Here is a 118,816-nt window from a genome sequence, read left to right on the forward strand (position 1 = left end):
CTGTGAAAATATATTTTTTCCCCACATTTTCAAACTTTAAAACAGGTCAATTTTGACCCGCAGGACGACACAAGGGTTAAATTCTTGTCTTGACAGAAAACAGTCTGTAATGTGGTGTGTACAATCACTTCAACAGCATGGTCATCCCTAGACACAAGGTACAGTGTTCGATTTCAATGAAACTATTGAATTAGTTGGTGAATAGTTATATTCGTTCAAAAAGTTAGCTGCTACCAGGTGACACTAATGGACAAAACACTTTATACTGCGCCCATGTTGGTTGTTTCTTCTATTAGATTAAGGTTTTTAACAGTGAACGTCAGTGTACCCAACCATGATAAAACCTAGCAGAACAACATCTCCGCCGTCGATCCTCAAAATGCATCAACATCAATATTCGTAGTCAGCAGTCACTTCCAAGCTACTGTTCTGCACCACTAAAGTCCTGATTTCATAACAGTGGCATCGTCTGACAGACTCACCATACATCAGAGTTAAAGATGACTGCTGTGCTATGTGAATACAACTTTATTTTCATTAAATTCAAAGCTACTACCAGACTCGTGGAACAAATGGACAACAAGGAGAAAAGGACTTGCTTTGGCCTCTCTATGCTTTTTCATTCGGTTCAGGGGTTTGACTGAACCTTGGATTTATTTTGGAGTTTCACAGCTGGATTAAACAATAAGCCCTCTTTCTAACCCTTTTTTTAATTTAGTTTTATTCATGTCGGAGTGTCAGGAAAATTCTTTAATAGTGTAGTGACATCTCCAAAGTTAATACTCAGTCGTCTCTCAAGTAGAGTATAAAAAAATCATCTGTAATTCTAGAAAGCTTTTCCTCTTCATTTTGCAGATTTTCTTTATGTTTGCTGTACTCAAAAATATCAGTAAAATCACACACATTTTTATTACAGACATCCATCAGCAACGGTAATTTGAGCTGTTTTGTCATTTATGAAGGCATTTTTCCACATTTTAGACCCAATATTCATCTACAAAGAGACTTAATGCACAGTTTGTGTGTCAAAATCACAACGCATCTTTCTCAGTTAATTTGTGCAACAATTTGTGCCATTATTTTTGTCAAGATTGGGGAGATTGAGCCAGGAAATCTGCCAAAAAATACAAGAACTTGAGCAAGGAGCTCAACATGAAGAGAGCGCGGTCTGAACAAGTGACTGATAACGTGGAAACAGTTTAGCTTTTATACAGGCACATAGACAAGCTACATTACCATGAGTTATAGGAAGTTTTTTTTTCCTCAATGGTATTATCAGTTTCAGAGCAGCCAGTTTCAACCAACTTATTCTATTTTCATGGTCAAAGTTAATCATGGAAATTTACTGAGTACACTGGGTTATATGAGCTCACAGTCACTGAGATATACAGAAGTTTGAAATCATAAATAGCATTTAATCATGACATTATTATAAATTTTTAACATGGAGTTTCCAGTTTAACTCTACATTTTTGCACTTTAATATGTCAAAAGAAAATGGAAAATTTGTCTTTTAGATTTTAGATTAATCAAATGAATCAATAGGAAAATAGCTGTTAGAGGCAGCCCTAAACTAGATTACTGTGCTGCTAAACCTTTAACCCTGTAAAGGGCACTCACTGAAATACTTTGAAATTCTAAATTTCAACCCTAGAGTGTTACTGGAGGACATATGACTTTTTTACTTTTGTGACATTTTTCAAAATGTTTGATTTTCATGTTGAAATTCAAGGTCATTGAAGTTTCCATATATGGTTCCTTGTCCATTAGTAGTTAAAAAAAAAAAAAACATTCCAAGAGATGTATATATCATCACTTAGCACAACCACTCAACCGTAAAATATGTTTCATCAACCAACGATGGTTAGTTTTGATGTTTCAACCAAAAATATGGAAGAGGACCGAACCACAAGTCCATCTTTTTCCAACTTCAGATAAAAGAGAAAGTCTGATACGTTCCAGGCCTCTGCTGATTGGTCAAACGCTATGATGTAGTGTGATGTAACGTAGAGTGATCTTCGCTGATGGGCTGGGTGAAAACCACATGCTTCTCGACCTCACTGAGAAGCCAAATTTAATGTGTGCAGGAGTTACCACATATGATCACTTGCAGTGTTGCCAACCTGGTGACTTTCCAAGTTCTCCTGACTACTTTTTTTGTCAAAAGCGACTAGCGACAAATCTAGTGACTTTTTCTGGTGTTTTGGAGACTCTGACGTGAAAGCTCGTATCGTTCTGCAGGTACTGTCCTCAACGAGCAGCAAAATCCGGCGAAATGTGGACATCAGAAGTTTCACTGTGAAAATATATATTTTTTTCCACATTTTCAAACTTTAAAATGGGTCAGTTTTGACCTGCAGGATGACAAGAGGGTTAAAGAAAATGTTTCTATACTGTCACACTAAAATAAATCACTGCATTTGACTCTCACAGCCTCTCGTTCAAAACATATCTTGGGTGTTTTATACTCACTTTTTGTCTGTCTCACAACATTATCCCTCTCTTCTACAACGTTGATTACAATTAAATGCAAACAGAAAATCATGCAAATTACTCAATGACGTCATTTAGCGACTTCTAGCGACTTTTAGGACAGCCAATAGCTGCTTTCCTTACTGAGGAGTTGGCAACACTGATCACTTGCCTGATGAAGGGTTAAAATTAAGAGCAACTGTCCAATAAACCGTTTACTTTTAATCTTCTAAACACATTAGCATGCACAGTTTTCAACACAATCCAGCGTTTCAAACCAATGTAAAAACCTGCATTCTCGTATTTAGCACCAAGCAGCTCAGTCTGACTATTCCTCCAAGATAAGTCACCAATCATTGCCACAGCATGGGCCAGTCAGAGTAGGAAGGCTGATTGCGGTTCATCAGCCTGTCAGCTGGAAGTGCATACTGAATGGAGTCCACGCTCAAGTGGCTTTCCCTGCTGCCACATTTTCTTCACTTGACTGCAAATCAAACGGCTGTTGTTTCAGCCCTAAGATCAGTTAAGTTGTGGAAAAGATGAGAGGACGTGGATTATTCGACACGACTCGGCCTGTTTATATCCTCCACTCGGATGTGGGGAGAGCTTCTGGGAGAGGCTTATCATTTAAAAAGCAGATGAGGACCCGCTGAGGCGAACGCGATCCGTGTGGACCCACTGTGGCGCGTCACATGATGCTCGCTATCCTGTGCCTGCAGCTAGGTACTATTGTACAAAGCCATCATAGCCGAGTCCCCGTACACTCCAAGCCGAGCTTATCCTACAGATTTCACTCCTGTACAGCCTTTGAGCTCCTATAGGTGCATTTGTCAGTGTGTGCCGCGATCCCGAGGCTGCCTAACGCCATAAAAAGTCGTGGAAGTTCTCAAGCGAATCTGCACAGTGAAGCACTCCATCTCTTTGTCCGGCCCAACGTTTTAGCTGCAAGTTAAATGAACTTCCTGTTGGTGACTGATGCAGGCTACACCAGCTGGAATAGATGGAGCACATTCAATAAACTGCCAAACATCCATTAGTGACACGAAACAGCTCAGGAGAGAAAAAAAAAAAGCTTTTCGAGCACGAAGCATATTTTAAAGGTGGTAAAACTGGCTGCGTCTATAGGTCAGGGGTGGTTTTCTAATTTCACTAATATGCCTTTTAGTATTAGCTGTTCTACATTTAACAGGCAAACATGCGCTCCTTTATTTTCGGAGCTCCCAAGGCAGTTCACTCAGGGCTAGAATATCATTTTCACACATCAATTGCTCCAGTTGCAAATAAAGCAGCATATTAGCAGGAAATATCACATTATGCCTCTCAATTACAGACATTTTAATTAAGGGACAGCAAATGTGTTTTGAGATGGCACAGATGCGCATCAAATGTTTTTTATTCTGTTTTCATCTGCCCGTCTTATTGGCTACAGAAATAGCAGCTCAAGCAGACATCCTACCACACAAGTCTGTATGATTTTAAAAGCACTTTTGAAGCAGTGATTTTGAAAGAGACAATGTCTTTGAATGTGGTCAGATGTACTTTAAGGGAGAATAATACTGATATCTGCACTGAGAAAGAAAATTGAAGAAAAGAAAGTTGAAGCACGCAGAGGAGATAAGGTCATCTCTGCTTGTGCACATTATTTGAAAAAAAGCATTTGTGCTGGAAGAAAGAAAGAAAACCAGCGTGTCAAATCAACAGATTGCTGCCGCTTGTCTCGCTTATCTCACGGCGGCACGTAATCAGCGCAGCAACTCGCATTCAGAAGGTTTTAGATTAGCAAACTTACAGCTCAGTCGGCCAACTCACGAGAAGCAGATTATTTTAAGCAAATGCAAAATATGTAGTGTTGATATTTAGCGTCAAGCTCCGATTTCATCACTCCCAAGAAGCAAACACCAATTTCAGCACAGCACTGATGTCGAAGTGTGATAATAGATATCAGATTCAGCCATTTAACATATTAGACGTATCTGAAAAGATCTGAAAAGCAACACGAACTGTGAACTCTGTAGTATTGAACTGTGGGGTCAGATGCTGGTCGATGTCACACTAGAGCTGTACTCCCCTAGTCCCATGATAGGGATGTTAATGACTAATTGTTGATTGAATAACTGTCGTACACAAGCTAATCCACTAAAAATACACTCTGGAGTCTCTTACTGTTCCACCAGATGGAGTTACAGGTGTGTTTGCTGACCGCTCATATGGATTGCATAAAAAGGTCGATTAACTCTGCACCATTAAGTTGTGAAATATGTGTCTTCTGACAACCTGAGGTTCATGCTAATGCTAAACTGAGATTTGCAAATGCTAGTATGAGCTGGAAGCTGAGTGACTGACAGCAGAAGCACAGATCATCTTCATTAGCAACATTCACTCTAAAGCAACAAAATGCATCTGAGTTTAAACACATTAAAGAGGTGGCGGTAAACACACGGACATTTCAGTTCCAGATGAGCAGCTGTTTTCAGCAGCTGGACTAACATTAACTCCGGTGAAGAAGTCACTCCAGTATACAGATCAGGATTATTACTCTGTCAAGGAATGTGGCGGAGTTATGTGACGATCAGAGTATGTTTGTTTGTCTCTCTGTTCGCAACATTACTCAAAAATTCACTAACGGATTTGGATGAAATTTTCAGGTAAGGTCAGAAATGACACAAGGGTTAGATTTTGGCAGTGATGCGGCTTGTAGTCTGAATCAGTTAAGGATTTCCATATCATTGGAGATAGAGGCACGGCATCACTGTAACTATGACAACAAGTGAACGCTACGTCAGCTGCCTGCTGATGATCACATGATTGTGATCCTACTACAAATCGACTGCTGCCGACTTATCGGGACTTAGCTGTTGGAAATCATACAACAACTGAGCAGCCTTGGTGGAGTGCTGCACTCTGAGTGCTTTCCTTGTTTTGATATGAAATTAGAGATTACCAACCATCATTACAAGTAATTTACCCCAGAAGACTGCAACTTGTTTGCTTGTTAAATACCTAGAATTTTTGTTTGGCCAGCTGTTAAAGAGCAATAATAATAATATTTTAACCACGGAATTCAGCTTGGTGTTTAATTACCAGTTTTCTGTGGTGAGACAACAAATATATATATATATTTTTTGCTGCTTTCCACCGACTCTAGGCAAATGCAGAATGTGTAGATTTGATATTTAGCGTCACTCCCAGTGAGCTCGGCACAGCACTGATGTGGGAGTGTGATAATACACGTCAGCCCAGGGGAGTTCGGAGCCTATGTGTGGAGACAGGTGGGGTAGAGATGGGACTATATGGACAGCAAAAATCTGTGACAAATGGTGAGTGTTTTATAGCAGGGTCATGAGGACAAAGCTGCAAATGAACAGCACAGCAGGAGGTAAGAGTGAGCAACACCAGCTTTAACGTCAGCGATGCGGCAGGTAAATATCTGGCACCCAAAATGTGCAGCAGAAGTGTTATGTGGATTAAACAGGAGATCTGTAAATGCATACATGATTGACGTTTGCAATCAGTGTAAGCAGCAGAATCAAAAGTACTACAGGACAAAAGCTCAGCAGGTAACATTTTCACTAAGTCCAGTACTTCAAATACCATTTTTATGTTTAGAACTACACATAGTGTGAAGAATATAGTAATCATGCAAATGTGAAAACATACTATAGACCTTCCACTAGATATCTGAAAACAGTAGTCCAAGAGAAAACCCATGAAATAAAAAATGGAATACGTACTGCAAAGCCACTCTCAAAGTCTGCAACTTGTTCTACTGACTGATATGTTTTTGTTTTTTTTTTACATTTTTTTTAAATTACATCAATCAAACAATTCGACAAGTACATATTTTTCAGCTACGAAAGTAATCATTAGTTATTTTTATTATATACATTTATCTAATTTAAATATTAATACTCTAAAGTATTATACATGTTATTTGGATGATGTTCATTTTGTCGTTAACTATCATAGGATGGCGTTATTTTTTTTTACACCGACAAATCAAAGTAAAGATGGTTTTACCTTAGCTGACATGTTTCAACTGCAGTCTTCTTCAGAGCGTCATCTGACGTGTGCTGACGTGTCCTTTTTATCAGGTGACCTATCTGACAGATCTGTCAGAATCTGTCAGATAGGCCACGCCCCCCGCCGTCCGGTGGTCTCTGGAGGATGGAGTCCCAGGTATGCGAGGAATTATCTACAGTCAAAAACAAGGTTTTACAATGGGAGAACCACTATCTGCAATAATGAGTAATTTTTTCACAGGGGACCTAGAAACCAAAGCCATCCACACAGCACCTACACACTGCAGAAAATAATAAAATCTGGACACACACACAAGAACTTACCGATCATCTGAACAACATGGACGACACAGGAAATATACAATTCACGCACGAAGAAGAAATAAACCGGACCATTTCATTTTTGGACTTAAACATACACCACAGGGAAGACGGCAGCATTAAGATCACAGTTTACAGGAAACCTACACACACAGACCAGTACCTCCTCTGGACATCAGAACATCCACAGCTCACAAATTATCAGTAGTTAGAACACTTTATGAACGGACCAGAACCTCCTCTGGACATCAGAACATCCACAACTTAAACTATCAGTAGTTAGAACACTTTATGAACGGACCAGCATCATAACAGACGATAAAGACAGACAGGAGGAGGAAGAACACATCAAGAACGCACTCATACACTGCCAATACCCGATATGGGCCATCAACAAAGGAAAACAACAAGCTAAAAACAAAGTAAAGAAACAAAAGAAAACACAAACAAAACACACACAACAACTGAACAATAAAAACAAAGACATAATCACCATCCCATATATCTGTGGGATAACAGAACCCATACAGCGCATAATGAAAAAACACAATATCAACACAGCAGTAAAACCACATACAAAACTCCGGCAGCTATTAGTCCGTCCCAAAGACAAAATAGAACCGGACAAGAAATGCAACATCATTGATGAAATTCCATGCAAATCTTGCGAGAAAACATACATTGGAGAAACAGGCTGAACATTCAACACAAGAAAAAAAGAACAGGTCAATACCCTACAATATTATGCATTGTACATCGTCTGTCAGTAAATTTGTATGTTTACCGCATACAATGAAGCAAATGAGCGTGAAGAAACCACAAGAAAGCACTTCGCAGTTATAATTCATCATGCTGCTTGTGGACCGCAGCAAGAGACGAGCAACTACACAGCCTGAAGCTAAATAGCCTCACAGCATGCTAATATTAACCAAGCACACAATGGCACACTCTTATTATCTTTCTCTATGCGGGGAAACGGGGTTAAAAGGAGCAGTAAATTCTTACCTCAGTGGTGTGAAGCAGTTGGCATCTCCATAAATCCTTTAGGGAAGAAAAGCTCCGGAGCGACGTAGCAAACAAGTAGCTAACTATCTAGCGTGATAGCTAATTAGCAGGTGTGGATAACTAGCGTAGCGGCGGCGCTAATTAGCAGGTGTGGATAACTAGCGTAGCGCTGGAGCTAACGGTTAGCAGCAGAAACGGCACGATTATTTGTCGCAAAGTGACATTTAGCAAGCAAATTTGTTTTTTGAATACAGTACATTCGGTGAGCAACTACTAGAAGCAAAGTGCCTCTTGTCTAATTTACAGGAAACTGTCCAGGAACATGGCGACGCTAACAGCCGCAGGTGTTGGAGATTAGTAATTAGTCACTTCTATAGATCTGCAGCTGCTTTTATCAGGCTCAGTCATAAAGGAAGAATCGGTTTTGCCACTATCCTGTTATTTTTACCAGCTCTGCATCCTATAGTACCCCCAAACCAGCTCTTTTTATAGTTTAAAACAGTCTTAAAGGACCAAAAAAAAAAGAAATGAAAAAAAAGTTTTTTAAAAGAACATTCACACAAAAAATCAACCAAAATCCAGTGAAATTTGCTGGATTTTGGTTGGTTTTTTGAATGTTCTTAAAGAATTTATTAGAAGTTTTACTGATATATATGTAATCACTTTAGAAAATTTCAGGATTTCTTTGGAAGATTTTTACTCATTTTTCTTGCCAAATTTGGGGGATTTTTTAAAAAATAACTTTTAAGGGAAACTTTGAAGGAATTATTGAAATTTTCTTCCTGAAGGTTTTGCAAATTTTCAGAAATTTGGGGAATTTTTTTTGCTGAATTTTTGAATTTTTTTCAGACAAGGAAACAATATTTTTTGGTGCCCGTAAATGAAGACTACAGGAGGCTTAACAGTGTTTTCAGTGTTTAACAGGCTATTCTTACTGTGACTGACTTTGCATTTACCTTTATTCCAGGTAGGATGAAACCTTGTTCATTTGTAGCTCTATCATGAAAGCCTTGTTAAATCTGCTCTTACATTTGAAGGTTTTTGAAATGTCCTGTCATTTAAGAGTTGGTCATAGAGTTTGACTGATGAATTGTAGTCAATTTTCATGCATCAATTTGTGACTTTTCAGCATCAGTTTTAGTGGAAATGTTTTTACTGATGTGAGAAAAACACAAAAATCAGGCACCAGAGGACAAATGTAATATATTTGAACATTCTGATTTTTTTAAAAATAGCATTTATTCTCCTGTACATCAACTTTTCTCATTTAATTCTGTACCTGATGAGTCAACAGAGGAATACATTATTAAGTTCTGCAGTATTTCTACACATTTAGAACATCTGCATATTTGTACCCTCTGTAGGACATGGGTCAGTATATAATTGTGGGACTTTTTCTAACATAGTTGACAGGTATCATAGTTGACATTTCTGCTGTTTTCAGGCCTAAAATCTACATGGCCGCCTATAACCAAACACCACATGGCATTTTTACAGAAAGATTCTTCTAAATATTATATATACAACTGAGTAAAATTGAAATTGAAAGTTATTTATAAAGATATTGTAGTAAACCTGTTGACATGCCATAAATCCACACTTGACTCACACACTACAAATTACTCACTATACAAATTATTTTCCATATAAAATTTGATATATTGCCAAAAAAGAAATATGTCATGATTTTCTCAGCTTAACACTTTTTAAATAAGCTCATTTTATTATTTTTTAGCTAATTAGAAGGTGGTTGTTATTAAATTCAGACGGTTATTTAGTTGACATTTTAGTGATATCCAGTCATTTTTTTTAATTAAAAACCGAAACACAAAGCGACAAAAATGAGACACAAAATGACAAAACTGAGACAGCAAACAACAAAAACAAGCTGTAAAACGACAAAACCGAGACACAAAATGACAAAAACGAGACAGGAAACGACAAAATCGAGACACAACATGACAAATACAAGACAGAAAATGACAAAAATGAGACTGAAAATGACTAAAATGAGTAAGTAAATGACAAAACTGAGACACAAAATGACAAAAATAAGACAGAAACGACAAAACCGGGACACAACATGACAAAAACGAGACAGGAAACAACAAAAATGAGACAGGAAATGACAAAACCAAGACACAAAATGACAAAAACGAGACAGGAAACAACAAAGCTGAGACACGAAATGACAAAAACAAGACAGAAAACGAGAAAACCGAGACACAAAATGACTAAAACCAGACAGAAAACAACAAAACTGAGACACAAAATGACAAAACGAATCACAAAATGACAAAAACGAGACGGGAAACAACAAAAACAAGACAGAAAACGACAAAACCGTGACACAAAATGATAAAAATGAGACACAACATGACTAAAACGAGACAGAAAATGATAAAACTGGGACAGAAAATGACAAAACCGAGACCCAAAATGACAAAAATGAGACAGAAAACGACAAAACTGAGAAACAAAATGACAAAAACAAGAGAGAAAATGACAAAACTGAGAAATAAAATGACAAAAACGAAATGTATGCTAGATACATCCCATTTCCCTCATTATATAATGGCGCGCATATTGTTGCGTGTACAAGTAAACATTTTAGCGTTTTGTCAAAAGATGCATTAGTTGCATCTCCTCCTATCATCTACGCCCACGTAAAACTCCTCCTCAGCTCCATTTTATGATGATTGGGTGTGTTTGAGGCTCCGATGCTCTGCAAGTGTCTGAACTCAGGCTCCACTCTCTTTCAGCACTTCTTATTCACCATCATATTTCTTAACAACAACTGGTGATCAAAGCAGACAGGTGCAATTGCAGGTGGTGGAGTGGCCATACAGCACCTGTAACGGTAAAATAATGTCCACAACAAAGGCCTTATGGGGCTCTCGCTGTCTTTCATCTGGCTGAGGCGAGAGATAAAGAGGGAGAACATGCTAGAGAGCATCATTACAAGTCCATCTCCACTCTTTATCTAATCACTAATGGCTTTGGAGAGGAGTTTCAGAACCATCAACACTGCTGTTTCACGGTGCTTCCCGCAACATCCCCCCCTCCTTACAGCCAGCCATTATGTAAATGAAAACACAAAATATTCCGTTCCTGTCTATTGTTGCTCCGTCTTTCGCTCCATATGCCACAGTCAAGATGACCTTTTTTCCGGTGATGGATGCCAAAGTTACGGCGATCTCTCGTGGACTGGCGGTGATTTTAACATCTGATGTGACAGCCAGATTTCCAGGTTATTCAGAGCGCATCAAGAGGCTGTCAAGGTGACCTCCCTATCTGAGGAAAACAATCTCCCCGAGCAGACTGTCATACAATAAGAAAGACAATAGAGGGATATTAACGTTTGGTGACTGCCTTTTTTCCTTTTTGAGATAAAGGTCAGCGTTTCACATGTCCTCCTGAAGGCTGCTTCATACCAGCCGGTTTCCCCTGGATCTATACCATAACGCTAACCCAGTGGATCGTTCCTGTTAGTGTAGAATCATGGGTAGCACCACGTGGAGAGTGACCTTTTCAGCCATGTGTCACCTGCCCGCGATGCTCTGGGTGGCCCTCTCAGCATAGCGTGTCTGAATGTCAGCATCGTAATGCTCCACTGAAGCAGTCAGAGCTCAGGAACTAGGAAAAAGGAAAAGAGGGCGACAGTGACATCGAGTCAAAGATACACAGAGAGTAGAAGTTGGCAAGTGCTTAGCTGAAAAGAAGGCATCGAAAGTTGGCAGCACCCAAAGGCAGCAGGAGTTGGGGTGAGATTCACGACTCGTTAAATAAGACTACAGATTACATTCAAGTCGAAATTAAACAAATTCACTTTATACTTCAGAACTTGGGTGTTTTTTTATCGTTGTTCCCTCGGATTGATCAGTACTGACACTAACTGGAGCAAAACTGAAGGAAGTTAAAGAGGCCACATCTCACAGTACACAGTTATTACTTTGTGCTAGTTGCTGCACCTGGATCTGTTGTGTAGGACTAGATATTGATGTCCCTTCTTGCATACATGAGATATCTAAGACTGTGTGGGATGGTCCAGAGAGTGAGGACATCCTCTGGGTTATCTAGTGGGGGCCCTCCTTCACCGGTGTTTTGCTGATAGACCCATGACATCTCCAGAGGGTTCAGCAGTGAATCCCAGCATCCCAGGTTCACCCCCTAGATTCCATCTACTCACTACTTGAGAGCGTCATTTTTCCAGTGCAATGACGTAGATGTGCTTACTTTGACTAGATATTATTTTATTTTACCTTCAAGTCTGAATGACTGAATTCATCCCACAGAGACCTCTTGTAGCAGCAATTATGCTCTAATACAAAAATTGGTTGAGCATAAAACATGAAAACAAATGTAAATCTTACAAAAGGGAGATGGTGCAGCAGCTTCGAAGAAGTCTAAATGAACAAACTCAGTGCATTATTTTTACTCTTACCCCTATCGGAATGTAAGGAATTATTATTATTATTCTTTCTTTACCTAAAGAAACACATTTTTGACGACAAAAACATATTTAAAAACGCGTGCAAATGATTAAAATTCAGCCCCCAAACCACATTTCACTACAGCTACGAAATTCGGTACACATACATAACTTGTCAAAAACAGAAAAGCCTCTTGCACAAATACCCAAAAGGTATTTGTGCAAGAGGTGAAGATTTGCATGAATGCATAGTTTCACACATTCATCCTGTAAAATAAAAATAAAAATAAGAAGAAGAAATTCAATGAAACAATGAAGAAATGATTAATTCTAAGTGCTGAGATCTTTTGTTCATATTCACTTTTTCTTTTACAGTTATTGTGTTGTTCTGAAACACTTTAGTAATTTAACTTTTTTAGTTTTAGTAATTGTAAGTTTGGATCCGATAGCAACCTCTATCAAAACAGGTGATGCGAACTGAGGCAAAAATTGTGACAACTTCAAGAAAGAAAACCTTTGCATGTCAAATATAATAGCAGAAGGAAGGAAATCATTCCATAAAGTTGGGGGCGATGTGCTAAAATAGCCACAACCACCCATGCACCCCTTTAAAATGAGCATTAATCTTTGAGCAGCAGGTCGTGGTGGGAGGTTCCCAGTCATCCGAGGACCGAGCCCTCCAGGACAGCGCACCTTTTGCTGCAGTCAGGTGAAACCTAACAGGGATAATTGCCTTGTTAGGGCTTCCTGTGAAGTCAGCTCCCCAGTGTGCTGCCACGGACACGGTCATGCATATATGGATGAACCCTGCACTCCTCCCACTCAGCTAGAAACCACCTGCGAGCCGCCTGTCAGGGTATACACTTAACAGACGGGGCGAAGGGTAGCCGTGACGGCTGACGGACGAATGAATGGAGGGACAAAGAGGATGGAGATGGCTGCATTTTTAGTAAAGTGTAGATGACAGATGGGTGATTAGTGTATGTGTCTGTCTATTCCATCTGCACACAGTCAACTCACACTCTGTTTGCATATTGCAGGATGGCACAGAGGTGAAACTCCGGCCACTTTGGCTTCCACACGCTACCGGCTTCACTGGAAAGACTTTTTTTTGTTGTTGATTCCGGTTAATGATGCTTGTGTGTGTGTGTGTGTGTGTGTGTGTGTGTGTGTGTGTTTCCTAGGGGATGCTACTGCTCAGGGCTGAACATGCACCTCTGCCTCTCCCCTGCTGACTCGTCGGTGCTGCCGCCGCTGATGAGGACGACCCATATGTTTGCATGTGCACATATGCGGCGTTGTTGTTTTTGCCGCGTGCATCCCAAGGCGGGCCCCCGTCTTAAATCACGCAACAACACAAAACACGATGGCAACAACTTCTCAGAGGGAGGCCGGCGCTGTCATGGTAACAGCATAGAGTGACCTTCAGAGGCTGTTGATGCTCCCCAGAGCCGCCTCCTAGTCTGCTTGACATGGACTTTGTGAGTCATCAACAACATTCGCATTCACATGCTCCCTCTCTGGAGGTTTGGGCTTATTAAAATGGATGAGCAAATGGGGGGAAAATGAAGGAAATAGCGACAACTGAACTGGACTAACAGCATTTTTCAGCCTGATTAGCATAGTCAACAATAAATTATCACGGACAAGATCAGTCTTAAATGAGATTACGGCCCATTCAGGATCAAAGGGTGTCATGCTCCTCCATTAATCTTCAGTATTTACATGCAGCATCTTGAGGATGCAGGCTGTTCTGTAAGAGGATGACTAAGAAGACAAAAACAACACAGGTGAAAAAAGAAATTACACCTCCCATCACAAGGATTTGGAGCTGGATTCCCACACTAACCTCTGCCTGGCTAATACATTTCCAGGGAGTTCCACCAGGAGAGCCAGTCACCGAGGATCACTGAGCACATAAGCCTGTAAAAAAAAAAACAAAATCACATCAGAGCACACAGATCACAGTGTTGGGGCTGCAGGCTGGGGACACTGCCACCCACTGGTAGAGAACCAGTAGTGGTGCATGATGGGAGAATCTCTCCATCTTCTTCAGGACGACTTCCTGACTGATTCACCTCCCAAACAGTTGTTTTTCATCACACTGTTGAAACGAATGACAGCTCAAAAGATAAAGCGTTGATCATGTTTCCAGAGTCTGTGGGTGTCAAATGTGGAGCAGCACTTTGTCATCACATTTAGAGTAAGTCTCAGTCAATACACTGGCATTATGCACTCGATGTGATGGGTTTGTGCGTTCTGTGCGGTCGTTAGTGGGTGGGGAAGCGTTCAAGACGAGGAGGTGTGTGTGTGTGCAGGAGAGATCTTCACACAGAATTTCTCTGAAGATGGATGTGACTCGACAACCTTGCACAATTTTTTGAGAAGCATTGATTGGGATACACTTGTCGTGTCCCGTCGTCATGGCAACCTCTCCATCTCCAGAGAAGATGACTTCATTCCCAAAGGAGAGAAGAAGTCTGTCGTTCTCAGCCTGCGATGCACGGGGGGCTTGCCACTGTACATGTGCTGTGTGCACCGTCGCATTTAAGCTGAAATGTGAAGTCAGTGCTAATCAGCTGAGGATCTGAGCATATGGGTATTTGTTGTTTGCTTTTAAACGGATGCATTTATGCAGCTCTAAATACCCTCAGAACATGTAGATTGGAGATCTGGGGTGGGGAATAAAAATGGACCTACATAGAGACACCAGCGCTAATGCCAAAATTTAAAAAATTTTACGTCACATTACCGTGCTTGCAAATGTCAAATACAATAGTATACGAGCACTTTACTCCCTTAGGACACCGTCTGTGCTCATCCGAGGTGACAAAAAAATCCCCACTGAAACCCAGGATAAAGGCAAGGCATTGTGGGGTTTCATGTCAGAGACCAACCAGCACAAAAATGCTGCTAAAACAGTGGCTTTTTAGTAGTGGGAGAAACACAAAAGAACTTTTCTTGCACATCTGTTTCATGAGACAGGTGCGTAGGACAGGGACAAGCATTTCCAAAAGTTTGAATAAGACACTGTCTAACTGACAAAAACTACTTTTATTTCAGACTTTCGTCAGGCTGGCATTTACCTGATGAAGGTCTGGCACTGACATGTCATGAATATGGACGTGTTTTTGCAAGTCAAACTGTGGAGGAGTGTATTTGAATCTTTTAGTAGTTGGCTTACTGCGGTTGCTTCAAACCACCTACGGATGACTGATGTAGTAAGTTGTCATGTCACCCATGGGTTTGTGGACTACTGTTTTCAAGCCTGAAGTTAGGAATATGCCATCTGTTTTTTATATGGTAGCAACTTGTCAATCACAAGGTAGTTATGCCATAAATAAAACCCTGTTTTTGTGGATATTTTACTCTAAATGACATCATAGTTTAGAAAATGAGGCATCATGCTGTACTGAAGGACCATAAACTCATTAGGAGAACGTTTTCTGTGGTAACAAATCAAGTAAGAAGTAGAAATAAAAAGTATTTCTCATAGGCTTCTATACAATCTGACTTGTTCTTGCATCCAGAGGAGCCGCCTCCTGCTGGCTGCTAGAGAGAATGCAGGTGTAAGACATGAGCATTGGTTGGATTTCTCAGAACTGGAGGCTGCGTCTATCTTTTATATACTGTGCTTGAAACCAAGCAACCTATTGATGGTGCAACAATAAAAGTCAAGTGTCACCAAAGTTATTAGGGTTAATTTATTGGAGACCATAAAAATCTATGCAAAATGAAATCGCTAATATTTAGTTTGATCGATTATTTTTATCAAACAAATCCTGTTTTTTGAGTAATAAATTGTACACCTGATTATGTTAATCTTTTATACGCAGTCTATAGTGCAAATGTAGCAGACTCTAAAAGGTAATTACTAATTATCTGGCATGGCTAGCTAGAGAAAACATGCATTAATTAGCACCATTCAGTAGGTCATGAAGGCAACATGGTGATATACATCGATCAGGCATAACATTCTGACCACCCACCTAATAATGCCGTGGTCCCCCTTTTGCTGCCAAAACAGCCCTGACACATTGAGGCATGGACTCCACTAGACCCCTGAAGGTGTGCTGTGGTATCTGGCAGCAAGATGTTAGCAGCAGATCCTTTAAGCCCTGGAAGTTGCGAGGTGGGGCCTCCTTGAATCAGACTTGTTCATCCAGCACATCCCACAGATGCTCGATTGGAGTGAGATTTGGGGAATTTGGAAGCCGAGTCAACATTTTAAATTCGCTGTTGTGCTCCTCAAACCATTCCTGAACCATTTTTGCTTTGTGGCACGGTGCATTATACTGCTGAAAGAGGGTACAGCCATCAGGGAACACCATTTCATGAAAGGGTGTACATGGTCTGCATCAATGCTTAGGTAGGTGGTAAAAAAAAGGTGACAGGTGAAAACTTAATTGCATAATGACAATAAAGATTCTTGAGCTCTTGAACATGTGCCCATTGTTGGTCTTTCAGGGGTGCACAGGGTTCAGCATGGGCACCCTGACTGGTCTGTGGTTATACAGCTCCACACTCAACAAACTGCAATGCACTGTATATTCTGACACTCAAAAACAGCATTAACTTCTTCAGGAAACTGAGCAACAGTTGCTCATCTGTTGGATCGGACTACATGGGTCAGCCTTCACTCCCCAACGAGCATCAATGATCCTTGGCCACCCATGATCCTGTTGCCAGTTCACCACTGTTCCTTCCTTGGACCACTTTTAATACATACTGACCACTGCAGACCAGGAACACAACCACAAGAGCTGCAGTTTTGGAGATTCTCTGACCCAGTCATCTTGTTAAACTCGTTCAAATCCTTACGCTTTCCCATTTTTCCTGCTTCTAACATCAACTTTGAAGACAAAATGTTCACATGCTGCCTAATATTTCTAACTCACTAGCAGGTGCCATGATGAAGAGATAATCAGTGGTATCACTTCACCTGTCAGTGGTCATAATGTTACGCCTGATCGGTGTAAATTTGGTCTATTCAATAGTCTTGTCCCAGAACCCCATAACAAGCAAGTCCAGTCATTATTATTACTGTAGCTGTGATCTTGAAGAAATGCCACCATCCTGCCAATGGATGACTCATGCCAGTAATATCAGACAGTTGATAAAAAGCAAATACTTTCCCAAGACAGAAGCAATGAGAGACATTTGGGTAAATTAGGGGAGAAAATGTTTGTCTTGTGTTAATTCCAAATGCACAGAAAAGCCAAGGCCCCCTGCATAGTCAGTCAGCTGGAAGGGTTTTGTGTTTAGTCTCCAGCCTGCACAGCTTCCTCATGAATACTGAAATCCAAATCAAAATGTGTTTGTGGCTAATTACATTGGGGATCCTTCAACTGTAGTAGATTACTGTAAGATACATGAACGATTTCAGTGGACTACCAATAAATACATTATTTAGGGCAGCTGGACAGAGCTGCTCTGGAAAAAGTCCAAAGCTTGAGGACAGAAGATGAAACAAAGTTAAGCTAACTGAAGCAGAAGCCAACAGATCAAAGGACAGAGCAGAATATGGCTTTCTAGTGCCCTCTCCAATAGATGTCTTTTTTTAGGATAATGGCTTCTGAGGGGCAGAGGGGTAGACAGAAGTCATTTTGCCAAGAGAGTGTTTTAGGTGGCAGCTGCAGTGATAAAATGAGCCAGATGGATTGAGTAAAAAGTGTTCGGATACGTTTTATAGCAGCTGATCATGTAATCGCTGCCGGATAAAGTCATAATCACTTGTCACAATGCAACAAAATGCATTGAATATGGAATATAACCTTTTAATTCATTGATCTGAGGTAATAGTATGCAACATTTCTTTCATTTTACACTAATAGCATAATAATTCGGTACATTTTGATGAGTCTAATTGCATGACATTATTCAACAGCTTTATTGGTTGAGTGGATCTAATATGGTGACTCCTTAACAGCAGAAAAAAATCTAATTTGTTCTCTTCTAGCACAACATTTCCTCAGACAATTAAAGCATAAACTAAAATATCTAAAGCGATGTAATGTTTCGGGGGCCTGATGAGCTAAATTATGCCATTTGGTAAATGTCACGCTTTAGGACTGTCATTAGTTGATTCGTTTCCATTTGTGAACTGTGGTAGCATCCCATTGACTTTTCCGGGGCATTTCAACAAAGGGCAAATCCACATGTGGTCCAGGTATTGAAGGAAGCGCATACGTGGTGTCTGAAGTCTTGTCATTGCAGGTTTCCAGCCCCAATATGCTGCTATTTGTCTGCAGAGAACGTCTGGCCATTCAGCATGACTTCCAAAAAGCACTTTCATGGTGGCACGACGAAGGGAATCGCACCGACTTGAAAGGGGCAGCGAGAGATTGTGGCTTCAGCTGGAAGTACAGAGTGGCATTAGATTAGGATAGAAGAGCTGAACGCAGTAATTTCACCAAGGACACCTCAATTTGAATGCTGGCTTTAAAGTGTCACCTCAGATATCACTTAGTTTGGAGATAATGAGGTATAAAAGGTGCATGGGTAGACACAAATCATTCGCGGGCTGGTGGCTGAGAAAATGGGCTCCTGTGATAAAGTAGACCAGAAGGAATGGGCAGAGGAAATTGCAAAAATATGTCCAGTATCATCCTATCCATCCGTTTTCACTCTTTCTGGCATCCTGACCCCTGCTATCCTCTGTGCGGATGAGTGCCTCCTTGCTCCAGGGACCCTGGAGATTGAGGAGATTGGTCGGAGAACCAAGAGCATGAAACCAACTGATAATGAAATATGGCCGAGCGTCTTCAAGAACAAGATAAGGCCTGCTTCTCATCTCTGTCCCAACTATCAGTCTCTCAGGATCTAATGCACTTTGTGGAAGAGGGCATGTCTATTCACAGCGCAAATACACAGCAAACACAACACAACGGTCATTACTACAAGCTGGCAACAACAGATTGATTTGAAATACAAGAAAAAATGTGATGTAAGACACACATTGCATGTAACCATGACAGAAGGCGGAGTTTGATGCAATTGAGAAGTCGTGCGCGTTGATGTCACTTGTTGTTTTCATAACGGTTGTCAATGAAAATCAGTCTGACATGACACAGGCAGAGATCATGCTCACAGATAAGGGAAATTTATGTCATTTCTTTCTAATGACATAGCTGCAAGTACAATTAGCTAACGAAATGTTAACTTCCAACCCACCAGTAGCTACTGTAGCTAACATAATGTGGTAAATTCACTTGTGGGGTAGTTAGTGTTTTTATTACTAGGGTCAATCTATACTTGTGGGACTTTTTGTATCATAGTTGACATTTTTGCTGTTTTCAGGCCTAAAATCAACATGGCCACCTATAACCAAACACCACATGGCATTTTTACAGAAAGATTCTTCTAAAATATTATATGTATATAATTGAGTAAAATTGAAAATGAAAGTTATTTATAAAGATATTGTAGTAAACCTGTTGACTACTTTATATTAAATAACTCAGAAAACCTTGGAGTCTGGCCAGTCTTTTCTTCAGGAGGAAATGACATCATGTGGAGCAGGTCATGTGATCTGGAATTATTATTATTATTATTATATTATTATTATTATTATTATTATTATTAATAATAATAATAATAATAATAATAATAATAATAATACATTTATTTATGAAGCGCTTTCAGTCAAAGTGCTGTACAGAGAAATAGAAACAATAAAAACAGATAAAAACAATAAAAACAAAACAATAAAAAGACATCAGTACAACAAACAACTTAAGATTGATATGTAAAAGAAAAAAAGTGGGTCTTCAGCTTAATTTTAAATACTTTAATGGACGATGCCTGCCTGATTTCAGCAGGCAGACTGTTGCACAATGCTGGTGCACGGAATGAAAAAGCACGTTCCCCAACAATCTTTTTAGGGACCTTTGGGATATTCAGAAATCCAGCCCCCTGGGAACGGAGAACCCGAGGGGGGACACGGGGGTTCACCAGGCTGGACAGGTACAATGGAGCAAATTAACACACTTCATTGAGAGGTGTTTTTGTAACGGGTAACTTAAAGCCGCGATTCCACAAGCACCTTCTCGGCGCGGTGCGGCTCGGCTTTGTTTGCGAGCGTTTCCATATGGATTAGTGCATGGTATCAGGCACGAGTTTCCGTACCTCCTCGGCTGAGGTTCCAAAACCGCGATTCCACAAGCATCTACTCGGCGCAGTACAGCTCACCACTATTGTATTTGACTCGTCTCGGTTTAGTTGTTTTTCCATATAGCCTCATCGTGGGTGGAGTCGTCATAGCACGGCGAGCCGGAAGTCCCTTAACGTCATTTGTGTGCGACACAAACGCAATATAACGGAGACGATGGTTCACCTGCTGCTCAGTCTGTGGCTTTCTGTCAGATTCAAAGTAATAAAAGAGTCTTAGAAAGCTGAGAGCAGCGAGTCGAAACACTGAGGAGACACACAGGAGAGTTTGGGAGGCGATACAGCAGTATCAAGCCGAAGACAAGAGGATATGAACTAGACGACATGTGAGGGTAAGCTAATGCTAGTTCGCTAGCTATCATGTATCAGTCCTGTGAACGACCCTGTAACAGCTGCAGTTTATCACTATTAGGTATTAAAATATGTATGCTGTGTATGTGTTTCAGATATTAAAATATGTATGCTGTGTATGTGTTTCAGATATTAAAATATGTATGCTGTGTATGTGTTTCAGATATTAAAATATGTATGCTGTGTATGTGTTTCAGATGCTCTCTGATGAGACTTCATGGGATTTACCTGAAGCAGCAGCACATGAGCCTGCAGTGGCACAAGGTGTAGAGGAGGAGGACAGAGATGTACAGGATGCACTGATGCACTACGTGTCATGCAAAAGTTAAAGTTATTCTTCTCGTTATACTTCTGTTTTTCTGTCCCCGGACCGCTATTGTTTTCTTTAATGCAATTCTGACAATAAACTTTTGTACCTTTTGCAGATGTCTATGCTATTGTTTTATTTGTGAAGGTTAGCAAGATTACATGACAAATTAAACACCAAAACATTAAAACAGCTGTTTTAAGAATATTCCAGTTTGATAAATCAGTATTGCTTTGGTGTAATTCAGTCAACGGAATTATGAACCATAAAGGAGTTTGTGTTAAAACATGTTAAATCCCATTACACATAAATGCATTATTAGGGAATACAGAATTGTTTGGTTCAGACTGTTGACTCTTTTCCTACCAGTGTCTTAACAGACAAAATGAAAAGTTATGATGCAATCACATAAGTCACAAAATAGTTTATTAGTCAGCAGCAAAATCAAAACTATTTACAATGTGCAAAGTATAAACTGTGGAGGGCTAAAAGTAAAACTATATACAACTAAATCTCAAGTCTCTGGGAGGTGGACTCTGGCTGCCCACTGCCTGCACCAGCTGCCCCAGTACACCCAGGAATGACTGGTTGAAGGCAGCATTCTGGACCATCTCCTCCCGCTGCAAGGCAGCTTCATTCTCTCTTGCCTCGCTGAGGAGCAACTGGATGTTCTCATCATGCTGGGCCACTCCTCCTCAGCCTGCATCTCCACAAGTACGCTTGGAAGGTCCAATTTTCTGTTGCTCCTTTACCTCTTGCCTAGACCAAAGACAGAAAAGTGATCAGAATCACCTTTAATGGCCAAGTAAGTACACAACATACAAGGAATTTGGTTTCGGCCATTGGTGTCACACTAGGAATATGGAAGAGAATAATAAAAAATAAAGAAACTATAGAAAGAGGAACAGGGAGGAAAAAGAAGTAGTAGCAAAATTAAATAAAACTATATACAGAAATTTACAGCTAGACTGGAATAAACACATTAGCAAAATGATAATTGCTATAAACACAGTAGTGCAAAAAGCAGAGAATGCTGTTCATGGTGAAAAAAATGCTGTACATGTCCATTGGAATACTGACTATTGTACAGGTGTGTAGGAATGGCTCAGCTGTTTATTACAGTGATGGCAGTGGGGAAGAAACTGTTTTTGTGTCTGGTGATTTCTGTGTACAGGGATCTGTAGCGCCTGCCAGAGGGGAGGAGGGAGAACAGTTTATGTCCAGGGTGAGTGGGGTCTCTGATGATGTTTTCTGCAGTCTGTACTACAGGCTGTAGTCTGTTTCTGTCCTGCTGTGTGGCTGATCCAGAGGTGCACAGGACAGATTGGATGACTGCAGTGTAGAACTGGATCAGCAGCTCCTGCAGCAGGTCATGTCTCCTCAGCTGTTGTAGGAAATACATCCTCTGCTGAGCCTTTTTCAGGATGGAGTGGATGTTCTTCTCCCACTGCAGGTTCTGAGAGATTGTAGTCCCCAGGAGCTTGAAGGACTCCACGGCTATGATGTGATGTGTTTAGTCACCCGTCCACTGAGTTTCAATCATGATCATGTCTTTGATAGTTTTACTTTAATAAATTTTTGGCACTCTTTAACTGAAGCACAAACAGTACCTCCTCCACCACAACTAAAATCAACGTGGTGTGAATTTAATTTCATCTTGTGCACATTTTGGAGTTGCTAAGAACAGCTGCGTTTTCTTATTTCTATGTATATTTTCATTCAGTTTCGCAGCTACCAAGTGACTATAAGAAGAATGGTTGCAATACTACATTGCACGAGAAAGTAAATTAATTAGAGTGACTTACTTGTTAAGTCAATGGGAAAAAAATGCAGCTGCATGTGTTCTGTTTATGTGTCACTGTAGCTACATGTAGCTTTCATCAGGCGTTCCTGAGCTGCTTGCTGCACAGTTTGCATTTACACCTGCCTGAATTCTTGGTCGTTGGTCTCTCTGTTCTGATCATGCTTCAGGCATTTACACCTGTAGTAATAATAATAATGCGAAAATCAACCATGCTCTCTGTTTACCGTGTCTTACCAGTGATAAGACGTTGCTGTTACGTGCTGGAGGTTGATGTTGACAGGGTCGGTGTCCGAGTTGGTGCTGAAGCTGGTGCTGGTGCTGAAGCTGGTGCTGGAGAGGAGGCAGGGGAGCTGGGGGCTCCATGACGGAGGTGGAGGAGGATTCGCACGTCGAAAGGGATTCTTGAACAGAAATAAACATTCACCCTAAGTACACGAAAAATACGACATTGTAACTTGTGAAAAAAATAAACCTTTAAGACCACTAGCTTAGTTCGCCATGCTGACTGATGTATTAGCTTCTGAGAGCTAAACGTTAGAAACAGCAGCACGAAATACAAGCACGGAGCTAGCTCTGACTGCTAACTAGCTAGCGCCGATGGCTAACTAGCTAGCGCCGATGGCTAACTAGCTAGCTTACTGTCTGCTACAGGAGACAACAACGTTACTTTCTAAATATACTTGTTTGCTTAAAGGGAGCTTGTTACCAATGGGATGAATGATGTAAAAGTTTCTTGAAGTCACAAAACACTCACCGTCCTCGAACGTCTCCAACAATGCAGCAGCTGAGTCTCCCTCCTGTTGCTGGCTGGTGCGGTGCCAGTAAATAGCTTCCATTAAACCTCTTCCAACACCTCCTGGTTGACCCACGCCGGCCGTTGTGGTCCTTGGTGAACCAATAGTCATTTTTGAGCTTTCTCAGCTTCTCCCTACACTGCTTCTGTCCTCTTTATATACAGTCTACTGTATATGTGAGCGGCCATCCGCTCTGAGACCTCCTGATAAACTTTCTCCGTCCAGCTCCCTCTGTATTCTTTGGTCCACCACCAAAGACAGAAAAGTCTCGACCTCTTCATTCACCCACAGTACAGGTCTGGCTGTCATATTAAAATTATGAAGAACAGAGAGTTCCGTGAAGAGCAATGCACACCGTTGCTGTTTAGTTTTTTTTTTTTTTTTTAAATGCCGGTTTTGTTTTCGTGCTGGAGTCGCTCTCGTGTGTCGTCATTCCCTGTCCAATCAGTGGCCTGCGCTCCTGTCCAATCAGGGGCCATCACTATGTAGACGTCACATCTCGGCTCACTTCATCTCGCTTGGAACCTCAGCCGAGGAGGTACGGAAAATCGTGCCTGATACCATGCACTAATCCATATGGAAACGCTCGCAATCAAAGACGAGCCGAGCCGCACCGCGCCGAGTAGGTTCTTGTGGAATCGCGGCTTTGAATTTGTTATTTTCCATATAAAATTTGATACATTGCCAAAAAAAATATCTGTCATGATTATCTCAACTTAATAAAAAGAACAGAATCAAACTATTTCTGAATGAGCTCATTTTATTATTGTTTAACTAATTAGAAAGTGGTTGTTACTAAAAGACGGTTATTTAGTTGACATTTTAGTGATGTCCAGTCATTTTTTTTTTTTTTTTTTATAAATAAGTGATTGTTTCCATAATAAAGAATTCTGGAATTTGTAAAGACATGATCATAATGAACATAAAAACATTATTTTTTTCACTTTTAATAACATCACATGATTACGATCCTGCTAAAAATCTACCACTGCAGACTTATCGGGACTTATCAGTCGGAAACCATACAAGGAACAACTGATTAAATTGTGGGGGTGTTTCCGAGTCCCATCAATTCCCGCCACCAGCTACATATTTAGGTCACGCAATCCGGTATCCATATTTAACGTACAAATGCATAACACACACCTGTGTTCAGCGCGAAGTAATTTTTTATCAAAGATTTCTTCGATCGGAAATGATACGACTGAGCAGCCTTGGCGGAGTACTGCGCTCTCTGACTGCTTTACTTGTTAGACATTGTAATGCAAAGCTGTTATATAGTCTACCTTTGAGCCTTTGTTGCTCTCATGCAGGTTCTTTACAGTCTATAAACCTGAAAAATCATCAGAACAAACACATTATGAAATAACTGACGCAGCAGGAGTTGGGATAAGATTCACAACTCATAGAACAAGGCTTCAGATTTCATTTTTTTAAAAGTCGGAATAAAACAAATTCACTTCATACTTTTCAGAACTTCAGTGTTTGTGGAGATTATGGCCTGGGAACACCTCGGGATCCCCCAGGAAGAGCTGGAAAGCGTCACCGGGGGAGGGACATCTGGAATGACCTGCTTCATCTGTTGCCTCCGTGACCCGACCCCGGACAAGCAGAAGAAGATGGATGGATGACAAACAGAGTCTTCTCGATCACCTTTCAATATTCTCTGTGACTTCTGAAACAGAACTTTCCCAGTGTCAAGGTTAAACGTATGTAAATATAACATTTTTTCTGTTTTTCTCTGACATGTCACATAGATGTCGCTCTGTAAACATAGAACTGTATTTCCACCAGATTTCTGCAGGCACGGGTTTGTTGTTGTTGATGAAATGCTGGGGGCATTGCTTAATAACTTTCCTGCAATGTATTTCACAAACTAGTTAGCAACTTAGCATGAAGATAAAGCTTGACTGCAGCAACATCTGCTAAGTTTGTGCTCTGCTACATGTGCTGCAGTACAACAAACCAACAAGTTTACTGGACAAACTATGTGACGACACAATTCCCCCAGACATCTTTTCCTTCCTTTTTATTGTGCTCTGTAAAAGAATGTTTTCATATTGGCGTGACAACATATATGCTGCGACAATATCGGCCAATAATATCTGCCACACGATATATCGGTCGGTTTGTAGTGATAACCTCATAAAATTCGCTATCATTCGACTGTTTTTGCCACTATACAAGACGACAACACAGATTGTGTCCAAATATTAGCTTGAGCTTTAAAACAAACCCCCAGATCCACTCTATACAAAGATTTGCTGTGTTAACACGCAGTGAAATGTGCAATTTACCAGCGTTGATAAGACAGAAAGGACTGTGTTTCTATCTGAACTTTAGTGGAGGTCTGATGGTGCCGCTGAGAGCCGACTCGCAGCTTATTGTGACAAACCAAAAGGCAGATATGAATTGTCTGTGCCCTCTGTGACTATTCCAAATGACAAACCCTACAACTTTCCATAAAAATGCTAATAGGGATTACGGAGAGAGCCTCCAGCACTTTCCATCAGCTGAAAGAGGCCATTATCTGGAAATTTAGATGACATTAGTCCTGACATGGTCCCTATATAGATTGTCCCCTCCTCATTCTGTCACTAGGTGAGGGAATTAATGCGTTTCAATAGCATAATAAGTTCTCGAGGTGTTATGTCCCAGCAGCAGTCAGGCTGGTGATTGGCATGTTGAATCATCGTCAGCTACGAGTGTATGTGTGCACCGGTAGCTAAGCAGAGGAACTGAACCCCCCGCCACCGTCACATTGCATTACCGACTCAGTGGCGTGGTATCATCACATCAAATTAGTCTTAATGAACACAAGCGAGTCGACTGAGGAGAGAGATAATCAAACTTTTATTAAATGACTTCATCTTCTGTACATGCATAATGTAATGGAAAGAGAGACGGATCTGTGATGTCTGTCTGCGAGGGGATGATCTTTACCTCCCCAAAATGTGAACGTGGAAGCGGATTGACCGACTAAAGATTATTTGCCGCAGCTCCTCGCTGGGATAAAATACAGAAAGAAAAAACGCTACCACCAGCCAAGCCTTGTTCCCTTGAGTAAACAAAAGAGATGCATTTCAAATAGTATGTTCCTTCGGTTCATTTGGTTATCATACAAAACAAAAATGCACTCCACGCATTTTAGAGGCTAGAAACAGAGCTGCTAAACACCTATGAAATATTGCAAAGACCGTAACTTGTAAACGAGAGCAAAATGCATTTTTAAAAAAAGAATCCACATATTTACTAGACTGAAACATTTCCTCGCTGACAGGTATAATACTCAAGATGTTAACATTGAAATGAGTAAAGCATATAAATGATATAGTCTTGCTTCAACTTCATTGTTTTCAATTGGATATATTTAAAATGCAACTTTATTTCTTCAGAATTGCAGACGCCCAAGTGGGATTAAAATGTACCAAGATGTTGCTGGAAGAAAGTTGTTCATTAACAAAGCTCCAGGCTTTAACCAGTTAAAAAACACAAATGACTAAAAAAAATCTCACATGCATTGCAAGGCACTGTGCCCACTTTGGCTGCTGATACTGTAGCAGTAATTGTGTTGAATTTGGTCCAAGTGCTCCTAGACGTCAGACTCAATTCAAACACTGCAACACTGGAGATCTTTTTAAGTTTATGTTGATGGCTGCTGTGTGCATGGCGTGGAAATATCTCCAAACAAGACTTTGTGCACGCTTGTTTTTGCAGCACATACATTCATTGTATTTTTACATTTTTTTTAAACCTTATCAGAAATCAAAACATGAACAATCTAAATGGCCTATATACAAACATTTACATTAAATATGTATAGATTGACAGATAATCCTCCACCACTCAGCTCGGTTTTCACAACAAAAGGAATAAATCCCCCCCAGAGGGATGTGTTTTAAGGCAGGGGAGCCTCTGGACGACTAATTTACAGTCTCACCTCTAAACAGACGAACCGAACACAAAGAGAGGTCATGCAGCTGGACTTGACCGAGGGCAGGAGAGAGAATGGAGACGCTGCGTTCGTCAGGGCGAGGCTGGTTGTTGTGTCGGGTCTGAGCCATGCAGAACGCTTCTACCTCGTCAGCTGACCCACCACTTTCAGCAGAGTCTTGTTCTCCTGCTTCAGCTGCTCATTCTCGTCTTCAATGTCATCCAGGTCCTGTTCAGAGGGCACAACACACACACAGCTCTGGGTTTAGTACCTTCTGGTCACATTCGAGCTCATGAATATTCAACACCCTGCCTCTGTACCTTTGAGGAGCCTGATCGGGTTGTGGAGTGCTAGTCTGAGAGTTAAAATGAGCCTTAACTCGCTGCCAGGTTTCCCCTTGTAGTCGGGCTGCCTTGATAGCGACAAATTAGACATTAACAGCTTCAATTAGTTGCAAATGAGAGAGGCTGCAAGTTGCCGCAGCGCCGTCTCATCAAAGTGACACTCCTCATTCTGGGTTTGTTCCATCATCGGTCATGATTGCAAGACTGTAGGGAACGAGATGAACGACACTTTGAGGAACTTAAAGAGTCAAACTGAGGAGGTTGTGAATTTATACACAACCGTGACGGAAAGTTGCATGAGATACCGATACTAGATGTACTACTCCCCACTTTAGTAGCATCAGTACTTTAGGGACGACAGTGATTTAATAGAAGCCTACAAGTGTGCGTTTTCAGTACTTTGCGTCGATTCTCTGCAGGTATAGAGGGTGTTACAAAACTTTTTTTCCTCTCTCTTAAGCACCGTCCACAAAGCACACATGCAAATGAAAATAAAAAAGAAAAGACCGTCTGTAAAAGAAGTTTTACCCATGCAGACCAAGAGAGCCGACACATTCAACCCAGCAAAACAGCCGACACATTCAAAGAGGCTGTGAATGTGACAGATAGCATAATTATATGCCCTCAATTAAAAGACATACTGTGTGCTTTATTTTGCAACAAGTGGACTTTTTTCACCATTGGACTTTGACAAGGCAAGTGAAGGCAATGATTAGTTTGGCTTTATCTTTTTAGCAAACTTATATAGCAAACATCTCTAACGCAAACCTTCACACCAGTAATGCTAACTGAAGCTACTAAAAATCAATTGAATACCTACAGAAACAATGAACTTGAGTGATTAAAATGTGCACTAAAACACTGCTGCACTAATCTCCACAGGCATTTAATGTTTCATAAGCAACAGTGACATGTGAAGGAAGACAAACATGAACATGTAAGGAGCTGATCTTAATGATGAGTTCCTCAAGTTCTGGTTGGATATGAAAATGTATGCAGTATTTCACTACTGCTGGATCATATTTTTCCGATTATCTTTATGAAGTAATAAAATAACAGTAAATTCTCAGTTTCATATTCTGTCATATGTTATCATGCTACTATCCCGGATGCTGTGGTGTTGAAAAGACTGGTTTTAAATCAAACCTTGGATTCCTTGTGTTAATTCAGACTGGCTATAGTCAATATTTTTAAAAACAACAACATGAAAATGAAGACTTCTCTCAACAATCTGCAGCTTTCCTGGAATTTATGAGGCTTTAAAGCGAGCTTTATTGCCAGTTGTTTAGCTGTTCAAACTGCAACTTTACAGTTTTGGCTTCTTCTCACTGCTCATGGTGTCGTAAAACCCAGTTTACACTATCTGCTCAGCACCAACCAGCAGACAGACAATGCAGTGGACATTTTACTGTCTTTAAAGAGACGCATTTCCCTCAGGAGATAATAAAAAACTGAAAAAGGGAATGTGAATATTGAACGATAATGGTGCTCTGCATCTACTGCATATGCAAATAACTCAACAACTCAACTTAACTTGCCCCCAAAACAGTTACTGCAGGTTTGACCTTTAAAAATACAAAATCTCTCCTACTTTATAATTAGATGGATGATCTCATCTACGTCTATGTCACGACTGTGTGAGCTTTCAGGGATTTGAACTCTTTGCAAGATAGGATTTCTCTCTTCAAAGCATATCAAGGGGGGAGATACACATCCAGCATCGGTGCTTTATCTTTTCTTTCTCTCCCAAATAAACTTCTGCAGTGACTGAGGGGTTCAATCTTCCCGCAGAGACTGGATCAGCTGTTATCTCCAGCTTTAACATCAAGGCCTGCAGGAGCCTCTCTCAGGGACATTTCTGATGGCTCTCACTGCGTTGACCGTCCTTCTCTTATGACCATGTGATGTTATCAGTGTGAGGTCTCCTGCAATATCGCACCCTTTGTGTTTGCAGATGGGTTGTGTGGTGTGTCTCACAATAAAAAAGTGTCCAGATAATAACCAAGCAACATGTTTTGGACTTTGGCTAAAAAATGTACACATCACTGACCGCTGTATTCGTTGGCAGAGTCGAATGTCTTGTTTAGATTTGATCAGCTCCACAGGGGAGAGCTAAGATCTATTTTCTCTGAATGTTTAAGATGTGAAAGTCTTTGAGATGCATCCCATCCTGCAGTGTTTGTCTTCAGAGATGCAAAATAAGACAGAAACAGAGATGTTTCACCACCAGAAAACACAGACAAAGACTGCAAGTCGAGGAGGGATTGCTGACAGTGTGTGGGGTGAAAGGGAAACGAGGGTTCAGAGGGCTGAGGGAAGCTTCACTCGAGCTGCTGAATATAAAGAGACATCAGCTAACATGTGGACACCCTGACCTCTCAACCCTGACCACAGTGAGGAGGAAACAGGACCTTGATCTATGAAGCCAAACTTAAAAACACACGTGAACCCTGCTGGTAGGTTCACTTTAGAGTGAAATTATCAACTCACATGGTCTCAAAATCTGCCAAAAGCTCTTTTCACAATAAATTCAGCCACTTGTCTTGACTTGTCGGGGCATTCTCATGTCTTAACTGATTTTTTTTTTTATCAAGAAACACTCAGTATTATCACTTATTAACCTTTTTTCCTCAATACATCTGAGCTATGTCAGTTCAAATGCGTCCAAATGTTTTAACACTGCTGTGAAAAGATGACTTTTCCACACAGTGAGAGAAAAGAATGTGTCCTTGTCATAGTAATTTTGAAGCAGGGCTTGGTTTGTAAAGGTTAGAGCCTGTCGTATTTTTATTCATCCTTGCTTTCTGCACAAGTATGTCGGGGGGGAATTGCAGCGATTTGACTGACAATGTAAATCTGTTTAGGGAGTAGCCCTGTTATTAGCAACCAGACTAAAAACCCCTGTTTTTAAAACCATAGGAGCAGAAAATATTACATGTGACAGCTGCATTGTGGCAGGTATTTGTACCTGCATCACATCTTTGGATTAGGAAGATTAATCTTTAACCCTAAGGAGACATTTCTATGTGATTTTTCCTCACAGTTCTACTGACATTGTTACAACCCATATAAATGAGGTGTTATTCACAGTACTCTGTACATCAACTCTATAGAAGTATTTCAACACATATGATGTGTCTATAAAACATGCCGCATTTATTCTATTGATCATGTGTGTTTTAAATTTCCAGTCCCTCCAGGAATTTGCGATTGCAACAATTAATGCAAATTCAACCAATCTCTTTGCAATTTTGTCCAATCACCGCAACTTTTCCGCAATTTTGTCCAGCCTCCTGTGAGTTCCACCAATCACAGCAGTCCCCAGTGCAAACGTAATGCACGTACATCACCAAATTCATTTCCTTGTTTATGGTTTGAAGATGCAGACATGTCCCATTCTAATGTCTCTCATTTACCAACAAAAATTACTGCTGAAGACCATGAAAAAACAGCTTCCTGATGTTCTTCACCAAAGCGGAGGTAAAGTGTTCTGCACCCGTGCAATATTGTGATGGAATACAAACAAAAAATCATTGATTGACAAACGCTTTTCTAGGAGAATGGCTGAAACGAGCGGACCACAGACCAGACAAATCAGCGTGATGGAAGCTGTTGCATCCAGATCTGTTGGAGCTCTGAAAGAATGAAGGTAAAGTTAGATTAATTAAGTGGCGTGACAAGCAATGAGTGTATGTATGCTGCAACAATCTCGAAAAAAGTCTACAAAATCCTGGAGGGACTGTATTTCTCTGTATCTCTCATTTCTTTCCACAGCCTGTAGTCAAGCCAACTAGTCCCTGAAATTTTTTTTTGTTTTTGACAGTTTTTTCAGAGCGAGTTTGATGAAAAATCACAATCAAGGTAAGAGGTTTTGCTAATTTTCCTGCCGGAATCGCACGTCACATTTAAGGAGGTGAGAATTTTGAGAATCCACAATTTTTTTTGTTTTTGCAGTGTCTGACTTTGATAAATGGAATAACTTGGGCATTTAGTTTTAAGATGACATGCCTTTCATATCCACTTGAGGTTTAGAGGGTTTAATCTAAATTTGGCCGGGTCACCAGTCATTCCAGGAAAATCTTTCAGGTACCCTAGTGAGCAAAATATCTCAATTACGAAAAAGTCAGACAGCAAACATGACCTTTACCAATAGTACTCCGCTTGTAATCAACACACCATTGCACACACATCAATTAAGGCCTAAAAGTCTGTCATAATTGTATAACTAATGTGTGAAAAGGTACAAACACTGGAGAATGACCTTTGGAGTACAACGGTCAAACCTATCAGTCCAACACTGAACAACAAATGTGCCTCGACTGTAGATTAATTCAATAATAAAGATCACATTGTAATCAACAAAGTCATTCCTGTGGTTTAAAGAGAACCTGTAAAACGTTTTGTTGAAGAGGGAAGCCTACTGTGAACTAAAGTCACTCTTCTAAATGGTGGCTGATTGTGATCTTTTCTTTCCAACAAAGGTACACTGACAATACCACACTGATTGGGTGAAGCTGGCTCAGTTGTAATTCAGTGATTATTTAGTTTGGCCTGCTGCTCTACTTTACTTAATATGAAAGCAAGTGTGAGATTAAAATCACTTTGAAAGTTTTAATTGGAGGGCCTTTGAACTTTAAAGGCTGTTGACTTTGCGTCCACACTGGCAGACAGAACATCAAAACAAGACGAAGCGAAGATGAAAAGAATGATAATAGGTGGTAAAAGTTAAACACTGTGGTACTATCTGCTGCCAATGCGCAATATCTTTCATATTGATTGCTTTCTCAACAAAAACTGTCTTTCTAAGCCCTGTGAAAAAAGCCACTGGAGGACTGTTCGTCCTTAAGTGTTCATCCACAATGAATGAAAATAGGCTCAAATTTAAGCTGACAAAAAATTCAGTCTCTCTCAATTTTCTTGACAAATACAATCATGTTTGATAAATCAATGAAACATAAATGTTATCTGCCACGCTGACTTCTACAACTCAAATATCACCAAAGTACTCGTAAGTGTTCGTATAGTTCATAATCCTCAATGTAACAATTATATAGATCCAAAAATAAAGCTTTGTGGACGTCCAAATCCTAATGGACTAAAAGAAAATTGTTGTAGAAAAACACATAGCTATTATACAGAACTCCAGGAAAATGCCAGATGATGATTTACAACCCCCACAGGCCGCCCACGCACGTAAACACAAAGGAACGCTCAAAAATATCAGACATCAGAGCAGAAAATGATGGAGGCTGGACTCACTCTGTTCAGCAAGTCGATTTCCTCCTTCAGCTTCCCGATGAGATCGTCTTTGTCCTGGTGGGCCTTCAGCAGCCTGGCGTTCTCCTGACGCTCTCTGGCCAACTCCTGAAAACACACAAATTACAAACATGATTAAACGAAGGCAAAGCAAACGGAAATTGTGCATTAAATATGTATTTAGACACACATATATAAAAATAAGGGCACTGTGGGCTTGGGATAGGATTGTCATGGAGAAGCTGAGTGATGTAGCTTTGAAGCAAGTTGCCTGAGCCACATCGCTTGGTTTGCTACCAGCAGGGCACACAGAAATGGCAGAAATGGACAGAAGGTGGATGCATTGAAAAATGTTGGCTTTGATGAAGAAAATAGCACACCTTTAGCTAGAGATACCTTCTAGTGTGATGTGTCACTCCTTCACTCCTTCCCTATGGTTATCCACAATTCTTTTGTTATTTGGTACAGTCTATTAGACCTCCTCTTACCTTTTGTTGTCGCATCTTTGCTATTTGCTACTGTTTGCTAGACTTCTTGATTCAATTACTCTTTGTATTTACATACACAGCCCCCCCACCCACCCACCAACTCACTATCCTGATAAATTGGGCACTCTGTAAATGTTCTGGGTCGGCTTACCTTTGCAGACTCGTGCTCTGTGTTGGTAAGCCCATCGTATGCCGGCATACCAATAAACACAACTACAGCAAACCAAAAGTGAAATTTCTTCAACAGTTTGTACACAAACAGGACATCTGTCACAGAGAGGTGTATTTTATAGAAAACCTCTACACTGAAACGGGTTCACTCTGAAACTGAATTCAATGTGAATTTATCTGAACTACTGTCCAGCTTCAGGCAGCTTTGGACCATAAATCTGGAGCTGCCAACAGCCGTATCAAACAGTTGAGTATTAATAGCCCTAGTATTAATCTCTTGCAAAGGCTACTTTATTAAAAACACATTTTACCTGTAAAAACATTGGCTTTGAAAAGGCGTCACGATGCATTGACTTTTTTGTGAAATGACAGGTTTAACAATGTAATTTTCTATTTCCTGATTCAAAACACTCTTTAGAAATCCACTATAATGATTGCCAGGGAACAATGCATTAATAGTTCCTTTTGTGTACTTTTGTGCTTCTTTTAAATTGTATTTAAAAGCCAGTGTGTTTGTCTCCACCTCCTCCGACAGTAAAATATAGTTGTTGATGGTGTTCCTTACTGAGCGAGATGGGAAGAAACATGCACACTTATTCAAACTGCTGTGTTTTTGTAATGGAAATAAAGATCAGACCTGAATTTCCACTTTCTAGTTTCACTTTTTTGCTTTTGCAGATGAAATTGTTTCCATAGAAACCAATCGGGCAGGTACAGTAGAAGGGGAGATGTAATGAACCTGACGTAAATGTGCTCACCACAGAAACTCTATTCATGCTTGCTTTTAAAGGTACTATGGATAACTGCAGCTTTGAATTCTTACAGAATGACCTCTCAGAGACACCCGAACAAACATCTCTTGTACTCCTTTAAAACTAACTCAGTCATGTAGGTGGAATCTCCATTAGCAGTTTCACTCTGAATGAGTCAAAATGTGTCCTCTGACCCATCTCCACGACTCCTTCATACCCAGAGCTGAGGTTGTACTCCACTCGTCAGGTTCACTCTACAGGAGTTTTAAAGTCCTAACGGATTTTGATATCGAGTTGCATCGTGCTCATAAGGAGTGTTGGTTTGTTCACAACTCAAAGATAGTTTAATGTAGTAGAGGAAGAAAGAAACCAGAAAATATCAAAATGTAAAAAAGTAGAATTGAATAATTAGGAAATTTTTTTTGACAAGGTCACTCAAACCCTTATGCAATTGTCTAAATAGTTTGCAATTAATCAATTAATTGATGCAACTCTAAAAGTAAGAAAAAACCAAAGCAGGTGGCTAAATGAGTTTCAATAAAATGGTTGAGAAGATGAAGTTGACATTGTTTGTCTGTTCATCAGCAAGAAATGGAGGCGAAAATTTATCGATCAGTTTTAACACCTGGTGCTAACGTTAGCCTTAGGGCTTAGCATTGCTTACTGCTACGGACGCTAGCATGATGAACATAATGATCAAGACTTTAACTGCTGAATATCAAATATGTTGATCCATAGTCCAGACCAGATTTCTCTTGCAATTGAAAGTGGGGTTGGAATGAAGCGTGTCAGCTTTGGAGAAAAGGCAATGCCAAAGATATATAATCATGAGGATCAACAATATTTCTATACCTTTGGGAATTTTCAGCAATGTCTAAAGATAAATAGAGTTTCTGAGTTTTGGCTGACAGCCGTCTCATATGAATAGACCTGTCATATCCACCTTGCCCTCGTATGAAAAGGAAAGAAACAGCATGCACAAATATAAGTGTTTGAAATACGACTTCAAAAGTGCTTCTGGTCATTTGACCCAGAAAAATACCTCCCACTGTGGTCATTGAGGTCACAGCAGTACGTACATTAAAAGCCTTTTTTCGAACGCCACACAAGTGACATTTGATTCAGAGTAGAGTTTCTACAGTGGGAGCAGTGAAGGGTTGAGAGTCTGATAAGAGCCTTATGGAAGGTAAAGACATATCTGCACTGTAGAAGGTCATCTTTTCAGCAACACCAAGGAGAATTTCTACCAGCACCACCATTTCCTACCTGAAAATCACAACTTGGGCAGCCGCGTAAAAGACTTAAAGTGGAAATTTATCTCAACAAAGTTCTACTGATAGAGGTTTTCAGGTGGCCAAAGGACTAACATTGAAACATGGATAGGATCTGATAGAGATAGCAGATCAATCATAAAACTCATGTAACCTCTGAAATTTTAGATATCCATGGTGCTCCGGGGGTCAGTTGATCTTTGGGAAGTACAGAAAAGAAAATCTTGTGAAACTCAGCACAGGATGTTCCCTCTTCTACTGATTGCTTAGAAGATTTTGTGTCCTATTTTGATGGTGTGATTTGTGGTTTGATGGTCTAACAGTGGGTGCTCTGTAAGTATAGAATAATTTTTAAAAAATACTGTTCATCAAAGTTTTCCAGACACTTACAAATTCGAGATTTGTCAGGACGCATTTGTCTAATTTTAAAAACTGGACGGCACATGAGTCCTTGGAGGCAACAAATAAATCTGACTCCCAGGGCTTTCTTCTTTTTCTATCAGATCCCACATAACAGCTCCACTGAACACATCAACAATTAAAAAGGCGTGGGCGGACGAGCTGAATGTTGAATTAAAAGACGAGGCCTGAGACGGAAGAGTGTACATGATTGTTCACCCATGTCAGACAGTCTTACACAGCTAAAACATCACACAAACTATTGTATTCTATGAAAAAGCAACGGTTTTCTTCCTGAAATGTCATCTGTTTGTAATCAGTGTGATTTCTGGTCATGCCGTAAACATATACTGGAAATGCATCTTTGTTTTTAGGAGCTTAGGGGAAGTGTTGGGAACCTGATCCACTCATGGCACATTAAGTTCCTTATCTTTTGCAAATAAGTAGGAAAATATGGCCGTTTTGTTTGGAGTGGTGATTGCAAACAAGTTAATGTGTGGAAAATGGACTCAAGTGTGATTGCAAATACACTACATCTGGGAAGATTTCATAATCAAGATAGAGTACGAACATTTTTTTAGAGTGAGGACAAATGTGTGGTTCCCCATGTAAAGCACCTTGACGTAAGCATTCATTTCTTTTGTTCTCATATCATTATAAAAGTCACTTTCAAAGAACTGCAATGTATTTAATATAAATATGACTTTTTCTGTGACTATATGTTGAAAAAAAGAAACTTAAGAGACATTTTAAGTTATTTTTTGGTATTTTTTTGAGGCGAGAGTGGCATTGGATGAATTTGGTGTCACATCTTCAGCATCTTTCAAATATTTTCTTTCCCTTTCTGGCAAACTAATTACTGTTGAAATGTTTGGTATCTGGAATAGGGATTAAATCCACAAAACAAACTTGAAAAATTCAAAGACTTAAAGAATTTGTGATATCGAAGAGGCAGTAGTTGAGTGAAGAACTGAAGAGAAACTGAACAGAATTTTTAAAAAACACTATTTAGTCCTTTTTTCATATAAGGTTATGTGCCTACTTTACGAAAGCAGCACATAAAAGTCTCACTTGGGAAGGTGATATAAATCGCCGAAACTTCATTGACCACAGCAACATATTTGCCAGATGTTCAGTAAATATCAAGCCCGTTTGATAGGGAAAAGACTTGGAGAACCCTCAAGAACAACAGCCGCTGACCTTCTCACAGCAGGGAGGCAATAAAACCTGCCAACATGTGTATTCTGACTCATCTGGACCCTGAACGAATCCAGTGTTTGAGCAGATGCCGCCATTTGCTCACTTGTTTTGCCCAGAAAAAAATAATTCCAATGTTTTAAGACTGATACTAACCTTTATGAAGTAAATTAGACAGCAGACTGAGGTGCAGCATTCATTTAAAACATAATATGCTTGGCTTGTGTTTACATGGAGGAGGTTCAACCAGTTAAGTGCCATCTATGTACCTTCTCCAGCTCCTCCATCCTTTTCTCCAGACTTCCTGGTGCTGCAGCTCCTCCATCTCTGCCGTGACGGTTGTGTCGTTGTCTGTTTCCACCCACCTCCTCCTCAGACCCCTGTCCTGCAGAGCTGTTACAAACACAAACAAACAAACATGCTACTAGTACACACAGTACAACTTTGAATGCTCAAGTGACTTAATGTCAGATTATTCACAAGAAAAAGAAACTTGGAAAAAGGATGACATTCGTGTTTTGCCTCCATGATTCAAAGTGTCCGGTACTGTATTCACACCGAAGCTGTTTGAAGGTATGAATCATACCCGCATTATTAAACTTCAATAGGGTGACACATCCATCATCAAAAGAACAGGTGGGAATATCTTCTGCGTATTTGCCATTTCAATTAGGCATGCATTATTAACAACCCCTTCCTTTTACTCCTTTAATGGAGAAAAGGCCGTCAAGGATTTGCAACTTTGGTGCAAAAAGGATTCTGATTAAGAAACAATTTACATATTATAACTTCAAATAGGCTCAGGAATGGCAGTGCCAACTTGTGTGTCACAAAAGGTTTTAAAGGTTTGTGTGTGCAGTTCGAGCAGAAAATTAACCTTATCTCCTTTTCACCTCCTTGCTGCTTAGAGACGGAGTCTGGGGCAGCTGGGAATAAAAAGAATATTCATGTGCAGCTTATTTTCTTACTGACCTTATTCCAATAAGTACTGACGTGGAAACTGGGAATGAATTTCTGGCTCCAAACTCACGACTACAACAACTCCCAGTCCCTGTTAGGAACAGGCTGACAGGTTTAGGAATCAAATTATTTGGAAATTGCCAGGATTCACTGAGCAGTCTGAAGGGGGCTGTTGGCATATTTCTGAAGCTGAAACAGACAGGAAAGATGCTTGCAAGACGAGGAACGAATATAACTCCTTTGTACCATCTGCACTCTTTTCCAGGCTTGCCAGATATGAGGTCTCCAGTATTAGATGACTTTGCAAAGCACTTTTAACTCTGGGATTGTAGAAGCGGTCGTGGGAATTGTGGAAATATCATAACAAAGAAAGGGATTTTTATTGATTTATTTATTTTTGCAATTGAATAACTCACAGTGTATAGACAAACAGGACATACGGCAAAGAAAAAAGGTTGTGACCAGCCTTTGTCTCTCTTCTTTTTTGGCTAATTTAGTCAATTTAACCTGAAAAATAATATATTTAAAATTCAGATTTTCAGACAAGAATTTGGCATGTAATGCTGGCAATTACAAGAGCAACTATTAATGTCTCATTTCTCAAAGGTTTTGTATTCAACACTCAAATGTACCAGCAACTAACACCAATACAAACAGGTACATCCGCAACACCTCAACCCTCCCTTCACTTTCACCTACAACCAGAAAGACCGAGTCGCAAAAACTAATCTGGCCACAACTATTAGCCTGCACTATAACTAAAGTATATCGAATGGGTGTAGCCAGTAGGGCTGGAACCGAATATTTGAATATCCGGTCGTTGTGGTGGTATCCGAATATTAATTTTGAGATCCGGCTACTCGGCTCCCCCACCCCCGTACTTTTGATTGGTCAATTGGCTGGCTGTATCGCGTGGATCTACCAACTCTGACATCACGCTTCAGCTCACCCGTGTTTGTAAACAGAAGACAAAATGCCGAAGGCAGAGATATCCATGCTAATGCTAATGCTGTCGGACTCCAACGATGAACACTCTGTGGAGCAAGATCAAAGTGCCAAGTGAGAGATGAGCAGTATTTGGCGAACTCTACTGGAGTCCAGTCGGGCCTACTTGGATGGTGGAAACACAACTGTAACCGCTATCCTAAACTGGCACTAGCAGCCTGTGCGTTCCGGCCTCTTCGACCCCGTTGGAGTGCATTCTCCCCCCCTGGACGAGCCGAATATTTGGATATTCGTCATTATTTGGGCCCGGACATCCGGAGACCAGAAAATGCTATTCGGACCAGCCCTAGTAGCCAGCTGTTCTCCACTCAAGTAAAGTTATCTCATTTCAACTCTCTGCTCAAGTCCCTTCTGCTGTGTGTGTCTGGTTTCACAGTCAGTTAGACTGGAGCAACTCGTGTGGAAACAGAGAAACACAGACTGGAGCAGATCAGACACACAGCTGAGGAGGAGCAGAGGACAGCAGCAACACGGCAGTAGAGATGAGTCATGGAATGAAACATGCACAGAAATCACATTTCATCTCATTTTTAGGGCAATGGCTAAAACATGGACTTTTGCTTTGCCCATGCAAAGGCTACTCTCTGCTTATGAACAATTTATGACAGTTTATGAACAATCAAAACATAAAACGGAGAAACTCAAATTACAACAGAGGAAATGTGACTTCATTCTATGCTAAGGACTCCTTCACTATATCTTTTGCCAGCAGATATTTGTTTGCTGCTATATTTATGTTCATATCTTGCATAATGCACATTTGAGGGCTCAGATCGACCCTTTGCAGTGCGACTACACATGAGAGTGAGCATGATTGGTCCACGTACATTGAAGTCAATGAATCCTTGTTACCTTATTTGACATAAATCTGTGCATTTCCTCTTATTTCTGACCACTTGAAGAACAATAATGTCTGTGCTCCTATTTGCCTATTTCATTTACGACAGTTTGCCCTTTAGAGAGAGATTTACTGACTCATTTGGAAAAAAGTAACATCACTTATAACTGTGCACCAATCAGGATTTCACAACGTCTGAATTTGAGTCTGACAACAGCTCATGTAATGTTTGGCCAATGCCAATTAAAAGAAAAGCACACTTAGTCCTGATGAAGCTGATTAGCTGAGCTTTAGAGTTACAGACTTGTTAAAACATGACTGCTTTCACTGTTGCCTTTTCTGGGGCCTTAAAGATAAACACAAATAAAAATATGTTCAATGGACTGAACAATTTGTTCTTAAGGGTAAAAACATTTCTAGAAATATCTAATTAGGAATGCTGTATCATCTATGTTCAGTAATTCCCCCATGCAAGCACATTGTGGACTATCTGGAACTGCCACAGCCTCATGATTCATCTTGGGTGAAAGTGTTCCAGCTGAGAGATCTGGGAAAGCAATCTGCACACGAGAGACGGCTGAACTTAATTGCTGAATGTATTTGAGACACATCAGAATGTGCATTTTCATATCTCCCAACTCTAAGCAGCACGACTTTAATCTGTATAAGGAGTCGAAGTGACAATAGAGACAAACGACATAAACAAGCCTTGTACTGTAAAATGTTTTTTCTCTCTGAGGTTTATATCTGTTCTAATCAAATCAGTCATTCTTCTTTTCTCTACTGAAGCTACTGAACCATGTCCCGACATCTGCAGAGGCGGTATTTTTTTTGTAACTTGACATTTACAGAGCCAACGGCTTATTTTCAGTCATTCTTACAGGGAGCGACACATTGCAGTGACCATCGCTTCTGATCCAGAGGGAGTCCTTGAAACACTCTCCTTGGTGCTCGCCTACACCAAGATGAAGTGAATTTCATTTGTCTCTTTCATTGTGGCTCTTGAAAGCTGCTCTTTGTTTATCAGTGTGACCACACACACAATCACACATGCATATACATTACAAAGTGTGACAATGAATACATCAGCTCACCATGATGCCCTAAAAAAAGCCAACCACAAAACAATAACATGCCTGGCGTGTCCTCATTCATGTCTGTCATCTTGTTTCGAGAGATACGTCCCTGGTCGCACCCACAATCAACACACATACACGGGTACTCGAGGATGCACAGCGGGGGCCGAAGCCGAGCCTAAACATCCATGGCCTCGATACTAAATATCACACCGGGGCCCATTAGTGCCCCGCCGGGTGAGGTCTGGTGGGAGAGAGGGAGGCTGAGCCAATCACACACTCCTGGGTGCCTCAGCAGGTGGGAGGCAGAAAGCAGACAGGAAAGCAAATAACAACAGCAGCCACAGGTACAACAACGTCTCTCCACAAACGCAATCGCTGATGTGGAAAAGTCAAAGCTATGCTGGAAACCACAACACACAGTATTCAACCATCTGATTAATGCCCTGTCTAGCCTTGATGCGTGCCGTTCCTCCAAAGAGCGAGAAAACACCAAACAAGTTTCCATTCAGAGCTGATAGTTTACAGATGCAGTCACCCCCCTGTTACCTTAATGGATGTTGGGATTTCAAGCTTTTCAAACAGAGAGAACAGGCTGTGCTTCGGTTTTGAATGCTTCCATCTCCCAGGGCCCGGACTCTTTAAGATGAGCTGTGTTTGTAGTTTTATTTTTTCTTTTGAAAGGTGGAAGAAGCTTTAGACACTGAAATCTTTTCAATATCACAGTATCCTGGTCGCAACATCCAGCGCTAACCGCAGCTACGCTTTTCAAGACAATACATTTGTCAATTAATGAATGAAATACACAAGTGAACCTTTTAATAGGAGGCATGGTAAGTTCCTGCTAGCTGAAAAGCATGGTGTTTTTCATCCGACTCATTTTGTTCTTTGTATAGGTGTGGCTAATTCCCAGTGAAAATATTAGTTAGTCGTAGATAAACCAATCGTTGTTACAACTACGGCTGTAGTCTAGATATGATCTCAGTTCTTGATTGAACCATCACTAGCACTACTTTCCAAAGGAGAAAAGCGCTACAGCCTACATAAATTAATTCATTATTTTGGCAATGGGAGGTGCAGACTACTTGCAAAGAAACCTTGGACTGGCCTAACATAATGGACACTGATAAATGTAACTTATTGAACATTTACTAAACATTTACTCCATTGGTATGGTTGTATTTTGTTCAAACGTATGGCCAAAAAGTTGACTGTAATAGCAGTTTGTATATCAAAGCTCAACAGTCAACATGGAACATCATCTTATAATGGTAGTCTAACTTGTTGGCATCATATTCGTCAAGAGTTCTTGTGCTGGTATCACCAGTTAATTAAGCTCAATATTAATAAATCATAAATCTCAGCAAGTGCTCTTAACTGACGTGCTCCAAGTCTGCTGTTATCATTTTGGTATATAATAACTAGGTTAAAATTATTTAATATTAATAATGTAGATTAAATTCTGGGCAAGACACCTCCCTGCTTGTCCTCTCTTCTTCAACTCGCCTGTAATTCATATCGTACTAGGTTTAGTGAATACATCAAGCTCATCATCTCAACTACTTGTACTATTTTTGGCCATAACTCCTTTTGCTTAGCTAGCTAACGACTGGAAAACCTTACAAAACACCCTCAAACTTTCAACTTTGACTCCACTCACCACCTTCAAGCTTAAACTCCAACAGATTATAGTTGAATGTTGCTCCTGCTGGTCACTTTGGACTTTATTTAAACAAACAAACACAAACACACACAAACACACAAACACACACACAAACACACAAACACACACACACACACACACACACACACACACACACACACACACACACACACACACACACACACACACACACACACACACACACACACACACACACACACACACACACACACACACACACACACACACACACACACACACACACACACACACTTTCTACACCTCATGCACATTATTTTCACTCACATGTATAACTTCCCATGCTTCTTACTTGTTCACTTTTGTTCTTTGTTATGTTTATACGTCTACTTGTGTCTGTAGTTTACATGTGCATTTGTTCCTGCTGGTGCCTCTTGGCAAGGTCATGTTTGCAAATGAGAACTGGTTCTCAAACATTTTTACCTGGTGAAATAAATACATAGTATTTATGTTCTTTTATAATCTACTTGATCTAAGGCCAGTGTTATATTTCATCCAAGACTATGCAAGGGTCCAGGTAACTTTCACCATCTCTCCACATCCGCATACATCCAAAGGTTTGTCTGTGCTTCGACCACACCAGATGCAGATACAACTGAAGAGTAGGTACAATTTCATATGACCAAGACTTTGTTTGGCTGACAACAGCCCTTGTTACAACATGTAGCTCCATATCAAATCACTTAAGAATGTCAGTGGTAAAACAGCATAGAATTTTCTTCATAAAAACACATTATTGATTGTGGAGAAGGACAGAAATGCACCAATGCTTTAATGATGTCCAAAAGGTACTGCAAGATGCTACTAGAGAGCAGTATTTTTCTGGTAGCATCAACAGATCATTTTTATGTTGCATTTATCAGTGGAGCCCAACAAATGTCTGAACAGTAATTAATTTCTGTCGGGCATGTTCAAATGTTTGAATGAGATTTGGTGTGAAATTCCTGCATAAGATGGAACACTTCAAAATAAAAAAAGATTCAAAGAGTTCTGTGAAGCGCAGGGACAAACTGTGCAGGAGAATAGTTTGAAAAGGAAGTGAATTCGAGGCAAACATGTACATCTAAAGTTGCTCTTTCAGCCATCTTGCGCTGCCCAGCCCACCTGGCGGGTTATCCGTTGCAGAACCGCAGAGCGTCCAAGTGTAGCCGGGCCAGCTGATGACAGCAACAGCCATGATTACATGGCCAGATTGAATGTCAGCTGGTGAACCTGGCTGTTGGGGTTGGCCACAACTTCTCAATTTGGTTGCAAATAAGGCAAAAATAAATACACGCTAGACTCAAACAAAGATTCCTAAAGGACTTCAGCTCCCAATGAGGGAAACAATTTTCTATAATATACTTCAAAAACATATGAAATCATTTTTATCATCATCATCATTTTAACCCCAATATTGTGTCCCTAAACTTCTACAGTAAAATGTGAAAAACACAAATATCAGCCCAGCATGAGGTCTTGGTTCAAACATTCTTTTTTTTGTATGTTTGTTGAAAAGAAAAGAAAAAGTGTGAAAGTCCCTTATCAAATGCCAAAGCAAACTTGACCGAATGACTCATTTTAGACCCAAAAGCTTTCAAAGCAAATCATTTACTTTCGACACTCCCTTCCAGCCACAGCAGGGGAGTGATGGCCTGACCTAACTGTCCGAGGTCCAGATGGTCTCCTGTCAGCTACTGTTCAAAACAGCCATCAACCATCATCCCTCTTGAACCAAAATAGCAAGAAATAACCAGCATGGCAGGGAAAAAAACAACAACAGTGAGACATCAGGAAAAAAAGGCCCTCAGACAATTTCAGAGGAAATCTGCTCTTGTAATTAATGACTCAAACTGCTGTTTTCTCATACCAGCCTGCATTCCTTCTTTTGACACATTGCTACTGATGCTGAGGCAGATAAACTCCACTCTCAGTCAGGATTAAATAAATAAGCCTCACCTCTTGTGGCGGCCGCTTCCAGATCTGGGGGTCTCCTGGAGAAAAAACAAAACAGGACAAATAAATGCCTTTGGTTTACGACTAAGAGCTCAAACATGTTAAATGTATTGTTAGTGCTTTAAGAAATGTAACATTTTAAGGAAAGCTGTTCAGTCTTTAATTCCAAATAGGTATCACCATCATATTGTGTTCACCTGCCTTGGGTTGTGTTAGTTCACCAGAGAAGAAAAAACATAAATGTATCAGGGGCAGCATTCATAGAGAGCCTTTAGGTTGTGTATGAATGTTTGTGAATTGCAGCTGCTGAGCTGATATATATATATATGAGCTTTGTTGCATTTAATATCTCAGCAGGAGCCCGATAGCCCCAAGTTGTGGAGGGCAATCTTGTTTTGCAACGTTGAGGTTCATGTTTATCTTATTTTTCCCATTTCTGTATGATCTAAAGGTTGTTTAGATCCATACAACAGTGATGCTCCAATAAAATTGCCTTTGGTAAAATAGCGTTTCCCTCGAAAAATGAAGTGTGTGTCACAGATGCTGTGAGATGAATACGGATCTTCTCTTTCCTAAGGTCTTGTGCAGTCAAGGGTCCCAAGTTTGATTGAGGAGCCGAGGCTCTGCTCTAATCTATCAGTCAGAGCTTGGCTTTTGCCCGACTCTTAGCATATTCCAGCCTCTCCGCCTCACTGACACATCATCCATTACATGTGGATGAAATCCCGAGCCTCATCTCTTCTTTGACTCTTCTCTGGGTGGACAGATTCACAAAGATGGGGGACAATAAGAGGGCAGGATGTGGCAACGATAACTCTAAAGAATACCACATCTAAGCATCAGAGTTAGTTCAAGCAACACCTGCAGTTAGGAGCAATTTGTTGGATAGTGTCTGCCAAACTGACATTTTTTGGTACATTTCTTTCAGGTGCTATTTGCTGAAGTGGTTGTGTTGCTCTGCCATTCTCTTCAAAACACTCTAAAGGTTTTGTGTAGTTTTCACTTTTTCTTCTTTAGAAGCTCTTGTTTGATTTTGGCATTTTGCTTTGGATTGGTATGCTGGAATGTTCCTTTTCAGTCAAGCTTCTGCAGACTGTGAGCCTTCTCGTCAGCCAGTACTTTGGCATTTCCATAGATATCCATTGTGTTATCAGTCCGCCAAGGAACGCAGCGGAGTTATGTGATGATCGGCGTACGTTTGTGAATCTGTTTGTCAGTGTGCAACGTCACTCAAAAAGGGATTTGGATGAGATTTTCAAGGAAGGTGAAGAAGAAGTGACACAAGGACCACCTCATTAGATTTTTGGCAGTGATGTGGCTTATTATCTGGATCCACGGATTTGTGAAAGCTAAACTGTAACTATGACAACAAGTGAACGCTGTGTCAGCTGCCTGCTGACGATCACATGATTGTGATCCTACTACTGATTTATGGGGACCTATCAGTCGGAAATCATACAAGGAACAATTAATTAAATTGTGCTGGTGTTTCCGAGTTCCATGAATTCCCACCACCTGTTGCATATTTAGGTCACGCAATTCGGTATCTGTACATAACGTACACATGCATAACACACACCTGTGCTCAGCGCAAGGTCATTTTGTTTATGGATACATCTATATTAAATTCTATGTTGCCATGATTTCTGATCATCAGTAACTAGCTGTTAATGAATTAATTCCAGGCTTCTTCTTAGAACAGATATAACCACTGCATCTTTATTAGGAACTTCATCAACATGGACCGTCAAACAACAAGTAACCACTTCCCGGCACTCACAGAATACTTCACTTCCACGTATCGGTGCACACCTTCTTCAGAATAAAAGCATGACTCAAAACACAATGAGTAAAGATATATAAATTCTATGTTGCTCAACACTAATAAAAAAAAAATGCTGCGTTTCTACAAAAACATGCTGTATTTCTGAGAATGCCATATGGGAAAATGAACAGCTTTGGCGGAGTACTGTGCTCTCTGTTTTCTGGTGTATAAATGTCATCTTTCCAACATCTTTGTCACTCTTGTAGTCCCATATCATCACACTCTCACCTCTGTGCTTCACTGTCAGGACGATACATTCACTACTGTGGTAGTGAGGACCTGTTTCATGGGAAACATGCTGGACCCCATCTGAGAACAAATTTATTTTAGTGTCATCTGACCAAAGAATATGCTCCCAGTATTCATCCAGCTTCTCTTCATGCATTTTAGAAAAGTTTCATCTTGCGGTTTAGTGCCAGTGCTATCTATAGAGGTTAACCAGCAATCTTGTTCACACTGTGTCAGCCGTTACAGAAACTCTGGAAAGTCTGGAGCATTTTCCTGTCAGTTTGTCACAACTAAATTGTCAAAGTAGTGAACTGCAGCTCTAATTAATAGTTCTATGGTTCATTTTATACCTCCTAATTACTGCTGCAACTGAATTTTATTTATTCAGCAATCTTCCTGTATTATTCCGATCTTTGTTAAATCCCAGTTTCAGATTTTTCAGTTCCTCCAGTAATTCCTTTCCATGTGGAGCCATGATGCAGACATGTAAACAGATGCAACCAAAACTGAACATTTCCTGTGTTTACAGGTCACAGGTGAGTTTACTTTTGTTGCGTTGAGTTTCTACCTTGGGTCTTGTGTTTTCAATATAGTCTTTGTAAATTATTTTTTTGTTCATAAGGCAATAATTGAGAGGCGCTGCAATTTTAAATTATTTAACATTTAAGTGAATTTGCACAGAAGCTTACTCAGTTCTGTTTTATACTTCAGTTTTACTACAAACTATATTTGAGACTACAGACTACATTTGACTCTCCAGTCCTGGCACAGTGCTAAAACAAAGTCTAGAGATAGGTCTGGCTATGTGAGAGTAGCATTATGTTTTTTCCTTTCTTTTGTTCCTCCATTTTCCTGGAAAGTTGGTCCACAGTGCAATACACAGAAATCAGTCCACAGGATGCTCTAGGTGAGCAGGGATTTTTAAAGTCACATTGCAATCCATTAGCAAATTGGCAATACAAAAGTGATTAAAGCATCTAAAATACATCGCATTTTTAAACATGGTACCTTTACTGTCAGAGAATTATACAAAATGAGAATATGACCACTACTGGAACTAAAAACTACTTAGTTTATTGTGTAATATATCAGTTATTTTCTGGACTAACTGATTGTTAGGACTAAAAATTGCCAGACAATAATAAAATCACACATCACTATTTTTCAGAGCTTTTCTAATCATTTGATTTGAGAAGCTGCAATCACAATTAAAAACCGTGAATTTTTCAGTCAAACATGTCGACGTATACAAATAAAAAATGCTGTCTAAATGTAAATGTGGGTCGACACTCTTGCCTCTGCCGTCTCATATAGCTTGAATAAACCAGCAGGATTCTTTGAATATACTGAATAAATTGACGTGGAAGCCTGCTGGTGTCCCGACTTTGTGGGAAATAATTATTTGCCTTCATATTTCCCTGGAAAATTCAACACATCTATTTTGTAGGATATTGCACAAGCCAAGGTTTCATATACCGAGTCCATCGGCTGACAGATAAGGATCAATGAACTGCACCGATTATTTTTCTGAGGGTGAAATAAGAGTCAAAACAACAGTATGAAGGAAGGTCACAGCAGTCAGATGCTGGTGGCACTGTGCCAATCCTCATTTTCACATTGTAACATGCACACTCAAAACAAAAGAGCAAGAGTAATACGATACAAGTATAGCCTCTCCAGCTATGGCAGAATAGTTTATACAGTAAATAAACATGTCAAAGTGAGCATTTATAAACCTTCTGACTGGAAAATAATATGTCAAATAAAACTCAGACAGAATTTCAGACATTTTTGTCAAAATCTGTGAATATCTCCATGCAGTCTGCTAGCTGCTAAAACTGAAACATCACAAAAAAATAATTCTATGCAACTAAAATCCAAAGTATTTGACAGCAAATGAGCTGCAGTCTTCCATAGTAAATAACTTGTAATATTATTTATCTATTCAAAGCGGTTTGATATTAATAAAATCCTCATAGCTCATCTACATGATGAGGCTTGCGAAAGCCAGCAGTGTTAGCAACTACAGCTGCTCTTTGTGGACGGACACTTGGCTCAGCTCCAAACCTTCGTTAGCGTTTGAAAATCACACCTTAGCGTTAGCATGTGCCACAAGTAACTAGCTAAACCAAACCACAACATGATGATGGAGAATTCTTCAACATGATTGTTACAGTTAGCAGCCAGACATCGAGGAGGTGCGCTCATTTTGTGGACCCTTGTGGGCGGTCAGCAAACACACCTGTAACTTCCTCTCATTAAACAGTGACAGGCTCCACCTGCTGGCACAACCAGGTGCTACAAAAACTGGAAACAACATAAGTAATTATTAGTTTCTTTCATCTGTTTCTAATCACACTTTGTCAGAATCTTGTGCTAAATCATTATCTCGCACCAGAACCAACATATCCACCCTAATTCCCTTCAAGTATCAAAAAAGGTTTTGCCTGCATTCATTTTACTTCTTTTAAACTCCGCAATCCACACTGAGGCAAAAAGCAATAGGGAAAATAGTCTATTTCTACTTTTTAGATCACCTAAATGTCACAATGCTATTTTTAAAACAGTATAATATCAATAAATAAGTTATCAATCACCCTTTAATACTGTAATAAGTTTCTGATTTGTAGTAAATGTCTACTTTTTAATCTGATAGAGAGGGCTAAACTGTGCAGCATCAAGCATTATTAATGATATACAGTAGGTTGCAGGCCATCTTTCCTTCCACTAAGGAAAATCACAGAGAGACTCAAAGAATAAACTGATTAACCCCTGATTTGTAACCAGAAACTTTATAGAAAACAGACTTAATTCGCCACATTACTCTAGCACCTTCAAGCAGCGTTTCAGTGTGCACTACCTGCCTGAGATATGAATCTCTAAAGCAAGGTCAATGTAATTCATGCACAACTACTTCACTGCACACAATACCAGCCAGTGCAACTTTATTTATCATGCTTGAGAGGCACTGACAGCTCCCATAAGCCACACTGCACAGCTCGGAGTTACTAAGAATATACAAAGAGACAAATATCTGCAGTAAAACAAGTACTTTATCGCTGAACTCAAGCGCATTGCTCCTTCATGTACATTTCTGTGCCTGTATAACTGCTCCTTTTCACAACACACCACACCGCTTTGTGATAAAACCCATTCAAATGTCTCGCTGAACACGTTTGGCCTGGTGTGATCTATAATTTATGTCTTGACAGCTCATTAAATTTAAAAATCCCTAAAGGACCGCCGTCCTCGCCCATGAAAAGTTTTTGAATTCCATCAAGTCACCAAACAGCCTAGCGCTCAGACTGTATTTCTGTAGAAAGCTGATAAAGATCACAATTTCACTGGAGGCATTCAATAAAGTCTGAGAAAGATCTTCAAATAAGACCCATGATTGTCATTTTAAAGAAGTACACAACCCAACGACATCAACCAGCAAACTGTGGCACCAGATAATCCCCAAACCCTGGGAGAGCGGCAGCTACTGCTGTATTTGTTCAAAGAAAACAGATACACGTATTTGCAACTGTGTATTTATGATGTCTGTGTGCTTGTCATGATAATTATAGGCCAGCGTTGCATCTATTGTGTCTTAGTGCTCTGTTGTTCCAGATGAGATGTTCTGCAGTTATCTTACACGTTGCATTAAAATGCTAACCACACTTTGCTCTCGGAGTCTTTGATGCCAGCTGATGAAATCAATGTGAAAACCTGAAATGAGATTTACCTATAAAAGCACTGTAAACAACTACAAAAAGCCATGTTAACCACATGCCCTTTTTGAAGCATTTGCATGTGTGTTAGTCAAACATATTTCTTCCCCCAAGACTCTTAAAAGAACCTCCCTTTTATACAAGCAATGCCTGTATTAGAAATTAAAATCAAGGATACTTTATCTGTAATTGCACCCTGGCTTTTATATTTTTATATATAAGTGTTCATTTTTTAAGTTGTAAGTAAGTTAAGCTAAACTATTCTGTCTTGGAGGCACCCCTGTCAAAGATAAATATTGGTGTGGTTTAGTTGGTTCATATATGTAGAATCCTGAAAATCTCAAAATCAACATGTGTGAAGGTGGTAAAATATTGTTTCAAGAAACAAAATGAAAAGCAGTTTGCTGTCAGCACACGTTCTGCTGCTCCTGCTGGAAATGCCATGTGATGCTCAGTGAACATTTCCCTGCTGTTCAGGCAAGATGCTCTGCATCAGCACCATTATTGGAATGAAAGGTGATAATTAAAAATGCAAATGAAGCTTGTTAAAAAGTGCTGGATGGAGATTGCCACCAGTATGTCCTCTCCAGGTGAGAGAAAGACGGAAAGAGACCTGAACCGGTCTGCTGTGGACCTGGCGCCACATTTAAAGCAGATGATCCCGAGGAATGTTCCATATGGTTCTGTCTGCTGGATCACAGGAACAGGTTTCCTTGTAGGACCTGCATAACAGAGGGAGGTAAGGCCTGATAACCAGGACCACATGCCTTCAGAGGGCCTCTCTGACTATCACAGAGCCCACACATATCAGATACATGTGTTCTGCCACATGGAGAAGAACTGTTTGTGCCCACAGTCTAGTACACGCACAAAGAACACATGTCAAACTAATTTAAATGCATCTTGGGCGCTTTAGAAGGAGGTGGAAAAAAGACGTCATTGCAGAATTTGAAACATCTGATGAAATATTTCATACTCCGTGATTCTTGTCGGAGTTTCCATTATGTCTTCAGCAGCTAACACAGAAGAGTTACGGCTTGTTTTGTTTGGAAAATGCTCTGAGACTTGCTGAGACAATTAACAGCCACACAGCTCTGAACAGAAGTTGAGCGGAGTTTCTTTTCCAAACTTTTTGCCCAGATATCTTGATACCAGCTAAGAGGCCTGGCTCGATGTTGTATATCATAATGGGCCTGACATGGCAATTGCTTGTCTCCAGTTGATAAATGGGGCCCGAGAGGAACGGCACATTTTTGAGATGCTCTGTCTTTACAGATGTCTTACTGACAGCTCTGCAGTAAATCCACTGACTGAATTGTATCTCTCCTGCTTTTTATTTCTCCCGGTCTGCCTCCGTATGAGCAAGCTGGCACAGGACCCACAGCAGAATAAAAATATCAGTTTTATATGAGTGACAGTGAGACATCTAATGGTTACTTTCTGTATAGCCACATCTGGTCTGCATTAGAGCAAACATAAAGGTGGGAAAATTAGGTTCAGTGGGCATGATTGGACATATTCTGTTCCAGATGATGGACTAAAGGTCTCTTAAAAGAACCAGATGTGTGGCAAAGCATCAGAAAGCCAATTCTACTGAGCAGCTTTCTGTTTGTTTACATGTAGACTACTTTATGTAAATAGTTGAATCTTTTGCTTTTTTTCCGTTTTTTTTTTTTTTTATTATTGAGGCTGCATCTCAGCAGGTGCTGTCACAATCTTCCTGTTAGTGTGGCGTTTGTGTACATATTTCATACACAAGCCTTTGCTTCGCATAAACAGCCTCAGACAGTTCCAGCCCGAAACAAAATAAGCCTGCCGATGCATAACAGCCTATCCGTCTGGAACACAATTCCAAGCTACATCCACAAGAGTTGTCACACAGCAGCAGAGCCATTTGATATTTTGGTTTATTTCTTTTAAATGGCAATTTTCATGTCAGTCAGATGATTTTTTTTTACAGAAACACAAAAACAGATAGGACGTTTCAGCCACTGTTAACCAGCAGGGGGCTTTTCATGTCCTCTCTGCACTGAATTTGATATTAAAAATCACTCTGTGAGCATTTGAAGCGAGTTTTGAAATTACACACTCTGCACGGACTATAAACTATTGTTCTTGTCAAAAATAAAACACTCGAATTACAAGCATGCCATTTCTATTTGGGTTTCATTTCCACTAATTCACGTCTGTCCTCGTTTTATGGAGCACCGCCTTGACTTATTGAGAAGAAGAGCAGAATGTTTCAGCAAGGGTTCATTTCAATCAAATAAACACAATATTACCTGCCAAGCTTAAAAGATTCATTCTGTAAACATCAACAGTGTCTGATTCATCCTTGTAAAAATCAGACACCTTAAACACAAAACAGATGTGAGCACTAAATCCAAATGAAGTTTGATTAATGTGGCTCGTCACTTTGTTGGCCTTGACTCCACACAGCTACCCTAAGTGATGGACTACAGCTAATCATAATAAAACGTATTTTGATTAGTTTCTAATCAGCCTAAAATAGTGAAAAATATTCCTCACAAGTGCCCCGAGCCCAAGGTGACACCCATCAATTTCTTCTCCAACCACAAATCCAGAGATGCATAATTTATTAAAGTGAGTAGCAACACTACTGTTTTGGAAATATTTTAGTGTCTTAAAAAAAAAAAAAAAAAAAAAAAAACACCAAAGGCTAAAAGATCCAGACTTGTAAGACCTCTGTCTCCAAGTAGCTTTAACAGCAATTTAGGGTGATTCTTTTTGCTTTTAACCTGATTTCTCAGTGATGATGAAATAGCGAGACACCGTTTGGTTTTGCATCACTCCGGCTTTTCACAGAACTGAGCTCCTGAGCTCTGCTGGTGTCTCCCTGAGCAACAGTGCCTCTGTTTGGCAGTATCGATGTAACAATCTATACAACACACATAACAAGCCGGAAAACACAGGCTTTACTCCACGGACATCACGTGCTGATTCTTAACACTGAATAAATGGCTTTCTTCTTCTTCTTCTTCTTCATGTCATGCTGCTTCTTACCAGTAAGGAGCCGGTGGCAGGGTCAGCTGTCATGGCCTCATTCTGGAAAGTGTTGGCCTGGACCAGCTCCTCCTCCTCCCTCCTGTCCTTCTCCCCTGTGTCATCATCATCCAGCTCATCCAGGCTCTGAGAGGAGATATTAAGAGATGAAATCAGACAGCTCACACCGGCTAGTCCCATTTAAGCAAATTTACAACATTCAGCACTGGCTTCCAACTAAAAATAATTTCTGTACCTAATTTTGATGTATTTCACTCTTCAGAAGAAATGCTGTACACGTAAAAGGCCTGTAGGACTTGCAAGTTTGTCAAGAATTACTTGTGCTGCCACAATTAAGTGTGCTCAAAACAGGCCCTAGGTTACTGTTAAACCCATCAGTGAGCCAACTTCTTCACTAGCAAAACCATATTTTTAACCTCGGACTGATAATTCGGAGCTCATTTTAAGATATTTAATATAATTTTTTATCTGAGCATCTGGAGAGACTAGGCCCTTTGGTGAAAACATAGGCTTACCTAGCCAGGAAAAAGTATCTAACCCTGCTATTTTAGTTTTAGTGTCAGATAAGTTTATGACCTTTAATAATTTTGGATAGATCCAGCTGCTTAGTTAGCCTTTAAACTTGGCCAAGAAATCAGTTTTCCCAGTAGAAATCTAGTGTTTAGAATCAGGTTTCATACATTTTTTTCCTGTGATGTTAAGTTTTTTGTTTACATAACCGGTTCCTGCAGAAAGCCAACAGTAACTTTGTCACTTCAGATGACACGGTGACAGACAAGGTCATTCCCACAATAATAATAAGTGATATTGACCTCTGCCTCAACACAACCAGGCTCCTCTTAATCCTCTTAAGACATGATCACATTCACTTCCAGGAATCCCTGAGGAGCAGCAGCTAAAACGCTACCCCAACACCAGATGGACTGCAGTAAGGCAACAGGAAAACAGTCTGCATCAGGGCCTTTCACCTCCTGGGGACAGTCAGGGGGGATTTTTGAACAGTGGAATGTCCCTTGAAAACACAATAAAAGACATGTATAAACATACTGGGAGCTTTGACAAAGAAGGAGGGAGTTAGCTTTCATTATTTAGGCAGAGACCATGCACATTGGCTGGGAAAACCTCCAACTTCACTCCTCTTAATCAGGATTCTTTGCTTTATCTTGAAATATGTGCACAGCCTCGGCGTCCTATTGGCATTGCTTTACAATGAACAGTGCCACAGAGTTAGTGGGTTCATCTATCAGGAGTGGCTGGTGAAGATGCGTTGCATAAACAGAGCCTGACATTAGCATGGATGCTTGGATCGTGACAAGAGACAGAGATTGGGGCCAAACTCCCAGAGGGGCACAATGCAAACCGGTCTTTCCTGTTTTACGCTGCACGGCGAACAAAAGATGCCCCGCTCAACAGTCCCTTCAATGGCAAAAATAGCCTTACAAGGTTAACTTGGAATGCAGTCATTTGCAAGGCCTTTCCTGCCAAACGGTTTATCAGCTGTCCTTGGGGAAAATGCCAACTCCTTTTCTCTTTGACTCTCACTTAACAGCGCTCTCCATCGCCTCCTGATGTAACTCCCTGCATCTCTCCCATGCACGTACAGCAATGAACGAGCCCAGCTAATAAAAACTCTGTTATTTCAGTCAGAAGTTTTGATTTTCAGAGCATGCTGTTCTCGCATTGGATACAATTTTGTACTGAGCGTATCTGTCATTACGCACTAAAGCCTACAAATAAAATCTTTTCCTACAGCAATTTATAGTTCCCAACTTGATATGGCATCATTTTGGGATTAGGAACTAACAATATGTGGGAAATGAGACATTTTGGGGGTTAGAAAAATGACATTAAACAGGAGTCTGTCTGTGTCAACAACACACAGTGAGTTGTGCAGTGACTAACCACACTGCTATGCGCAAACTTGCCCGAAAAGTGGAATTGGGAATCTCAAAGTTTATTTTGGATAGAGATGCAGCCCGTTTTGCACCCTAGTATTCCAAATTGCTCTGCATTTTCTTCAGTTCCAAATAAAGGGAAAAGGGGATCTGTGTGCAACCATATAAGGGATGTTTTTGCCCCTGACATCATCAAATTGTGTGTATTTTTCTGGCTGGCTGAAATAAGCGGTGAAGGTGCTGAAGGATGACCAGTTCTTTGACATTGAATGTTTTGAGCAAAGTATTCACCTTTCAGCATTACAAGGGGTCCAAAGCTACGAGTTACTAAGAACTGGATGATTTGTTAAGCCCAAATAGAGTCAAAGGCACAAAACAACATTCTTTAGTAAGACTGTTGGAGGTTGCAGCTTTGGCCTAAAGTTTGCAAATGCAAGTACAGCTCATCGTATATAGTAGCTAATATTACCCTCGTGTATTTAGATATCTTGACTGGCTACAAATAATGTCATCTGGTGGTAATACTTTGCAGGATGAAAGACTCTAGATCATGTTTTAAGCTAAGAAACTATTCAGAAGATAAGTGTAAACACATGTAACCTTTTCCCCAAAATGTTAATTTTAAAGTCTCCTAACTCCTAAATCTTAATTGGTTTTGGAAAGTTGTTTGCATGCTGCCCAGACGTGACTGATAGCATGTGATAGAAGCACTTTTTATTCAACACTACAACAAGCACAGTAGTGGAGATTTATGTAAAATCCTTCCCATCTATAATAACGGTCTCCCACTGAGCCAAAATTTTGATACTGCAGTAAAATGCAGCCAAATGTCCATGCACATAACTACACAAACAATATTTCCTGCGAAGATGATACAAGCCACGTCAAAGACATTAAAAACTTGAGTGGCCAGATCTCCAGAATCGTCTTCGCTTCCTGTTTACAACAGGACAAAGTGTCAGGGCCTCACAAGAGTGTTTACATAAGTAAAGCACATATCCTGGTCTGCTCCAGCCTCAACAGCCATGTCCGTCACTCTGCACATGAAGAATGAGAGAAACTACATCTGGAGCTGAGCTTCACCGTCTATTAGAATGTCTGTTGTGGTTGGAAAGTCTCTCCTTGGGGAGGAAAATGATCAGTCATCTATTCTAAAGCTCCATCGCTGGCTGCAAGAATGTGAACGTATCTCTGTGTTTGTCTGCAGCACAGCAGGTTGTGTGCTTTACTCTTTTATGTTGATATTTGCCTTTTAAATGACTGTCAAAGTGACGCTGTTTGATGGCAAAACAGGTAGGAGATGACAAGCTGCCAGACTGAGAGACTATGAAATTGTTGATATGAAACTAGAACTATAGTATTATATGGTAATAATATTAAAACTAGTAGTATAAAATAAGCATTCACAAGGCAAATAAAGTAAATGAAATTAATTTGTGTAGTGGTAACATTTATGCTCCTCTTGAAGTTTTACCTCCTGCATGCTCTTTTCAAATCCATTGTTTAAAATTGAACATGAGCGCATGAATAAAAACTCAAACTCACCGTGAAGCATGCTGTGCCTATTATTGCATGCATGCTTAATGACAATGGCTTAACACACGAACAGGTTTCAAAGGGACTTCAAGTCTCCACAGAAAGCTGCACAGCAGCAGTGACACAACAGAGGTAGTTATAGCTCCGGTGGCATCCATGGCAACCAGTGCCGCACCAACACAAACATATAGAGTATAATTAACACTGAGCTTCACACCAGCAATAACTAACAACATTACAGGAGTATAGGATTATAGTAAGTAATATATATTTATTGATTAAAAGTCAACAAAATTCACTTCTTTACTCTGCTCATACGAATGATATTCAGACAAATGTATCATTGAATCTCAATATTAATACATATTTTTTTCAATGTACGTAAATATAGTGACATAAAATAATCAGTATTATATCACTATTCTACTGCTGCACATTACGTAGCCTATCGTAAATCTTTTTCACACATATATGTAAATGAACCCATAAATAGGTTTTTATTTTAATTACAGTTTGTTTGAAATCCCATATTTGAATATCAGACATTGGTAAAATGATTTCACTTAATGACGACGTGACTTTGAACAATAACACGGGACTGCAGTATTGTGCAGCCCTGCCACTGGCTGTTTACTGCTTGCACAAGTGGTTGAATGTTTAGCTGATCTAACAATCTTCCTGCTGTTCTCAGAGCACCCAACATGAACATACATGCTGTTTTGTCACCCTGCCAGTGCCCTGTCCACTTAGTCCTCAGATTTATCTCTAAACAAGCAAAGGGCACCTCCACCAGAGGCACACTCTCATACAGCAGACTTAATGACTTGTGTGTATTAATCACCCGCCACTCGCCACAGCACAGCGACTTCATTACAATGATCTATTGGAGAAGAGGCGCGCTGCTACACTGATGCCCACTGTCTTTTAATCAAAAATGCCAGTCAGCTCAGGTAACAGACAGACACAGTGCTGCACTCAGGTATGGCAGAGATCAAAGTGAGGACATCCACCCCGGAGCTGCTGGCTGATTAATGTGACACCACTGACTGCCAAGGTCAGTGTTTGGTCCAGTGGAGGTATGCCAATTCTGAGCAGGAGTGAGACATCATTTGACAGCCTCAAAAAGAAGTGACTGGGTCATCCATGATCTGTGGTGAAATTATTACATTTAATCCTTTAATGACAGCATGTTTTCTGTCACCTGCTGTGCCCTCTAACCAGAGATATTCTTTAATCAAAAAATCATCAAGAGCTACAAGTGCAGCTGAGCAAAAGGTGTAGACGTGGAAGGTGCTCAGCACCTTCTCTCATTTAGGTTTAGCATGCAACAATGGTGTGTGTGTGTGTTTTTCTCAACAAACCTTTGCTTGACAAAGTCAAAATCTCATTTCATGTTCAGACCAAAATGGCAGTATAACGATGTGACTCAGATCAACACCTAACCAACATTCACAGATGAGAGGAACAAAGGGAAGAAAACATAAAAGGCATTAAAACACTCCTTCTCTGCAAAAAGTAGCGCTCTACATTTTAAAGATTTACCATTCATCTCTATTGACAAATCCTGCCTAGTTATAATCATCCCCTCCAAAACTTGATGCCTTTTCGTTTGATTCGAGTCCCAAAATTGCACAACAGGGTTTCTTGTGATAGGGCTGTTTGGGGACAGGGCCGAGTCAAACAGCGTTGAAGATATTCTCAAGGATCAAAGCTTGTACTGGCCTCAACGCCCCAGGAAGCTTTCTTTTAAACAGTCTGTTTATCAAGTAAAATCCTTTCACTTTTCTTGCTTTGAACTTGAAGTCTATTTGACCCTCATTTTCACTCCAACTGAGTCTATAATATTTTAATCAGCACTTAGCAAGACCTCAAAATGAGCTCCCTGTACGCAGGGGGTACAGCAAAAGAAAAAAAGAAGAACAAGAAAAAAGCTTTTGGCAAACAAACAAATGGGGTATGACTGTGGTAGTTGACCCAGAGAGCAGCATCAGCATTCCTCTGAATGTGTCAGACTGAGCTAAAAGCCTGAGGGCAGGCCAGCTGGGTTCAGCAGAACCGGGCAGAGATCGTTGACTGTCTGCAAGAGCTTTAATACGTCTGTGGGAAACGGCTCCCTGCGCACTTTAAAGTTTGCCAAACTTGTTCTCTTGTCTATAACCTCCACAGTAGGTTGGAACAGAGCAGCGGTTTCAAGAATCCAGCTGTGGGTGTGTTTATGTGTGCGTCTGCAGGGTTGAAACGACAGAGGGGTATTTGCAGCTTCAGATGGGGTCACTCAGTATGGGAACACCACAGACCACGACAGAAAACCACACGGAACCCACTCTGCCCCCTGCTCAGTGATGTGGGACATGGCAAGAAGTCTGAAACTTGATCTGGTCCAAAACAGGCAATATTGGACTTCTGCAGAGATATCTGTGTCTGCATGTATGCTAGCAGATATGCAAAAAGAAAATGTTTAATTGGCAACATTTGCTAGTTTATTTAACTTGTTCTCAAATCAATTGTAAAATCTCAGGTCCTGCAGCATTGCATTGCAGAGTCTGGTTTATTTTTTATTATTCTAAGCACTGACAGTATTAATGGCATGAAAATCCTGGTATCTGTTAGGCTCTAAAACCAGGTTGGTCCCACAATAGATGCCAGTATTTAGTCTCCACAACACTAAAGTCAGTGGGCGAATTACAAACTGAATTGCATTGTACTTTAATTATATTCCCCAAAGCAAATTGTATTTACATTGCTTCATTGATTTTGTAATGTACAGCTATGGTGGGCTAGACACAACCTTTAAATTTTGTAATGTTTAGGGCTCCAGACTCTCTTTTCTACTGGTAGCACCAACTTTCTCGATTGGTAATGTAATGGTCACCAGTCACAGGAAGACTAACTGAACCAGCAACAAAGTAAAAGTACTATTTTCTACCACAATGGCTCCTGCAGTAGCTGCCGATGCTGGCTGGAAGGGCACTAAAGCAGCCTAATAATCATCATGCACTAGCACAAATGTGGGTAAGTGAAAATTCAACTGGAACATTCTCAAAAAATAAGCTATATTGCAGTCTGGAGCCCTGACTATACAACTGGAGATTTATCTAGGCAACCTCAAAATCCCCCGTGTGAATAGAAGGTCACAGTTACGCAAATGCCGTGTTAATGTGTTATTCACCATGACAGGGTGAGTGTGGCAAGCAGAAGGTTCGCAATGCAGATGACGTTCCTATAAAGGTGTTACTGAAAAAGAGAACTACTATCAGAACTACTTTCCTCCAGTCCCTTCACTACTTACAATCGTCAAGGGCAGAAGAAATTTTTACAGAACAGAAAAGCAGCCAAAACTGACCAATCAAAGTTCTTGCGGTCTCCATGTTGTCTCTTAAGCCAGCCCTGTCTCCCACAAAGGATGCTATTATACAACTAGACTACATTTTCACTTACAATTTGTGGAAAACGTATTTTCTGCCAGATTACATTTGTTTGGAATATATCAAAAATATATTTCAAATCAAAACATCAGTCACTTATTTTACTGCTTTACTGTTTTTTAGCCAACCAACTGTACATTAGAAGGGGTGGCAGCCAAGAAAATAGAGGAGAGGCTTAAATCATTTTGTGAAAGGGTTGGATTTTAACCATTTTCCAAAGCTTAAAAAGTAATTGTGGTGCCGAAACTTTACCTAGATGTCGTTATCTTTGTGAAAGTGTCAACCACAGTATTATATTTCTCCAAATCTACTCATGTACTTTTGTTGCCTAAACTGCAAGTCAAAACTGAAAGCAAACATCGAGTGAAAACAGAATTTAAGTCTAATAATAATGGTCACAGACAGGATGTGAATGTCAGAGTCCTGTTGCTGACTTGCGCCTGCATCCTCCCCTCGTATCTCCTTGTGAGGATTTTGTAGCTTCTTTAAACTAGAAGCCTTTAGTGGTACCATTTGAGGAGAAGATACATTTCTTTTTAAAATGCAAAAAATTTAGATATCAGTTATTCTTACAATGCTTTCAAGAAGCTATATGAACAATAAGACAGCTCTTAAACATGGATTACAGCAAAGAAGTGTCCAAGAAGTCAGTACAAGACCTCAAATAACCCTCTTTCCTGCTTTAAACAGGATTACCGCAGTCCCACGCTGTAACTCTGACCCTCGGCAGACCATAACAGTCCAGCAAGTGGGACTCCTCTGCATGCACAAACCAACAGGCTTTAAAAGTAGCGGTAGTTTACCAAGCTTAGCACTGCAGGAGCTCTACTCTGCTGAGTATCAATCCAATGAATAACCGTATCAGTCTGAAAAACAGACGTATTTTGCCTGTCAACCTCTGGTGCAAAACAATTATTATGAAATCAAACCAGAATCCAGCTGTGGATGAGTTCAAAAATGCTTATTGAAAGTGTTAAAATCAAAAGGCAGGTGAAATTAAGAGTTGCAGAAAAGTGACACCTAGTGAGTCAAACAGAAAAACAAAGGGATAAAAAAAAAAACTTCCATGAAAGGCAGAGTGAAACTATAAAGCATAGCTAATGGAAGACATTAACTGATTATGTTAATGCCATGAAATTATTCAAGATCACGGAAAATTGTGTAATTACATAGTTTTCCCTTGATCCCTGGTAAATATTTTGCTAGCGGATGAATTAACCGATTAATTTTATGCAACTGCAGAGAAAATGCCAAATCATCACCTCCATTACTGCCTGAATTAGATATTTCAAAACATGCGTGTACCTTAATCTCAGTTATGCTATCCATGATACCTACCTGAGGGAAAAACATTCAAAACAAAGCTCTAAATAAGGTCTATTTACTAGTGTGGGAGTGTGTGCAAGTCAAACACATTTTCCTTTTGTTTCATAAACCCTGACCACTATCTGTTTTTTGTGCCTTGGACGATGTTTCCTGCAGGTATAAACACTGTCATCCCAGAATAGAGAGCAGACCTGCCCTGCTGTGTTGGAAATTTGTATCTTTTTGTGTATTTTCTCCAGCCTCTGCCTCATTAACAGTGCTGACCTGCACCTGAATGGAAGATACACACCTTGTAGTTACAGTTTGGATATGTATATGCTATGTATCCTATTGTTATTAACTTAATGGTCCAAATCAGAGCTTTTACATGTTTAGCACATCATCTACACATACACTTTACATTATACAGAACAGATCGGCATTGTTAAGCTGTATTTTAGAAATATGGACACCAGTATTCTACTGGGTTCCATTTAATGCAGCATTAAAATCTACTAGCTGTCCACTGAATCTTAATTTAAACACAACACACTTGTGCTCCAAACAAGAAAGATGTGCACTCAATGAAGGACCTAGGATCCCTGACCCATCAATATACACACCAGTGAGCAGTGATTCCTAACACATCTCTGGGGGTCATCGGGTGGAAACCTCCCTTCAACGGTGTTTCTCCTATTTAGTCCCACAATACCTCCAGGAGGCTAGGATGAACTCTGGCATCCCAGATTCACCCCCCAGTGCCAGTTCACACTGCTCCTACACAATCCAAACAGCACTGCCACATTCAGCTGACCCAGGCCCATTTAGGAGATGCTCCAGGTAGTGACCAGTACCAATGCTACCAGTTAGCTAGTGCAAGATGCTGAATACCTAGTGCCAACTACTAGAAAGTGACAAAGAAACTATAGAAATAGACTCTCCAAACCTGCTAGTGCTAACTCTAAATGCTAATGCTAGCTGCAAGACTACTACCATGTCCAAAGCAAACTTAGCACCGACAAAGAAATTATACAAGCCAGCTCACCAAACTTGCTAGTGCTACATGCTAATGTTAACTGCTAATTGCTAAAATACATCACCACTTCAGCCAAGCTGACCACAGACAGAGACTATACAAGCAGACTTCATCTAAGATGCGAGTACCAATTAAGCCTCATTTGATAAATTTGGACACCAGTATTCCACTGGGTTCTCTTTTATGCAGCATTAAAATCTATTAGCTGACAACTGAATCTTGAGTTGTGTAATCCATCAAATAAAATGAGAGGTTACATTAGTATCATGAGGTAACCCACTGCTGTCCTTTTAAAATGATAAGCACTTTAAGCACATTACCAAGACTGCAAAAATATATTACTGATAATATATCATTGGGATGGATAATATAACTCAAGCTTTACGAGTCAGAAATTTTGAACATAAGTATTGAAAATTTTTTCCAAAAAAACCTAAATGATACAATTTAAGACAAAACTTGCAAAAAAAAAAGCATCCTTAAATCAATATAAGTACACTTCAGAGGAAGATTAGCAGCGTAAGAGGTGGAATACATACAATAGTTAGGGAACATAAAACTATATGAAGGAGAAAAGTGATGAATATGGTAGCTATCTGCAGGGTAACAAATGTTCAGCCATCCTGACAGGCCCATACAGACACTCATCCTCCTCTTACATGACAGTGAGTAATAACTGCTGTCTCTTTCTTGAGATAGTTCTAACATCTGTATGTCCCGACCACAGACCAGGATGGCTGTAACTCAAGCCAGAGGGAGCTGGCGGGGGCAGGCTAGCGGTGGCGGCTGCTAGAGCGTTTATCCCGGCAGCTTCCCAGTAATGAATCCTGTTCCTGCAAGCCAGCGGTAATAACGGGGTGCCTTCTGTGTGCCGTCCTGAGGCCGCAGGGGGAAGTGGTCCTTGTGTTTTGTCTAAAACCTAATCTTGTTTTCACCCCAGTGCTGGCGTGCGCACCTCTTCCTTCCTGCCCTGATGGTTTTTGCACAGCGAGGTACGGAGCATAAACCCGCCAGTTCTACCAAGCTGCAGCACGACGACTGCGTTCCCGAACTTCTAATGTACATATGTTTTTAACAGAACAAACCCGCTGAGTTATCCTGATGTTTTCTAGCTTGTCCAAATAAAATCAGGATTTAGGAAACCACAGAAGCCGCTAAAATTCATACAAAGGAAGACTAAAGGAGCCAGAAGACAAAAAGGCCCTAAGATGGCATTCAGCATATTACCTTACATCCTACATTATGCTCATCTACAACCTGTAAATTTGGAATTTTATGTTAGAAAAATAATGTGGTTTATGTGTTAACGCACTGACCACAAGGTAAAATATCGCTCAAATATATCTTTTTAGGCATAATATGACAAAAAAAAACCCATCTGTGTATGTACTTCACTTCTTTCTATATTTGAAATTATCAATTTGTGCAGATGGGATGATTGTTCTGTTATAAAGTGTGATTTCTACAGATTTAAATTGCATCTCACGGTGAGCAGATGGAGTTGGTTCAGTTAACATAGTTTGCTGAGAAAACTCCAACAGCTGGTGGGCATTTTTTTTCCTGTCAAAATATTGTGGTATTCAAGTGGAACATAAAGTCAGTACGATAGCCCAATTAAACTCAAATTCTCCTTTGAAAAAAAAAATGCATGGCTATCCAAAAGCAAAAGGCAAAAAATGATAACAGTGAGCTTTTGTCATCATTTTAAATTCTCCATGAGCAAATACAGAGAGCATATACCATATATCTGACAGTATGCATGTTTGCCTTCTGACGGGATAGATAAGAAGGATATATTGTTCCGAGTTTACAGTTAATAATGGCTTATCTCATGAACATTTTATCATAAGACTACAGTGTGACCTCTGACCCTGAGCTGTGGCTGACAACCTCCACTTCTCCACAAACTTCCTCCAAGGAATGTCTGGTATCTCCTCTCGTGTACGACTGATCACTGCCCTGGCCTGCAGCATGATGCCAAATAGGTTGTTGAACATCTGGTATTCTGGGCCATTCTTCTATTTTACCTACAAAGCCTCCTGAGTGTGTGTTGGCCCTGGTCTACCTTGCAATCTGGCATGGGCTGAGCTCGTCCTTTTGGCAGAAGAGAAACAGCTTTTAGACAGAGAGGTATTGTGTCAGCAGACCCTTCTCATGATGGACACCTCACACAGAGACGTCCTGGGCCGACATGGAGCTCCGACACTTGAGGAGCAGAAATCCTGTCCTGCCTCTCTGTTGACTGGGTTTATCTAATGAGAGCGAAGCGATCGGGGGGCCAACTGCCATTCAGTCCTTGCTGCCTTTCTGCTGGGCCAACGTGTTTCTTGGCTGCTGACGCTGGGTTTTCTTGGCCCAGGGCTCACGCTCATTCAGGGCTCTAACAACTCTGGGGCTATTCAGGTTTCATAGCCCTATCAAAAGAACCACAGACACGCTGGGCAGGAGTTAAGCCAGGTCCACTGCATCCAGGAAGCTACAAAAGTGGCAGCAGAAACCGCAGGGCAACTGGCCTTCGCACATTGTCAGCCTGCTTGATGATACTACTGCAAAACGTCCTCCAACTCATAGAATGTCACCGAACAGTACATTGTGTACAAGCCTCACAATGCAATCCACAGCCATGTTCACACTTCAACAGTGCATATACATTAGAACTGGTCTCTAAGTAACCTGCGCAACATAAGTGTTTGCTTTGAAGCCTGCAATAGTATTTGTCTTGTGTAATTACGCCCCATAATCAAATATTGAAAGCATTTTAACCAACAATGGCAGAGCACACGCCATCATGTGTAAGCGGAGACAGTCCAAGTGTTTGTTCTCTCCCTGTCGAACAGGTTTGTATAAAATAGATTTAACTATGAACATGTTCAAAATCAACAGTGTTACACCAAACCCAGACACTTAAATTAAGGGTGCACCTTTGCATGTTTATGTCTCAACAGGGTGAGGTACAAGAGGCAGAATAATTGCTTCCTGATTTCCTGCATTTGCATTCCAAAGTAAGGATGCTATATCCTGCTGTAGATGTTTTTAGAAACACTCTCTTTTTTGACAAGTTTTGATTAGATCAAATCAACCAAGAACTGTTAAAGTATGCCTCAACTTCACTGTATGATGTGGATGCAGAGTGTGACACTACATGACTGGTTTCAAATTCAGCACTAGGAAACAAATTCCCCTGCTTTGTCTGGTGTCGACTTCTGTTTCTATTGTAGCTCCCTATTTATTTGTAAGTTTATAGCTTTTGTACAGTGCAGCTAAAAACAGACACAATGATTCACTGAAAAAATCAGAGTTGATTTGTGGACTTTTTGGTGGGAGCACTGGACAAAAAAATATTTCATGCAAGGTGGCAGACCTGGCAACTTAGATATTTTCCTTACAGTTTGCCCAAAGATGATAAATACTGTCACTAATGAGAGCATGATGAAAATCAGAATGAGAACGGATCAAATCAAAATAACCCCAGATATGTGAAAGGCCTAAATACTAAGCACAAACACTTCTGCACAGTACATAAGACTGTCACTGACATGGCCTGTACCTGCCAAGTGACTTCTGAAGATTACGAGGAAACAAGAAGCAAGCCTTGCCCTCAGTTTGTGTGCGTATGTGTGTGTTTGTGTGCGACTTTGTTGAGCTGGGCGGCTGGAGAGCAGTAGCAGCCTGAGGGCACCTGATGGCAGTGCTTAACCATCCTGTTTCGCGACCAACACCTGAACAACACACCTGGTAATAAAAGGTTTTGTGGTCGTGTCACATCTCCTGGCAAACACAGCTGCTGCCATCAAGGAGTCTCACAGGAGAAAGGTCTAAAGCCGTCCTGAAAAACCCTGCAGTGTCTGAAAGGTCAGTATGCTTCTGCAGGTATGTCTGTGTCGTACTGTCATTTTCTCGCAGATGATCTTTGCTATTTTGTTTGTTGCTCTGTTCTGTCCATTTTCAGTTAGTTGCCATTCACAAATGATAAAATCCTGTAAAATTCAATTGTCTTTGGTTAGCAGGAAATAAACAGTCTTTAGCTCATATGTGAGGTTTTGTTGACAATAAGTTTAAGAGAAATCTGCTAAGTGTGATATTTGCAAGCTATCGCACAATTCATGAGTGGAAAGCACAGAATTTAACCATCTCTGTGCAGTTCCTCTTCTCCAATAAAGCCCCTTTCAGAAATGCTCTTCTTTCCGTTATTCTGACATGGGAATGTGTCATCTTTGTGTCTAAATGAGCTTCCTGGTCACTCTTTGATTAAAGTTGCACCAGTATTTTAAGCAAGTCAGACCTACTAATGTTTCCAACACAAGTCTGAACTGCAAGATGTTGCACTGATGGATAGGCTCGCACAAGCAACAGGCTTTGAGTTGCGTAAATCAATATGCAAAGGCCTTTTTCCAGATTTCAGCAGCAACATTGGTCCAAAAACGTCCCATTTTGCTGCCAAAACCCAAAAACACCTTTCTCTTGTGTTACAAACTGCAATGATGACAGAGTTTAAGAGGAAAGATTGCTGAGACTCATCAATAATGAACAAGTTTTGGCAAAACATTTACAGTAGTTTAAGTTTAGTTTGTTGCTTCCAGCCGTTTGTAGACATTTTTAATTTGAGTTTATGACATACACGCAGCATCAGACAGCAGCAGGATACATATGAGCATCTCTATTATGTGCATATATGAACGTAGAACAATTACAAGTCATTAATTTCATGAAAGACTTATAATTACAAAATATCCATGACATGAAGATGGGGTTCATCGGCTTAAGGTTGCCAGAAAATCTGCTACATCACCTAAAAAAATCTATTCCTCTCTGCTACTTTCTCTTTGCAGGCTCTACTGTAATGTAAGACTGTATTACATGTCGACATTGTCTTGCAGAACCAAATCTGAATTTTGTAGATAGGGAATAAGATCAATCACCTTTCTTTATATAGCACATTTAAAACAAAAGAGGTTGACTCAAAGTGTTGGGACATGACTTAAATAAGTAAAAAGTAAGAATTAAAATCAGTTCAATTCTGGTACAACATAGGGCTTCTCATTTAGTCTGTATGTTTTGTGCTTATGTTCATTAAACAGAATACTTCCAGTCTTTCTGAGTCACTTGTCATATCTATCTCAGGCATCAGTGCCAATAGGAAACATGTGGCACTAATTCAAAACAAATTTTCTGGTAAAAACATTCCTATAGAAATATATACTTGAGCCAGAGGGGAATACGGTCTCTTTTGAAACAGAGGCAGGGTAAACTTAGCATTCATAAAAATACCACACAAAAACACTGTGGTCCACTCAAGATGCCAGGACGCTTGAGTATTGTTGTTTGCTCAGGGCCTTGATCTAGTCATTAGTGAAGAATGGCTTGGAAAGCAAAGGTTTCCTCCTGAGATTGTTCGCTTTTTGTCATGTTAAAGGGTCTGGCCTGTTGGAGAGGAATTTCTGAGCCTAAATCACAGCCTAATTAAGGAGATAATGTCGTGTCGAAACAAAACAAGTACCTCTGGCAACCAGCATGGCCGGCATCTGCAGAGCAGGTCACAATTCAATTATTTTAGCGAGGCGTCTTGCTAGGCAAATGCTGTCTCTTAAAAATCAAATTTAGCAGTGGGATTAGGCTGCTTTACAGAAAATAAATTGCCTTCTTTGTCTTGTTAGCTCTGGATCATTTTGCATTTTCCTCCTGATGTGCTTCCTTTTTTTAAAGCAAGAAAAAAGCTCATGTTTTGCCTTGTAGTCAGAGAAAGGACTAATAATTCCCCCCCAAAATTCAAACACGTAAAGGTGTCTTTCATAGATTTGTTCAGATTTCACACAAGAGAGGACAGTCTGTAAAAAGTACTTGATGAATCTACAAGCCTTTTATAATTAATGCCATCTGGTAAACAACCCTAAGACCCTTTGTGAGTGCCTTACAAATACACAACAGAATCCATCTGTTCCTATTTATTTTGCACCCTTGATTTTGTTCTTCAATAAACCTTTAATTGTGGGAGAAAATTCTAACAGGAAAAAACCTTACTATTGACAAGATAAGGCATTTCTATGGATCACTGGATGTCTTTACTGCTATGACAGTACATTTGGAGTAAACATATGCAGTACGGGGCGCCCTTGACTTAGGTCGGAGTTCCGTTCCTACAGATTGATGTGAGTCGATTTTTGCCTCGAGTCGGAACTCCGGAGAAATTGTAAACAAAGCCATTACGTGCATCACGATATCGATCAGTTCTTCATGAAAGTCATGAACACCAATGACTTTCATGCACGTATGAGTCATTTTACGAGAAGATAGCAGAATACATTGCACTGTTTTTACAACTTGAACTAATAATGCTGATGTTCGTCGGTGTTTTGCCTTGTTCAGAGCATTTTATTAAATTTAATTTCACTTCCTGTCTGCTATTTTGATATTTAGCTTTATACAAACATGAGCTTTTCTGGATGAACGGCCCTCTACTTTGTAAACGCCACAGAGGCAATGTCGTAAGTAATTAACTTCATTTTTGGACTTACAGGTTAAGTTAAAAGGATTTATTTACATGTATTTATGTTGTTTTATTCTGTTTTTGCTGCAGTTTTCACTCTGTAATGTGTATCAAGAGCCACAGTAAAGAAGTCAAGTTTGCTACTACTCACGATTCATTTTGCAAGCACAAGTTTAACTAGTTGGATAGAGATGGCTTTCCTTTTCTTTGAAGCACTGCCATCAGAAGAGTCTGACTTGCATTTGAGAGCCGCAATGAAGGGTAAAAAGTTTGCAAATGTAGCAAAGGTGTACAACCGGCGAATGTAAACAAAGTTGTCTTATAGAGCCGCATGACGACGTATTTGTCCGCTCCACTGTCAACTAGTTCCACCTAACCAGTTCCGATGTAACCGCGAAACGCCGTAGGTCGAGGACTTTGTAAACTGAGGACCCCCTGTAATAACAATTTCAAGCAACATGTTTATCTTTTGTCCTGCCAATCATAAGGATAATAACAGAATTATACCATTCACACTGCAAAGAATTCTGTGTCCTTACACATATTTTATGAAGCTACACTCAGGCTCCTGTTGACACCAGATTAAAGAGCCCATTTTATGCACATTTATTGAGTCATATTTGCATTTTGGGGTCTGCTACAGGGTCCGCTGCGGCTCTGGTTAGGAAATAATGGTGGACTTTGTGGAAGCTGCTCATTCTGTTTAGGGGTGCACCCAATAAGCGGCCAGGCAGGCCTTTTGTAAATATGTTACATAGTGATGTAGATAAGGAATATAAGAGAAGTCTGCACTTCTAATGAGACATGTCAGGCAGGTAAGTATCAGTGTTTTCTGTGGGAGGGAAAAATTCCTTTGACATGGACTTCTCTAACACACTCACAGGGAAAACTCAAAAAGCATAAAATAAGCTCTTTAACTTCAACTAACAAACCCAATAAGTGTATTAAAACCCATGCCAAATGCAAAATCTGCCTAATACTAAATGGCATGTAAAACATTTAAGTGTCTCTTACTATCAGGTAGTTGTGCTTCATATTACACAGCAACCTGTGCGGTTAAACCCATATGTGGAATTCAGAGTTGTGCCCAGTTTCAGGCCATAAGAGCAGCTCCTCCAAACAAACAACGGACCGAGTACCATCGACCTACCGCACATCGCAGCAGGAGAGGGGCCTCTGGGACTACTGTAGCTATGATTGACACAGCTTAGAAAGAAAAACAAAGAGTAGAACACACAGGGAACACTTCTATTTAAAGCCCACGTCTGACAACCTATTCTCTATGCAGTACCGTTCCCCCCTTTTCATTTCTATTCATGATGACTCCTGTTGAGAGAGGGACCATTCCAGATGAAAGAGAGGGAAGCTGGACGGCAGAAACACCAAAAGTGATTTGCAATCAAAATAAAAGAGGGGTGACACCCTTGAGTTCCTTATTCATGAAAGGCATGAGTGGTGAAAAAAGAGGGACGCTTTCATCAGTTTTCATAATTAATCGCTGTATGCTGCATTGCAAGCCTACAAGACAGGCAATAAGGTCACTTCAACAACAAATTCCCAAACCATTTGGTACCATTTAAGATCTAAAATATGCATTGTTAACACTTCCGTGCCTTTCTTCCCTTTATAAACCTTGACAATTACAGACTGTTCACAAAGACTTGACTAATTTACCTTGCTTGTAAAAGTGGGGTGTTGACGTGAGCTACAGGCAGGTGCCGTGTGAAATAGGACAACAACTAGATGCTGTTCAACAGATGTGATGGATACGATGTACATGTTTAACCGTCTATTAGTATATGGGAATCTTTCTTTGTTCACAATCAGACAAAACTAAAGGTTATATGAAAAAGATTGTTAAATCCATATACATACAAAATGCAAACTATGTAGTCACCTGGCTCTACAGCAAATGAATAATCCTAATACAAATAGTAAATAAACTATTTTCTGGCAGCTTCTAGGTTTTATAGGCTGTTTATGTTTAAGAGAGTCTTCTTTTTTATTTATTTGGATTGAAATATGTTCCTTGTATCCTAATACTGGGTTTCTCCTGCCTCAAAAGGGCCCTTTGGGGAGAGATCCCACACAACAGAAAGCATAAGCATCATTCTGTGTAAAGAAAAGGCAATAAATCTGTGTCATCTGTTATTTCTGACCATTTGATAAACAAAAACATGAATTATGCTTGAGTAAATTAATCCCCAATTACAAAATTTATAATTTTTTTGTATTCTTGTATCCCCTACCATTTTGGCACCCTTGGGACTTGCTAAAACCTCTTGGGGGTATCAAAAAACAAAAGCAAAACCCCTACAATGTATTGCTACCATGGGGATATTTTCCCTCAGTTTTGTAAAGCAATCATGTTATTTAAAAAAACCTGCAACAAAACCATTTTCATGTGTTTTGGGGGTCTCCTAAGATTCACAGCTTCTGGAAGATGATCAGAGATAGCAAGGAAAAGGTTTTAAGAATCAAGATTGGTCATTGTTTCAGGTCTTGTACTTGGGTAAGATGCCACCACAACTCATTGGTTACCCTAAGATATACTTGTATAAAATTCTGCTGGTTGCCAGCAAAAAAGCCATTACAAAAAAAAAAATGGCTATGTCAGGACCCACCCTCGATACAAGACTGGTTCAATGTGGTGCATGATATTTATGTAATGGAGAAATTAACATTTATTCTGAGACTCAAAACAGATATGTTTGAGAAATGTTGGAATGGTTGGATTAAGTTTATCAGCCCATATAGATCAGACTTTAAATGACAATATAAGTTGTATGACAACACCCCTGGTTCTCTGCTGCACAGGTTTATTTTGTTTTGGATTTTTTGTTTGTTTTTTCTTTTCCTGGTATGTATGTATGTGTTCCATTTTTTATTTTTTATTATTTTATATGCATGTTCCTCATGTCTGTTCGTCTACAAAATTGAAAAACAGTTTGCAGTGTACGTTTCTGAGAAATTGTGTATCTGCTGACTTCTTTATGGAATAAAAAAGAGAATCTCAAAAAAAACTGTAAGAAACACTTATTGTCATGACTGACTAATTATTTTATATTTAACTGTTAAACAGGGACCTTTTCTCACTACGACAACTTTTATTCTTGAGCACATGATTTGATTTAATGTTTAAATGCAGAACTGTGGATACTGCTTCCTCTGTGCTCTGTCATAGTTATAAGTGTAAGTTGCAAACCCAGTTATGCATCTACAAGGCCAAAAACAACCTTATAATGTCAAGCATTTTCTTCTAACCTGCTAAAGAAAACGGTGTTTCTCATTTACATCAGAAAGCTTAGTGCAGAAAGCGGACAAAAGCCAGGTTACTTGGGTTCATGTCTAAATGAAGCAGCTGAACAAGCTCTGACAGTTCAATAACCAGCGCTAAGAACCACAGGACTGTGACAGTATTTATGTGAGCTGGGAATGATTATTTGCAGAACAAAAAGCTACAATAAGAAATGAGAACAGCAGAAGTTTGTTTTTTCAATATGAATCAATATGAAAATTGAGCATCGCAGTAGCAGTGGCTCATGAGAATGGGGGCTTCTAGTGCTGGAGGAAAAGGTAATCAGTCTGAAGAAAGACGTAACAGTGTGTGGTGAGCCAGGTTTCAATATCAGAGGAATTTCAATGAACTGCGAGTTGATCCCCAGAGCCACGGCAGTGGGACACTTATCAAGTTTCTGTGGGTTTGCTTTGGCAGGTTACACCACATTCTCTCCAGAGTCAGCTCCTCTCGCCAGCAAAGATGAGTAGCAGACACTCAGGAAAATAACCGTTTTTTTCCCCTGTGCAGCTGCCGAACATGAAAATTACATCTGGCGGAATGATTAAACCTGTGTGGCCACTAACCACTTAAGCCAAACCCGACTTGCTATCCCATTGCAGATGTCCGTGTGAGTAAAATATAAAGCGCTGCTTCCAGGCCGGGACATAAATTCAGACCTCGGAGATAGTGTTGACTTTGCACCGAGAGGAACACACGTTGTGAGATTAATATGACAAGACGGGCAACCAGTCCCTGAACAGAACCAGTGTTCAATAAGTGAGGTGATATTATCTGAGGCCTCACAATAAACAGACTTAGACATCGGCCTCATTTCACTGGCAGGTACAGTCTTATCTGACTTCAGCAGGCACATATCAAAACACAAGACAACACAGATACAGCTGGGAAGATGAAAGTGAGTTATTTGTCTTGTACACTGGTGGGCTTGCTGTGCTTGGTATACCCTCAGGTGGAGGACAAAGGATGTTTTGCTGAGACTGGCATTTAACCAGCTTCAGATATGAGCACAAAGCAAAGATGTCACTTTGCTTTTCTTCTCTTGTTGTCTGCTCACTGCGTTTTGATGCTTTGTTTTTAGTTAGGGATGATAAAAGGGCCAATAATGTGGTCCCCAGCTGTACAGACAGCGTTTCATTTAACATAAAGTAAATCATAAAAAAATGTAGCTCAGTTCCTTACTGCATGCTAATAAAATGCATGCTTCAAACTTATCTTTGGTGTACACCGTTTTAGGAATAGTTTCCATAAAGTGTTGTTTTGTTGATTGTTTTTGTGTTGTCTACTGTCATCTCCTTCAGCCACTTGGAATGAAGGAGATGCCCACTGAAGGATCATAAATTATTTCTGTCTACTTTAACATTTCCAAACTCTCTTTTTGCTTTCTGTTAATGTTTGTTTATGTGAGTGTGCGGGGAGTCTCTGTGTCTCAAAAAATAAGACATTATCTAAAACGACTAACTTGTGTGCCGTATATTCCCTGTTATATTGGTTTCATTCCCAGAAATCACAGGAATATGGAGAGTTGCACACCGGTATGCTCATTTCAGTAGAAAGTAATGAGGTTAAAATGATTGAATATGCTGAAAATATTAGCTTTGGTGTTTATTTATGATTCATTTAGGCTAACATCTAGAAATAACATGCAAATTTTTTTCACTTCAAGATATAATTCCAGCCATTTTTTCATTTCATCACTAATTATGAATCAGTGACTCCATCCTCCTCTTTGTTATTAACAAAAAAATACTGTACAAAATTGATCAGCAGATATAAAGTGACATTCAACAAATTCAAGTTTGATGTTTTAAATATTAGGTTATGTCTATTTTGCTAACTTAGAATAAATAAACTGAATACATTCATTAGAGGATTTTGATTTCAATTGATTCATTGATGCCAATGTGGAACTGTAGTTAAAAAAAAAAAAGGCATTGTTGTATATTATGCTCCTGTACTAACAGGTAAAATGCAACAGAGGTTAATTAAAGGTGCCTTTGAAACATTAATGCCAATTAAACCTAAAAAGGAGAAGGCTGAAGTGCTTTGTTTGTGCTCTTTAAGATGTTTCTGTAGCAGTCTCACTACTACCAACAATTGGTTTTGATTATGTACTCTCATAGCAAAAAGATTTTGTTACTTTAGTGGGCAGACTGACGTCTTTAAATTTAATTTTGTAGACTCAAAACCTGCTTAGAATTTATACTTAGTCTGGAAATAGAACACAGCGAAAGCTTCGTGCCCAAAATAAACATGTGGCAGAGCATTACTGGAAGCTCTTCAACAATGAGTGGGGGGATTTGATAAAGGCAAAAGAGGAAGAATTATGCATGTGTATATGTATGTGTGTGTGTGTGTGTGTGTGTGTGTGTGTGCGTGTGTGCGTGTGTGTGTGTGTGTGTGTGTGTGTGGCTACAGCAGCCTGTGATTATGTTATGTAATTTCCACTGGAGGTAACAATGGTTTCCCTCTTACTGTTGCAAGCCAGCAGCCCACTCGCTCTCTCTCTCCACGCCGATTACATCCTTCCCGGCATTAATGGGGTCAAAACGGGCTCTTATCTTTTTGGGGCAGGAGTCTGTTTTTCCATGCAGGATGACTTTGCATATGTCCTCCTTCCTCATCCCTCAAGTGCAAGAGCAAACAGAGGGAACTAAAAGCTCCCATCTGCTCTCCTTAAGGCAAACTCTCTACAGCAATGAACACTGCAATTTCAACCAGAAAACAGTGGTTAAATGGATTTCCCTGTGGACAAACTGGAATTTGGAGTAGAGAACTGAAACAAGCATTAAGCTGACTAGACATCCCAGCGTGCTTGGTACAAAAACAAGCAAACCAATCAGTAATATTTTGCTACACTCGTGCAAATTTCAAATGAATTACTTTCTAATGAGGACTCCAACTAAACTGGTTCCACAAGTTCCAAACAAACTAATCTGATGGGCGTTCACAACCCGCAAAGCACGTAATCAAAGTAAACACGACTTTCCCACACTCACACTAACGTCACTTACTGTACTGCAAGAATATGTGCAGAAACACATAGCTGGATATTACATTTACGAGCTTTTATGATGAACATTCACTTACTGTAGGTCTCTGTTGTCACAAATCTTTCCCAGCTCACTTTAACCAGTCACTCAGAATACATTTTGGCACAGAAATGGTCAGGATGAATAACTTTGTGTACTATGAGACTATAATAGTAACTATAAAAGCTACTAACACAATAAGCCAAACTCAGCAGGGAGATCCCCCTTGAACTTGGGTTGCCCAAAGTTTTAACCAGTTTTCGTCAGTTGTGGTCATCAGTGGAGTCTTTCTTGTGTGCACTGAGGGTTTAAAAGCATTGGCGCTGGAATAGCTATGCAAGGTTTGGTAGGTTACACGCAGGTTTTGTTTCCCCAACATGCTATTTTGCATATTGGACTTTGCCTGCCTGCATTTTATGTGGCTGCATTCTGTATTACATAATTATACATTTTGATTGGCTTCATGTATTTATGGAGGCTGTAAAAAAACGGCTTAAATTGGCCCTGGAACAGGCAGTGATGACAGCTCTGCAAGGAAGAGGAAAGACAAACAGTCATACTCACATGTGGGTGTTAGAGAACTCCTCTTAGATACCCGTTAACCATCGACTGTCTACCTCTGCTGTAAACCACCTGCCTGTTCCTCTAGTAATAATTTTGTTAAATGAATCTTTAAATAACAAACAGAACACTATTAGAGGCACAGACGGCATATATTTATTTTACCATCGCCTATGCATTTCACTGAAAAGAAAGAGATGAATAAACACACATTATTTGTGAGTAAAAGTTTATCATACTCAACATATTTCCTCACTTTGTGGTCCAGTTCTGGCTTTACTTTCCCAGATTTGGATATATCTACTACTCTGCCTGCTTCTGATTCCATGATAATCATCTTACTGCTTGTCGTGCTCCAGCAGTGCCAAGCACTTAACTCACATTAACCTAAAATTACAATAACTGCATTGACTTAAAGCCTGAAATGAAGGTGCCTAATTAAACCCAGTGATAGGTAATTTCAAAGTGAAAGTGAGATACAGGTATTTTAAATCTTGTATGATCTGTACAACAATGAATACTTAAATTCATGTCATTATAATAAGGACACTATTAATTTTCGACACAATAGATAATACTAGTGTTGCATTCATTCATTACCAGCTGCAGCATTAGTCAAAGGCTGGATTCCACTGGAGTTCATGTTCAGATGTTTATAAGCCTCACTATCTTTGATTCAGACGTTTTTTAAACCGAGAAGCTTGAACTGATTTTCATCACACAATCAAAGGGTTATTGTTTAGTCTGCTGCAAAAGACACAGACTACAGTAAAGTAGTTTGTTTGTGCTGAAGGCACTTAAAAAATATTTCACTGAATAAGTTGAGAGAAGAAAAAACTGCTGATGGCTCACAAGACCAATTAAAAATGATTAGATGTAAAAGTATGGCTACAGCATTTATGTAGCCAGTAGTAGGACTGCAACAAACACTTTTTTCACTTCTGAATAATCTGTCAATTTGAATCAAGTAATTAAGAAAATAATTAGAACAGTATAATACTTGATAATAGACCAAACATTTGTTGTTTGGTCTACAAAATTTCAGAAAATGGTGAAAAATGTTGCTCAGTGTTTTCAAGAAGCCCAACACGATGTCCTCAAATCTCCTGTTTGTCCATAACCCTAAGTTAAATAGTTTACCGTCATAAAGGAGGAAAGAAAAAAGAATATTTTCAAGCTGGAGTAAGAGAGTTTAAATGCTTAATTGATCATAAAACTAGTTGGTGATTTAAGTAGTTGACAATACTCAAACAATTAAATAGTGGCTCTCTAGCAAATAGATTTTAAAGTGCTTATCATATTTTTTTGTATAACATCTTGTTGCATCACATTGTAAAACTTCAAAGACATAGATGTTTTGCACTGAAGTTTATTGCCGATTCAGATGATATAGTATTGTGGCTCACATGAAAACACAAATATGCTGCACCTGTTTTAAACTATTGTTATTATACGGTCAAAAGTGTAATGCTAACTCCCTACCACCCACAGAACCTTTAATCACCTCAGCGTATCCAATCAGGATGCAGACAAAAGTGAATTCTCAGTTACCTGACACTGTCTGAGCTGGAACCTAATACACCTAGGTAACAATCTGTTGAAAGGAGAACCGCAAACGGGACCCGGTGCAGCATGTGACAGACGGCGCATTAATCATCATGTGAACGGCTAAGAAGCTGTCAGTTTGCTTTGACATTTAGAACAATCCCAGGGCTTTTGTGTTTTGACTGCTGGCGTTTCCAGCCCTGACATCTCCTTATCCATTCGACACACTTACAGAGATGAGGGCTGGCTGGTGCTATGAAGGCGGCAAGCCAAAAGATAGGAGGGAGGAGTGTAGCAGTCTTTGATAACATTGATAATTGGTTGTTTGGTCAATGCGAGTGTGTCCGTTTGCTTATGGAAGCGCAACAGATGTGATTTTTTTGAGTAGAAAGAAAGAAAATCACTATTCACCACCAGTTATTTACTGAGTTGAATTCTCAAGGAGGCAGACAGATTCGCAAATAACGAACCCGCTTATCACAGCAACAGCATCAGCAATAGTTCCTTACTGTATAGTAAGAGTAAAACAATCAATTTCTCATATTTTTTTGTCTATAGCTGCATGTACTTGTTGAATCACTGTGTTGCCCACTTTTCACTGTAAGAGTTAAACAAACAACACATTCCAAAGTTTTTAGTCATTTTCAATTAATTAAAAACATGTAAGGGGGAGTTGAGTGTTGAAGGTTAATGAGTGTAGCAGCCGTTTAACCTGTCAACCGTGCTACATTGACAAGAGCAGCAGCAGGCAACTGACTGATCAATCACATTGTACATTTGCTTTAATAAGAGCAACTAATGAGAACAGCGTGTCACGATGTCAGGGGAAGAAGAAAGAAAACCTTCTGAGTTATTACAAGTCGAGAAAAGTAGAGACAAACAGCCCAATCAGTCGTAATCGGGTGCCGATGAGCGAGACAACAACTCGGTTTCTAAATTGGAAACATTGTCCAATTATGTTCTTGCGTTATCACACAATGCTGGTGGCAGGAAGCCTGCAACTTGAATGAATTTGCAATTTAGTCGTCACCTATTGTTAGTCTGAGTATTAATTGCAATACTATTATCGGCAGTCAGTCAATCTGAGAGTGACAGCAGTTCCAAAATCTTGAAACTTCCAGACACTTTCACAAAAATGAAACTCAGAGGAAGAAAGAGACATCTATATTTTCTAACAGTAATTCTGTCAGTGATTAGAACAAGTAAATCTCATGGAAAAACATGCAAAACGAAGCGAATATGATTAACCTGGTAGAAAAAAACAGCAACTGAATTTGACGACTATGGCTTAAGCAAGAAATTCAGAAATTTCACGGTGTCTCAGAACTCAGCTGTCTGCTTTTTGCTGTCAGAAGAATACACCAGAGGGAAATAAGGTAGGCCTAATGAAAAAAATGTACTGTGCTTCACTGTGCTGCAGGCCAAACCATCAAATCATGTGGAGCCTGACATTTATTTCTATAAAATGTGACTGGTTTCAACATTACACTTAAAGACCAGACCTGCACTATAGTTTTACTACAGGAAAGGAGAGCACAGCATGTTCTAGGAAACAATAAGTTTTATGCTTCAGCTCAGAATAAATCTCTTTGCTATGTAAAGCATGCAGCGCCTGTGCTGACAGTTCTTTGACTGTTTAACTGTGGAGTTTGTCTCATAAATAGATTTTTTAACCAAACACCACAGACTTACAAAAGACATTGCAAAAAGAGATATCTATCATAACCAAGTAACTAATAGCAAATGGTGCCGACATCAGAAGATGTTTAAAAAAACTTAGTTCCGGAGATGAGTTTTGAAGTTCCGTGAACACGACTTATTGTTCTCTTAGGTGCAGTTCGGCTCTGATTTCTAACCGGGTCACAAAATTCCTGTCATAGCAAGACAACAGGAGAAGATTGGGAAGTCAGCGGGGTGGGGGTGGGGGCTTCAGGTCTTCCTGGAAGCCCAAGACAATCAGCATTTCCCACTCTGCCAGCCTCTTTTTTATCTGCATGTCACTGTGTGCCATATAGAAAATGAGAAATGGTTGAAACCTGTGTCGTTTTTTGTTTTGGTTTCCAAGTGCAGACAAAAGGTAGGGCAGCTGGTAAGGGCAGGGCAGCACAGTTGCATGATTGGTGCATTCCTCACCACTCCACCCCACCCGGTACGACAGCGCAGACAGTCAGTGGATGAGCTCGAAGCAACAACAAAATTTCCCTTCTCCATTCCATTCTAGCTCCCTCAAAAGAGCTGATTCCACGCATCGCTGCATTCCCGTATTTACATATAAATAAGAGAGAGGATGTGGATAGTTATCGCTGCCTGCCCCTCCTCTGTGTGCCTGCATGTCTGGGTATTTGCCAGTTTTGCCCTTTTCCTCTAAAAGTTGTAGGGATGTCAGATTAGAGAAGCCACTCGATTTGCCGGGGGCTATTAGAGCTCCGGAGCATCCTGAACTTGGATAAGGCAACACAAAGAGGATATGAATGGCAAATACGACCGAGGACTTGAGATATCAGCCAGCAACACTGCACTGAAACACACAAGTGTCTGAGGACACATGGAGGATAGCAGATTTTGAATAAAGTTTTGTGCATACTGCATCTGCTTGTCAACTTCCTCTGGTGAGAAGCATGTCAGAACTCAACCATACTGCCCTTTTCGCAAAAACACCACGTTTCTGTTGTTGCTCTGTTGAAGGATGTAGATTTATTGCTCATGCTTCTCCTTTTGCCTAAGCCCACAGAGAGGATCACCCAAGAAATCTGCAATAAAATCTGTGGGGCTTTCAGAAGCAGCCTGAAGGTCTAAGGTGAGAAAGCAGAGAGGAACAGAGCCAGTGTGAACTCCATCCCCTGAGCAAAAGCTCTGTTTGTTATTCATGAGAATGCTGGCTCTCCTCGTGAGACTCTGGGAAAATTATACTGCGGGGGCTGGACAAATGAACTGCTTCTCTCCAGCGCTGGACAGAAATGGCTGCTGTCAGTCCACAGTTCTTCCACGACCCCGCGCCCTGCTGCAGCTTATCTGGCTGAGTAGAGTAAAGAGAAAAAGAAGAGGGTTGGATTTGTCGAGTAAGTGAGAGGAAGATGAGGGGCGAGAGACGAGGGAAAGCAGGAGACTGAGTGGGGGAATTAGTTCAGTATTTCGATAATGGATATGCTTGGACGGAGCCCAACTGCTCATCAGGGCATGAGGCGGGGAATATGCCGGGAGGACAAGAAAGGGATGAAGACAAAGAGTGCAAAGCAAATGAATGCGTATTCAGGCATGTCCTGAAGCTAAACCCAAGCTCACTAATTGTAAAAACAGATTTAAGATAAACATATTTCTACTTTAGTTGTAATGTTAAAATGGTACGGCACCATTTTGTCTTCAACACAAACTACACAAAACTTACCCACTCTAGAAAATAAGAAGCAATGCCTCTTCAATGACGCAAGAGGTATTCGTTTACAACTCCTGCCACATAATATATAACCACAGACAGCTGATTGGAGGCTCTAAATATTTCACGACTAAAGCTCTTTATCTGTTCTTTGAAGTGTCACTGGAGGAGAGAAGGGCAGTTCTAACGCAAAAAGAGAAAGAGAGCGGCAGGGCTTTGCATGCAAATGAGGAAGCCAGCTGGAAAACACAGCCAGATTAATAGAAAGCACCTCAGTCCAGACAGCACACAGCAGGTCCTGAACTAACACTCAGGCATCAACACACGTCCATCAGTGTTTGCGATCCCTGCTGAAAATAATGATCCACACATAAAATTGGACAGCTCGTAACTCGCAAATTAGTCGTGTCCATGAAATCCCAAATCGTCTGGTTGATGAAAGAGCGGCGGAGGTGTATTGGAATGGCTACTGTGCAAGGATTCGGTTGCATAACAGCACATGCAATGTAACATTATGTAACTGATCTCCAGAGAAAATTGATCTCCACAATAAATCATTCTTCACTAAGGGCAGTCAAGATTTACCAGGATTTTTACGGTAGGCGTTCAGAGGCAGCCACACAACGGGGACACATAATTTCCCTCACAGTTTCATCCCCCTGCATGCAACGACACGCTACTTAAACAACTGTTTGGGAGGGAGGAGAAGCATCAAAGTGGAGGGTGGACACTTTCTCAGTAGCAGCAGGCCTCCTATTAACCCTGAGCGAGTAGGAGGAGAGTAAACTACCTACAAAGATGGCTGGGAATCAGACTGAAATGTGACAGGAGAGTTATTACTTCTTGTGTTGTTCCTGTGGATTTCAGCAGCCACATTTCTGTAAAGCAACACCAAGCAGTGGAAAAAAGCCTGGAGCACACAAGGATAACTGGCAGTCCGCATGTGACTGGCCGTTTCTTGAGGCTGTGCTGCCTCAAAAATCCCACTGATGTTCATGAATGTGCCACAGGTCCCAGTGGAGCTCGACTTCAGAAACGCTGTTCTCTCATGTCAACACATCCTGTTTAAACATTTTCTTTCCACTCAAAATTAATACAGATTGATATTTTACAGCAATGCAATAGGGTTCTCACTGTAATAAGCAAACAAAGACTTCATTTGCAATTCTAAATATAAATAAGTAATTAATAATGTTCTTTTTTAACCACAAAGGATAGTAATGGAGGGATTTTGGTCCAGAAATAGTCTGTTGGAGCAGTCACACAAAAGATCTCCTCCTGCTAAATGAGGATAAACACCAGGGCTAGTCATGGTAATGAAATGTGTTTCAAAGCTGGGGGTATGTTGTGGAGTACACCTTGCCTGCTTGCCGAGTAACACAATACTCTGATACACAGTATCGGAAACCGTTAAAGCATGTTTTGCATTCCAGCAGGAGGGAGGCAGGACTATTGTGTACAGAGGCCATTGTGTCCACTGGCAGACACCGAACCAGACCATGAGTCATGCTAAGTACAGACTGAACTCCCCACCAGCAGCACCAGCAGAGAGGTTAATGTCTGCTCACCACACAGGCTTTGAATCAGCTTAAAATTCAAGCATGGCTCACCTTTATACCCGACTATCATGACTGAGAAGATATCACACAAGAACATGAGCTTGGAAATGAAAAACTAGTTCACAGTAACAAAAGAATGCACCATGTAAATACTGTTCCTGGCAAAATCATGCTACTGTGACATAACAAGTAGCACTGCAAATAAGAAATTCAATTCCACACGTCACACTAGCTACATCAGATGGATGCTCTCTACCAGTCGACAGAAATGACCGAATTTCAAGGTTGTTTAGTTCTAACAACATAACCACCTTTTGTTCTTTTGCAGCCATGAATACTGATCTAGCAGTTAGTCAAATAACGGCGAACATCAATGGGGTATTGTTTAATGTTGTACTGTCATATTTAGACAATGGAGTCTTTTAATGGAAGACAGCAACAGCTACTTTACTGAATATACGCTACCAACACACATACAAATTTGTATTTGGTCTTCCATTGCCAGAATAAATGTGTATTCAACCAACATTCGCAATGTCATGTATAATGGCTCAATGTTCCCAAAATTCAATAGGCAATTCAGTCAAAAGTGCCCCCCAAAATTACTGCCCACTTTGGCCGAGCCACTCTAATTCAGTGGTACTCTAAGCGAGGGTAAGTACTGCCCTGAAGGATTGCAAACACAAAGGGAAACTCAAATTAAATCCAAAAACAATTATGGATAGTACACTTTAGCCCCAGTTGCTACAAACAATAAAAATATGAATTCCATTTAAAATAAATCCCTGAGGTGATTATGACAAGCTGGCACCATCACGGTTTTAGCAGGTCAGTATAAGCACATATTTGAACTAAAAGTGGAAGATGAACTCCAAGAGTCAAATGGACTTGTTGTGCTCCAGGCACCCATTAGGTCAGTTTAATAATGAAGATGAAAGCAATGAGTAAAAATTCGCAATGTAACTTTGTACATGACAGCAACAACACGGGAGTCTCCTGGTAATTACATACACTAGTGCAGTATTATAATTTAAACATGGAGATTACTTTGATGAATTCTGATACAAGCCTAAACTAAATTACTACAAAACATAATTATAGTTGTTAGGCTATTCAGCATTGTCATTATACCTGTGTTTAGATAAGCCTATAGTGTGTGCACATGGATCTGCAGTGTTTCTTTGCTATAATCACCTCCAAGGAAAGTGGGGATTGCAGGTCTCTTGCACTGTTATTTTGGGGGTTGAAAAGTTTTGGAACCACTGCTATAAATAACATTTTAAAATGCAATCATTTCTATTTTTATACCTCAAGCTAAAAGGTTAACTCATGGACCGTCATAGGAGGCGCTTGTGTTTCATTGCAACCTCAATACAGGTAAAAAGACGTGACAAAACTGTGCTCAACTTCATTTTCAGTCACAACAGTCACAAAAATATCCCTGGAGGACCAATCTGCAGTCCCCTAACTACGATTCTCCCTACTGTAGCTCCATTTTGCGATAATGCAGATGTACTTGGATGCAAACATCAAGCCTAGTGCGACTTGAAAGCTGAATAGAACTGTCATGCCTTGTGTATTGCAGAAGAAACCAGTTTACGTTCAGTACCATCTCAAAGGATTTCCCAGGGGGACATGCAACTCTCTCTCTCTCTCTGTCCTCTAGATAATGTTGAGGCAACGACTGTTTGCACTTGATTGTGTGACCTTTCAGGCTGACACGAGGAAGATAAATCCAGCCCCATGGACAGATAGAGCTGGTGACACCGGCCCATTCATCGTGCTCTGGACAGCTCCACATTTGGTTACTGGACCAGCGGTGGAAAGGGAGGGAGAAGAGGGAAAATAGAGACAAGGAGAAAGAGAGTTCACACAGGCCACACACACAGCTATACCTCATGTTTACTTATGAGCTTGAAGCCTCAAGTCTTTAGACGCAAACACATGACTATGGATGCATTCAGGCTCAAGGACTGATTTACTAATGAGCTGTTTGAGAAGATGGCTGAGGACAGCAGAGTTTCTAATAGAACTGGAGAAGGAGAGAACAAATGAGAAAAGGAAAATAAACCATCTACATGCCAAACACCAGAAGAAAGATAAAATACAGAAAGAAAGGGACCAGACAAAAATACAAACAAGGAGCTGGTGGTGGAAACACACACAGTAGAAGGCAAAGTGTACAGTCAACCAGGGCGGCATGTGATGAAAATCCAATCTGTCACAGTGAATGCAGAAGTTTCATTGGCTATGAATCTTTTACAAGGCCGTCAGCACCACAGGCAAAGGTTAATATCCACAGAGGAGAGAGGGCTACGAGACACCGCTCTGCTAAAAATTAACGCTCCGCTTTTCCTGCACACAGAGACATGATGGAAACATCTTTACAACTGTCTAATCAATTTTGACAGGTTTTGACACAGTGAGACAGGTAGCAGCCACTTAGCTACAACATCAATTATGCATCACGTCTTCTATCAAGAGAGAGTTAAAAAAAATTAGAAAAGAAAACGGCACAGACAGAACAAACATGTGCGTAACACTCCAAAATTTCACCCTGGAGTCTGGAATATTCCGTTGCTGTGATCAGCTCCGTTTACAGCACAGAGCAGGGATGATGCAAAATTAAAGGGGTGAGAGAACAGACCCCTGAGGAAACAAACATGGAGGAAATTACATGCTCTGTCTGCACTTCACTGAACATCTTGTTACAAGTCGCTCTCTTCCCATGCATTGCAAGTCATGTTTGTGTCACCTCTTGTCAGTTACTGTGAACACACCGGAAAGTCTAAGCAGATTTGTTGATGCTTTCTAGAGTTGGCCGAATAGAACGCATTAAAAAGTAAAGGTAAGAGGGTTTTTTCTCATTTTTCAACTATTTTAATATTCATGAGTGTTCACATCATCATGACCACTTGTCAGCATGTTAAAAGCCAAAAAGGGGGAGATGATTGGACTAATGCGGGCAGGTCAGAGATCAGAGTAAACACAAATCAAAGTGTCAAGTTCCCACTCTGTGCCGTGACCTTTGTTTCTGTTCATGGCAGGCATTTTAAATTAATTTATTGCAGTCAGAAGCTTGTAAAACACAGTGCAATATTACAACAGCAACAGATGTTTTTAACTGAAATAAAAGGAAAAGAGAAAAGTGAAGAAACTGGGCTGAATGGCACAAAAATCACCAATACAACTTCAGGGTGAATGGAAGTTTTTGCATAACTTTTCTACTCAAACAAATAAAAATGATGGTGCGATTTTTGTGGCGATCTGCACCAAACGATTATGTTGCCTTAAATATGGAAAGCATAATTTGTAGGCTGGTAGTACCTCTGTAACACCACAATACTTCATTTATAATGGTATGTTGTGATGCACTTTGAGCATTTAAAAAAAAAATGCAGCTCCTGTAATTTGAATATTGCGCTTATTCATATTGCGTTTTTGATAATACAGGGTGTCCTTGACGTACGTCAGAGTTTCGTTTCTACGGATTCATGTAAGTCGATTCTTGCCATAAGTCAGAACTCTCGTGAAAATGTAAACAAAGCTGTTACATGCATCATGATATCGATCAGTTCTTCATAAAAGACATGAATACCAATGACTTTCATGCATGTATGAGTCATTTTATAAGAAGATAACAGATGTTTCACTGTTTTTACAACTTGATCTAATAATGCCGACGTTCATTCGTGTTTTGCATTGTTCCAAGCGTTTTATTATATCTCATTTCACTTCCGTGATGTGTTGCCCTTAAGGCAGAATTATCAATGTATTTTTATTTGGAAAAAGTCTTTATTTTGAAGTTGTCGGTTTGGTGTCCCCCAGTTTTCTTGAAAATAGATTACTAACAACATCAAAGACAATCTGGGTCAGTGTCTGCTGATGACCTGGTGATCAGGATGAGGTTAACACCCAGAGATCAGGGAAGATTTTGCAACAACAACAACATCTGAAGCCAAATGAAAAGAAAACACAGCAAAGGTAAACACGAGTCAGACAAGAAATGTTAACAAACACAGTGAACCTCTGATGACCCACACAGGTGTCATCATTTCAAGGAGTGACGCAGATCTTATTGTTTTGTTGTTGGAAATGTCTGACACTTGAGACAGCATGTTGTGTTAGTAAATTCATCAGAGTACAAGACTTCAAACACAGGAAAGGATAAAGTTAAAAACATACAAAGAACCATGAGTCACTGAAAGGATTTGATAAAAGGTGTCTGATGCAGCGAGGCAAAACAGGATCCTCAGTATGTGTTTTGTATTGGTCTTATCTACAGGAGACCCACATACTAATGTCAATGATTTTGACATTAACATGCTGAAATTCAACAGTATTTATGGCTGTAAATCCACATAATTCAAGAAAAAAAAAGATAGGAAGAATTTCAATAAAGTCAAAGTCAATATGTGGCTGAAGCATCTGGCCCACAAACATCAACAGACACTCCATCATCAAAGCTCTGCCACTAAACTATTGCAGTAATGTTCTCTTGCTTGTTACATTAGTGGTTTTTTTTGCAAAGCTTAAAACAAACACACATCTTGACTTAGCTCATATGACTCATGTAAAAGGTCAAGAACATTCCAGGTTGACCTAAACAGCCACAAACATCCTTAAACTTATCAGGGTGTGGCACGGATGAGTGTTATATTTGTCTGCATTGTTGTGAAAGAACTGTGTTTAGTTTTAATGTTCATATCACAATCTGACTCCAGTCACCATATGACAGCCTCACAGCATCGTAATGAAACAGCAGCTTTACTGAGGTTCATTTATGAGAACTTTCTCAAATTCTAACTTCATTCAATCAGTCACTGCGCATACATTCATTTTTAAGCATTTTTCCTTGTGTGTCTTGTGCTCCAGGACAGCGGTTCCACGATTAACCTGTGGAGGTTGTTCAAAACTAACAGCATTAATGGTAATTTTACACAACTAATTTAAAGACTATCGTTTTATGGCATTTCAACAGGTTTACTACAATATCTTTATAAATAACATTCAATTTCACTCAATTGTATATATAATATTTAGAAGAATCTCTCTGTAAAAATGTGATGTGGTGTTTGGTTATAGGCGGCCATGTTGCTTTTAGGCCTGAAAACAGCAAAAATGTCAACTATGTTACAAAAAGTCCTTCAATTATATATTGACCTAAAACCACTATCAACCTTGGAAGCTGGCATTCACGTCCAGCCACCTAAACACCGTTGCAGACCAAGCACAACTGCCCATGGTAGCATACTCCTATCACAAGAAAATGCCCCCCGCCACACCACAAAAACTGCTTTGAATAGCTCAAGGAACCCGACATAATTCCTTCAAATTCCCCAGATCTAAATCAGATCCAGCATTCATGTGATGTGCTGAAACAGGTTTTATTTGTAATGGTGTGTTCTGATGTTAGCAGAGCTGTCTATTTCAGGCACGATGGCAAAGTTGTGGTAAAAAGACAAAGGCATATCACTTTTAAATGACTGTTTTGCAAGCTTATCTTTTTGAGGGCTATATACAGTTGTACTGATTATTGGAAAACTGGTATCAGGAGAGAAAATGAATGTATATGTACTACACAGAGCCTCAAACACACCGTGAAAAGTAATTTTTCCAAATCAGCAGGAGAGCTAGAATGAGAAACCAGGGTATTTAGTGGGTGGCACAGCATAAGATCACTCCCCGTTGAGTGTGTTGTGTGTCAAAGTGGCACACTGCCTTGGTAAACATGACTGAATACACACACATACAACAGTATATGCACAAATACAAAAGGCACTCAAGTTTCAAGGCAGGAGCATGCTAGCTGGTAGGCCGTTCTCTCGACTGAAGCAGGTTTCAGGCTTCTTTGTTGGGAAGGAAGGCTTAAAGATCAAGGCTTCATGCGTTTGGCAGTTTAGAGCCACATATTTATTCAATTTCAAGGGTTCAACTGCATTCCTCAACTGAGCTGTGTTTTCAATACTGTGTCCTTTTGAAGTGTGACTTTCTATGGCCTATATGCAATTTTTTTCCAAACAGCTATGAGGGGAAAATCCTCTATATCTATGTAATACTCAGAGTCTAAAGTAGAAAATTAAATCAATCCACTGGTGTTGAAAATATTTTCACTTCTGCCTCAATTACCACATAAATCCTTATTCGTCTTGTTCTAATAAATCCTATTTGTTTTCATTCAGAGCAACTAATGTGCCATGAGCACCACTGAAATTCAATATTAAAATGTGAGGTTTCTGGAGTTCTGTTTATGTTTGTGAAAATTAGGTTTGTCCTCTCCATGGTAAGAAATGAGAAATAAACTCGTCAAACGAAACACTGGAGAAACTCAAAAACATCAGCCAATTCAGCCAACATTCCTCCGTCTTTCACTTTCCCTCTTAACTGTAAAAGGAGGTAATTATGTTTGTTCATCACTCCTCCAGCGCAGGTTAGGTTGCACGTGTAAAACCGGCTCATCTGATAACGACACTGTTTATCACGAGAGAACAGTTTCACTGAGTTCCATGGTGACATAACAGAGGCAGTGCGTGAAACCTGTCAGACTGCAGACAAAATAAGCTTGTTGGTGTGCACTCACTCATACAAACATAACTGAGGCTTATTGTCTCTCATGCAATAAAACGGCAGAGTGAGCAGGGCGGGAATGTGGCTCCATCAAATGTAGAATCTCAGGTTGAATTTCAAACAGACCTCATTTCATTTTGATCAAACTAAGCTTTAGGTTTGCAATGTCAAGAAGCATTTGAGGCTCAATTGGTCAGATTTTCTGGCACGATGCCTAATAGTTTTGGTTTCTTTTGAAAACATGCCTGATGGAAATTCTACAGTTTTTTTTTTTTTTTTAAACAACATTTCTGACTTTAAAAGGCCATTACGAAGGTTAAAAATTCATCTGGTTCTCCACATAAACCCAAAAAAATCCAGATAACGTGGGAATCTTGGGGATGTTAGCGTTCAATTAGATTCTTTGATAATTTGTCGCTTCAAACGTGGACACTTAATAGTAAAGCTGATAACAGTTTGTATGCTAAAGAACTCATTTGTTGTCATCACACAGCTTTTCTACCAGAGCTGCCATTGTCTGCAGCACATGTAGCAGAGTACGTATCACAGCTGAGGATCAAGTTGAGTGTTCGTGGTAAATCAGTGTGACGCAAGTCGATTTTCGCTGCAAGCCGGAACTGCGGTGAAAATGTAAACAAAGTCATTACGTGCATCACAATATCAATCAGTTTACATATTTGTACAACTACATAAGCAAAAACAGTCATTAGCTCACAATGAAACACAATGCGGTAGGAAAATACCGGCGAAAATGTAAACTTGGAAGTCTGACTTGAAGTTAGTGAATGTAGCTTAATCCACTGTGGTGGCAAATGTAAACAAAGCTGTCTTATAGTGATGCATGACGACATATTCATCCACTCCGCTCACTGAACCAGTTCCGGTAAAACCAGCGGTAAAATGACGTAAATCGAGGACGTCGTAAACCGAGGACCTTCTTGTATATGGGTTAACCCTAACCCTTACCCATATATACTACCAGTCAAAGGTCTGGACACACCTTCTCATTCAGTGGTTTTTATTTAATTGTTTTGTGCTTTGTAGATTAATACTGAACACACCAAAACGATAAAAGAATACATATGGAAGTGTGTTGACACATGATGGACATTTGGTGATATATGTGTTTCTTTGTTTTTATTAAATGTCTGTGGTTCACGCAGTTGTTTTGAAACCATCTGCACACCTAAATTCCCAGCCACACTGACACCTGGTGAATTCTCCCACCAATGCTGATCTGAGACAACAGCCTTCAGAGGACTGACAAACAGGCAAACCAAATCAGAACCACACTCTAAAATAGAACACAGTGGGAAAAGGGAAACTACTCTCTAAGTAACTACTGTAATGAATACAAACAGACAAGCTCCCAAATGCCTAATCATGCAGAGTGGCCTGATTAGGGCTGGCTTACAACTTCCCCAAAGTTGTCAGCAAACACACAGGAATGTCCAACAAATAGGTTACACGTTGCAGTAGCACAAAATCACAACACCCATTCGTCTAATCCACAAATTCATTACTTAACAACCCCTGCTGTGTGAGTGTCATGTGTGTCTGCATGTCGTCAAAACGGCAAGATGCCCGACAGCAAAGTACAGAACGATCCTCAACAACTACATGATGGGGAGCGTCTTCTTTCCAAAAGGCCAAAGCATGAAACTGATTATCGCTTATCTCTGCATGCCTCCATGAACTATTAGGATTAAAATCCCGAGCCGAACATTTCTCTAAACTGCATGTCGGTTACCACAACACACACGGGACTGTGTTTACGTTGTCAGAGCAAATGCTGGTAATGAAGAAAATAAAGGGAAAGGAAATTATGACAGAGACTCTGAAAAATGTGTATACAAACTTAAAGAGAGAAAGTGTAAAATTACACAGTGAAGACAGGCTGAGTTGAACTTTCGGGGCAAAACAATTGCCTCAACTAAGGGTCAGAATAGGACATGGCTATTCACTCTGACATTGTTTTGTGTCTGCAAAGAAAACAGTCCGAGAGCATTCGGTCAGACATTTACGAGGGTTATGCTGAGCACTCAATTTAACCCACTTTTTGAGCAAAGTCTTCAAAATGTTTGACAAATGCAAATATAACAGGATCAATCATTTTCTGCTCTATTTAGCACCCTATTTATAATTTCAGGCTGACACCAATACAAGAGTAGCTCAGTGAAACCAAGCCTCTCAGTCCTGGAGAGCCTGTTAAAGATTAGCCAGAAACACAGCAATTGTGTCACTCAAGCAGTAGCAGCGAGGTGAGTAATGTCACACACAAAATCCAGATGCTTCCATGTCAGAAAACCAACTTTACAAACAGCTGAGTGTCAGAGGTTGACCATGTTACCCTCAACTGACCAGAGTTTTGTGGTAGAGTTCGTTGAGCTCTTAACTTTAAGTGAGGGGAGTGGAAAGTCTGCCTGCAGGCGAACACGAAGTCTCACTTATTCATGAAATTTGTGCATGAGACGTCAGTATTCAGGGGCAGGGCAGATGTTGCATGACTGTGCATTCCTGTGCTCGCTGTGTGGGGGAGCATGTTGTTCTTCGGTAATAATCTACAATCTGCTCCATAAAGGTCCTGAACAGACATAACTAAAGAGCAGTGACCTAGATGAAAGATACTTTGAACCTGGCGTGCAAATAATGGCAAAAGTCTAACAGTAAATGTCAAACCAAGAGATCAGCCTTTGAATATCTAAACAAAAAAGGTTACTAAGATAACAAGACAGACAAAGATCATCAATGCCTGTGATTGTCAAAAACTTCAGAGGCATCTTTTTGTCACCATTTTAACACAAGCCTGCACCTCTCTCTCTTCTAAACATTCCTTCTTCAGTTACTTATTGTCCACGCATTCTGCATGCATTCAGTGAAAGTAATTCTGATGTGAATTATTAGAAGCATTCTTGAAACAAAATACATGCTTTAATCCTAGTATGACTTTTGACACTGCCAGACTTGCTCATGTTTTTGTCAGCTGTATCGGAACAGAAGAAAAAAAAAAACATTTAACTGTGTTAAACTACCCATAAATGGAGTGGAACAAACAGCCGTAAATGATGATTTTTGCAGAGCTAATTATGTTAATGAAGAAATCTTAGAAATGCTCACGAGCAGGTGGCACTGATCAGGCTGAAACAGGCAATTTACAAGAAGTTAGTGCACTTGAGAGTTTGGTAAATCTCAATTGCAACACTTGTAAAAGAAGTTTGGGGTGAAAATACAAAAATATCTATGCATGATGCCCTGTGACTCAATACATCGAAAGATAATAAAGTGTATTGTGTCTCTTTAACGGCTCACAAATACATATAGTCTCATGATATATTACATTACCCTACTTGGAGGAATGTAAACATGTTTCTCTGCAAAATCCTTTTGGTCAGTTCACAAAAGAAACCGAACTCTTCAAATATTACATTTTATCCAACCATAATGACACTTACACATAACTTTGCCCAAATAAAAATGTCTAAAAGGTACAAAGGTTTGACACCAACTACTAAACATCACAGTTTCTCAAGGTTACACTCGGATTTTTCGCTCTCACAGCCTCTGTAGCTCTGAACAGGTGATCAGATGCCATCTGACAGCATTGTGGGTGCTCACCTGGTCAGGGGTCACTCTAATGGGAACAAGCGTTTAAGTAACAGTCGTCCAAACTGAACTAAACCACGTGCCACAGCCCATTACCAGGCCGTTGTATGTTTTATGAGGTGCTGAGAGACCCCCAGGTGCCTGTATGGAAAGGGCCTGAGCTGGTAAAGACTTCATCGCAGAAGCAGACAAGCAGCACTTCCTCTTTCTTTCCTTTCCCCCTCCTCCTCTTTTGGAATTCCCTTAAAATTTCACACAGCAGCTCTGCTGGGACGTTTTTTGTTTTTTTTTAATCAGTCACTCCTTTGAAAGATTTCCAGTGACAGTGGCCCTCATAAACAATCCAGAGTTCATTCCAGTAAGTCAACCAAACAAAATGTTCTTAGTGGGAACTGGTGCTTCTGGCTTGGGAAACTTCACTTTGAGAAACACGTGTTTTAATTAAAGAGTTTAGCATTCCTGTTGTTCAACCAACAAGTGAAAAGAAGGAAACAAAACACTCAGCCTAAATAGCTCCTTACTTACCTAAGTCTATGATAAAATCCCTGAGGTATTTACTGTGATGATGTGACCTTGTTTGGAGAAGGTTTTAACAGCGAGCAAAATACACTTCACCCCATGCAAATGTACATTCTTGCATTCTTTTGTACAGCTGTGAATGGAGAGTTTCTAATAAGCAACCTACTGAAGGCTGTAATTTCTACTGTCAGTTTATTGCAGCTTCAAACTAGGTCCAACTTTTCATGTTGAACAAAAGCTTGAAAAGAAAAGCTATTAAAACTGTGAAAGTGCCATTGATTCTCACACTACTGACTGAAAACATCCAGGAGGCCCGAGGAGGCAGAAAGGTAAATATGGTGGTAACCTGAGTAAAATTACAGCCACAGTCAATAAAGCAGCAGTAAGGGTGAAGTGACATGAACTTTATCACTCACAAATAGACTACATTATAGTAAAGCAAGATATTTAATGGCCGTACCTCCTGCTCAAGCAAGATGTGATAGTATTTTCACTGTTTTACAGGCGAAAAAAAAATAAGCAGATTAATCAAGTATCACCACAATCATCACTGTACTGATGTAAAAAACACATGCATCTTCATCTATTTCATTACACCAGCCTCCAGCTATGCACTCTCTACAACTGCACTGGTGTAAAACTGGATTTTAAGGAACTAAACTCTGCTCTCAGCACGGCCCTCGTCCAAATATACAACTTCACCCTTCACTGAATTTCACCACAGAATAAAATGGAGCAGAAATGAATTGGGGAACAAACAAGGCAGGGTTGTTTGCATTTAAGGTATTTGCTGATTAATGCCAGCGCGGCCCATTTTGAAGAGAGCAAATGAAAAAGCTGATGGTAAATGAGGCAAAAAAAAAAATGATGTGATGACATGAGACAAACTGCTCTGAAGATAGTTTTTGAAGATTTATAGTAACAAAAGAAAAATAAACTGCAACTTAATATGAAATGCAAGTGTAATGTTGATTCTTAACACATTCTCCATCTGCTTGTTTCAGCTTTCAACTGAAGCTGCTGTATATCATTTTTACAAATTGTTAAGCAATAAAACTTAAGACTCGTGGCTGCAAAAATCCTTTCAAATTGGGACATTGCAAAGCAAGCACCATATATTAGGACCTTCTCTGCAAAATTCATCATTTGGGTCAATATATAATTGCGGGACTTTTTGTAACATAGTTGACAGGTATCATAGTTGATGTTTTTGTTGTTTTCAGGCCTAAAAATCAACATGACCATCTATAACCAAACACCACATGGCATTTTTACAGAGAGATTCTTCTAAATATTATATATACAATTGAGTAAAATTGAAATTGAAAGTTATTTATAAAGATATTGTAGTAAACCTGTTGACATGCCATAAATCCACACTTGACTCACACACTACTTTATATTAAATAACTCAGAAAGCCTTGGAGTCTGGCCAGTCTTTTCTTCAGGAGGAAATGACATCATGTGGAGCAGGTCATGTGATCTGGAATTAACACACTTCCTTGAGAGGTGTTTTTGTAATGAGTAACTTAGCTGAAAGTGATTCAATTTGTTACTTTCCACATAGAACTTGATATATTGCCAGAAAAGAAGTATCTGTCAGGATTATCTCAACTTAATAAAAAGAACACAATCAAAATTATTTTTGAATAAACTCATTTTATTATTGTTTAGCTAATTAGAAGGTGGTTGTTATGAAATTCGGACAATTATTTAGTTGACATTATAGTGATATCCAGTCATTTTTTATTCACAAGTTATTGTTTCCACAATTAATAATTCTGGAATTTGTAAAGGCATGATTATAATGAACATAAAAAGCTTTTTTTTTTTTACTTTTAATAAAAATGTATACAAGATATACCCCATGGACTTCAAAAGTCCCTTAATTATATAGTGACCCTTTTGTTGAAGCTTTGGGGTGTCCTCTGAAACATAAACTAAAGCTCAGAGATTTCTCTGTTGTTTGCAGGATCGTACTGATATCTATCTATTTGATTATCTTGCTGATAATATGACAGCATTTCAGTACCTTAACAAAATTATGCAAATTAAACACTGTTAAAATGTTGTGGTTTTTCTAAATAAATGCTGCATTTCTTCTGTTTTCTTGGCTGTATGTACCAAAACTAAGGTATATACTGAACTGTTACCCCCCTTTTTTGTACAACACAACCTAAGACAGCAGAGTTCAAGAGATTAAGATATGCTTCTACGAAACATAAAGTATATGAACAACCCTCAGGTTCCACAAAAGATCAGTTTAAACAAAGCCCCCTCTTGTCTTCCATATATTCCTATCATCATGGTGTTAACTCCCTGAGCACTCAGCACGGTATTGCATGTTGAACCTGTTGGCCTTTCGAGTGAAGCTGCAGACAAATAGCTGTGAGCTGCTGGCGAACTCCACACTCCCCGACAGCAGCAACCTCTGCGGGATAGATTCAGCCATGTACATGAAACGAAGTTCACACTCCCCGTCTGGAGCGTCTGACCACAGCCTCATAACTCACAGACTTTATAAAAGGCAGCAGCACAATGAGCGACATAAATCACCGTGAAACCGCATGCGGCGTGACCGAACGGGAAACACGCTTACATCACAACCCAAAACATTTTCATGTGAGAGAACTCAGCACTGAACACACACTCCCTCGTTTTCCACATTCCTGTGTTGCATAAGCATGTCGTGAGCAGGTCAGAGGTCAACAACAATGCCCTCCGGTCCGAGGTAGCAGGCAGGGTGGGAGAAAGGAGACACCTTACTGGATTGCAGGAGGTGGTTTTGATTGATGCTGTGCAGAAGTGTCTTTTCTCCAGCAAACCGGGAAGCCTTTATCGAGCCATTATAGCCTCAACGGGCAGAAGATTGGGTTCCCTAGATGCTCTGAAATCCCGCTCAACAGCTATTATGCTGCACAGAACGAGTGGGGAGATAATCCCAGGCATCTCTATTCACACCTGTCCACCCATATTCACATCACAAAGGAAGCTTGTGTGAGTGAGTCTTCATTTGCATAGTTTGGTCCTTCTTGCATGCAACAGGAGGAGAAAGGAAAAACATTTAACAAAAGGAATATATATTTGCTGCATGACCAGTTTTTGTGTTTTGTGTCTGATTTTAAAGGCTTGCAGGATCTGAGACCATGCGATAAAACTTCCTTTGTTAAAGTCAGATTAGAAAACTTGAGCTAGAAACGGATGTATTGCCAAAACAATAAAGAATCTCAACACATCATCAGTTAAAGATCAAATGTGTCAGGAATAGGAGACAGGATAACAATCACACTAGCTCAATAAAATGCTTTTCGTAGCACAACATTTTCTCTGTGGGTAAAATGTGTAGAAATTATTGCTTGGGTTACTAATAAAGTGTTCAATTAACAGAAGAATACCGCAATTTTGCTAATCAATTTATCATTTCATAGGCAATTATTGTAAATATTTTTTGATTTGAGCTCTTTAACTGTGAGTGTTTGCAATTTTAAAGGGTCTCTATCATTGCTAAGTAAATATCTTTAGTTATTTTTTAAGGGGAAAAGCCAGAGTCACCGTGTGATGATGTGAATAATAAACTGTCTTGTTAAAGGTCCTTTACTTTGAAGTTTTCACAATGGCTCTATCTAGACACCTTCAAGACGCTACGGTTTAATTACAGGAGGGGCCTTTAACACATCTTATGCCCATGGGCCCCGTCACCTCCAAGATGCTTCACGGTTTTAAGGTGTTGGAATGCTGGTCAGAAAAAAAACAGCAATTTGAAGACTTCACCTTGCAGCTGTGAGCAGCTGTGATGGGATTTTCCACCAGTTTTTTGCTTAATTTCTTCTGATCAATCATGAAAATAATTATTTGTTGCAGACTGTAAAGCTACTCATCTCTGTCCTCAAGTTTTATTTATGGAGCAAAAGAAAAAAAAGTACTACATAAACTATGTTACATAACTACACACAGCAGCCAAAAAAAAAAACTGTAAAGGGGATGTAAAATACCATACATTCCTCCGACATACTTTTCAGTATTACAGATGTGAACAATTATGTCCATTTAGGAATTTACATGACTGATGCAGCGGCCAAATGAAACCACAGAGGATTATATATGGCCTCTGGAATAATTTACATAGTCATACCACAGACTGGTAGCCTGGCTCTGTGAGGAGACAACAAGGAGGAAGTGTTAAAAACCACGTGTTGTTTTTAACAGCGTTTATATCCCCGTTGGCTTCTTGTCTGATAACTTCCTGAAGTCTTGGTTAGTTTGCTCACAGTGATAACAATACTCTATTGAAGAGAAAGAAATAAAAAAAGTGAACAACTATTTTGATGGTCTGGTGTAATTCAGTCTGGTTCTAGACAGCGAGTCATTCATCATCCAGATCTGCAGTTTATCCAGCAGTTCAAACGGGTTCAGTGTTGTGCCAAACATGGACTATTTCTGGTGAAAACTGAGTGTTTTTGGCAAGAGTAACTATAAAGATGTATTCTTCCTATATCGTTATTTAGCTAGCTACTATGAGATATGCACAAAACACGGAGCATTTTGTGAATTAGATCAACGTAACAGATATCTGCATACACAGCAGAGAATGATCAGGTATCCAGAGTTATCTACCCATCTGCCTAGGGTTCTCAAACCTCAGTAAAGGTTTAATCCAGAGTTTTCAAATATTTACAGGAAAAAAAAAACACATAACAAGGATGCCAATAGCAATGGGCAACACAGAGATTGGTGACAAATTAAAGAAAAAACTAACATGCATAGTGTCTCAGTAAGGTGTTGGCCCACACATGCGACTAGAACAGCTCTTCTAGCATTAACTCTCCACGTCTGTGCATCTCCACTAGAAGAATGAAAATCATTCTTCCAAAAGATATTGCTTCATTTGGAAACATCAATCCAAAATCTCTTATAGATGTTAATTTGTGTTGAGATCAGGTAAGGCCATAGTTAGTGACCCCCGGTGTTCTAAGGACGGGGGCATCGTCATCCTGGAAGAGACCACTCCCATTAGGATGGAAATGTTTCACCATAGGAGAGCAGTAATCACTCATATCAGCTTTGTATTAATTTATAGTGAACCCTCTGTCTAAAGGCTGGGTTATGCTTTCCGCACGAAGGTGATAAGTAGAAATGAGATGCTTGGAAATCCAGTTGAGAGAACGTGTGTGGCTTTACACTCCACGCAGCGTCTGCTCCCAAACTGCAGGGGGCAGTCTATTGCAAACACACGTCAAACAGTAATAAACTAGAGCAGAAGTTTGCCATCGTTTACGCCACTTACAGCATGGCGCCTTACTGAATAGTTGCATTTTAGCAGTTAGTTTTAATTTCATGCCATTAACCGTTCATAGCCCGGTTATCACAGTGATCTCTGCTGCTAGGAGCTCCTGTTCTTCTGCCAGTTTTTCTGTGTCTCGATCCGCATTGTTAGAAAAATTTAGAGGTGCATGATGCAGAAATTTTCTGCTTGAGAAGGGCCGTGTTGGGGGGGCGTGGCTGCTAAAATGACGCAATTCGTCCGCAGGGACCTCGCAGACGCATCAAGCATAAAACAAGCTTAAGGTGGCAAGTGGAACCAATTCCAAATGACCCCCACAGCATCACAGAGACACCTGATTCCCTCTGTGCAGGATCAAAGGTTCAAGTTTTTCCTTTAATTTGTCACCAGTCTGTACTTAATACATCACAGACAAGGTGCTGACTAGGGGTCACTTCTACAAACTGTACTCAGACCTCAGTTAGGATCAGAGACTTGCGGTTCTTTCTTTTCAGCTTCATACACAAATCAGCTCACCACCTCATTAGAATACCTCCCACCTCTCCCCATAATAGTCTGTTCATCCACTTTACTGCATAATCAGTTGCCTATGGGCTCGATCACATACCTGGCACAGACCAGGGTGCTGAAGCCCAGCATTACAGCCTGGCTTGTGACCAGTTTTCAAACGGCTTTGCTCGGCACTGCTGAGCGCCTAATAACAGGATGTGGAGCGCCAACCGACGGACTGGTCAAACTCCAAGTTGTGCTGCACTGAGGGCACAAAGTTCTCAGTGGCTATCAAATAAGGCAGAGAAGGGGATACAGGAAACAGGGTGGTTATGGAGCACGTCTAAAGGCATCACATCACCATCACCTTAATGAAAAAAGAAACATGTACTCCCACCATTCTGATATAAATTAAAAGCTTTGAAAGAGTGTGTGTGAGTGTATATAATCCCACATGCGCTGGCTCACAGTGTTGCCTGGCACAGCTTCATATCAGAGTTCCTGCATGTGTCTGGACCACAGGAATCAGGCTGGAGTGTGACATGATTTAAATTTAATAACAATGAACATACAACGCAGCCTTCTAGCCCATGACTCCCTCCCTCCCTCCTTCCCTCCCACCATCGGAGAGCTGCTTTCATTTCTTTTCGCTGCAGAGGGGCCGATTAAACAAGACACATGTATGGGAGGAATTTGGAGACTTGTGGAAAACAAGTGCAGTTCTTTTCTGTTCTTTTGAGGTAAATTATTCATGGAATTACAGCAAACACCGAAGCCCAGCAGTAATATGTTTCGGTGAGAACATTTTCCAACTAGATGTTGAAAACAGACAAAGATAAAGCTGCGAGACAAATAAAAGTCTTATTACAAGACCACAAACTAACCCTTTTAGTTTACATCCATCCATTTCTACATTTACCACAAAAATGCAACAATAACAATCTTAATTTGACACTGATCAATGATATCGCTTGACCTGACCTCAAAGAATTCTAGTTTAAGCTTGTCCGTACTTTTAGTTTATACTTTATCTTTAGAACTTTAGTATTTATTTGACCCTACCCACTTGAAACATGCTCTACAAATAAACTTGCCTTGACTTGCCCCTGTGAAAACTTGATTTTTAATAGCAGGCTGGATAACAGTTTGGAAACAGGATAAAAGAGGGGACTTTTGCTACTTTATTTACTTAACTTGGCGTGAATGCACATTAGCCAGAGGGGTGTGATGGCCATGACTAATTGTTATTTTAACAAAAGGCGTTTTTGGGGTCAGACAAAACAAGCACTTAAACATGTCTCACAGTCGATAATCTCGACATTGGTTGCCCTCGGAATATTAACGATACAGAAAGCATATTTATATTGTGTGTTATGTTAAAAGAACACAAACAGCTGCTAATACATTTAATTTTCTTTAATTTCTAAACATCAGGTAAATTTCAACCTTAAAAATTCTGTATAGGTTGTTCTGAAAAGAAATTAAAAGGGCTTTAAAGTTATGACAACCTCCTCCATCCCAACATGGGACTCCATATTCTCCTACTTTGTGTCAGCAAGGATGACTCACACCCCGATCAGCATAAACAACCCTGCGACCTCTGACCTCCCTGTGGACATGTCAGCCAGGGGAAAAAATATGCTTTACCTGCGGGGGAACCACTAGAACTGTCCAAACATGACACTGAACCTGAGCAGGACCGACTCACCTCATTGGATGGTATGCTGACAACACCTGTTGACCTCCTCTTCTCCCTCAGCTTCCTCTTCTCGATCTGCCCTTTGCCCTTCCTGGCGCTGGGGCCGCTGCTCTTCTTCTCCTTGCCCTTGCTGGGTGATGGACTCTCCTTGTCGCTGTCGTTGCAGGCCATGGGGCTGGAATCCGGCGACTGAGCCTTCTCCGTCTGAGGCGGGGCCTTCTTCAGGTTGCCCCCCGGGGTGGCCGTGGGCGCCGCGGGGTGGTGCGTTTCCTCCTCGGGTCTCTTCAGAGCCGAGCCGGAGGAGGACCGAGCCACCGAGTAGGAGGAGGGGTGGCAGTTCCCGGCGGGGGCGCCTCGCTCCGGGTTGCCGTTGTTGGTGAACTCGGTGCCCGGAGGAGCGGCGTGGCGGCTGCTGCTGTTTGTGTTTGTGGCACCCAAGGGAGCACCAGTGGCTGCGGCAATGTCCCCCAGCATTTTAGCTCTCATTTTCTCCCGCTTTGCCTTCCACTCCTCCAGAAAGTCCGTCGTGGCGTTTGATTTAAATCCACCCGTTGCCATGATCCCTTCTTCTCGCTCGGTGAAATTACCTTAAAGTTGAAGCTAATGTGAATTTTCAGCTCTCGGCTACCGACCTAATGGCACCACATTCCTCAAGTGATTAACCCGGGAGCTGCTGACAGGTAGAAGGAAAAATAATATCAGCTTCACGGTAAACTTTTAGGGCTCATTTTCAAACCCAAAAGCTGTGTTGTTTTTTTGTTTTAACGTCGCGCGACTTTTTAAAAATTAGTTTCTTGCTAGCTTAAACGCTTAAACTGTCGGTTTATCTAGAAATGGAAGTTTTCCTCCGATAAAACAAACTTAAAAGTGAGGAAAAGTTGACGAGAGGGCAGTAAAGTTGTAAATGCGGGTAGAAACTCACCTGCTTGGAGCCGTTTCAGTCGCCGAACTGCTCTGCTCGGTGCGACCAGGTGTGCCCGCGGTCCGCTCAGATGAATGGCTCTGCTCGGCGCTGCTCGCTCTGCCCTCTGGCACACCGGGCGAGCCCGAATATATACGAACGCTTCCGACTGGAGCCGAAGCTCAAACCGAGCCCTCCCCGAGCATAGAGTTGCTGTAATGGTCCTTTAATTTCCCCACAGGGGCTTTCAGCAGGTGGTTTATGGTGACGTCGAGGGGCGGGGTTTCCTTTGAACATAAAGTGGGTTGTTCAACACTTCGTTTCCTGCATTCTGGTGAATTTTTGTGACAATTTGTAGCTTTTCTGCATCAATTTTAAGTGGAAATGTCTATTTCTATGAAGAAAAACACAAAATTCTATATGGAATGTAGTGCAGTGAAGATCTGGGGTTAATTCTCCTCATTTAATATTGTCGTTATTGTCTTTTGGCATTTTTTTTTAGGTTTTTATTGGGGGGATTATTGTTCTAAATGTATATATAATATCTATAATATGATATCTTACGATCTTTTTTAGATATTCCCATGAAGATAATGACGAATATGTCCCACATTGTGGTTCTTTTGGCTTACTATGTTTTCATCAGAATTTTTCAGTGATTTCATAGTTCACTAATGCACATAATATTCCAACAAATATTGCAAAGGGTTGGGTTTTTCTTCGAAGGGACAGATGCATGTGTTCTAAATACATGCATGAAACACTCTGACTATGCTATTTCGATAGGCAATTTCAATATTTTATAGTACTGTTGTGATATTTTTTTGAAAATAATTATGAAATCTTTGTCATAAATTGTATCTCTATTGAATTATATTGCTATCATGTTATTTCTGTAATTTCATGGCTCACTAATGTATAAAATATTCTTTATTATTATTATTATTATTATTATTATTATTATTATTATTATTATTATTATTATTATTATTATTATTATTATTATTATTATTATTATTATTATTATTACAGAGTCATTTTCAAAATCAAAGCTATAAAATGATATATTATTTTACTTATTTATAAAAAGAATATTATTAAAAAATAGTAAAAAATTAAAGTTAAAAATAAATAAAATAAGTTAAAATATGTATTTAAAATATTAATTTTTATTTATAGTAAAATAACAATAATAATAATAATATTTATTTCACTTCTTTATAAATAAAAATAATATATTATTTTATTTATAGATAAAAATAAAGAAAAAAGAAAATTAAATAAAAAAAACTAAAGACAGTTCAAAGGCAATGAACACTCAAATCAAAGTTCAAAATCAAGGTTGCATATTAGATTATCTTATATTCACTTTGTTCTCTTATTTTTAATTTTAAAACTTGTTGCATTATGTGAAACACTTTTTAAAGTTATAGAAAAGTGAAATAAAACCGTTACCATTAGCAATATTACTGAAAGTGGGATGGAAGCCCTTTTGGTCCATAAATGTAATATGTGATTATTCTTGACATTTTAAATAACTGGGTAATAAAAACTGAAGCACCAGAATAACTGCAGTCCAACATGGGTGTGTGATGAATGTGGTGTCCTTGTAAAATGTGCAGCATGACGTCCATCTCCCTTATAAAGGAATGTCATGTTGACATGCAATATTAATTCAGACTAAATCCTTTAGAAGTGTTCTGAATGACGCAGGAATTGGCTTATTTCCATCTTTGGAATGACGCTTTTCTTCTGCTTTAAGAGCGTAGCAGAAGTTTGAGAGCTGAAGGCCTGGAAAAGCGTGAAATTTATTCCATCAGCCAGATGTATGTGTTTATAAAAGTCACCGTGCACCTTCAAGCTCCCGACTTACATCAACAGCACAGTGTCACTCATTTCTAGCTTCAATAGCCCTTTGATAATTGCACAGTTGGAGTGCAACATTCGAGCGTTTGTCAGCGATTGAGTCTCCCACACAGATCCCACAGATTCCCTCAGGCGCCGGATGACTCACCGACCGGCTCTGATCAGGGCAGGACTTCCTTGTTCGTGTCTACGAGGCAACATGCTGATGTACGGTACGAGCTGAAGGGCAGGCTGAGGGTCATAGAAGAAGACTGATGACTTTATTTCTTTCACATTGTGATGCTGCGTTTGACGAGAAATGTGATTAGTAAGTGAGTGTTGAAATCTCCACTTGTCCATATGTGCGTCCCTCCTATTCTAGTGAACATGATGTTTCTTCAGGTTTGGCACAAACATTCACTTAGATTCAAATATGAACTTGCAGGTCAAAGGTCACCTTGCAAATCGTATCTTTTGCCCATAACTCAAGAATCCATACTGTAATTATGACCAAATTTCACACTAATGTCCAACAGGATAATACAAAATTTGACTTAATCTATAATATTAATACATTTTTTTGATGATATTTTATACTATTAAACCAAATCTACAAAATATCAAATAAACATAGTGAAGTAAAAATTGCAATATTCACCTCTGAACTGTAGTGGAGGAGAAGTAAAAGTGGCAGAAAATGGAAATAGTCAAGTGAAATACAAGTAGCTCAAAGTGTACTTAAGTATAGTACATGTACTTACAATGATGACACTTACTCACTGTAAGTAACAGGCTTAAGACATGTGACATGATAATATTAATATTAACTTCTGTGTGAACGTCTAGTCGGCTTCAGTCATTTTGCCAGTTTTGAAAAATGCTCCACAAACACATTGCAGCTCAAATAACATTAAATTAAGGATAATCAGAGGAATTTTCTCCGAGGACTTGAGGCACATTTGCAGTTTTATGAGGGAGTCGCAAATGGCACATTTTGAAGCTCAAGGACAAACTTTCAGTCTCAACTATGAGCTCATCTGATCAGACAAAAAGCTGATTAAAACACGACGAATTAGCTTTTCATCTCAGCCTGATAGTTTAAAACAAATCGCAGCCATTTCAAACCCCTTCTGGAGCTTCTCTCGTACGATTAATTTAACAATCTGCGAGTCGTGCTGATGCAAAGCTCCATTGTCATAAGTCTGCACGGCGTTCCAGGGATGTTCAGTCGGAGCGTTTTCGCCCCACGCTGTGATTTAAACCTGCTATAGGAGCTTACTGTCACAAAGCTAATTTCATACCACGATAATAGCACCATAACTTCACCGTGCTGAAGGGTGCGAGCCTCGTGCTGTTAGATTTGTGTGCATCTGGACGGCTCCCAAGGGTGCTCTGACCTCCGGGGTAGTTTATCACTGATATTTAGACGTATTTAAGAAGAAGCCGTCCACATGTTAACAGACCAAAGGGGCCGTAAAGATCTAAAAGCGTCACACCCGTCCACATCCCACCGGTGAGTGGGAGGTCAGGCATCCAGCCATTATCTCTCCATGTGCCAATGCTGTTCAAGATAATGAGAAAACCCGGGTGGAGTGAAGGGAGTGAGGCGCCTTTTTCCTAAAAATAAACCCCTGATCGCTGGACTCAGGTCACCCTGCTGCATATTTTGCATATTTCTGTCTGCTTTTGAGGAGGAAAAAAAAGAACAAGGGTGCACAAAGGTTGTCGCTGAGTGTTTCCTTCCATGCCAACACAAATGCTGCTGTGCTGCTTTTTAACTAAATCCCATTTAACATTCCAGTAATGCATTTCTAAAATAACTCCAACCGCAAAGATTCTTTTTTAATCCTCCTGTTGTCCTGTGGGTCAAAATTGACCCGTTTTAAAGTTTGAAAATGTGGGAAAAAAAATATATTTTGACAGCGAAACTTCTGATGTCCACATTTTCAACATTTTTGGTGGGAAAAAAAGAAATGTTAAAAATGTTTCTTATGAACATTCACAAAAAAAGCAACCAAAATCCAGCGAATTTCGCTGGATTTTGGTTGATTTTTTAGTGAATGTTCTTAAAGAAAATATTAGAAGTTTTACTGATATATATGCAATCCCTTTAGATATTTTTAGGATTTCTTTGGAAGGTTTTTGAAAATATTTACAAGAATTTTCTTGCCAAATTTTTTTTCCTAAAACTTTTAAGGGAAACTTTTAAGCAATTATTGTAATTTTCTTCCTGAAGGTTTGCTGATTTTTGGGATTTTTTTCAGGCAAGGAAACAATATTTTTTGGTGCTCGTAAATGAGGACAACAGGAGGGTTAATGAATGGCCATATCACATGTTTCTAAATGGGAGAATAATCAGGCTGTAAAACGCAGCTAACCTGAATTTTATATTAAGCATCACACTGTGTAATGGCTGCTCTTGCCTTCACACATTTTCATTTATTTGACAGTAATGTTTCAGTCAGAAGCTATTAGGTGGGTAATTCTGCCTGCGCTGAGCTCACTCCCCCGTGAAATTGTTTATCCAGTAAGTAAGTTCAAGAAATGATTCTCCCAAGCTTCCCAGATGTTGAGTTTGCGCACAGATGTTTAGCGGGGCAGGAGTGATTCCATTAGCCGCCGCCGCACATCAGTCCTGCACACAAGGGAGAGACGAGGGAATCATGGTGTTAATGATGTCAGTCAATCACAGGGTTGATGGTTATGGGGTGAACTGAACATCTATTCTGATGTAATCAAGTCACCGGTAAAGTTTTCTTTCACCTTCACCTCCTTCATTTGTAAAGAAATAGTTTGCTCTCTTGCGTCTTAATTTAAGACAGTGAACCAAGAAAACTTATTCACAGGTGTGTTTTTGCTCTTTTTTGTCAAATATGTCAAATAAACTGGACATGATGCATTAATGAGCTTTAGAGGTGCCAGTTTTGGTACCTTTTGAGAGAACTATATTGGCTTGGTCCCTCTGTTTATGGTCATTATGCAAAGCTAAGCTAACTAGGAAGTGCTGATTGTGGCTACATATTAAGCATATACAGTCATGGAAAAAAATATTAGACCACTCTTGTTTTCTTCAATTCCTTGTTCATTTTAATGCCTGGTACCACTAAAGGTACATTTGTTTGGACAAATATAATGATAACAACAAAAACAGCTCAAGAGTTTCATTTCAGAGCTGATATCAGACATTTTCCATGGTTTTCTTGATAATAACCAAAATCTCTTCAGTTCTTACATCAATATCTATGGCATTGTTCTGCCAAAAACAGCTTTTAGGATTCCATGTTTTCTTTTCTATATGTTTTAGTCTCATGATCCACACAGGAGTTAGTACTGATTCATAACCATTGTTTCTGATGACTGCATCCATGCATCTTGGCTGCTCTCCACCAGCTTCTGACATTGTTCTGCTGTCACAGCAGCCCATTCCTGTTGCACTAATTCTAACTAATTTGCTTTGTTTTTGGGCTTGTGGTTCTCCATTTTGAGTTTGATGATTTTCCACTGTCAGGGCTCCCTCCTCTGTCCCAGCTTCAGCCCCCACCTGACCTCCCTCATCCTCCCTCATCCTCCCTGTCCCCCTCCTTCCTCCTATTCCTCTCTCCACCTTCCTGCTCTGTCCAGCTGCTGTTCATCACCAATCACTCGTCAACGGAACTCCGGGCAGCTGCAGTGCAGCACATCTGATGATCATCTCCACCATAAAAGCTGGCTGCACACGCCCCACCCTGCCAGATAGTAAACTCTGCTCATGCAGTCAGTTGTCTAGCCTTGCACCTTTGCTGAGATTTTTCCATTGAAAAGCTTTACCTTAACTAACCCTGTTTTTCTTGCCTAGCTCCGCTGACCCAGCTGCCCGGTTCCACCTGCTCTGTCCTGCCATCTCCTGCACTTCAGATCCAGCCCTGACCAGACCTCCCGTCTGCCTCCCTCACCTTGGACCTGCTGCTTGTTCCTGGAACCCCTGCTCGTCGTGGAGGGTCTCTGCCTGCCGTGTGCCCCCCTCAGCTCTGGAAAATACCCCGCCTGTCGCCCACCCCCCGGAACGAGGCCCTCCTGCCCGCTCTCCGCCGCCGACCCACCCCACGGAGAACGCCAACCGGGCTGCCGGTTCCTGGTACAGTCACCCCCCCCAACCTCCCCTTTAGTTCAGTTATTCCAGTCACCAGGTTCCCCACCCCGTCCAGCACTCCCCTTTGTTTTTGTTAATAAAATCCACCTTCGTTCTTGCCTCAGTCCCTCGTCTGTGTGCTCTCTGCTTGGGTTCACCCCCACGCCGTGACATCCACAGGTTTTCAGTTGGATTTAGATCTGGTGATTGAGCAGCCAAGGCATGGTTCCAATGTTCTGGTTCTCCATCCAGGATTTAACTGACTTTGTCTTGTTGGAAAATCCATTCATTGGAGGCAGGAAAGAGTTTTCCAGCTGATGGAAGAAGACTGTTTTCTAGAGTAGTCCTGTACATGACCTGGTTCATTCACCCTGTTCCACCCAGACTGAAACTACCCCAGATGGTCACTGATCCACCCCTATGTTTTACTGTAGGGGCAGACAGTCTGGTTTGTAGCTTCTCCAGGCTTCCTCCTAACCAATAAGTTGTCTGGAGTGGACATCAACTGAAAACTGGATTCATCCCTGAAGAGAACCTTAGTCCAATCATCAACAGTCCAATCCTTGTGATCCCAGCAAAGAGTAACCAGCTTTCCTCTGCCTTTCCTGGATGATGAGCTTCTTCCTGCCCTGTACGACTTCAGACCGGATTCAAGAAGTCACTTTCCAACTGTCCTTGCTGAACAAGTCCCATTTCTCCACAGTGTCCACTCATTTTTAAGGTCACTGGAGGTCTGAGGACGATTCCTGACACAGGAACGGGTGAGTGACGGTCATCTGGTGGGTAGAAAAACATTTCCTGACCAGCTAGCAGTTTGGTAGAACCATGTTGGACTTGTTTTTTCTTGGTGTAATGATATATAAAGGATGGATGGATTCTTTAAAGTTGCTTTTTGCCTGTTTTGCCTTTATTATTGGATTATGGTTATTGGATTATGGTTAATATCTAAGTAAAAATCAAACCATGGCCACTACAGTAAAGCCTCAGCTTTTGTACATGGTGTGGATTATTTCATCAGAGAATGGATGCTGTGTGTTGTGGAAATCAAAAACCTCTTTTCTCATCACAGTGAGGAGCAACCTGGTGTTTTCTCAGGTTCCATTTTTTTACCCTTAAGGTGAGCCACTACAGATGAATAGGATAACATTTTTAGCTATGAAACCTTCCCAGTTATTACACATTTTCAGATATTTAATGCCTAAATATTCAATGGAAGCAATAGACAGATAGATACAGATAGATACAGATGGATAGATATACAGACAGACAGCTAGATAGACAGATAATATTGCCATAATTTGCACAGATTTCTAGAACATTGGATATTCTCTTGGATATCTCTTTATATCACTCTGTAAATCAGAAAATACTGTGAGCAGCCAGATAAAAAGGGAAAAAAAAAATCAATTTTCCAAATCAATTTTCACCATGGTTTTAGGAATGAAATGTTTTACAAAGCAGGCTGCTACTGATAAATAACACCTTCAGAAAAAACCTTCAGAATATGAAGAGGACTGGACACTTTATTGTATCTCAGTTGTACTAAACTAATTCTTGGATCTTTTTTGAAACCTACAAATGCAAAAAAGAATATGTTTTGGAGGAGCAAAAACTCTGAATAGCCCGCAGTGTCTCACCTTCAGTGAAAAGTCATTACCTCGCAATGATAATGACCAAAATTTAATGCAGCAGCATCCAACTGTGAAACCTTGTGAGATCATCGTAATTAACTTTTAGAATGTTTTAAGTTATGGAAATAAACAAAGAAGGGAATATGTTAAAATATGCTCATTAGCTCTAAGATAAAGGATATGAAAATGTGAGCAAATGCTTCGCTGAGGAGCATTTTGTGAAGGCTGGAGGGCTTAGTTTTGGTTCACTTTGTCCACCTTGTTTGCTGTGGATTTGACGTGCTCACCTCCCCTCCTGCTGTGGTTTAATCCTCCTCCATGTTCAGGACTGTGAGTCAGCAGAGCTCTGCACTCGGCTGCAGACAGGAAGGACGTTCGACAAAGGAACAACAGACTTTTAGGTGACACACTTCCTACGAAATACAACAGAAATGCAACAGGACTCCACGTTCCCCGTATGTGAATTTGCAGTTTGAGTTACTCTGGAACGAGGACTGAAGATGAGTTCACACATTATTTTGCTGCATAATGAAGCCGTTAAACAGTCTTTATGTTCTCTCTTTTGTTCCACAGATCCTGCCCTCTGTCCAGCTCACAGGTTTGTCCGTTATCCCGTCTGTGGCCTCCCAGTACCATCTGTTGATGATGATGGTGGTGTGATGGTGGGTAACTGGCCAGGTCACCGTGGCAACCTCCTTATATCAGGCTCCCTGTTACTGTTTGAAATCCACAAGTCTGCTCAATTAATATTATATATTTTTTCCCAATAAAAGCTAGAAAACAATAAATTAGTTGCATTTGCGTATGTCAGCTCAGTAGAGGAATCCCCTCAACAAGAGGTGTTGTTGTTCACAGTTTTACCATATAAACACTGTTCCCTCTAAGCTGCGCGCATGCGCAATCCCGCACTGCTGACACGGTCTCCGCGCACAGAAAATCTGCGATGCGCACAAAAAAAAATCCAACCTAAATTGTAAATAAAATAAACACGTAACAATTCATTCTGTGCTATTTTTCAATGTGAGTCAGTGAGTGACCGGTGACTGGCTGCTGCAGCCAATGATGCGATTCACATACGTATTTACCATAGACTGTATATAATGGTATTTACGCAGCCAATCAACGTTAGACGTCCTTATGTGCAGCTGCCGTTGTTCTCATAGATATGAATGAGTAGATAGGACACGCCCCTTTGAGCTGCGGTGCTACAGCGAGGCTAAGCTAGTGGGAGCAAAGTTTCAGTGCATTCCGTTGATGTAGACGGCGTGAAAAGGGAAAAAAGTATGCCGGCTCACTGTGCTGCATACAATTACACACTGTGTCGTACGATTGAGACAAGGAAACTTGGAATGACTTTTCATAGGTAAGAAGAGTTTTTGGCTCTTTTTTCATTATGAAATCTTGTTGAGAGCTTCCAGTCTATGAGAGCTAACTAGTTAGCCACTAGCAAAACGCTAAGGCGAGCTAGCAGCTTGACAACCAAATACCAGACGATTAATAGTAGCTGTAGTATAGTTGTACAAGCAGTAGTAGTAATACTAAAGTACAGGCAGCAGTAGTAGTATAAACAGCTGTTAGAGTCGCAGAAGTAGTATCAGCATTTGTAATAGTATTACAAGTTGTAGTAGCTATGTTCTATGTTCTTCCTCCAAACCCATTTTATGATTGGGATTACAGGCAGTTCTTTAGGACTGCTCTCAAATAATTGAAATGTTACCAAACAAGGTTATACTTATCAAATTAAATAGCTCTGGTCTCCAGTTTATTGGCGAATTCGGTTCTTTGTACTTAATTTATTAGCATGATTTCTTTTTAATATGTTGTGTACAGACTTAATTACTTCTCTGTCTACTTTTCTTACTCCATGTAGGTTTCCCAGAGACTATGGGTTGAGGAGGAATTGGAAGTTTGTCGGCTTAGACCTGGTGTCATTCCATCAGTGTTAAACTTCCCGGCTCATCTTGGAAGAGTACGTGCCAGAAAGACCACGACCAAGCAGCCTTGAGATCTTAGACAGCGTCTCCCTGAGGTGGGTGTCGACGGTGTTCACAGTCAGGTCTGTGGTAATCCCGTCATAAAACAAAACAGAAAAAAATCTAGATTATAAATCAACATGTAACCAAAGCACTCTGTGTATAACGCCATAGTATAGGATGTAGTTCAGAAAATGTCAAAGTATAGTATGCTTTACTCAAGAATAACATAGTATGGCCTGTAGTTCATAGTACAGCATGTTGGCAAGAAAAAAAAACCAAAACAGATTATTATGTGGTTCAAAAAGCGCAAAATGATAGGATGTTGCCTAAAATTGTCATGTATGATATGTGGTTCAAAAAATGTCATAGTGCAATATATTGTCAAAATAGTATGTAATTCAAGAAAACATCAGAGTATAATATGTCATCTAAAAAACGCCATAGAATAATAATTTCATTGCACAAGTAAAAGTATAGTAACTTTTAAAACTGTTCGAATTCTTATATGTTGCTAAAAAAAAACACAAAAAAACCCCCAAAAAAGTCACAGTAATATGTCAATTAAAAAAGCCTATAGTATAGCGTGTCGCCCAACAAACATCATAGTATAGCATGTCGCTCTAAAAACGTCACAGTATAGCCTTTAGTCCACAGCTGTCAGTAGGTGAGGAGCAACACAAAAACAGTCTAAACGCTGGTTTCCAGAGGGTTAGACGAGAATTTATTTGAAAGAGTAAGTTTACAACAACACAACATGTGAGGGGGTTAAAAACAAATGGGTGTTAGTAAAATAAAAATAAACAAAACTAAAAGTGAACTTCACGTTGACATTGATGGGCATTCCAACCAGGAACAAAGTAAAAGATAATCAATACAAAAAAAAACCTCTTCCTGTTCACCTCTTAAAACCAAAAAACACACCGCAGTAGCACCCTAAACTAAAACTACCAATGGGTTCCCTGTTTTCCTTTGTGAACAATTCAAAGGTCCCTCTCTATCTCCCCACACATCCACCAACCACTGGAACACATCTCCAAAGTTCTGCTGGACCAGCTCAGCTTCCCCTCAGAAGAAGTGGTGCCACCTGCCAGATGAAGGAGCCTTTTGAGAGGCAGCTGGCATCGTGATTGGACTGTACTTTGGTCTGTTCCAATCCAGCTTCAGCTCCAGAGACGGCAGGCGGGACGAGTCAACGGAGGCTGGATGGACAAAGGCATGCAGCTGAGTACAATCCAGAAAACAACAGAGGAGGAGTGCAGCGACCCAGAGCCAGAACAACCAGAGTAGCATCGTATGTCTTTTAGAAAACATCTTAGTAGAGCCTTTGGTATGAAAAAACGCCATCATATACATCGTATATTGTACAAATAACAAGTCAAAGGAAAGAGACATACATTGTAGAATTGTAGTAATTGTGGGCTGACTGATTTACTGATTATCAATATTTTATTTTTTACTGATTTAGGGTAATAAATACATTTAAAAATGGTGCTACTTTGGCTCTGAACCTTTATCTACCTGTGGTCGCTCTGTCTTCTGGAGTGATTTGATTGGTTATACGTCACAAATAAAACTCCTTTAACTTAACATCTGTAAACAAAACAAAAACGTATCAACAAAGTTTTCTGTTAGAATTTGTGTTCTTCTAAGTTTAACTCCAAGATTTTAAATACTTTCATTTACTGCAAATGAATATCGACTCCAAATGTCTCATTAATAATCATTATCAGCCTTATAAACCCACAAAACACCCCTCTATACTTGACCACACTTAGTACAGTCTGGTTCCCCCTTCTATAAATCTGCTTGGAATCTTCCACTTCCTGTTTGTCAAAGTGGCCTTCTACCTGGACAGGTTTTGTTGGAGCTCATGCAACAAACATTTTGGGTAACTGCACTTTAATATGGATGGATGACACTGAATTAGAGTCTGTTTTAATGAGACTGAGTTAAGATGTGTAGCTCTGTCATTAAATAGGAAATTATTTCTCAGAATTCACAGAGAAAAGTCTGAAATGTTTGCTAGGTTAGCGTCCCACATGTTCTTTGGCTCAGCTAAAGCTAACTCTCTCCAACTTCTGGATCTCTTGAGTTGCTTGTTGTTAAAATATCTTGCTGTAGGTGCTGAAGCTCAGAAAGTCTGAGATGTTTGTTCAAAATAAGCTCATTCTCAAGTCTGATCTGAACTGTCCTCTTTTGTTTGAACTTTCCCTAAACTTAAGAGTTAATGACAGAACAGCACATCCAGACTCAGTCTCATTTATGTAGAGATTAAACTTCAGTGTCATTCATTGATGTTAAAGTGCAGTTTTTCAAATGTTTGTTGCACATGCTCCCGACCAAAACCAGTCCAGGTGGAAGACGATGTGAAGAGAAAGCTCCAGAGGATGAATATCACACATTTACGTTGGAAATAAATGTCCTTTAATTAGACATTGTCATGCAAAAGTTGGATTTCCCTTTAATGTTCAAATCTTTGTTGAGTGTTTTGTTGATGTTGGTTTCTAAATGTTTTCTGACACTCGGCCCCAAAGATTAAAACCTTCTACGGCTCACAAGCTGCAACAATTCACACATTATCAACTATCTTTCTGACTAAGATAAAAAATGAAGAACTGCCTGATTCCTGCATCACGAATGTAAATCTTTTTGGTTTTTATGTCAGTAAACAATATATTTGGGTTTGACATTTTATAAACCAGAACAAGAAATGAATTAGTGGAGAAAACAATCAACAGATTAATGGACAAAGAAAATGTGTTTTCCAACATATATGGCTGAATTACTCCAACATTACAAGATACATACAATTTGAATTCAATTTTATTTATATAACGCCAAATACAGATCAAATTGTCTCAAGACACTTTATTTTTATATTTTTTGTCATATTTAAAATATGACAAAGTAAGAAATTTAAACCTCTTGACTAATCCAATTTATTATTTGGTTTTTAAGAGATTAATCGACAACTAAAATAACTTTCTCCACTAAAACTAATAAACATGAGGTCAAATAGAAGGAAGAGTTTTAAATACTGCAGTCCCACAATGACAAGAATAAAGTTTCTCAACAAAAACTAAATCTGCTGGTGGATTCCATTAAAGTCCTAATAAATGATAACAAAGTGTGATACTAAAGGTTTGTGGTGCTAAAAATCTCAAAGTAAAGATATCGAGTTGAACATCTGGATGGAGGTTGATAAAAGTTGACCTCCCTTCATTTCTCTGGAGCGACTTCATGGATTTTATGGATGGTGGTTAAAGACCTGCTCTTCTAGTCGTCTTCCTTCTAGTCGCTGTAAAAAGTCAGTCCATCCTGGCCGACTTCAACACCTCTTCATGACAACTTGTTCTGCCTTCGACCTGGTGGAAACTCCAGAAACTGGGGAAAACCTGTGGAGACTCGAAGAACTCGTGGAGACTCGAAGAACTCGTCGGGCGGGGGAAGGTGTGGTGGGTGGTGGGGGGAGGTCGGGGAGTAGAGGGGGGAGGCCGCCACCCACCTCCCCGCCTACTCTCCACCCTGACTCCACCCAGACTCCGCCCTGGCTCCACCCATGTGGTCACTTCAGCAACTACGATGCCAAAGGGACGACGAATTTATTTCTTTTCATCTGATCTGTAGCTCAGTGAGTTAAGGATTTGCCTGTGAAGCTGCAGGTCGCTGGTTCAAGACCAGACCCTTCTTAAAGTTTTCTCAAAATCCTGACAAAGACAAAGAAAGAAAAGTGCCAGTGGCGGGTCTCGAACCTGCGACCTTCCACTCTGTAGTCTCTCTTCTTATCCCCCTGAGCTATTCGCTCAGATACTAATTCTTCTTTTTTTTGCGCATTTATCATCTATTTTTTGTCGTGGTCGAGTTTTTTTTTTTTAAACTCGAGTCTTGACTCGTTTTTCTCAGGAGGCTGGACTTCAGCCTTTGTGCTGGAGGGTGGAACCCTCAGTTCCAAGACTTTCCAAAGCCTCCACACCTCCCGAGTCCTCAGGACCTGAGCTTTCACACAGTCTGAGGGCTGAAATTTTCTAAGTCCCACAGTAGTTCTCTGTTAGTTTGAACCTTCAGACAGTCTGAGGACTGAAATTTTCTAAGTCCCACAGTAGTTCTCTGTTAGTTTGAACCTTCAGACAGTCTGAGGACTGATATCTTCTAAGTTCTTGAGTAGTTCTCTGTTAGTTTGAACCTTTCCACAGTCTGAGGACTGAAATCTTGAAAGTTCTTGAGTAGTTCTCTGTTAGTTTGAACCTTCAGACAGTCTGAGGACTGAAATTTTAAAAGTTTCTCAGTACTTCTCTGTTAGTTTGAACTTTCTGGTTAACAGAAGCCTTAAAACTTGTGACCATGAGTCTTGATTTCACATTTAGATCATCCATCTGAGTTCTTCTCAGACCTTCACCTGTGGGTTTTTTAGAAATGCTCAACAAACTTTGATTCTCTTCACTGAACAGTAAAGTTTGTGGAGATCAGAAGGTAACATTAGTTTGATAAATGCCTTCAACTACTAGTAGACTTTATCTGGAAATCAGTTTTCTGAAATGAGTTCTTAGTAAATCTGTCCACAATCAAACCAAGAACATAGAAAGAGGAAATGTTTGAAGAAACAACTTGATGTTTTCGTTTCAGACTAGAAAACGCTTTGAGATCTTTATCTGTTTTTGCTCTTTTTGATTGTTTTATTGTCTCTTCCTGTTTAATTTGATCTTCTAAAGTCTAACTGGTGTCTTTTCAAATGTTTTGTCTTTAGTTTGATTCTTCTTAAACGTTTAGTTTTGCTCTTTTCTCACCTTTTATTCTTTTCTAATGTCTGATTTGATTTCCAAATGTTTTGTCTTTTTAATGTTTAATTGTTTTTTCAAATGTTTTATCGGCTTGTTTGAGTTTCTTTTTCTTTCCCAATATTTAATGTTTCGATTAAATCTTTAAGGTTTTTCTTTTTAAATGTTTTACCACCTTTTAATGTTTAATTTTCTTTTTAAATGCTTCATTGTACTTTCTGTTTAATTCCTATTTGAAGTTTTATTGTCTTTAAGATGTAATTTTCTAATTAAACTTTTAATTTTTTAATTAAATGCTTTGTCTTTTTAAAGGTTTAATAATCTAATTAAATGTTTTGCATTTTTAAAAATGTTTAATCTTCTTGTTTAATTGTATTTTTTAAATGTTTAATTATGGAAAATATTTTATCTGTAATTTTTAATATTTGTATTTTAAAAATTTTGTTTAATTTCATAATGACATGTATTGTATCTTGTTGAATTATTTCATTCAACATTTTGTCTGTTTAATAGAGTTAAACATTAAATACAATTAAATTATATTAAACAGACAAAATGTTGAATGAGATAATTCAACAAGATACAATACATATCATTATGAAATTAAACAAAATTTTTAAAATACAAATATTAAAAATTACAGATAAAATATTTTCAATAATTATACATTTTAAAAATACAATTAAACAAGAAGAATATTAAACATTTTAAAAAATGCAAAACATTTAATTAGATTATTAAACTTTTAAAAAGACAAAACATTTAATTAAAAAATTAAATGTTTAATTAGAAAATTACATCTTAAATTTCTTAAATCTTTTTAACAATAAAACTTTTTAAAAGTTTTATTGTATTTTTTTTCCTTTAATTGCTTTTTGTTATGTAGTTTATTTCTTTAATCTTCTTTTTCTGTCAAGATATTAACCCCAACCTTAAAAATTAAATAAACCCTTAAGTCACAATGAAAATACTTCTGTTGTCACAATCAGGAGTTAGTCAATTATTCAGTTTATCAATTCAACTTTATTTGTTTAGCACCTTTTACACAGAGGACAAAGCTAAACAAGCTAAGAGAAAAAAAACTATGCTAAAACTGTGATTAAAACTCAAAAACATTAAAAAAAAAAAAAAAGATTTAACATGGTAATAAAATATGTTGTGTCCAGGGGATGGAGGGAGTTTATTGAAGTCTTCTTGGGCTCACATGGGAAATCATTTAAAATATAAACTTGATATTCAGTCTAAGGAAACTGCAGAGCGACAGAAGAACCAACAATATCTCCTGTTTTCTCCTTTAATGAGTCGACTCTTCTTGTGCTTTCAGACCAAAGAACTACAGACTCTTCACAACCTGCTCAAACTCTTTGTACAGGACCTCACCACACGGGTCAAGAAGGTTTCTGTCTCATTTCTACTCTGAAGCTCACCTTCTCCTGCTCAAACTGCTGACAAATGTTTCTGCTGCTCTAAAGTCTGGTCTCCAGAACTTCCTAAAAACTCTCAAAGTCTCTTCTGCTGCAGGTTGCTATGTAGAACTCTTGCAGAAAACCTCACTAAACCACATGGAGGAGCCTCAAGATAGTCGTCCAAATGAAACCATACAAAAACCAAACTAGCACAACCCAAACGCTAATGTCTCCTGCAGCCTACCAGAGAACCTCTGAGAACAGAGAATCAGGACAGGAACTCTTACCTTCTGGACAACCAACGTTGGTTCTCAAACAAGAATACAGAATGTGTCTGACCAAAAACCTCTCAAGACTCACTACAGCCAAGATAAAGACACAACTCAGCTGTACCAAATCCACTAATCACTGCACACATTAGTACCATGTGCTAACTGTGGCTAAAGAACCACATTTACCAAGACAACTATCCAGTACAAAGCCCTAAAACACACCAAGAAACACATTAAAGATGATTTTACTGCTGGAAGCTGCAAGCCAACGCCTAAAGAACAAACTAAAGCAAAGGAGTCAAACCCAGTTCACTGGTGAAGAGAAGCAGAGGAAATGTTTGTCTGCAGCTAAATAAAGCAGGAAGACACTGAGCTGCTCAGGTGTTCCTGATAACACCAAGCAGCCACCTGGACAGCCAATAGGAACACAGCTTCCTGGAAGTCCAGAGGGCTGGGTTGGTGAAGGAAATTTAGTTTAAAGTTGAAGCAGAAAGTTAAAGAAAGTTGAAAACCACCTTCTGATCCCTGAAATCTCTGAGTTTTCACACAAAGAACACCTGAACATGTCAAACTGGTTCCACAGTAGAACCCTCATTGTAAAAACGTCATAGTATGGTGTGTTGCTCAAAAAACATTAGGACCCGGCTGTCAGGGGACAAACATGTAAGAAACATGAGAACAGAGAGAACCCAACCAGTAGGTCACAGTTTATCATCCCCCAGTCATCTCCTGAAGTCCATATGGTGAGAGACATCAGTATCTGGTTGTTCATTTACCAGAGGATGCTTATAATCATGCTGATGTGGTCTGTACTCTACAGTATTTTAGTGACTCAATAAATGCCTAAGTTGTTTTTTTTAAATGCTTTTTAGTTTTTAATAAACATTTAAGAGCCTATATGTA

At 39.9% G+C, this 118,816-nt stretch overlaps 1 protein-coding gene and 2 long non-coding RNA genes across 6 annotated transcripts; 2 read left to right on the forward strand and 1 right to left on the reverse strand.

Annotated features, from left to right (window-relative positions):
* The first annotated feature begins 20,569 nt into the window (after window positions 1-20,569).
* On the forward strand, window positions 20,570-21,193 carry LOC129347917 (uncharacterized). Its single transcript, XR_008600259.1, has 2 exons — window positions 20,570-20,750; window positions 20,967-21,193. It is a non-coding gene; the product is annotated as an uncharacterized LOC129347917 (long non-coding RNA).
* Window positions 21,194-26,504: 5,311 nt separating this feature from the next.
* On the reverse strand, window positions 26,505-102,081 carry pawr (PRKC, apoptosis, WT1, regulator). Of its 2 annotated transcripts, none has more exons than XM_055006734.1 (7): window positions 101,922-102,081; window positions 101,009-101,669; window positions 53,793-53,918; window positions 45,006-45,040; window positions 37,756-37,879; window positions 33,212-33,316; window positions 26,505-27,836 (listed from the first exon to the last, which is right to left on the reverse strand). In XM_055006734.1, exons 2-7 carry the CDS (start codon window positions 101,555-101,557, stop codon window positions 27,750-27,752), a joined length of 1,026 nt encoding a protein of 341 aa, XP_054862709.1. In that variant the 5' UTR covers window positions 101,558-101,669; window positions 101,922-102,081; the 3' UTR covers window positions 26,505-27,749. The 2 variants fall into 2 exon arrangements, with proteins under 2 accessions (XP_054862709.1, XP_023125886.1); XM_023270118.3 differs by having other exon boundaries at window positions 101,009-101,672.
* Window positions 102,082-107,471: 5,390 nt separating this feature from the next.
* LOC118470286 (uncharacterized) lies at window positions 107,472-112,949 on the forward strand. Of its 3 annotated transcripts, none has more exons than XR_004847319.2 (4): window positions 107,472-109,939; window positions 110,058-110,146; window positions 111,355-111,513; window positions 112,447-112,949. It is a non-coding gene; the product is annotated as an uncharacterized LOC118470286 (long non-coding RNA). The 3 variants fall into 3 exon arrangements; XR_008600139.1 differs by having other exon boundaries at window positions 107,472-108,614; XR_008600140.1 differs by lacking the exons at window positions 107,472-109,939; window positions 110,058-110,146 and adding an exon at window positions 110,230-110,847.
* Window positions 112,950-118,816: the final 5,867 nt, after the last annotated feature.

This window comes from Amphiprion ocellaris, chromosome 21, assembly GCF_022539595.1.
Source record: "Amphiprion ocellaris isolate individual 3 ecotype Okinawa chromosome 21, ASM2253959v1, whole genome shotgun sequence".
NCBI lineage: Eukaryota > Metazoa > Chordata > Actinopteri > Pomacentridae > Amphiprion > Amphiprion ocellaris.

What these genes read in the sequence shown, in the direction of transcription:
- pawr (XM_055006734.1), bottom strand. Translation starts at nt 101,557, where the DNA reads ATGGCAACGGGTGGATTTAAATCAAACGCCACGACGGACTTTCTGGAG. An exon ending in TCAGCATACCATCCAATGAG is followed by an intron (nt 53,919 to 101,008) that starts GTGAGTCGGTCC and finishes ATCTCCTCTCAG; the next exon opens with AGCCTGGATGAGCTGGATGA. An exon ending in CTGCCACCGGCTCCTTACTG is followed by an intron (nt 45,041 to 53,792) that starts GTAAGAAGCAGC and finishes TTTTTTCTCCAG; the next exon opens with GAGACCCCCAGATCTGGAAG.